This window comes from Dipodomys spectabilis, unplaced genomic scaffold (genome assembly GCF_019054845.1).
Source record: "Dipodomys spectabilis isolate Male_0828 unplaced genomic scaffold, ASM1905484v1 ptg000021l, whole genome shotgun sequence".
Lineage (NCBI taxonomy): Eukaryota > Metazoa > Chordata > Mammalia > Rodentia > Heteromyidae > Dipodomys > Dipodomys spectabilis.
This window is the reverse complement of record NW_024870698.1, coordinates 9,289,703-9,433,881: the sequence shown is the minus strand read 5'-3', so window position 1 is coordinate 9,433,881 and position 144,179 is coordinate 9,289,703. Positions and strand designations below refer to the sequence as shown.

The following is a 144,179-nucleotide window of genomic DNA, read 5'->3' as shown; positions in this document are numbered from 1 at the left end:
TGTAATACACGTATGTATGTATATCTGTATATAGGTGTAGATTTGTGTATCATGCATATATATGTGCATAATTATAAAAATATTTATATGAAATATAAAATCTATGACTGTGTTTATGTGTATATGTGAATACCCATATATATATATATATATATATATATATATATATATATACAAATTCAGCTAAGGTATAATCTAGAAATTTAGAAAATTTATACTGAGTAGTGCAGAATTCATATCTCCAACTTAAATGAATGTTGCCAAGTTTTCCTACAAAGCAGTTTTACTGATTTTTGTTTCTCAGAGAGTAGGTAGATAAGAAATCTCATTAAGTCACATCCTAACCAAACTTAGTACTTTCAGACTTTCCCAGTTTGATGGTATAAAATGGCATTGAATTTTAGTTTTAGTTTGAAATTCCCTCTGCTGTTAGCGAGTTAGTTTCAGGCGTTTTTAGGAGCTGATGATTCTACTTCAGTAACTATCCCTTCACTAGTTTCCCCCTTCTGATCAATCATTTTCTTTGTAAATTAAAGAATAAATGTATTCTAGATTTCCATTCTTTAATTCTTCTTTACTGTGGGTTATCTTTTAAATTTCTTAGAGATATGTTTAGCAACGAGAATGTTTTAAACCTCCAAAACATTTTTGGTTGTTTTTTTTACTATGACTTGTAACTGGAATATGATGAAATTCCCTTCTTTATAAATTCCCTTCTCCACACAATTCACAAACGTGTTCTATGTTTCTGTGCTTTTAGACTATCCCAGTAAGTAAGTCCACGAGTAGGTCCTTTACCCGCCTAATTTTATTTTTGTCCATACTAATGACAAGTGCTAGGAAATGGAAGACATTCATACTGGAGAATGGCAACTCTCTCATTGGCCTGCAAAGGCTCTCTATCTGTGCACGGAGCAGTGTCTGAGCTCTGTCAGATCTGATGAATCTGCTTACCTGGGCCAACACCTCTGCTGTAGCTTCACCATCGGCCTCTCTAGCTGGTAGACGGCTTCTTCTCCCCTTCGAAGTTATCTTGTTCCATTTCCATCCTTGGAATGTCAAGAACTACAGAATGGTTCTTTTTTCCATCCTGATCTTCCAGCAAATCTACATGATGCTGGCTGCTTGCTTCACTGTGAACCTACTCAGAGTATTTGTCACCTTTTCATTTGCATAAGCAGCAAAGGGTAGGGGTTTTGTACTTCTCCAAGCTCAAAGACTCATTTCCCATTTGAAACTTCATCCAATATCTCATTAGTAGAATGGCATTTGCAGGTGCAATCCTAGCCTAGCGGTTAAACAGGGCCTGACCACATCAGGAACCGACAGGGAAGGCAAATGGAAGAAGAGCCACTTGCTGTATTGCTGCTGCCCCTCCACAGCAAAGGAAACGGGCATGGCCAGTGACCTTAGGAACTTTCAGGTGCAGGTGAATAAGTAGCAAGGAGGGGGTGGGGGTGGGAGTGGAGGAGTTAACTTGGTGCAAGATTTCCCCGGATACCCTAGGCCCCAGCTGCACCTCATCCACCCTCATTCCCTTCCTTCTTTCACCTGAAAGAATAAGAAAACTTTCAACTCTCCTCACCTGGCTGGCTGAGTTCTCAGGCTTTAGCTTACTATTCCAATTTTCTTATTCTGTATTCCCACCATCAATCTCTACTCAGTTTCTAACTCCTGTGTATGCATTTGTCACTTCTGTTTGGCATATAGTCCTATGATAAGCATCTTCAAAGCAATGTTTAGGGGAAGGTACTTAAATATATGTCCCATTTCACAGACAGGGAACTGAGCAACTCACTCAGCATTGTGTGCTCCACCTGGAGATCCGACAGCACACTCCACGGGCCCACGCCGGTGTTTGTCCTCCTCTTACATTTCCTGCCTCCCTTATGGCCTTCTGGTGCTGGAAACAAATACTCTAGTGGCCAATTTGCCTAACAGGGACTTCCTACATTCCTGGTTAAAATACCTTGGTGCACACAATTATCCTCTTTGGTAAGTGAGCGTGCATCTGAAAATCTGTAGGACCCATGGTCCTTCACACCAACTGCCACTTTGATTCCTAAGCTCTTCAGCACTCCACCCCAACAGAGGAAGGTTTTGTTTGTTCTTTTGTTTGGCTTTTTTAGTTTTGTTTTGTATTGTAAGGTTAATGTACAGAGGGTTACAGTTACATAATTAAGGTAGTAAGTATGTTTCTTTTTGAACATTTTACCCCCTCCCTCCTTTTCTCCACTTTCCCTCCCAACTCTCCCCGCCACAGTTGAACAGTCCGTTTCCAACATTGTGTCCCACGAGTATCGCTGTTGCCTTGGTTCACCCTTTGTCCTTTGCCTCACCATTCTGTGATTCCCCTTTCCTTGCCCAAACCAGATAAACATCTACACAAGACACAGGCTATGGGGCTGGGAAGGTGGCTCAGTGGTAGAGTGCTTGCCTTGCATGCATGAGGCCCTGGGTTCAATTCCTCAGCACCACATAAGCAAAAAGAAAAAACCCGGAAGTGGCGCTGTGGCTCAAGTGGTAGAGCGCTAGCCTTGAGCTGAAGAGCTGAGGGACAGCACCCAGGCCCAGAGTTCAGGCCCCATACTGGACCAAAAAAAAAGACACAGGCTACCAAGATCAAAAACAGTGACAACAGGGGGTAAACCAAAGGGGAAAGAAAAAAAGGAAAAAAGAAATAACTTCGCATAGTACATTTGGAAAAAACACCTGATACCCTACCTTGGAGTTCATTTCGCTTAGCATCATTTTATAGGGTCACATGTCCACAGCTATGGAGCTGTGGTGACCTCCAGCAGAGAGCTTGAAGGCATCTCAAGACCAGGAGGGAAATGTTGATACCAACTTCTGAGCATCCCATGCAGCCTTCAGAAGAAAGCATGGCAACGAACTGTGGGTAGGTTGGCCGAGAATGTCAGGGCAACCTGAAAAATCCTCTCCAAAAGCAGTTGAAGCATTGTCTACCTGCTGGGAGATACCGTAATCCTCTGGCTTCTCTTCCCCTAATGTTCAAAGTGATGTGTTTGTTGAGTTATTTTTTTAGTAGTAGTAAACAAGAAAACTTGGACTGTCAGTTGTCATTTACCTCATGGCCCTGAACTCTGCAGTGTCAGTGTCAACGGACAATAGCACACCAGCCACCATGTGCTTTAGTCTCCACTGAAGCAAGAAAAATAAGTCGTTCTATACACACACACTCGAGGGGGCGTCCTGTAATAGATAAGGGATGAATCCTGAAGAATTCCCTGTGCTGTGGGGCAGCCATACCAGGCTAATCCTTAGCAAATGGGGTAGCTGCCTAAGCAGGAAGTAGAGTGATGGAGGTCAGTAGGCAGTGGGCCAGGGATCTGGGATCGGGTAACCAGCTTTGTCTGCTCTCTGGAGCATCAAGGAAAGGCACTTTACCTCCCCAGACCTCTGATCTTCAATAATTAGATTTGATCAAGTTTCTAGGATCTGCTAGAATAGGGCGTGAAGATTGGATAAGAGATCTGGGCCACGCTGTAGACAGATGTAGCTTTATGGATGTGCGACTTCTGTCATTGTATACACAGGACCACAGGTCAGAAGGGCTCCAGGCTTAATTACCATCTTGAAATTCTTAATAATCTTGCCTTTGATCTTGGGTTTTTTAAATGATGCCTGAGGGGACATCTAGAACATGCACATGAGCAGAGGAGACACACGTAGCACACGTGTGCCTCTGCTCCTTTCCACCATATGCGCTTAGCTCCCAGCGGGCACAGAATCCCATAGACTTCAACGAACAGAACACTGACATCCTTAGAGGTCATACTTTCTGAGAAAACTAAGACTTGCTTCCAGTGCAAAACAGAAAGGGTGCTGTCTAAGAAACATGGGGAACTGTGAGCTGATTCTGAGTTGACTCGTGCCACTCCCTCCCCAAATTCTTACGTTGAAGTCTTGCCCCTTGAACCTGGAAATGTTACCTTAGTTGGAAATAGGGCCTTTGCAGATGTTAGTGAGAATAAGTGAAGTTTAGATGATATTGTACTGTATTCTTTTTGTTTGTTTTGTTTTGATCCTGGGGTTTGAACTCAGGTCCTGGGTGCTGCCTCTCTGAGCTTTTTTTCTGGTAATCAACTGGAAATAAGTGTCTCATGGACCTTTCTGCCAGGCTGGCTTGAAAACGCAGTCTTCAGTTCTCAGCCTCCTGAGCAGTTAGGATTACAGGCATGAGCCACCCGTGTCTGGCATTCTGCATCCTTTTTGACCCTCTTCCAATAGAACTAACTCCCTTGCAAAAAGAGGAAATTTGAGCAGAGTACAGGAACATGGAGAACACAAGGTAAAGCCCCAAGTGATGCTTCCACAAGGCAAAGTACTACCTGAAGCAAACCGAGTTCTGGGATCCTCTCCTAGCTTCTTCAGAGAGGGTGCCATCTTGCCATCACCTTCATCTTGGGGGTTCAGCCTCCACCATATTGAGTCAACAAATTTCTGTTAGGTAAACCTCCTAATCTGTGCTACTTTTTGGCAACCCAAGTACACAGATACAGAAGCCTAGCCTATCATTTCTGTATATGTCAAGAAGTGAGATTGCTAACAGCTGAGTTAGTCTCAGGTAGCACAATATCGACTGTTCTTTTTTTTTTTTTTCGGGGGGGGGGGTCCAGTCGTAGGGCCTGAACTCTGGGCCTGAGCGCTGTCCCTCAGCTCAGCTCTTCAGCTCAAGGCTAGCGCTCAACCACTTGAGCCACAGCGCCACTTCCGGGTTTTTTCTTTTTGCTTATGTGGTGCTGAGGAATCGAACCCAGGGCCTCAGGCATGCAAGGCAAGTGCTCTACCACTGAGCCACCTTCCCAGCCCCTGCTATTTTACTTTTAATAGCATTTACTTTCCCTTATTTGGAAAGGCACAGGGACGGGGGCTCTGCCTTTCCATAATTTGCACTGGGCCTGCAAATTATGCATCCGAAAAGTGCAGAAAATGCTGTTTCTATCCAGATGTTCTGAACTTTTTGCTTTCTCCCAGCTCTGGCTGATATGTAACTGTCCGTATGCAGATAAAAGACACAACTGTGACCTGATCACAGATCCCAGGGTCACCTTTTCACTTCCCCATCCTTCAGATTCCATTTAATGCTGACTATGAGGAAGATAGTCTGCCAGTTCAAGGAGACACAGTGGCGTTGGGATGTGAATGTGGTCTATCTCATACACTCTCCTTGCACCCATCAGGAACTGGTATCAATCTGAGGTGAGATTCCATGGACTTATCCTTGCTGACTCAAGTTGAGATATAAAACGACAGTTTCTGGTCGTCAGTCCTTTTCCTACTTCTGATGGAGCTGGAGAGTCTGAACGCCATCCTGTACTGCAATCCATGCAGCCCGCCTATGTCCCTTCTGTGCTCACTGAGAAGCCAATTCCAGGCCCAACAATGGCCTCAGCTTCTTCTCTTCTCTTCTCTTTCAAGTCTGGTGGCTACTCCAGGATTTGATTTTAAGTCTTTTATCCTGGCCCACTGCTCACTCTTAGCAATACAAATTTTGCAGAAACATGGTCAGGCCATTCATTTTCACGTCGCCCGTGACTACTTTACTCTACAATTGAACGTTTAGTAGTTTTAACGCAGACTACATGTCCCACAAGCCTAAAACACTTACTTGGTGGCTCTTCATAGAACATTGGCCAACTCCTGGCCTAGATACACCACTGGCTGTTGTTTCTGCCTACTATTACCTCAGTACAGTAGATATTTTTTATTCTTCTGGAATTATTTTGCCTCCATGGGAAGCAAAGCAAAGTTCTCTATACTTTGCAGAACCTTCTCAACTTGCCAGGGTTTCTATAAACCCCAGGAATATCTATCTATGTCTCAACATGCAGAGCATCATTGTTTTAGCCTCAGTAACCTCATCTCTGCTTCTCTTCTTCCACTAGCAAGCCATCAGGTGTCTACTGCACCTTGGTAAAAGAATTTAATCCCACATCATGGTGCCCTGATTACTCTATAAGATATCTAAAAAGTCCCCTAAATTTAGTCCCTCAAAAAAATATCCCAGTTTCTCTTGCAAGACTTAGCTCAGTGTCTCTGGCTCTTATTATGTTGTAGTCAATGCTTCTTGTGAGGCTGCAAGTCAATGCGTTGTCGTCTAGAGTCTCCAGTGGGGAAGGATTCAGGTCTAAACACACAGGAAGGGCAGGCTGCACGCATCTTCCATACTGCCCGCCGCAGGCTGCGTCCTAATGGGACAGCAAGCAATCCACAAAACAGAGAGGTGGCTTCCAAGAGGAAAGCCATAGCCTTTTAATGCCCAGTTATTTTGTTCATACATCTGAACTGTACAAGACAGTGGGCTGCCTGATGACAGTTTCATACGTGCCTAGAAGATAGTTTGGTTGTATTATCTGCCCCCCCATTACCCAACATTTAGCCCCCTTTTTTATGTTCTATCCTTAAAAAGACATCCTATTGCTTATATCATATTCCGTGTGAAGAAAATCCAGCTTATATTCAAGAGAAAGAAAATTAAACTCCACTCATTTAAAGGAGGTCTTAATAATTAGAGACCACCCTTGAAATATGAAAAAGAGGTCTCTCACTCAAGACTGTGAGGACACAGCCCTAAGAACCCCCACAACCCCATCACTCTAAGGTTTATGACAAAATCTATAGCCTCAAAATACATTTGGTATGACAAAAGCAAAAACAACAGCAACACCTTGCGGAAGGCTGTTGAGATTCCCGTATTCATCACAACATTCAAAAACCCATTCCCAAAGGTGTTTGATGCCATTTGCCAATGCCACGATCCTTCCTATCACTTCTGGCCTAAAGCAATGAGTACTTGGTTGGGGGGAGGGAAGCAACCAAGGAAAACATTGGCTATTCCCTCCTGATTTTATTCCACTGGATATTTACTTGACAAAGCATCCTGGGTGTCTAAGAATCTATATGTCCAGACAAGAAACCAAGCAGATAAGATGAAAACAAATGAATTCAGACAACCGGTGTAATTCAGCACCATCTTCTTCTACCGCCTAGGCCCGTGAGGAGTCAAGTAGACATTTGGAGCCATGTAAAAATATTAGTGAGTAAAGACTTTCAGGAGCAGATTTCTGGAAGGCAGAAGAAAAATCACAGCTGCTTGTGAACGAGAGTTTATTTGTTATAGACATGCACTGCTACCTCTCTGGCTATTACAAGGTCCTTGCTCAATTCCACAACCGCAAAACTTCACTGCGCCCAGCTTTACAATCTTGGCCTCAGGACACAGAAGTGAAAAGCAGTATTTCTCTTAGGACCAGACATGGTGGTACACACCTGTAATCCCAGCTACTTAGAAGGCAGAGACAAGAAGGCCAGCTCAGGCACTAGTTCAGGATCCGGTTGAAAAACAGACTTACTTATGAATTTAGCATACATGGTTTTGACCAAGTGCAGTCAAAAATGGTAGTGATTCTTTTAAATAGCAAAGGAAAGTTCAAAAGCAATTTTTTTCACATGCACATTTTACAGCACAGTTGCTACAGAGAATCTCCCAGCCAGTTCCACAAAATTGTGTCATTTAAAACATTGTGTGTGTGTGTGTGTGTGTGTGTGTGTGTGAGAGAGAGAGAGAGAGAGAGAGAGAGAGATTCCCTGTTTCCCTGCCCTTGATTTGTAAAAAATCTATCCCAAAAAGCAAATGGTGTCCCCCAAATAAGGTAAAAGTTACGGTAATCTTCCCATGGCAAAAACCAAAAGAAACCCACATAATGACCTTAATTTGAATGAGCAAGAGAAATCTGTAGGTTTGCTGAATGGCAGTCACACCCTCAGTTGCCATTGGGTGGATTATGCGTAAGACAAATCAAGCATTCTCAGTGCAGTACCAAAGTCTGTGTGTTCTGAACATTCACAGGTTTTCCTCCTGGCTTCTCTTGGAGCTGTTTACCCATGGATAGCATTTTGCTGTAAGCAAAACGGATGTGGGTATTGTTCAAGTGGCTGTGCGCTGGCTTGGCCAAGTGCCTAGCCAAATGGGAGGCCCTGACTTCAAAATCCACCCCTCAAAATAAAAAAGTATGTCCCCTCCTTTCTAAGAAGGAACAATAAAACTCACAGCCACTGTTTCCTGTGTACACATTAGCAGTTACTCTGCTGAGCACTTTACATAATTCTCTCATTCCATTCTCATCCTCGCAGCAGATAAACATTGTAATGGTACGGGGATTTTGTTTGTCTTGTTTTGAGATAGAAAGCACATAACTATAAAATAACTGAACCAAAATTCAAACTGACATCTTTCTGAGTTCTGCGACCATCACAATACTACCATACAAAGAATAAACCTGATTCCTGTATCTTCTCTCCATAAAGAGTTAGAGGACAATCTTGTTACCTTGTTAAAATAGACATGAACATATTATAATATATATAATATGAAAAAATGTTTTAATATTGAATAAATGTGATACTTCTAGCCTGTGGATTCAGACCATTCAGACAAGGTCTACCGAGCTACAGGGAGGAGGATTTTTCTCCATAAAACATTCAAGAAGTCATCTCTTTCCTCTTCATAGGCATGTGACCAAGAAATGGAGACTATCAAGTCACCAGAAATTCCTTGGGGTGTTTTTTTCTTTTTTTCATTTTTATTCCAGTCCTAATTCCTTGTGGATCTCTCCTAACACCGCAGCTTCAGCTTCTGTGCCAGGGAAGATGGATGGTTGTTTTTCCAGGCCTGTCTCACCCCGCCATGCCTCTGCGTTCTAATGCAATCCTATTGAGACTCTGGCAGAGGAAGGAGGCATTTTGATTTGTTTGTTGATTTCAAAGACAACTCCCTGGGAAATACCACAGTGATTGTGTTCAAATTCACCTGAGTAAAGTGGGGGTTTTTTTGTTTTGGTTTTTGTTTTTTGCTTATTAGAAAACAATCTTTGCCGCAGTAAGGAGCCATTCCTGAGACACAGAAATCAGAGATATCAGAGGAGCTAGGAGTGCTCAGTCCCAGGTGTTTTTTTATTGTCCAGAATTTTTTTGAGATCTACTAAGACGACATCTTTGAGAAGGAAGAGGAGGGTACAGAGTGAAAGACAGTAACTCCATGGTGGAGACCCTATCTTCCAAAAGAGCTAAGAGACAACTGTCACTGCATGACAACGTGCTACAGATTCTTAAGTCATGGTTCTTATCTGTTCCTACAACATCCACTCTGGGGTAGGAACCGTTGTCTCTGTTTGACACGCGAGGAGATCTTGTGTCAAATGGTACATGGGACTTAGGAACTTCTGTAACCACTGAGCTCCTAATTAGAGTGGGGTTCTGCAGGGACAGATAGATGTGTGCCAGACTCCAGAAGTTCCCTCATTAGGAAAGTCGTGACATTCTAATTTGTGATCTAATTAAAAGTCTTCCCTATCAGGAGCTCCAGAGCCCTTTGACAGACTGGGAAAGCAGAGGCCAGGGAAGTGGTTACTCGAATCTCTGACCTCACAAAGTGCCAGGGCCGGGGGGAAGCTGCATGTAACCCCAACAGGTGCTGTTTCCAGGAACATGCATGGAAGCATCTGCACAGCCCAGACCAGCTACTCCTCATGCTTTGGCTCACTCCTACCAATGATGACAGCTTCAACGTCCCTCCCACCTTCCACATCCTCACTGGAGTGCTTCTGATTGCTGCACAGAACCTGAAACCGTTCAGAAAAAAAATGAACTGTAGACTTCCAAGCTGGTACTTTGCCCCTGCCATGCAGAAGACAATGGGTAGAGGAGGCAGTCCAATAGTAGGCTGACCCAAGCCAGCCCAGCCAAGATGGTCAGGAATATGTGTATCCCTTTTGATCAAACTAAAATTTCTCATTAAAAGCCGGGCCCCTGTATCTCAAGACTAAAACCCTGGCTTCTCAGAAGGATGAAATCTGAGGATCACACTTCAAAGACACCTTGGGCAGCAAAGTCTGTGAGACTCATATCTCCAATTAACCACAACAAAAGCCACCAGCGGAGCTGTGGTTTAAGTGGTAGAATGTCAGCCCTAAACACAAAAGCTTAGGGATAGCACCCAGGCCCTGAGTTCAAGTCTCAGGACTATCACAGGAAAAAAAAAAAAAGAAAAGAAAAGCAGCAAACATGTGGAAAATTTATGATCCCAATTTTTAGATCAGAGACTACTAACTGGGATTATACTTTTGAAAATGACCCCCCTGTTATATCATGTTGTGTAACAAGACCCTCAACATTTACTGGCTTAAAATAAAAACCATCATCTGAGCCCTTTTATGCCTCAGTGGTCAGATTCCAATAAGGAAAGTGGTTGGGTGACTCTGTTCCTTAGGGTGACTAACTCTTGGCAGGGAAAGTGTGGAAGTGACATTTCTCTCATCTTCTAGAAGTTTGTTCAAGCTCTTTCTCATGGAAACTGGAAAGATTCCCAGGGCATACACTACAAACCTTCCCGAAACCCAGGTTCAAAACTGGTGTTCTGTAATATCCAGCATACCCTTCCAGCGAAAGCAACTCACAAGATCTTCCTTGTGAAGGATAGAGAAACAGGTCCCACCAACCAGTAAAAGGAGCCATACATCACATTCCAATTGGGTGCACGTCTTCCAGAGCGTAATGACTGCAACTTTCACAGACGTCTACAAATTAATCAAATAACTTCAGGAAAGAATAAGATAAATAAGGCTTGACATATTGTAAAGCTCTTGGATAGACTTTAATGCACTGAACTAGGCTGTTAATCTCCACAAGAAAGGCATTAATGTGTGCTGTTCCCCCCCAAACTTCAGCGGCCCTCAGGTCTTTTGCTTTTGTGCATCTGGTGCTGGGAGGATTATCTCTGGAGTACAAGTTGACCCTGTTGTGAATTTCCAGGCTGACTCAGGGTATAATTTTGGGGATGAAATACCATCAATGGAGCAGATTCTTATTGTAGGGGAGAATGCCTGCTTTTATAGCAGGGTTGAGAGGAGAACATTCGGTTTCCAGCCTGCAAAGATCCCAGCAAACATTCCAACTCTTTCCCTTAGGTCATTCATTACTGCTTCCGAGTTAGCCAAATTGCTCAATAATAACAACTCTTTGCTCTTACACGTGTCCTCCAAGGACTGTCAAGTCATTTACTATCACTTATTAATTAATCATCAGCCCCCACACGAGACAAGGATGGGTCGTGCTGCGTCGTTGACAGATGTGTGAAACGGGCAAAGGGAGATAAAGTGACATTAAGTTTCTGTCAAGGTCACTCACTGTCGCATTCACAGGGCACATTCCCCCCTCCATGAACCTCACCTGTCATTTTGGGTGCTTCTCCCCCACAGAGCGAGTGAAATTCCTCAGTGCCATGTCAAACAAGTCAGAATGTTTTGGATCACACATGATGAGAGCTCTGCTCTTCTACTTCATGGGAGTTTCCCCTTGTCTCTGTTCTGCTTTCTGGCTTGGTGTAGATGTGACGTTTTTAACCTACCTTCCAGATGTCTAAGAGGAAGGAGTGCTAATTGCGTTTACTTTGTGGTTTTATTTTCACTTAGGAAGATGTACATTCCCCAAACTAAAGCAGGACAGCATCCCCACCCCACCCCTTCCCCCAGCAGCTCCCAGGTACAAAAGAGGGATCCAGAAAAGCCAAGAACCATAAGTGCTACTTCTGAATTTGCACAGCGATACTCAAACAGGACATAAATACAGGTTTGCTTTCCTACACCGAAGCACTTAACACCAACATACCCAGTGACCCAAAGTCCACTCCCCTTAGCAGCTGCACAAATTCCTGGAGAAAGACACTGACTCCAGGGAAGTCTTTGAGATGCCTGCAGGCCTTGTTTCTCATTTATTTCTTGAAGGATCACTTCCCTAAGTATGTGCTTTTCCATATATACAATCCAAACCAAGCACGGCGTTCTGCTTTTGTAAAGAGAAGGGAGAAGTCATCAGATGAGAATGGCACAGTGCATTGAGAACCCAAGAGACTCTGAGGTAAAGACGCATCCCCAGCACAAGACAGAATAGCCAAGGCCCGTCTTCTGAGCGATGCAAACGCAGCTGCAGCCACACCTAGCAAGGCACACTTTGGATGACATAAAACTGATGTAAGGTAAGTCAGTCGCAAGAAACAGAGAAGCCACATTTTAAGAGGTCCAATCGGAGTCTTCATAGGGAAGCCGGTGACTGCAGGTGGACTCCCTTCACAAAGACCCACAGCCCCTTGACTACACTTAACATTGTCAGAAAACTGAGCCATGAGAGCAGGAGAGGAAAGAAAGAGCAGAAAAATAATGCCAACACACCAGAGGAGCTCCAGTGGAGAGCTGAAGTGGGACGCCATGTTAACTTGAGGAGAGCCAGGAGACAGGACACACAGGTACAAGGCATGGCGTGATGGTGCCTGAGCTGGTCTGGGCCTATATAGGATCAGGTCAGAGGGCAGGGTCACAGGAAACTCCATAGTCTCCCAAGTTCAACGCATAGGATTGACAGATCCAGTAACCTGTTGTACAAATCCTCACACTGCCTCTAGGAATTCAGGCACACCTATCACCTGGGAAGTGGGACTTCACCTTTTTCCACCATGAAGACAGGATGGCACCAGTTAATCCACCATGTGGCCAAGATGGTGCCAGCTAGACCCAGCCTCCCCATTTCAAAACTTGGGAGCTGGTAAGCAGGGCTTACCATGGTCAGCTTAATAGAGACAGCTTGGTAATGTTTAGAACTGTGGAAGCTACATTACCGGATGGATTTCCTTCCATCCCTCATCCATTTGCTCTGTCCTTACATGATTAATGTAGAGTGCTTACTTCCTGTTCCAGGACCCTGGAGGGATCTAGCCAAAGCCTACAATTGGCAGTGAAACATTCATAAATTTATTTTCTTGGACTCCTTCCTACTCCCACATTAGATCTGTGTGCCTTTTAGGCTCTGCCTGGGTAAGATATTAGTCATACTCTAGCAAATGAAGATGTAAATCAGAACTCGGTCCTCAGAAACAATTGAATAAGACACAAATACTCCAGGTCACACAGGAAGGCCAGGATGACAGAGTGGCAGACAGATAGCAAGCCTTTTACAAAGAAGCAGTCCTACCTATGGACCCCATGCCACGGCCATTGCAGGAACTCCTCAACAAAGAAGCGACTGTAAGCAGACTGCATTGGGAACTGCAGCAAGTGTGTCATTGTGCCTGGAGCTTGGCCTGTGGCTTTTAGCTGTGGGTTCACATGGAGAGGTTCCCCCAGAACCATGCCAACACACTTCCTATGATCTGCAACACTGCTTTTTTGTTCATGGGTCCTGAGACTAATCTTTCTTATCTGGGTATAACAGGTGAATGGATGTCCCAACATGTGTTTTAACTAATTGCTCATTACTGAGTGAAATTTATCATCTTCAGCCTGTCCTTGTCCCTCCCATCTGCCCACACCTGCTGGATCCTCTGGGTTATACTCCAAAAGCTGTATTTAACTGGCTCAAATGGTATCTCTGCCACTGAGTGGCTCTGAGTAAGAGACTTGAGTCTCATTACTTGCATCTGATATCTGTTTTACAGGGTCATTGGGAAAAGGAAATGAATAGGTATGCCAGCACTTGGCACAGAGTCAGCAGTCAGTAAATGTTAATTCTTTCTATCCCCTTTCCAACTTCTTCCTCTGTGTATCCATGGTAGGTTATTCATCCCATTACCTGTGACTTAGGTGAGAAGCAGCTTTGTATAAGTTAGTGACAATAAGCCCTCTCAATTGATGATGAATACTTTATAAAAAGAAATAGAACCTATATTGATTAGAAGAGAAAAATAAGGGCACCAGCTTGGGAAAAGGCAGACAGGAATAATTGATTTCTGTGGTCACTTTCCATGGGGAGAGGTAGGGGTAGTCATTTGTTTATAATCAACGCTTATACTTTCAAAGCATTTGTCAAATCAGTCGTATTTTACAAGATAATCTTTCAAAACTGTGCTGCATGAGAAATTCACTTTATATCTGAAGAGACAAAGGGGAAATGAAGGGTGATAATATTTATTTAAAGAAAAAGCAAGCTGTTATCAAAAGGAGATATAAACAGAATTCAAAGAACCTAGAGGAGAATAAGCATGTGAAGTAGGTAAAGGATTTACTCACATGGGTAGATCCTCAAGTTATTGCCCATGCTGATTCATATATGTTATTAAAATGTGTACCACATAGAAAGTAACGTTTGTCAGACACCTGATAGCAACTCGTAGCTAATGAGTTAGCACATACACTGTTTGTTAGCACACACACTTCCTATATTCATTTCTGACCTGTGTGGAAGTGAAGTAGAAGATCCGCTTTAAATTGTTCACTCCCAAGAACTCTTCCCAAATTCAATACATTAAAGCCTTATGGGAGGAAAAGCAATCAAGTGGCTCACTATATGGCTCCAGTGGGCTGCTGAGTCTAGTTTTTCCAGGCCCACATATTTTTCTGAAGTTGGCAAAAATCTTTCTTTTATAAGCTAATAAGACAAATGAGTACCAAAAATTAGTTGGAAAGCTAGGCACTGGTGGCTCATGCCTGTAATCTTAGCTACTCAGAGGCTGAGATCTGAGGATCATGGTTCAAAGCTAGTCCAAGCAAAAAAGTCCATGACACTCTAATCTCCAACTAACTGCCAGAAAACCAAATGTGGAACCGAAGGTCAAAGTGATAGAGCACAAGCCTTGCACGAAAGAGCTCAGCAATAGAGCCTGGGTCTGAGTTCAAATTCCATGACCAGAAAAAAAAAAAAAAAAAAAAAAACAACAACAATTAGCTAGAGACTTGATGAACTCTGCCTTTTGCACCTGCAGGAATGAATTTCTCACCTCCAGTCAGAGAACACGAGGTTGCAGGTCTACCTCCCCACCAAAAACTAAAGCCACAAAGCGGTCTGAGAACCTGAATTGTCTACCACCACGATCCCAGGACTGGCTGGAGAAAAGAACCAGAAGAACATCTTCAAACCAACCCCTGCTTTGGGCTCTGCTCCAAAGCAAAGTGTTTGCAGAATTCCATGCACTTCAGGAAAGAAATGCACCTTTTTCTTTTTCTTTTTTTCATTTTGAGCCAAATACACTGAGGGCAATCCAAAAAGAGATGGCTCCTGACTGTTCCCACCCCCAACAGCGTCTGAATGGCTTAATTCAGGACAATTATGGCAGACAATGTGTGAGCATTCTAAGCCAGTCCTGGTTTCACAAATTCCCTTAAGCAACTTTTTCCTACGAGCAATCAGGGCAAGCTAGAAGGTCACCACCAAACCAAAGGGAAGGTGACTACTCTTCAATTCTGAAGAGAGAGGCAGATAAATAACAACAAAAAAAAGCAGCAGCAGCAGCAGTTCAACCGTAGAGATGTACTTACTGATGATCAAGGAAAACTAGGACACAGATTACAGGTGCACTTGCACCAAGCACACATAACCAGCAGGATGAAATCACATCAGGATTCCCAAATGGGTAAGATGGTGGGGCTTCACACACACACACACACACACACACACACACAGAAGTATTTTCTTTAAAAAGATGTCCACACATAAAGCACTGTGACTTTTTTCCTTTTCTCAGCAGATCCACACTTCCCTGACTTGCACTGAAGGCACATCATGACTAATCGGAGCCAGCCCAGGCCTGTCACATCAAGGCACGTGCCAGCACAGCTGGGCAGGGCATCCTGGTTTCCCTCGTGATGGATGGCCCTGTGGTACAGCTCCACTTGGCATGCCAAGTGTCAAGATCCCCAGGGTCCTCAACATTCCCCTCGCCATCGATCACTGATTACAATGTAGTAAGGCAAACATAATAGATTTCATTCAAGTCAACTGCACAATGGGGAGATGGCTTTAAATTTTATTCTGTAATGAGGGTGGCTTTATTGTTGAAGAAACTGAAGGAATACAAATCAACAGATTTGGGGTCCATTTAAAGAAAAAAAAAAGGCCAGCATTAGAGTCTGGAGGAATGTGAAGTTAAGACAAGGGACTCTTGCCGAGATTTATGAGGAAATAAAACAAAAGCTTTATAAAGTGAGAGAACAGGACCCTTTAATGTGGCGCTCCTTCAGAAATATTTATACAAGCCTTTGAACCAAGCCCCACAATTGACACCGTGGCACAGTTCTCAAAAACGTATCAAATATTAAAAACCCCATTTTGCAGAAAAACAACAATTTTACATGCTGAAAAGGCACCGCAATATTTAAGCAAACTTCCCTTTTGTTTTCCATCCAGAGAGATTCAAGCATTGCTGCTTCTCACCCACACCCCCAATCTTTCCCATTCTAGGCAGGAACATCTTCTCCTGTACTACAGAATCAGGCAGAAGCTGCCAGCCTAGATACTGTTTCCTCCTCCTACAACATCTCAGTGCTGTGTGACACAGAGCAATTGCCTGGGCCCAACCAAGACATGGAAGCCAATGCAACTATCCCTAGAGACCTCCACATAGCCCTGTCAAAATGAGACAGCCAGGGCTGGGAAGGTGGCTCAGTGGTAGAGTGCTTGCCTTGCATGCATGAGGCCCTGGGTTCAACTCCTCAGCACTACCTAAGCAGAAAAAGCTGGAAATGGTGCTGTGGCTCAAGTGGTAGAGCACTATCCTTGAGCTGAAGAGCTGAGGGACAGCGCCCAGACCCAGAGTTCAGGCCCACAACTGACCCTCCCCCCCAAAATGAGACAGACAAAAGCTAGTGTGCTTGGTTGGTAGAGCCATTCATAGCATGTGGGCTCATGGGGGGGTGGGGGTGAGGGGCGGCTGACATTATGGGAAGCATTTCCTAAAAAAGGCAGGGGACACAGCTCAGCTTGACACAAAGGGAGCAAGTAGAGAGTTGGCTACTGCCTACCTCTCTCCACATCTCGGCATGTACCATTTCCTCTGCCGAGGAAACCTGCTCTCCCTTAAGAAGCCCTAAATCTACACTCAGGATCTCCTCCCACCGATCTCTCTCTCAGCCTGCTCTTCCTTCCTTAGCCCCTCTGGAGACTCAGCCCTCGCAAATGCTGCCAGTTACACTCTGCGCATTTTGACAGTGGAGATGAGTTTGAATCAGAACTTCCAGACCTGAAGGGAGAACAAGATAGTTCTGACATGGAAATACACACCTGCAGCTTCCATCACAAGATCCCAGAAGTGGTAGTACTAGCAATGCATGCCATGTATAGAAAGGGACTTGTCTTAACATTTTCTTGAAACTAGGAAGCTTGTCCCGATTTCAAAAGCTCCTGAGAAAATGGGTATTTGTTCGAATCTGAATTCAATTTACCCCATGGTTGAAGAGCTCTGAAAATGTAGATGCTTCCTTTCTGTTGGAGTAATCTCTGTAATTACCTTTAATGGGAGGCTAGGAGATACAGGCCTTTGGCTGGAGAGAAAATTCAGTAGAGACAGAGGTAGTCCAGGAATGCTGGCCGAACGATGCCCAGGCTTGGTGTAGGTCCTGAGGGGCACAAAAGGGAGAGAGGCAGTGGGAAGACAGAGGCAGGAAGGGTAGGTTGAGGGTTTGTGAAGCTCTCCTCTGAAAGTAGGAGCTCTTCGCTTAGGGTTCTTAACTTCAGTCACAGAATAAGCATTTCTGGCTAAGTCGTAACGGTCAGAAAACTTGGCAAAGCTTTATTGAGAACACAAACAAGCAGACAAACAGAAAGGCCCAGGCCAATCTAACAGAGTGTGGGTGCTCTCAAAGGGAAACGCACAGAGTTCTTGGGCATCAGGGGTGTTCATATGATAAGGGCAGGGATTGGAGGGGGGGTCTCCCCTCAACATCAAGGAAAGATCGGTGTTCATCTTTGCTCTTCATCTCTCTAGGTGCTGTTATATTCACTAAGTTCCTGGAGCTGGTTTACCACTCGCTCTTTAATTCTTGGGCATATATCCTAATGCCAAACCCCAGATGCTACTTTTTGAGGTAAGGAAGACTTCCTGTTGTCTCTCTTAGAAGCAAAGATGGTGCTTCTATGTTTCTAAATACCTTATTTCTAAGTTGCCTTCACCAGGCCTCATTTTCCCTAATCTATCCTGCCTCGTTTTCCCCTAAAATGACTTTGGTCCCTTCATCTTAAGGGAAGTTGATGGGTAACTACAGGTCTCCTATACTTGCTTTAAGCTGAGTTTTAGAATTCTGGGCCAGCATTCACCATGCCTCATTTCCCCTAATCTATCCTGCCTCAGGAGGACCCGTGAACATGTTAAGTCAAGAGCATCCTGGGTCAGAAGTGGGTGGAGCTGTACTCCTCCAGGAAGACGGGCTGCTTCTTTGCCTTTACCAGTCAGCCCAGCACTCTCTCTCTCTCTCTCTCTCTCTCACACACACACACACACACACACATGTGCACACACACACAGACAGATGCTTGAAAACAAAGAGAACAACATGGCCAACACCTGACTTGAATGAGAAGCCAGTCTCCTAGTAAAGTGTGGGAACAGAGAGCAGTTGTGCAGTAGCAGAAGTGTCCCTTATGTCGAGTCTAGTCAGGGCTGGGAAGGAGGCAGGACCCAGCACAAGCAAATTTGTCTTTCTCATACCCAAGTACCAAGTCTGTGGGGTGGGGGTGGGGCGTGGCGGCCTGTCACACTGGAGTTGTTTGGAGAAGCCCCACAGGCACACTTCCTCCCTAGTGTCATTTCTGGTGAAATCCAAGTACCTGCATGGAGGGTTGTGGAGGCCTGAGCACCGCACGGCAGCGCACAGACCTCTATCTGTGCATTCTGTCCACATGGCCCACAGCAACCCCACTGCAGCTTTGGCTCGCTGTGAGAGAAACCTCTCAGTTAGTTCCTGGTCTCTCACTGGGGACCTCTTTGTGTTGACACAAGCCACCCCTAGCCTCTCATCACTGAGCTCCTGTGGAACTGGAGAGCCAGCCAGCTGGGACACAGCAACGCTGGATGGGAGGGACCTTCCCAGGTTCCTCCAACCCTAACTTAAGGACAAAACCCTTAACCAATCAACCACACAGACAGAAAGCTTCCATCTCCCTTAGATTGGTCCACGACACAACCAGTCAGGCTTGATAAATGAGGACTCCAGGATGTCTGATATTAACCATGACTCCAAGAAGGCATTTTCAAAGCCCAGAGTGCCAAAACCAAAGGAATTAAAGCAGTGAAATATGATCAGGTTGTGCTTGAAGATAAAATTGAAGCATTTAATATTTGTCTGTTGCTTACCAAACCAAATTACACAAAATAACTCTAAATGAAATATTAAATAGTTGTTCTCAAGCTATTACTCTAACACATACAACTTCCCCTTAGCAACATTCGCCTTGTTTGTGCATGATACCAGTACCAGTACCAGCTCAAATTTGTCTGTTTATGTAGAGATATTTCTAAGACCACCCCTCCTCCCACCATGCAGATTGTTTTTTGCTTCCTTGCTTCCCATATTTGTGGGTACAATTCATTATGAACAAAACAAAATAAAGACATTGCTCCAAATGAGAAACATCTGACGTTTCCAACTGGACAGGGAAAGGGCTGTTTGTTCAATGCGCCCTGCAGATGTGGTTGCTGAATGCACGCGCACACACAAACTCTAAATGAACAGCCTGCATAATTGTGACAATTATACGTAGCAATATGCTCTATTTCTACTATCAATTCAGGAAGCTGGGGAGGAGGGAGCACCTCTGGATTTTGTTCTTTTAAAGATTGCGGTTTTATGGACTCTACCTGCATGCTGATAGACCCAGCATTGTTGAAAAATACTACAATAAATTTACAAACAAAAAATATTGCCATTGAAAAATTATAGAATTAACCATTCCAATGGGGGAAATAGCTGACAACACTGGTACAATACTGCCATCTAGAGGAGACAGTGAGGAAACACTTCCCTTTTGGTTCTGACTTCCTTCAGAGATGTAAAAATAACCCTAACAAGAGAGTATCTGGCATATGTGCTCTCAAATTCTTAAATAATGTGATTCATAGCTCGTAGACTTTCCAAGTTTTATTCTCTTATTTGGTCCCAGACTTGGAAAACTTGAGGATGTGGTGTTCTGACCAGGAAGAAAGAGGAATCAGAAACCCAACTTGTACGGATCAAGAATATGAATAAAGGAACTGCTTCAGTCTACATTGCCTAATCTTCTATTCTACATTTGATTGGTTGGCTTGTTAAAGCTGAAAATGTGTTACATGCATGTGAAATCTCCAGATAGTTTGACAACTTTAAAGAAATTTGACTGCACCATCTGAATAAAACTTGTGGAAGCTAGCTCTGGCCCCAACAGAGGCAGCTTGTGACCTTTGCAATAGAAGAAAAGGTTTGCTGAGGATACAGCCAAGGGAGAAAGGGAGAAAGAACAGGTTTGCGACCTGCTTAGAAATTTAGCAAGTAAAGTTTGGCGCCATGCATCAAAATGCCCATCTAGCCAAGTGAGAGAAGATTTTAACACCGCATTAGCTCTGGTGATCTTAGCCCCTGTAATTCACAACCTCTGTAGTGCAGGGCTTAATGAAAAAGTCTCCTACAGCAAATAAACGAAATAAGCTGTTTCTCTATCTAGCCATATATGTTCAATCTGCCTCTGAGGAATCTGCCCCAAGAACTATTATGGAAGACCTAACAAGAGAAAGGAAAAAGAAAACACCTAAAAATAAGTGAATAAAACTAAAGATAGAGAGAAACTGACATGGAGGAAAACAAAAGGCTTTGTTGGAATACTGATTTCAAAATAGTCATGTTTTCCCCCTTGTTCAAGGGGAAAAAATCATAACAAGCCAGGTGCTGATAGCTCATTTCTGTAATCCTACCCAGACAGAAGGCTGAGATCTGAGGACTACAGTTCAAAGCCCAGGCAGGAAAGTCCATGAGACACTTATCTGCAATGAACCACCAGAACACCAGAAGTGGAGTTGTGGCTGAAAGTGGTAGAATGCTAGCTTTGAGCAGAAGAGCTCAGGAACAGCTCCCAGGCCCTGAGTTCAAGCCCTATGACAAACAAAACAAATCATCAAAACAAACAATGGTTACATATCAAATAACCAAAGGGAACTAAGAGGAAAATCTGTGTCAAAGTGATGTTGAACTCTGAATGTCTCTATTAAGCAAATACAATACTGCAGGTAGCCAGCAAAGGATGAGACACATTCAGATGCTACAACTATTTTGCTCTTCAGTTGATTTGGACTGACATTTTATGTTGTTTTCCTCTGGAACAATTAGTTGCAGGTTTATACTATTGCAGAATGAAGGGAACTATGGCATGTGTATCAGTTTATTGAGCTGAGCTCACATGTTGTTGACAGACAAAAGGGTTAAAGAAGGGCATTTATATATGTGCATGGATGAGAGGAAGAGGAGGAAGGTTTGTAGAGGCCTTACTGCTCAGGATAGGTGAAAATGTTCAGCCTTCCAACTTCCCTTTTTTACTGATTATTTTCTTGTTCTGTCAACTTCTGAATGATATTAGAAACCTCAATTTTAATTGAGTTTTGACCAATTCTTATTCCTGGTTGGTTTATTAGCACGTATTTTTGCAGCCGTTATTTGTATACTTATAAGCTGTTTAGGGATTCTGTGTGTTCCTGGTGAATTAACCTTTCTTCACTGTCTTGTGTGAAAGCGAAATAAGCACATAAAGCTTTCTAGCACTTATAACTTTCATGGTATATTTTCCCCCTTCAAAAATTATTTATACTTAAATTGCACCAGTTATAGACACAGTCTTACAGTTTTATCAATTCAAGGAGTCTGCCTCTTAAATCAAGTAATTATTGATATGATATTATTATTATATAATGATCTTGCCATTTGCTATCTCTTTGCCCAATTTTCAGTTTCTTTTTGTGGTTCCTCCATTTCTCCTTATTTATGTTTTGGGAGTTAATCAAATTTTAAGCATTCTATGTCTTCCATTGAGGTTTCAGCCATCACTTGCTTTTTTAATGGACTTGTTCTAGGGATTTCAGTATTCACCCATACCTAACTTATCGTATACCACATAAAGCCGCATTATGTTGTGTAAAATGAAAAATGCTTTCAAGAATATAGTTTTATGTCTTCTGTGAGGTTACTGTAACATATTTTATTCTACATGCTATAAATTCTGAAATGCAGTTATCTCTGTTTTAAAGTTTTATATTCTTGTTTAAAACACTCTATAAAGTGCCAAGTGCTAGTGGCTCACTGCTATAATCCTAACAATGCAGGAGGCTGAGATCTGAGGATTGAGGTTTGAAAACAGCCTAGGGGGGAAAAGTTCCATGAGTCTCTTATCTCTAATTCACCAGTGGAATACTAGAACTGGAGGTATGGTTCAAGTGGTAGAGTATCAGCCATGAGGAAAAATGCCAAGTAAGAGCATAGGCCCTAAGTTCAAGCCCCAGTACCATCACACACACACACGCACGCGCACACGCACACACACACACTGAAAAGTGGCCAACAGGTCTAATTTTTTTACTAAAAATCTACTCTCCTTCTCTTTCTTATCAGTAGAACCCCAATTGTGTTTAAGGGCAGCAGCATTCAGTCAACCTGTCAATCAATTATCAACTCACTACCATTTCTAGCTTCTCTAATTAAGAGTAGCTATATGACATTAGTCTGGTCCATGTGCTAAAAGGAAGGTCCTAAAAATCTCTTTACAAAGAAGTAGCATCCATCAGAAGGTGCCATTTTCCCCCTGCATAAGAATGGATACCAGCTTGGTGCCAATGCTCATGCCTGTAATCCTAGCTACTCAGGAGGCTGAGATTTGAGAATCATTGTTCAAAGCCAGCCCAGGCAGGCTTTGACTCAAGTAGTAGAGCACTCCCCTTGAGCTGAAGAGTGCAGGGACAGTGCCCAAGCCCAGAGTTCAAGGTTCAAGTCTCACGACTGACACACACACACACACACACACACACACACACACACACACACACACATAGAATGTTATAGCAGCAATTGCCTTGGGCCATCAGGCAACTAAGGATGGATAAGTGGAAAGACTGGATGTTCCCATTTTAGGGTCACAGTAACTCCACCTCCTTATCCCCCACCCATTTTCCTATGGATATCCTGTTAAATGAAGGAGAGACCACTTTAATTATCTAAGGCACTGCTTAGTAAGTTTTCTGTGATTTGTAGCTGAACCAAAACTACCATAACCCTAAGGTCAGGGCTGCTTCTCCCTGTGCCCTCCTCCATGTTAGGCCTTGTGACTCCATTGTGGAAAGACAGGCATCCCTACTCATCCAAGCCGGCTGCAACCAGGCTTGTTTCATGAGCCAGTAAGGCAGACAGCACGAGTGACAGACCACAACGAAAGCGTGACCAGCTGCTGTGTCTGTGCTGCTCCAGGACAGGTTAGGTTGCCCTAAATTTCCCTCCCTAATTAGAAAAAAATTATATATATCATCCCAGAAAGCAATGCAAAACAAAGAGGGTGATATATTTCTTTTTTTTTTACCATATATATATATATTATTGTAAAGATACTGTACAGAGGGGTTATATTTCTTAAATGAGGAAGGGAGGGGACAGGAAGACAAAGAAGGGGTGATAGAAGAGGAAAGAGGAAATCCCTGGTTTCCATGCCAAAAACAAAAAGCAGACATCTGACAAATATTCCTTGGTATAATCAAAACCACCCCCAAGATTTAAGAAAAAATTGATTGGTTTTAAGAATGTTCTAATGAGCTTTTTTGTTGTTGTTGTTGGTTGTGGGGCTCGAACTCAGGGCTGAGTGCTGTCCCTAAGCTTTTCTGCTCTGCCACTTCGAGCCACAGGTCCACTTTCAGTATTCTGGTGGTTAACTGGAGGTAAGAGTCTCATAGACTTTCCTGCAGGGGCTGGCTTCAAATCACAATTCTCCCCAGTAGCCAGGATTACAACCACTAATCACCAGCACCTGGCTTCATGAGTAACTTTTTTATACCCTCACTGAGAACCCCTTCTCAAGGGCTTTACATTAGTTCCTGCTACAGGCTGAATTTTAAACTGTTCCATTCATAGTGAAACCTTAAACCCAATGTGCTTGTCCAGAGATGGGGCCTCTAAGGAGTTTAAATTAAATGAGCTCCTAAAGATGGTGATCTAATCCCACAGGACTGATAGCCTTCTAAGTTGGTACAGAAAGAAATCTCTTATGTCTGAGCCAACTCTCTCTGCCACATGAGCAACAGGGAGGCGGCCATCTTCAAGCCAAGAAGCACACAGCAAAACCTTGCCATGCTGGGATCTTCATCTCAGATTTGCAGTCTCCAGGACTGTGAGGACGTAACTTCCGGCTGTTTAACCACTGTGCTGTGGCTGCCCTGAGCTCATACAAAGCTCTCCTTTCCACCTCACCCCACGGTCTCCCCCCTTTCAGTGCAGCACTCATTCTCACTCTATTCTTGTCTCCCTCCATTTGGAAACCAGTTGCTATTTTCTGAGTATTTGAGAACCAGGTGAGGGCACTTTCAGAGATATATAACTGATGTATTACTCTCAATCTCTCTGGAAGTAATGGTGATACAAGACAGAATACTTTTTCATCTCCTTAACCTTGCTTGTAATTTTGAGTTCATTTCAGGGTCAAGCCCCAAATCTCCAACATGGCCTGATGAAGACTAATCTTGTCCCTTTCTTTTCCTCACTAAAATTCAGCCATCTATGCTTTCAGTTTCTTGAACCTGGTTTATTCCCTCATGCAACCCTTCTATACATGGTTTTGCTACCATTGTTTGGTTCAGAAACTCCTAATCAGCTTCCTCTTAATTCTCCAGGGTCACTTCAGCCAAGATGTTTTCCTTCAAGTTTAATTGGACCTCCTTTATATAGTTTCCGAGACCTGTGAACTTTTCTTCATAAGCATGCGTAGTAGCTGAGCACCAGTGGCTCATGCTTGCTATCCTAGAAATTCAGGAGGCTGAGATCTGAGGCTTGAGGTTCAAAGCCCACCTATGTAAAAAAAGGCCATGATTTCAAACCCCATTTTCAGCACCAACACTGAACCAAACCAAAACATACACACAAGTGTGGTAACTGAATTATGAATTTGTTCTTGAAGTAGGTAAGAACTATGCTTCTCTTTGTTATTTGTCCAGCACATTGTATTCTCACAAACATAATTACTGAAAGAATAGTTGGTTAATACAAAGGATCATACTAATTACTAGATATAAAATACTGACATTAAATGCTGAGTCTTGGAGGATAGAGCCCAGCCTGAATATGTTCAGGATCTTTACTGAGCAAAACTCTACACATAGCTTAAAAGAATCTTTCCCCTATAAGGCCTATGAGCCATCATTCATCACAGAGTCTGAGCTTAAAAATATTTCTTCAAGAAAACACACTAGTCACTCCATGCCATTTTGAGCTTTTCCTTTTCCAGAATCCTCTCAGAAGTCAATGAAACGTCAGTATACAATACTCACTGGTATTGGGAATTAGTCTTGAACTGTTTTCTACTCATTCAATTCATGAAGGGCCTTAATAGCCTCAAACCTGAAGACAGCAACGGTGTCTGTTGTTCATTTATTCACTCACCAGGCACACAAGGTATTGTGCCTATATTGCCAGTTCTTGGCAGTTCGCAGCTAACACAGGCAGGGTCCCCACACTTATGTAGTTTAGTCTATTGGGCAAATAAGTAGCCGAGTCACTATAAGGTAATATGACAAGTGATATGATCAAACACAGAAAATTCTGGACGCTCACAGAAGTGGTGTCTCTTTCAGCCAGGGGGCACTCATGGGAGGAGGCTTCCTAGAGAAGAAAGCAGCAGTAAAGCTTTAGACAGTTGGCCAAGATTGTAAAAGACACCTCAGTAAAAGGCAGTAGGAGTACAGAGAGGAGGAGGGAAAGCTTCATGGAGTCCCGCATGACTGGTTGGGTATCCAGAAGCAGCACACAAGAGGCAATTCGGGTAGAGCCAAGCAGTGTAAGGTTTCTTGTTCATCTGTTTGTATTTTATTCTATAAGCACTGAAAGGCCTAGAAATGTGCCAATTAGAAAGTTCACCAAGAAAAGATTCAATTGCTTCTTTAATTAATAAAAATAAAAAATGAGGAAGGGTCCAGAAGAGTAGAGATGTCTTGGGGGTCTGACAATACACGGGCCCTTCCTCCCCCCTTCTTCAATCCTCTCCCACAGCCCAAAGCCCAGTCCTATTTTCAGGCTAATTTTCTTACCTTTAAAAGTCAAAGGCAACTTCTGATATAGTAGTTCACTGCTGCACAAAAGCTTCATTTTATCCCCTTGCCCAACACCCCCTTTAATTTCTTGATACTGTACTTCTCTTTTGATACAGATGAACATCTTGAATGTCATAGGGAGGGGTTTCCTGAAAAATCTAACAACAACAAAGGCCACATTCTCACTTTGGAAAACTTTAGTGCCTCATTGTGGATGATCTTGATTCTCCTGGACCATGGTGCCATAACACAGAGCAGCAGAGGTGGGCCCGTTAGAGATCTTTATCCCGTCACATTCTCACAGATGGAATAATCAGCCTACCTGAGTATTTGGGAACTGAGCTACAATGCAAGTGATGTTTAGGTAATAAACACAGTATCCTCCGGGAAACTACAACACTAGACAGCTGGTATGAACAAAACTACTTGAAACTGAAGAGATTTAAAGCAAGACACAAAGAACCGTTTTGATCCAGGTAAGACTTCTTACAGTCCAAGTCTGAGAGGGAAGAACCTGCTAGGGGAAAGGGAAAGGCTGGGAAGCAAAAGGTTGGCTGTTAAGGACTGGAGCTTTGGAATGGCTGTGCCACTGGGTGTCCCTGGCATACACCTGCAGGTCTGCTTGAAGACAAACTGCCTGCCTTACCTTCTAGCTTCTGCTCTCTCTCCATTCTTGGAGGCTGATGATGAAGACATTGCCACAGATCCCGTAAAAACTGGCTCATCGGGATACTGGAGAATCTGGCAGTCAGAACTGTGCAATTTAGGAGGGGAGGCTGGACATTTAGTCTCAACCCAAAGAAGAAATTGAGATCCGAATCAAAGCCTCTGTAATGTCACAGATGGATCTGCAGTAATTACAGCCACACAGAGACTTACGGAGAATTCCAGAAAAAACTCAATTTTGATATGGAAGTGAAATCTGAAACGTGACTCCAATTCATTTACGATCAGTGTGGCTCCTACCTAGGTGTATCTGAACAACAGAGACTAGGCCATTTGGAGGCTGTTGAGAGGAACTGTTTAATCAGTACTATCTAGGATTATATGGGAGTGCTCAGATGTTATGCTTCTGAGCATTACCCACAAATAAACATCCTCACTGCTATTATCAAGTGTGGCTGGAACTCAGTAATTGCAGGCTCATTTGCTAAAACCAGACTACTAATTAGCAGAAGCCCTGTAACTTGGCCCTAGTCCTATGTTTCCACAATAGATCCCCATGCCTTCTGCAAAGGCGCACCATTAAATTACTCATCACAATATTTTTGAACTGTAAAATCCCTCCTTTACAAGCTCCCAGCTTCCCAATATTTTACACTTATATCCCTTACAAGAACTTCCATCTAATCTATTTTGCTAAAGTAAGCACATGTCATATTAGTCTACAGTCTATGCTTCTCACATCAGTGATACACAGTAGACTAGTAAACAGTTGTTTAATGGATTAAGAAGACTGTATTATCTTTTACCACCTAAATCATTTTAAACAAGACAACACTCTCATATAAGATCCAAAAATAGGGTCAATATGATTAAAATTTAAACCTAGATTTTCTTTCACTTACTTTTTAAATTAAGAATGAAAAAAACTGATATGATCAAACAAATTCTGATTAGTTGAAAAACAAAACACAACTCAAGTTTTATCCAAATAGTAACTCAGAAACAATGGCATGAAGTAAAGTTAGTCATACACTAAAGTATTGTGGGAACGCTATCAGTACAGCCATATGTACAAAATGTTTAAAATAAGATCTATCTCAAGTAGGTATGTGGGCTATATGTGTGTGCATACACACATACATAATGTACATATATAAAAACGTGAACTAAAAATGTCTACATTTTCAATACACTTCTTAAAAAATACACTAGATAGCTTAAAAGTTAAATACATGGTTCTCCCAATTACTAGCTATGTGACCTGCAGCAAATTATTAATTTTCTGGGCTAGTGGTTCATCAGCCAAATGGAAATTTTTAAATGATTTTTTAAGAAGCACCTACCTTACAGGGTTTGATATAAAATTGAGACTATATGAGTTTAAAACAGTGTCTGGCAATAAAGTGTTCAATAAATGTTCCATGCTATCACTCCACATTTCACGAATTTGGTTAACAACCTAATGTTTAATGATACATGAATGTTTAAGGAGATTATGGTAAATCCATACAATAGCATTATACAGCCATTAACATGTTGCTCATAAAGGATTTTAATGATTTGGAGAAATTCTTAAGTGAAAAAGCATGATATGAAAATGAATATATGATTTCAATTATGTAAAATATACATCCATGTGTAGAAAAATATCTGGCAGAAAACATACCAAAATACCCGAAGTAGTTCTTTTGGGTAGTAGAATTTGATTTGCTTCCTCTTGTTTTCTTTTACTCTTTTCCTATAACTAATGTTCTTTTTCCCCCTTTTAACAGTAAGTTATTACTTTTAAAAGCAAGAAGACACAATAACTTTTAAATGTTAACATAAAACAAGTGGGTAATTAAAAAATTATAAAAATGCTATAATTATATAAATGATATAAAACAGAAATCATTGTGACTTTCCAAAATTCATTTCTTTCCTGTTGAATGTACAGAGTACTGTATTCATGTGAAATTAAAATTGTAAACAACATAAAGCAGTAAATATTCCTTGGATAAATCTAGAAATGAACGTGGAAAATGCTGCACCCACAGGACACTTCCTGATGGAAACTGTTCTCTCCCCAGGCTCAGGAGCACCTGGCTGACCCACACGCCATGCTGATGAGACTAGCGGTTACCTTGCTAGAAGTACACGCACCCTCCCCTAGCCTCCATGCTTCAGCAGTGCTCATCTTTTCTATCAATCAATGAAGTTTTCTTCCCTTTGGAAATTTTCAGCGAGAAGAATCCCTCCTGCTGGTTATATGAAAATGAAATGTAAGGCATTCCCTTAACCTTTTCAGCTTTTTTATGCATGACTATTTCCCCTTTTTAGATAGCTTTAGAGCTTGATCCAAAATCTTACCTTTCAGATTATCTTTATTATGTATTTATTATCCAAAATGCTATCTTCATTTCAGTCAATGTTTGTCTTTACAATACAATACTTAGTCTGTTAAATATAAAAGTATCAGCCTATATAAACATCATTTAAAAATCTTAGTAGTTTTTGGCAACAGGAGCAAAGGAAAATAAACAATCATAATTTACAGGAGATTTTGTGAAACTCTCCATACTCTTAGTAATTAGTGGTTCCTTTGACAAAAATATCAAAGAAACTTCTCATTTATCAATCAGCATTTTCATCTAAAGACCACTGGGTGAGACATGATGCATTTTAGCCATTATTCAGAGAACACATTCTAGCTAAAGTGTATCTGCTGATTCTCCAAACATCCATCCACAGTGCATTTATCAGAGCATTCATGACTGAAGGTTTAAAGGCAGAACACACAGGAACTCCCCAGATGGTAATGCACTTTGGGCCTCTATGTGGCATTTGTCACAGGAAAGCTTTACAACAGCCTATTGATTTAATGAATACCAAACTTTACAAATTAATACAACACAATCTAAATGCACCATAAATTTATATTTGTTAATCTTGATATTAGAACATTTAAACATTTCAAACTACATAAAAATATGACAGACAATATAAAATAGAAAGAAAATTTGTTGACAACTTACTTCCAAAAACATCACTATTTCTCATATTGCAATTAAGCAACAAGACAGCTTACACAGCTCTCCAGAAAACATAGTGTTTTTAGTGGAGTGTTATCAACGAAAATCAGCAGTCCCACACAATATTGTCTCCAATTTATTATCTTTTCCACAGTACAAATTTTCCACACACTGTAAGTCCTTTGCAGTTATTCCAAGTCTGTAAACAAGGGTCTGAATCCCCACACTCCCCACCTCAGTTTCGCTTGTGAATGTTTTAAGTCCTCCAATCAAGCTTTAACTCTTCCATTCGCATAAAGAATCAAGAGGTTTCTTGCCTTAAATTATTTAAATTTTTCATACAGCCTGAAATGCAGTAAATCACAGTGAAAGCCCTGGGGAAAACAAAACATGATCTTTACAGCAGGACTTGAACCTTTATATTAAATGCATTTTGAAGAAGCGTCCCATAATAAAAGCATGGGTTTTCGTTTCCAGAAATCAAGTCAATTAGAAACCCTAGTTTCTACTTAAAAACCCATTTTGATCTAAAAGTGAAAACAGTCCCCTATCCATAGTCATTTTATAAACTCTATACAGTTTCACTTGCAGAGATTGTTTTTTCCAGTCTGGAAAACAGTAGTGCAATTAGTTTCACTTCTTTTAAGTTATTTAGTCCATAATAGCTCTGTGGAAAGATAAGAAGATGCTCTGGTAAACAAGAAATTTTTGCAAGCCCATGCTGGCTTACTAGTCCATTAAAGCTTATAAGTCCATAGTGGCTTTCAACAAAATATTGTATATACATCACCATCAAAAATGCAGAAATAAATAGGCAAAAATGACTGTAAACTGTCTCATCTGTTAATGATATTTCAGTAATAACTGACTTGATGAATTGGCTATCTAGTCATTTAAATAAGCAGACAGTAGACAGTTGCCTTGAAGGACATTCCACTATGGCATCCAGTTTCGAAAGCCCCAATGGAGTTACAGTCCTAAAATTAAAACAAAGACAGGAAGTAAAGGAGGGGAGAAAAAAAGTTTACAGGTGCCGCTGAAATGGAATCCCAACAAGTCAGCCAGGTCACTTAGACTTTTTCTTAAAAAGGCTTTTGATTTTTGATGGCTTTTTGCTTTTCTCTCCATTATGACAAAGGTCATGGGGGATGCTGCTTATCCTGGTAACACTTGGGGCTTCCTGAACTGGTTTGCTGTCGTTGCCAGCGGAGGAACATGATGTGTGGCGAGGTTTAGGCACCGGGATGCCACTAGAAAGCTGGTTCATACTACAGGATTTCTCCAAGATGCCATTGTACACTTTGCTTGCAGGACTGAAGATCATACTCTTCGTTTCTGTCAGACCCACACAATCAGGAGAGCCCCGGGAGAGATCTGCTGTTATGGGCGAATCTCCTCTGGAAGAATCCTCTAGGGAGAGCTCATCTCTGGATATCTTTCGAGGAGACACTGTTGGGTATATCTCGAGGCTCGGAGGAGGAGACTGTTTCCTTCCAATGGAAGAGTTTAAGGAGTCACATTCTGAAGCTGTGTCTGGCACTTCCCTGAGTGAGACAGTCAATGGTAAAACTTTTAAATCAGTGTATTCCTAAGGGTGCTGACAGACATTCAAACTAAAACTACTGTCATTAATTAATTGCTAAAACATAAAAAATGCTACAATTCTGTACATAATTCAACTAGAAAATTATGATTTTAGTAGAGCTTACTAAAATTGTTTAATTTTTATGTATACTATAATCTTACAAAAAGAATATAAGAAATAAACATCCTTTCTTCAATTGAGAGGGAAATAAAAATGTCTGAATATTATAGTTTTTTTAAACATTTCAAGTTTTGTTTTCTTTGACTAATTTTTTTCTGAATCTATATATTTGAAACAATGGAATTTTGGTCACTGCTTTTCCCTTCATTTAAGTGTCATTAACTTTATGAAATACAGTTCCCTAAGGAAATAAAGAACCTTCTACACTAAAACGTAAAGTCTACTATAGTTTTAAAAGGGGACAAACAGAACTGAAGTGTGACAGAGTAGACAGAAGGTGAGAGGTAACTCTACAATGCTAGTTTCAAGAAGTGAGTCATCAATAAATTCCCGCAGAAATATTCCTTTGTGACTATTTCTCCCACTTTCTCTACAGTAGAAAGAGAAAGAAGGACAGAAAACTAAAGTTCATAACCCAAACCCATCATATATAGTAAATGTTATACAGCCATTCCTTCAACACATAATTCAAGCGCATGTTCCTTACGACTCCTTGTGCGATTATTGCTCTTCCAGAACCTCTCTGACCTCACCTAAATGATCCCACTGCTCCTAACTGGTCTCTCTGCTTCCATCCTGTGCTTCTCTCAGTTGTTTCTCTACACAGCCAGTGGTGGGACTTCAAACAAGTTCAAGCACCACACCTCAGTCACTTCAAGACCTTCCAATCCAAAGTCCCTGCCTACAAGACCCTGGTATGGCTGGCTCTGTCCCCATGTCCTTCTTGTTCCTCACTGCCACAGCAGCTGTCTTGTTCCTCCATCACGCACAGACACTCCCACAGGGCTTGGCACCTGCTGTTTCCTCTGTCTGCTAAAACCTTCCATCTCAACTCTCTGTGGCTTACTGTGTATGTCCTTCAAGCTACTGCACTCTCCACGGAAAGGCCCCTCCTCATCACCTGTGAAAAGGAGTATTCATTTTCCTTTACCCATCTTCAACATCCCAGCATGTACAAACAGCAAAAATGGCATTTTATATTAACTTGTTTATGCTGTTGCCAGAAGAAAAAGAAACTTTAGAGGAAACATCTGTATTCTCTGCACTAGAACAACGTTAAAGCTCAGGGTGAGAAATTAATACGTAACAAATGAGAAAGAAAAAAATGGAATAGTGAGGAGTGGGACCATGCCTAGTTTACTTTTCATGTCCTGAGCCCAACATGAGTACTGTTTACTCTGTGAAAAAGAAAGACTAAAAAGTAGAAAGTACAGACAAGGTAAAAGTAATCTGGCAAAGAAATAAAGTGAAAGAATGGACAGAGAAGGCCTCTCACTTTGGTGGCCTTTAATTACTACTGCTTTTCATACTGTTTTTGCATTTACTTTTGACAAATACATCATGATAAAGCCATATTTTAGGCATTTGTTAAGATTGTTCTTAGACATTTCTATATACCTTATATACAGGTAAGTGAAGAGTATCTTTACTACAAGGTACAAACCCCCCTAGGCTAAGTATTTAAATAAGGTATTAGAGAATATATATATAGATATATTTATACGGTATATATAGATGTATATAGAACTATATAGAACTATAACTCCAGTTTGTGCCTTTGGTGGCTAGTTGAAGATGAGTCTAGTGAATCTGTATGGGCTAGTTTCCAACCTCTGATCTTAGCATCTTCAGTAGCTAGGATTTATAGGCATGAGCCATGGATACCAGCTAAAACATTTTCTTTAAGATTTAATTAATAATTTCACATAATATACCTGTATGTAATACAGAGCTTCCAAATGCTTTCAAAATGTGATAGTGCTACTAAAGGCAGGAGGCAGCTTAGATATGATAAAATGACCAAACTCGGAAATCAATCACAGTAGCCATGTTTCTGTGAAGTGGCTTTTTGCTGAGTGGATGATTGGTAACTGAATGGAATATATTGGTGTTCCTTGAAGTTCTTTAGCTTCTCAAATCAAAAGCTGATTTACCAGCTGTATGGGGTAGTGGCTTCTGCTTATAATCCTAGCTAACTGGGAGGTAGAAAAAGGGAAGATCACAGTTCAAGGCCAGCACAGGACATACCATTAGTGAGAAAACTTTTATTAGACAGTGCAAATATCTGTCTAGTCCTTGGCCTTTTTTTTTTTTTTTTTTTTGTCGGCTGTGGGACTTGAACTCTGGGCCTGGGCGCTGTACCTCAGCTCTTCAGCTCAAGGCAAGCGCTCTACCACTTGAGCTACAGCGCCACTTCCGGTTTCCTGGTGGTTTTATTGGAGATAGGAGTCTCACGGTCTCTCCTGCCCGGGCTGGCTTTGAACCGCGATCCTCAGATCTCAGCCTCCTGAGTAGCTAGGATTACAGGCGTGAGCCACCAGCGCCCGGCTGTCCTTGGCCTTTTTTAACCCACAGTTGGTTGGGTGCAATGACACTCACCTGTCATCTCAATCTATGTGGGATCTCTTCCAAAACCAAAAGCTGCTTTGCTAGCTGGGTTCCAGTGGCTCACTCCCATCATCTTTAGCTATTTGGAAGGCTAAGATTGGGAGGACCATGGTTCCAAACTAGATCAGACCAAAAAAATCACTAAGATTCCATCTCCACAGAGAGAAGCTGAATTCAGCTGCAAACACTTCCATCAATGATGAGAAGCCTAAAAACAGGTTTAGGCATGTGCCCAGACATGAAGGGAGTCCCTAATTCAGAAGTTACCAGTGAAAAACATGGATGGAGGCATAACTCAAGTGGTGCAGTGTCGGCCTGTCAAGTGTAATGACCTGAGTTCAAATACTAGTACAGCGGAAGGGAAGGAAGGAGGGAGGAAGGCAGACAGGAAGGCAAGGAGGCAGGCAGGGAGGGAAATAACACTGGGGTCTTAAGCTGGACTAGAATACATGCTGCTATATCCATTTTGTGAAACTAATCAGGTCACAAATTTAACACATTTTTTTGGGGGGGTGGGGGGGTGTCTAGTCATGGGCCTGAACTCTGAGCCTGGACGCTGTCCCTCAGCTCTTCACCTCAAGGCTAGCGTTCTACCAGTTGAGCCACAGTGCCACTTCCGGCTTTTTTTTTTTCTGCATATGTGGTGCTGAGGAATTGAACCCAGGGCCTCATGCATGCAAGGCAAGCATTCTACCACTGAGCCACCTTCCCAATCCACATTTATTTAATTTCATCATTTCTCCTTTAAGTTCTCCAGCATTTCTTAAGCTTTGGGATATATTATGTATGTGCTAGCAAATACCAGCATGCAACAGAATAAATCACTAAGTAGCAATAAATTAAATTCTCACTAATAATTGATGGAGGGTTTTTTGTTATTGTTTTGGGTTTGTTTGGCAACTTGATTTTGTTGTTTGTTCTGGTAGTACTACCTCTCACTAACTTTTTACCCAGGCTTGCCTCGAACCATAATACTTTTTATCACTGCCTCATGAGAAGCTGGGACAGGCATGATGACCATGACTGGCATATTTGATGCTTCTTTAGGTACAACTTATGCTCAAGCATTTATACTCTAATATAAAATTATTTAACAAGTTTACATTTGGAGCCTGAGCAAATGTGTCCAATGGCTTCTAGGCAAGCTCATACCTCAAGTATCTACCTACATCTTTGTAGAATGGCTTGCAAATTCCTAGCCTCTACAGTATATGTACCTTTACTAGATATTTAATCACAGTCAAATATAAGTGCTATTAGGAAAGGATGTCATAGAAAAAAATAAGTCTAAGTAACTAAATATGAGTCCAGAGATCTGAGACAGAGGAAGTTAAGAGATTCAGAGCAAAGGCTGGATTTATAGAAGGGAAATTCTGCTGCTGGCTCCATATGAAGACAGAGGTCAAACTGCAAGGAATGGCAGGCTGCCTTTAGGAACTGAATTCTGCTACTCAACACATGGGTGTTGAGAAGGACCCGATGAGAACACAGTCCAGCCAATACCTTCACTTTAGGAGGTTATAGACCCTGAGCAATGTAGTCACACTAAGCAAGGCACTGGTGGCTCATGCCTGTAATCCAAGCTACTCAGGAGGCTGAGATCTGAGGATCACGGTTCAAAGCCAGCTTGGGCAGGAAAGTCTATGAAACTCTTATCTCCAATTAACCATCAGAAAACTGGAAGTGGCGGCTGTGGCTCAAATGGTAGAGCACTAGTCTTGAGCTGAAGAGCTGAGGGACAGTGCCCAAGCCCAGAGTTCAAGCCCCACAATCAACAAAAATAAAAATAAAAAAGTAGTCCCCCTAGGCTTGGACTCTGATATAGACTTGAGTGTTCATATGAAGCCACTGAGTCTGTGGCACCTTGTTACACAGCCACAGAAAGCCAATACAATGCACCTTAGTTCCCACCTCCATGCTCATCCGCATATCCCTCATGTCAACGCAACCCGATATTATGCAGGTTATTCGCTGCCCATACCATTGCTTTTCAGCAGTGAAGTAAATGGCCTCCTCCTCCTCTTCATTCCGATAGAGTGCGGGACAACTTGACACTGAGAGGATGTCTGGATCAGGGGAAGGCAACGAATGCTGGGGATGCTGAGGCAGGTGAGGATGACGAGGGTGGGCTGGATGAGGAGCATGTGGAGGAAGCTGGGCTCGCTGGGACTGTGGCGAAGAGGGCACGATGCTACGACGAGAGCGACACAAACTGCTACTTCGGGCTAGAGATCCAGCAGGTTTAGCCACAGTCCCTGAAAGACACAAGCAATGCAAACGCTTGTAATGCCCAGTGTTCCCTTCATGGTCACTGCAAATATATGATCTGATCTTTTTCTATTCAAGTAGCTATATAATTACTATCATTCTCTTCCCCTAATGCTAGCAACAATGCTGGACAAGAAATGTACTCATGACCTTCCTCATGTAACTGTAACCCCTCTACAGCATCTTTGCAATAAAATAAAATTTTAAAAAAGAAATGAAGATGTAGCAGAAATAGCAACAAATCTAAAAATTAAACAGAAGAGAACTTAAACATATGGTCCTACAAAAAAAAAAACTAACATCACTAACCACAATACAATTTACCCACTATAACCAACCCTTAAATCTAAATATTAGTTGAGCGTATTTATTTTATACTTAACAGAAAACTTATTTTATAGATGTTAGTATTAAAGCAGAAAATTAGCAAAATAAAGTTATTTCCAAACCTATTTTCTTTTGCCGCAAACTTTTTGTGAAAACTGCTTCTACAGTGCTATTGCTCAGACTTAAATGTCAAAACAATAAATAATTATGCAACACTATTAAAATAAGGTTCTAAACATTTATCTCAAGTACAGAAATTTTAATAGAACTTAACAGATTTTACTTTGGCTAGACAAATGGGTTATAAAGGATTAGATTTATGAGCCAGGCTTCAGTGGCTCATACTTATAATCCTAGCTGCTCAGGAGGCTGAAATCTAGAGAACTGCAGTTTGAAGCCAGTCAGTCCACACAAAAAAGTTTGTGAGACTCCATTTCCCAAATAGCAGGCAAAAAGCAGGGCCAGAGGCATGTTCCAGTGGTAGAGTACCAGCTGAGCAAGCAAGCCAGGCAAGTGCAAAGTCCTGAGTTTATAGCTCAATACTAGGGGAAAAAAAAGGGGGGGGGGGAGATTGTAGGTGTTAATAGTACCTTTACCTTTAAATATAACAAAGATGTATAATATAATGTAAAATTTAAAAATGAGAAATGTACACAAATACTTAATGTTCTGTTTTTAAAGTGCTCAATACTATGAAGCTTTAGTGGTAGTTTGTATGTTTTAACTTTCAAATGCACAGAATAAATTGAAATGAAAATAATCAAAAATAAAGTTGTCTAGACATTGGCCAATCTCTTGAAATATCACAACATGTTTGAACATTTCTATTCCCCCCAAAATAAAGTTGTCCAGACACTGGCCAATCTCTTGATATCTATGAAATATCACAACATGTTTGAACATTTCTATTCCTTGAACATGGATTCTCAAGGGACTAGTATCAGGCTCAGTTCCTCCTGTGTGTGCTATGGGTCTTGTGTGCTTCGGGCTTGACCTGGGCTGTCATTCATCCTCAGTGTCATCACCACACATGCATTCCATTTCTTTCCCGTATTAAAGCATAGCTTGCCTAAGAACAGCCTTCTCAAGCTAGGACTGTTCATTTCATATACTATATAGGCTACAGCATCAAGAATAAGCTGGCTGCCTCCTCATTCTCCAATGCTGTCTGCATACCCTTACTCCACCCTTTTATAAAAACAGGTTCCTTCTGAAGCTGATGCTATTTATTAAGCAATAAAAACCTACTGCCTTTACTTCACTGGTCACTTCTCAGTCCCATTGCACCCCATCATCAACATGAGCAACTGCAATTCTAAGACTGACCTGACACAACCAATCAGGACTTTCATTTCTCTTCACCCAACCTTCAACAACTCCTATATCTTGTCTTGCCATCATTTAGAAATGTTCCATCTCTGAAATTTTACTATTTAAAACCCTTAAAGCCAAACTCCTCAAAATGGATTATCCTCCTCTATTTATTTATCAGGACATGAGACATTTAGATTCTGACTATATAGCTATCATCTGTCCCGCATCTATCCCAAAACTTGAGTCTTACTTAATTAATTAGGGCTTCTCTTACTTCTATTTTCATTATCTCAATTGCTACTAACCATCACTGTTTAAACACAAATGCCGAGAACACAAACCTAAAGGACAGGCCAACAAGTATAACAACAAGAAAACCTCCTCTACCTTAAGAATGCTTTTAAAAGTTGTACATAGTCAAAATTTCAGTGAAAATATTTTACACTGGTTCATGACCAGCCTTCAGTGAGTATTTTAATTCTACCTGACCTCTGACCAGAATCTAACACTACTTTGTTCTTTCCTTGACTTCTTTCAGCACATTTTTACCTCCATCTTTATCTGTTCCTGGGTGATCTTCAAGTTCTATTCTAAGTCTTATTCTATTGTTGTTTCACTTACTCATCCTGAACAAGTTCATCTACTCTTATGACTTCACAGATCATTTGTAGGCTACATTTGTAACTATATTCTATCTTTCCTTTTAACCTAAGTGCCTTATAACCAACTTCCTACTGGACACCTGGATGTTCCACAGGTATCTGACTGAATGTAACATTTTTCCCTTAAACTATACTTCCACTCCTGTGTCCCTTATCTCAATAAACACCAACACCACACCTCCAGTAGTAGCAATTACAGACATTCTTGACTCTCCTTCCTCCATCATAATCAACATAAAGTTGACCATAAAGTATTTCCAATTCTATGTCTATAGTATCTGTCAAATCTACATGCCAACTGCCAACAGATTCTGGTACACTCAGAATTTATCTTCCATTCTCATGTGTTATCCATTCTATACCTCTCATATTACCTCCAAAATACAAAAGGAAGATGAAATTTTACTACTTGAAACCCTGAAAGCCAGACTGCCCTGTTTATCTAGCTTCCACTCTGGATTGAGCGACCTTCTCTTCTGAGATGAGAATACTATATACCTTCTATGACAGGAACAGTATGCCTCTCTTGGCTCCTCAGAAGTATCACGTTCCCTCGTTCTCTCACCTCCATGCCTCTTCTTCCCATTTCTCTCTTGACCTCTCACTTCAGGTCTCTGTTTAAATGACACTTCTTCCAGCCCCTTCAAGTTTGAGATCAGTGTTTGTCCTGTGAGCTCACTTGGTAATACCACAGCATATTTCTAAGTTACCTAATTGATGTCAGTTCATGTGTTCACCTGGCTATGAAGGCAATCATCATGCACCAAATTCAATACTTTATCACAACACCTATCCTGGTACTGGAAAAAGCATAGATGCCAGAAGAATGCCTCAAACAGAAATAACCACAAACAATTTTTGATGGACTAAAAGAAAGTGAGATAAAATTAAGGAGAATATTTCTGAATAATAAATAAGGTATTTTCCAAACACAAGTAATATAGAATACTTTTAATATAGTAGATGAATATTAGAATTTACCTTATTTATGATTTATAGATTACAGAATGGGAAAACACCTTTGAAATCTGTACTACAGTGTACTTATTTTGCCAAAGAATAAACCATGCCCTGTGACTAATAAAAAAATGATGTCACATAGACAATTAAATTCTACAATTCTCAGCCGTAACTGCTATCATTCCCAGCAACCACTGGTTACATGGAAAATGCAGCGGAGTCATCAAGAGTGATGCAAAGATCTGAGAGCAATAGAGTCTCATTGCTTAGGAACATGAGTACTACCCACAGAAATTAAAATACCATTGCCAAAGGCTATCGTAAGAAGATTGCTTACATAAAGAAAATTCTAAGTAATTTAGTGAAGAATATAGCTGAGAATTACTGATTAGTTATATCAATAAATTACTTGTTACAATTTTGGTCTTTTCCAAACTTTTCTTTTTGTATTTTTATTTTAATTATTGTTGTCTTATAGGTGATATACAGCGGGGTTACCTTTACACATGTCAGGTAATAAGTACTTCCTTCTTTTTGCACAGTATCATCTGTTCCCTCCCTGCATGGTTCAGAGTCCAGTGCAGCCAGTGAGCTCCACTGCTGCACTTTTTTACCCATTTCCCACTGCTTCTGTGCCTTCCCCCACCCTCCCTCAGACGTGCATGTGAATACACTGTATATGAGGTAAAGAATACAGAGTCACCTGAGTTTCCTCATCTTTGGAATTTATTTCAGTATGTATGTTATTTTACATATACATGAAGAGACACTTGGTATTACAACTTGGTGATAGTTTTTCTCCTAAGACTATCCTCTTTTGGTCTCATTGTTTATAGATGTCTAGAATACTGTACAATTTGATATTTGTATACTCTTAAGACGAATGCTATTGCCATTCTGCTGAAAGTATAATTAGCCTCCTATGCTTTAAATAGATTAATTCTAAACAGTGAGACCCAACAAAGCAAAAGCAACTGTTCGTTATCACCATATAAATATCACTCACAAAAGAAAGTCTGTGGTAAGATTCCATTTCCTTCTCCAAGATTCATGGTTTGCTCAAAATCACACCACGTTTTAGATTGTTTTACGTTTGGGTCAATCAGTCTTGGTCCTGATATTCCTTCTACTATCAACATATTGTGTCCACTTTCCTACTCACTCTCATCTTCATTCTGCTTTTCTTTTTAAATACTTTTGAATACCTCTGAATAATTGGTGTGCTAAATATATAATAATTGTTTTAAACACACAGCTGAGCTAAGCAAATAAGGGTATCAAAATTTCAGATGCCAAACCAAAGAGACTAAGAGCAAATGCTAGGAGGTCTGTGCACACTGCTACAACTGCTATGTGAGGTGATCATCTCAGTTATCAAAGGAAATGACTTTACTTAAGGAATATAAAATGAGCCTTGGTTCCATGTGAAGCAAAGAATTAATAAGGAGTACGAAAGGGGGCTAAATCCTTGGTGGATAAATGAACTTTTTCCTGCTGCCAAAATCTTATACAGGAATTCCAAAGACTCTATGAAAAACATCAGACTCTGGGCCTAAATCTCCAAGGAACTTGGAGTTTAAGTTCATACCATCAAAAAGGATCTGTAAAACCTTATCCTAACATTTAAGTAAACCTAAATATTGGCCCTGAGGTAGTAATATCCTTTAAACTGCTGCCATAGCAAGAAAAGTTTTAGTGGCACTCTGATTCCCTCACAAAAGTGTTTGGTTGCTTTCCAGAATATTATAAATACACTCAAATACTTAAATATCAGAAGAACATATAATGCTCTCAATAAATGGGCAAATGAGCTAAACAAATACTTTTCAAATAAAGAACTAAAAATGGTAAATAAACAAATGAAGAAATTGTTCAACATCTTTAGTCATCAGAGAGAGACAAACCAAAACTAAACAGAGATGCTTTTTAGCCCGGTAAAAAAAATTTTTAAGTTAGACAGTGAAGAATGATGCAACGAGTGCTATCAATCAAGACATAAACTAATTTGTTAAGTTGTTGCCTCTTGGTACAGCTACTTAAAGATCTTTTTTTTTTTAATGATAACAATAAATGCTGGTGAGGATGCACAGAGAAAGGAATGTTTATTCATTCACTTCTGGTAGGAACGCAAATTAGTCCCACCACAACAGAAATCAATATAGAGGTTCCTCAAAAAATATGAAAATGTAACTCCCACATGACCGAGTCCTATCACATCTGAATTCACTCCCTAAGAATCAAATTAGCTAACTACAGAGAAAACTGTGTACTCGTGTTTGCTTCAGTACTGTTCATAAAAGCAGAATTATAGAATCAGACTAGATGCCCATTAGCAGAATGAAATAATTTTGGTGTGTGTGTGTGTGTGTGTGTGTGTGTGTGTGTGTGTGTGTGTGTGTGTGTGTGTGTGTGTGTGTGTGTGTGTGTGTGTGTGTGTGTGTGTGTGTGTGTGTGTGTGCGTGCGTGCGCGCGCGTGCGTGCATACACACACAATAAAAACATGAAGAAGGGTGAATCTACATCATTTATAGGAAAATAGATGTAACTGGAGATCATCATGCTAAATAAGCCAGTCTATAAAGAAAAGTATCATGTTCCTCTCTTTATTTGACCAAAGTTATGAAAATGAAATAAGGAATAATGGGAAGGTCGGAAGGAAAGGGAAAAGGAGGAGGTTTAATAAGAAATAATAGATGGGGCAAATATGATGAAAGTGTATTATATTTATGTGTAGAAGCATCATGGTAAAACCCTATGTATAATTTAACATAAAACAATAAAAAGTCACTAAAGAAAAAAACAAGACATACATAGATTTAGAAATAAAAACACATTTTTCCAAGTAATCCATATCTTAAGAAAGGGATATATTAGAAATTTCTGGTGACAATAAAGTTATACATATCAAACTTTGTCAGTGTGAGTAAAATAGTTAATGTGAATGTTACATCTTTACAATCATATATTGTAAGGGGAAAATAAGAACTGAAAAAGTCCTGAGTTAGGTGTCTAAATGCTTAAACAAACACTCCAACAAAAGATATAAAAGATGAGAGTAGAAATTGATAGAGAATATCAACAAAGTCAACAGTTTTTTCAGGAGCGAAAAAATGAAATCAAGCAGAAAAACTGTCAAATTAATCAACAATGTTTCTGGGCACCATAAATAATTAATTAGAAAGAACATAAAGATTTATTTTAAAGATAAAATCACCATTTTGAGACTTGTAAAATACTATGAGCATCTTTTGCCAAATTTTAAAACTGAGATAAAACAAGCAATACTTTAGAACCATATAACTTAACAAATTTATACTGTTAATAATTAAGGAAGTTGAATTCATAGTTTTTTATGCTATGTCTCCTCTCTACCCTATCAAAACATACTGACATTAAGTTCAACTTATAGGCAATTTCTTTTTTTTTTTGGGGGGGGGAAGGAAGGGGGGGTCCGGTCGTGGGGCCTGAACTCTAGGCCTGGGTGCTGTCCCTCAGCTCTTCAGCTCAAGGCTAGCGCTCTACCACTTGAGCCACAGCGCCACTTCTGGCTTTTTTCATTTTGCTTATGTGGTGCTGGGGAATTGAACCCAGGGCCTCATGCATGCAAAGCAAGCGCTCTACCACTGAGCCACCTTCACAGCCCCCGGCAATTTCTTTAAAGTAGCCAAAGGAAGCGGAAAAAGTCAGAGATTGTGATGTTAGGAAAACGAACCCTCAAATATGTATTTTAATGTTTTTGTTTCTTTCATGCATGTGTTTCTAACGCATTTATAAGATTATTTCTTTGTTGCTTTGTATGTCCCTCCCCCACATTGTAACCCCCGCTTTCACTATATTTGATGTCAGTATAACATGTGGAGGAGATGGGGACAAACAAGTCGTTTAAGGATTCAGGTGGACCTGTTGCAACAATGAGAAGTACAAAATGTCATGTCAAAACCAGCTTTACAATGTCGGTGGGGGGGTGAGGGGGGGTATGATTGGGTGGGGGGGAGGGGGGAGGCTGGGAAGGGAGGTGAAGGGTAAACAAAGGAGGAGGCTGCAATGCTTGGTAAGAAATATGTGCATTATCCTGCCCATGTAATTGTAACCCCTCTGTACAGTATGTTCTCAAATAAAATAAAATTAAATTAAAATATATATATATATAAAAATAAAAAAAAAAAAGTAGCCAAAGGACACATAACCCTAGTACCAGCTGGACATGGGTAATCCTAGCTTGTTCCCCCGAGTGCTGAGATGTGGAGGTTCACTTTTCAAGACCAACTCAAATAAAAAGGTCATGAGACTTCCCAACTCAACCATAGCTAGATGTAGTAAGCGCCACACGCATGAAACAGGAAGATCACAGACGAGGTGTACATCTGGGCAAAAAGTGAGACTCTATCTCAAAATAACCAGTGAAAGAAAGGGCTCCAGGTACTCAGCAGAGTACTAGGTACTAGAGTACCTAGTTAGTAAGCCCGATGCCCTGAGTCCAAACCATTACAGAAACAAAACCAAAAATCCTGCCAAAAACGTTAAAAATAAAGGACCCTGTATCTAAAATCAAACCAAAAGTGTTGGAAAGGAAAATTAATGGCTATTACAATATATGATTAAAGATACAAGAAATGTAAATAAAATCATATTGCAAATAAAGTCTTAGCTTATTCTAAAAATAGCAAACATGTCTATGGATAGAAGGTTCTACGATAAAGCATGTAAGCCTAACATGACCCTAAGTTTGACCCCCAGCACTGCAAACAAAACAAACAAAAAAAAATTTAAAAACTTACACTTTCACTGAGATTAAATGGAAATTACTTGAATGGATTAAGATTTGACAGAGAAAAGAAAACTTTAAAAAACAGCTATCACCTCAAAATATATAGAAATAGAATTTCATAAAATGTAATACATAGTGATCAAAAAGAAAAAAGACAAGAAATGAATTTCTTTATCTTGAATAATCTACCAAAACAGTAAAACCAATACTTGATGGTGAAATACTGTAAGCATTCTCTTTAAAGTCACAAAAAACCCTATTTCCAATGGAAATTTTTGTGAAATTTTATTAGTTGATTTTAAAATTCATAAGAATAACTGGTCAAGATTCTGAAATAATTCAGAATTTAGTCTTATTAAATATCAAACTTCTTGTAAAGTTATGATGACCAAAGGAGAGTAGGACAGAAACAAAAAAAAATAGCTGGATGTATTTATATATCCATTGAGAGAAGGGTTACTACAAGTCAGCAGGGATGAAGTGGGAAGGATGTTGAGACTGTTTACCCATACATCAAGAGATATATTTAGATTCCAACCTCACACTCTAAGCAAAAATAACTTCCAGGTGGATTAAAAGACTAAAGGATTAAATGAAAACCTTAAAAGCTTTAAGAGAATAAACAAAAATCTATCATGTTCTAAAAAAGCAAAACTCAGATTCTTCAACTTATTAAAATGCCAAAGCCTAGGAGAAAATACCCACAACCTCCAAATAACCAGAAAATACAAGGAGCACTTCCAAATCATGAGGAATCTTGGAAGGATTCCAACACAATCCATGTAACTCAAAAAGAAATCTAACAACAAATGTCAGGAGATGAAATAGTACTCAACCTTAACAGACATCAAGGAAATAATTTTAGGAATAATGAGGCATTCTTTCAGTCATTCAGTTGAAAAACAAATAAAACATTCCAAGTCTGAGTGCAGATACAGGCACATAAGCACTCTGTCAGAGTGCACATGTAAACTGACAGAACCATTTTGAGAGTAATTTGGCAATGGCAAAGAGAGCCTCCCAATGACCAGCAATTCATTCCTAAGAGTCTATGAAGAGAAACTTGAGAGTCATATGCAAAGAGATCCAAATAAAGACACTTCTTACTCTATGTGTACACGCAAAAAAGAAAGAATTTCTAAGTGGGAAACTGTGATCATTAGGTTTTTTAAATACAGTGCCTAAATTAACTACAATCAACTCATACTATACTGTTGAAATAACTAGTTCTATACAGAAACAAAATTTTGAAACAGTTCTGAGCAAAAAAGTTACAAATTGATACCTATAATTTGATAATATCTAAGTTCTTAAACATACTAAATTGCTATGGGTATACATGTATTTAATAAAAGGAAACCATGCTTTTGTGCAAAACTTTACTAATGGCAAGGGGGGATGATGTGGTTTCAATGTATCTGTAATGGCTCATTTCAGAGAAAAAGGAAGCTGAAAAGGAATATTAAAACCTGTTTATCTTTGTAGTGGACAGGCATATTTGTTTCAGTAGTTTAATTACATTTGCATGGTTTTATAAGAAATTTGAAGTAAACTTGTTATATTCCTACCCTAAAAGCCATTAGCAGATACTTAAAAAAGAGGAAACTATGATCCCTGTTCTACTTCCCACATTTAGCTAATGTTAATGTTTACTGATTTTCTTTAAATATAATGAAACATAGGTAATTTTTTTTCTGAGTATTGTGTTAGCATCTTTTACTTTGCTCTTCATATATTACTGGCATATTTCCTTGTCATTATTACAAACACCAAAGATACACATACAGGTGACTTTTTAAAAAATTAACCACTAAGGTTGTCATTTAAATGAAGCACCTTTATCCTACCTGTGAATGCACCTGTTACTAACAGCTTCCCATTAGGTCCAGAAAGTATTTTGTATTTAGCAGAATGGCGTACCACTGTGGTACCACCAGGTGGCATAGCTCTCCAACTGTAATCTGTAGCATGAGTTATGTGGTAGATAATAAATTTGATCGCAACATATAAAAAAATCATATTAAATTGCAAATCAACTCTTTTCACACTTAAAATACAGATTACTCAATATACTACAATCGTTAAAACTTAGACCAGGTATTCACATTAATTTTAATGAGCGCATGGATATTTATGCTTGCATAAAACATGGTGTGTTTTTTTTTTAATACAAATAAAGGCAAAGAGAAAAAAATAGTTAATTTATAGAATGGAACTTCAAGTATATTTCTGATTCTGAATAAATTAGGTACTTAAAAGAAAAATTAAAATCTTCCAAATCTATAGTTTACAAAGGAGTGCATGTATTATCTCTCAGGGTAGTACTTGAAAAGCTGAACAGCATGTATTTCAAATGAACAAACACAAATGACAGCACTCACACTGCAGAGCCAGCCAGGATCTACATGTAACTTAGCAACTATCACTACCTTGCAGCATGGGTAAGGGAGATGAGTGAGGACACACACTTCTAGTGATCACTGCACTTACAATCTGCCTACTCCGCTCACCTTCTTGGAGAGTTTACTGCCTCCTCTCTTTCCTGGTCCTGTAGGTGGGTCTTTAAGCCAGAGACTTAAAACCAGAAATGATACAGTGTAGTTACTGACTAATAATTAATTGGCAAATTGAGGGCTTTATTTCACAAAATGTTTTATAAAGTTAGAAATGTTTCTAAATCCTCACATCAGGAATTCCTTAACAGTTGGAAAGAAAATTTCAAAACAAAAACTATTCATGTATCACATTTTGATTGGTCTCAAAAACTAAAATTTCTGTGTACATTTTCAACCAACCAAATACTGGAGGACAGCATTTATTTTAGCTCCATTCTTTGGAACCTTGCTCTATCTACATTATAAAAAGTCACAAATATTGGGAAAACGGGCAAGTAGGCAATAACAAAGCCGAAGAATTTTTCAAATGATTTCTACTATACATTCACAACTGCAGTTAGGGGTAGCTCGGTGGAAGAGCACCTGGGTATGAAGTAGAAGACCCTGAGTTCAAATACTAGTACCACCAAAAAGTAAAATACTTAAAAAAAATTTTTTTGCATAAAGTCCAAGCTAATATCTTTACATTTCACCTCCCCACATATTTTCACAATATAAAAAATTTTCAAACCACAGTGCACAGTTAAGTAATACTGCACAGGAAAAAGAAGTATCTTTAAAAAGGAGTTCAGCCAGGCGCCGGTGGCTCACGCCTGTAAATCCTAACTACTAAGGAAGCTGAGATCTGAGGATCACGGTTCAAAGCCAGCCAGGGCAGGAAAGTCCGTGAGACTCTTATCTCCAATAAACAACTAGAAAACCGGAAGTGGCACTGTGGCTCAAGCAGTAGAGCGCTGGCCTTGAGCTGAAGAGCGCAGGGAAAGCACCCAAGGCCAGAATTCAAGCCCCACAACCAGAAAAAAAAAAAAAAAAAAAAAGAAAAAGAGTTCAATTTTCTACTAATAGAATTATAGCAAAGTGTACTAGTGCATGCCTACTAGTGAAAGCAGGAGCACCGAGTTCAAAGCCAGTCCAGGTTGCAGATGAAGACCTCCGCCACCCCTGAAATACATGTACGCATGTTTATTTACATATGTACATACAAACATTTATTTATGTGTGTATATATACATATGTATGCGTATGCCACAGTATACAGATATGTATACATGTATTTGTATTAAATATATACTGTTCATTTAAATACAAAATACAAATGTTACATATTTTAAGTACCTATAATAACAGAGCAGGGTAATACTCTTTCAATGAAAGAACAAAATTTTTAAAGCAAAACAAAATACAAAAAAAATGATTACAAGTAGTACAGTTTTTAAAATACATCACAAACTGACTCAAAATTAATAGCTGGTTAACAGAAGAGCTAGGATTCAAACTCAGGTTTCCAAGACCTTCCCTAATTTAATTATTTTTCTTCCAGTACCAAAGTTTGAACTCAGGGTTTCATGATTTCTCAGTTTGTTTTGCTCAGCTGGTACTCCACCACTTGAGCCACACCACATCTATACCTGGCTTCTTATGGGTTATTTTTGTAAATGGCGTTTTCACAGCCTTTTCTGCCCAGGCTGGCTTTGAAATGCAATGCATTGGCTCTAAGCCTCCTGAGTAGCAAGGATTACAGGGTGAGTCACAACCACAGGCACCTTCTCTTACCTTTTATTTTTACTGTAAATTGTTTTTAATATGACTCTTCATTTCAATTATAAAGAATTTTTTAAAAACTAAGCCCTATATTTTAAACTTGTTGAGTACAATGAGTTATATGTAACAGTTGCTCAAATAAATATTTGTGATCAAATAAGCAAGTGAAACAAGCACTCACTTCTGAATAATCTATAAAATATGTAAATACACAAATATAAAAATATTGTTAATATACTTGCATAAAAAATATACACACACCACATGCACAATTCTTAAACAGTAAACAATTAAATTATTAACAACAAATTGGAGAAAAAGAAGAATGAAAGTATCTGTGTCACACATTTCAAAGTACGTAATTCCTCAAAAGACATGATAGGGAGTTTCTTTAAAAACCATACTACTTTTTGCTGAAGTGATTACTTACCAGGAAATTGAGACACTATTGGGGGTGTGTCTTCATCTAAGTCATCTACCCCCCCAGCAATTGGGTAGGGTGGAATGGAGACTCTGGGCATCACTACCCAGCTGTGATCTGAATAAAGGGAAGACGTCAGGCTGGGGAGTCCCGAGTTATGGGCTATCTGAAAACCACAGATCTTCTCAATCTGTTGCCAGCGAAAAAGACGTTCTCGTAAACAAGTTGTCAACTCTGAGAGAGCTTTCCTAAAAAATCAGTGCAGGAATTACTTGTTGGATCAAAGAGGCTTTGAAAAACAGCAATCAATTGCATCAATAGCTAATGACCAAATTTTAAAATTAGCTTAAATTATGTAATTTTGTATGATTAATATGTGATTTAAATATACATTTTCTGAAAAGTATGTATTTTAAAACAATAGTAAATATCCAGAAGGATATAACATTCTTACTTTGCTTCCAGAATTTTATGGTCTACTTCATCTAGGGAGGAGCTATGTGCCACATGCAGAGTCCCAAAGACTGTGCTTCTCTTCTTTTTAATTTTTTCTGCCTAAAAAACCAAAGAAGCAAAAATAATAAAGCTATGTTTACCAAAACAAAACATATATTTGTTAATGAAGTTGATTTTGGTTCTGAGTATATTAATAATCATAAACCAAGATTATTAGCCAAGATATAGCCTTGTTTTCCAAAAAGAAAATATAAGAAAAAGCATGCTTTCCTAAGCTAACCAATGTAATCAAAACTTGGTTCTGCAGAAGTTTTTTCATTTCTATGGTTCAGAGAAGACCTGAATCTTCTATTAACACTAATAGAAAACTATTAACTACATCATACTACTTGAGATGTTAGTGAGTGAACTGAGCATTTTTTGTTGAGAATTCAGATTAAGACTTACTCTTATTTCACACAGTAAGTGCAAACATTAATTTCTAGTAACTACTAACCTGAATCAGATAGGAAGCAGCAACCTAGAGGAGAAAAGCTCTGTATAAAACATTTAAGAAATGATGATAATGATAACTTTGAAAGTACACCAAGGTTATCTTGAAAGCTATATATACACTTGTCTACATAGAGTGATTTTACTTTAATGCCTGTAATTCCAAGAATCAATTTACACAATAAACTCTAACTCAAGAAAACAATCAACTTTTATTCAGTTCTTTTTTTATCTAAGTTGATTAGTATCACTAGGATATAGCCTAAGAAACAAATTTAGTAAACTTTGAAACAAACAAACAAAAAAAGAGTACCTCATCCTTAGCAATAGCTAACTGCATTTCAGCATTCTGTCTTTTGATGTTGTAGTACTGAACTTCTACTTCATGTGTTAATTGAAGCCATTTTTGAAGAGCATCTGGGACAGACCAGCTGCTCCGCAGTTCAAATTCTTTTTCAGCCTTTTTTAGAGCCATTCGAACCTTGAAGAGAAAGCACGAAAGAGAACAGATTAAAGTATTTTATAGTAAACAGTACTAAAACAAAAACAATTTTATTTACATTCTTTACAAATAACTTTTTAAATCCTTGTCTAAATATACTCTATCTCTCACAAACTAAAGCTGAAGTCTTAAGTGCATCTTAAATTCACTAAACAAAACTGTGAAGCCAGAGAAGGCATATACATGTGTACATATATACACATATGTATATGTATGTATGTGTAAATGTATGTGCATGTATACACATGTGTATATGTATGTGTGTGTTATATGTGTGTATATATGTGTGTACATATATATCTTTAGCTACAACATTTAGTTTTTCTATTTCATAGTTTAAAGTTCACCTGAACAAAAATTCATGACATATATGCAAATTAAAACTGATCATATTTTCCCATAAGAAATATTTTTGTGTATAAACTAGGGTATGAAGATATATGCAAAATCAGATGGATACATGTTATATTATGTCTTCTAATGTTCCCAGAAAACTCTATTTAGTTACTTAACTATACACTCATTTTTAAAGTAATTATTATTTATACTTTTTTCTTTAGTTTTTCTAAAATATTTTATTTTTTGTATCAGTCTTGGCGCTTGAACTCAGAACCTAGGTGCTGTCCCTTAGCTTTTTCACTCAAGGCTAGTACTCTACCACTTGAGCCACAGCTTTATTTCCAGCTCTTTTGTTAGTTAACTGTACATAAGAGTCTTACAGACTTTCTTGCTCCAGCTGGTTTTGAACCACAATCCTCTGATCCCAGTCTCCTGTGTAGCTATGATTACAGGCATGAGCCATCAACACTCAACTGTAAAGGAGTTACTTCTCTTTAATACTTGCCTATTTTAGTCTACTTTATCTCTTCTACTTAATTTACTATTTCTAACATACTGGCAAGTAGAGAGCAAGCATCTGTAGATCACGTGCAAATTTCAAAGGAATGGATTCTGATTGAGAATCTTGCTTGGTTTTCTTCCTTGAGAAACTATACTATACATACCCTTCAGCATAAAGATGTATCTTGCCCTCCCAGCTTTTAGAGGAGGGAAGGAGGAAGGGAAGCAGGGAGGTTCCATTTTTGGAATAATTAAGTTAAAAACCATCAAGAGGGCTGGGAAGGTGGCTCAGTGGTAGAGCGCTTTCCTTGCATGCTCGAGGCCCTGGGTTCGATTCCTTAGCACCACATAAGCAAAAAGAAAAAAGCCGGAAGTGGCGCTGTGGCTCAAGTGGTAGAGCGCTAGCCTTGAGCTGAAGAGCCCAGGCCCAGAGTTCAGGCCCCACTACCGGACCCCAAAAAAAAAAAAACCATCAAGAATGCAATCTAAAGATGTATGATGACACATGGTAGAATTTGGACAATATAGAATTTTTATGCTTAATTCAAGAACTTCAAAGCTATGAGTGAACTACAGAGCTTCCTCTCACTAATGCACAGTAACTGCAGTTAACTGCTTTTTAAGCTAAGGCTAACTAAGGTAACACTATTCCTAAACTAAAGTGCAAAGGAATGTTTGACCTGAACAAACCCAGCTTATTTAAATAAACTGTATCATGTGCCAGAATAAACTAAGAAGAGGACTATACACAAACTTCTGATAAAGAAACAGAACAGCTGTCAGATACTGTGGAGAAAGAATTATGCAGAAAAACATTTCTTTTTTTAGATTTTCTTGTATACTATCTTTTTAAACTCCAAAGGTTTTTAAAATAATCACAATACTAAACCATTCAAAATGAGAAAATAGAAACAATCTCCTGTATATAAATATATATAATATATATAATAAATAATTTTTAAGAGAAACATTAAAATAAGACTTCCTTGAAAGAAGCAAATTCTAGGCAATGCCTGCCTGGCTTAAGTCATTGTGCATCTGCCTGGCACAAGTCCCTCTGCAATGTATGTGGGGGGCCGAACGGTTTAACAAGACAGTTGGGTAAGCTGTGTGGCCATCCTTACTAAACTCTCAGGAAGAGAGAATTTTGCCACCTTTATTCTGTGAAATGCAGTTCCCCATAACACTACAAAGTGTACACTGGCAAGTTCTTTTTCTCATAAAACTCTAAAACTAAACCTTTTACACAATTTTCATTTCTAAGGTAGTATACAGAGAATCTCTATAATATGATTATAAAGAATAACTTCAGTGAAAACCTTGTAGGAAAAATGAATTCAGTAAATAGTTTCTATGTTAAATGTGTTCTTAGTGACTTTAGATTGTTCTTAATAACATTTCCATAAATTTATTCCCCCTAAAAACTCAACACATGCACATTTAACATAAATCTATTATTTGACCCAAGTTCCAATCCTTACTTTGAAATTACATTGTTATTTGTGAGACTGGACAAAGTGAAATGGAGTAGTTAATAACTTTGTCAAATGATGATTTACTACTTAAAAATATAATTATAAGCCGGGCGCCAGTGGCTCACGCCTGCAATCCTAGCTACTCAGGACTGAGGATCACGGTTCAAAGCCAGCCCGAGCAGGAAAGTCCCTGAGACTCTTATCTCCAGTAAACTACTAGAAAACTGGAAGTGGCACTGTGGCTAAAGTGGTAGAGCACTCGCCTTGAGCTGAAGAGCTGAGGGATACTGCCCAAGTCTAGAGTTCAAGCCCCAGGACTGAGGGGGGGAAAAAAAAAAAAAAAATATATATATATATATATATATAATTATAATAATTTAGTATGTTAAAAATAAACAGCAATAAGTAACATTGTGTACCAGAAAGAAATATCTGAAAACCTGGCTTCTCCAACTTTATTATTTATTATCTCTGAAACCTTCAGTAAGTGTCTTTCCTCCTGAGCTTTATCATCTTATGTAGAATGTAGACTATCAGTTCTTGTCCTGACTAAAGTCTTTGAGAGTTTTTAAAGAACAAATTAAGTGGTATAAAAACTACTTAAATCAGCTGGGCACTGGTGGCTCACACCTGTAATCCTAGCTATTCAGGAGGCTGAGATCTGAGGATTGCAATTCAAAGCTAGCCCAGGCAGAAAAGTCCATGAGACTTTTATCTCCAATTAACCACTAGAAAACCAGAAGTGGCACTGTGGCTCAAGTGGTAGAGCCCTAGCCTTGTGCTCAAGAGCTGAAGGACAGCGCCCTGGCCCAGAGTTCAAGACCAATGACCAACAAAAACAAAACAAAACAAAACAAAAAACCTACTTAATTCACAAAAAATAAAAAGTGTCATTATTAGTCATCAATTATCTTGGTTTTAGGGAAAATAATGTTACACAAAAAATATATATGTACCAGATTATCCTCTAGAACTTCAAGAAAATCAGTCTATGTCTATTTACATCAAGATTATTATAATTTTTATAGCAGGAGTAGAAAATGAACATATATATATATATATATATATATATATATATATATATATATATATATATAATTAAACTCTCTCAGAACCTTACCTGTCTTAAAAGACTGTTGAACGCCTGAATTTTTACTATATTCTATTTCTAGTAACAGAAAACAGATCATAGATAGGACATTTTTCAGACAGCTTTGAAGCTTAGCAGATTATGCTCTAAAACCATTTAAAAGAATCAAATAAATGGCTACCTAAGAAGAGATCTTTCACCTTTAGAAAAGTTCAACATTAGATGTACTTTACTAGGTGACATAAATTCAACATGTTACAGATGTCAAGTAAACATTTCAAATATACCAAAGCAAATTAATAACATGAAATTGGATTTCTCAAAATAATGAACATGATGATTATCATCTAGTTGCCACTCTGTTATTTTAATATATGGACTTTGATCAATGTTAACAATATAAACTAATGATTCGGTTATTCAGTTATACTGAGGAACAGTATACAATGGAACTGTAGATTGTGACCTAGCTCCTCAGAGTAGCAATTAAAATCCTAACAATCGCTTTTTACAAAGTGTAAGTACCTGCTCCAATTCCTGCTCTGCATACTGCCGTCTGCTCAGTTCACACTCAGCTCCCTCCCTGAGCTCTCTCAGCCGACAAGCCTCTTCCTTGGCGTAATTGATTTCATCCATCATTTTGCGCTCTAGATTTTGCTTTTCTACAGCAACATTTCTGTTTTCTTCCTGTGCTTTTTCAAGCCTTAGGAAACAACAAAAATTTAAATTTCTTATAAAAATTTCCAGAACTCCACTTTTGATGAAGGAAAAAGTATTGTCATGCAATTTAATACAGATTTTAATTACATTTCACGGTATTTTCTATTCATCTTAAACTTGGATTAAAAAAAATCAGGCAACCTACTATACAGTTATTTGGTTACTTTGGGCTCCAGACAGGAACAAGAGGAAAATACTCTCTGCAAAGGGACTTTTTAGAAATTCATCATTATTTAAATCAAACTAAAAATATAATCCTACTTATATTTTGATTTACTTCTTATTTCTAATAATACAAAATGAGAATATTTTATTTGTATATTAACCTATATGTATTTATATACATGCTTACATTATGTTTTTTACAAACTGCTTTCCCTATATAAACAAGAGTTTATAATTTACCTCTCTTGTAAGTCCATAAGACTTTGTTCTGCAGTTTGTAGACTCTCTAAGTCTTTCATCATTTTTGCAACATGTTCTTTTGATGTTTTATTCTGTGTATAAGCAAACCAGCATCCTCCAACACCAATTAGAATAGAAACTGTAAGAATAAAATCCTTCATCCAGTTATGAGGTGGGCCTATAAAGAAAATTACATATAATTACTATATTAGTATAACATGGTTTAAATATATAGGCATTTAAAAAACTAGCAGATATCTAAAAGCATTTAAAAAAATCTTTCCCATATACAAATTCTACTCTTGTAAGATTTCTATTTGCAGATACTCCTATGCTTATTAGCTTACCTGTTATACTGAATCTTCAGAAGGGCAAAGATAATGTACAAAGACACACCATGGCTCTACTTCAACTATGAGCCCTATTCTCTGACTCTGGTTGAAATAACAACCACTTTGGAATAACAACAAATAGATGGACATGTCCCAAACTCCATAGTAAGTACCACAAAGTGGAAAAGATAGAAGAAAAGGCTCCTTTTAAATGTATCTCTGCTAGCTTGACAACATGTTTTTATGAATCTAGCATAGGTATCTGATCATGGTTCTCATTCATTCAAATATTCCTAAACACATAAAAAGTAGTGCCTCATTAACTTCTCAACTGGCTTATTAAAATATTTGTCTATAACATCCTTTGAGACCAGTTTGATTCTTTTCAAATGACTTAAAAACATCATATTCTTTGAGTTAGAAAGCTGCTTGTTCTCAGATTAATAAAGGGGATATAAATATTCATGACCAAAGTACATATCGATACAAATTCTATTTCACTAAGCATTCACTTGAAAAAAATGAGAATGTCATCAAAGACAATCCCTCGGTAGACTCAGTGAGGAACTCAGGACAAAGAAAAAGGAAGTAAAATGATCCTATCTGTGGACCACTTGGCATTTAGCAGTGTTTCATTTCCTAGAGTTTGTAATTTCTACCAATTATCACAAAGGAGAGTTCCAGATGTTTCACCAGCTGCTCTCAGCCCAAGGCAAAAAACAACCACTAGTAAAAAGTCGTGGAAGCTCATCCACCAAAAGTTTTCACAAAAACCCCAAAATCTCCTAACTCCAGAATTCAAGTAGAATAAATATTGTCTTCCTACTCTGTCAAATGTGAAAGTCACTTGTACTATTTTTTATTCCTTTTTAGCTTCTAAAACAAAAACTGTAATTCCTATAAAGTGTATATTCTTCAAACATTTTCCTCCAAAAATTTCTGAAATGTGAAATTAAACCTCCTTCTGGAGAAAAATATTCCTGCCAAAGTAAAGAAATACAAGATTTATTTTCTTTACAAATATGACATCACACTTTCTTAAATGTTCCTCTTCAAAGTAATCAAACAGCTATATTCACCTTGTGCTCCTACCAGAATACTCTTCATGACACTTCCTCTAGGTCTTTGTTTTTGATATCTAAAAAAAAAATCCCTTTCTTGATGACTTCCTGTCATCAGGACAGTTAAATTGCTACATTTCTTACCTTCTTCAGTAAAAATCCAAGCATAATAACAATAATAGTAAAAGTATTGCAAAGATCAAGGTTTTAAATTTAGAAATTCTAAATTATCATACCTTAACAACTTTTTAGATTAGCAACTAGTTTTAGAAACCACATTGAATGTTTCAGGGGAAGAAAATTTCATCTTATAAATCTGTATTTCGAGACAGTATCACCATTCAAAAAGAAGTAGTCATTACCTTAGATATGTAACTGTAACCCCTCTGTACAACACTTTTACAATATAATTTAAAATTTAAAAAGATAGTATTACATTTCTTCCACAGTTAACAGACGATTACTAACAGTCAACTATCTCTCTTACTTTCTCCTTACACAGAGACAGTTTCTGCATCATATTCTTAGTAAGAGATACTAACGTGTCAGAGGTCCAAACAAAACCACATCCAGAGCCTTGAGCTGAAGTTTCTGTCTATGACTCCGGTCGTTGATTTTCAACTGAGAAATCATAAATGAAAGCTCATGCACTGCTATCCTGTTCATTTAAAACACATATACATGTTAAGTTAAAGTATTTCTAGTACATAAATTTAAATATTTAAACACCACATTAAATACTTTACATATTAATGATCACTGTTAAAAACTTCCTATTCAAAGATTCCTATATATTAATATTTTAGTTGTTATATTGATGGGTTACTTGTTTTGTTTTTGTTTTTTTTTGATTGGTTGTGGACCTGAACTCTGAGCCTAGGCGCTGTCCCTCAGCTCTTCAGCTCAAGGGGAGTGCTCCACTTGAGCCACAGTGCCACTTCCAGGTTTTTCTGCTTATGTGGTGCTGAGGAATCGAACCCAGGGCTTCATGCATGCAAAGCAAGCACTCTACCACTGAGCCACCTTCCCGGCCCCTTGATGGGTTACTTTTAAAGGTTACTTTCTACTATAACTTACTATGATTTAGAAATTTATAAAGTTGTATTTTATAATCATTAATTGATATTTTACTGTCATTTCATTCAAAAAAAACAAAACCAGGTGTAACTTATATTAACTTTAAATTTTTCTCAATTTAGGTCATGCCACATTTGTTTAAAAGTATCTAAAACATATCATTACATTCTAATATTCAGCCTGTTTGAAAAAGGAAAAGATATAAGTGGAAAGTATAAACCCTTTTGGGGTTGGAGTGGGTAAGTAGAAAGATTTATGTAGTAAGTAATAAGAAACATTCTATTAGCAAAAAAACAAAGTGCATAGGGAAACAAAGGTGGCTAAGGTAGTAAGATCACTTTGGGACTACAAATCAAAGCAACCTACTGTTCAACTAAGAGTTCTTAACCAAGTATGATGCTAGTAACAAGTTTATAATAAAAACCTAATAATACTAACAGAATTAACAATGACAAGGGCTTAATTAATAATCAAGAAAACCTTATAATGTATGTAACATCTCTAGTTTATCAATGAAGATATTTATCTGAGGTCAAAGTAACTTGCATCCAGAACTTGTCAGAGATAAAAATTCAAGTCCACATACGCATTATCCCAAATACTACAGTGAACCATTATATTTTTTTAACAAGATATGGGGCCAAGGGCTGGTGGCTTAAGCATGTAATCCTACTCAGAAGGTTCAGATCTGAAGATTGTGGCTTGAAGCCAGCCCAGGCAGGAAAATCCATGAGACTCCAATTAACTACCAAAAATAAGCTGGAAACGGAACTATGGCTCAAGCAGTAGAGTGCTAGCCTTGAGCAAAACAGCTCAGGGACAATACCTAGGTCCTGAGTTTAAGCCCCAGACAGCACAAGAAAAGAAGAAAAGGAAAGAGAGAAAACGAAAAGAAAATGAAAGAAAAGAGAGTGAAAGAAAAAAGAAAAGGAAAAAGAAACAAAGAAAGAGGGAGGGAAGAAAGGAGGAAGAGGGGGAGGTAAAGATATGTGTACTTCTCAGTGTGAAAGATTACAGAAACTCTGATGGGTCTTCTAAAAAACTTGAGAATGCAATAACTCTACTTTCCATTTTTTAAAATGCCCTTTAGATCATCACTGCCATACAAAAGTACTTTTACTATTTTTCCTTCCATTCCATTCAAAAAAGCTCTAGTGGGATGACCTGAAAATGTCTACATTCATCACTTTTTTCCATAGATGCATTCATTATTTTAAAAATTTGATCTTGATAAGTATGTGATTATTGTCTCTATAATTTTAAAACAGAATTTCAGGTATCTCTAATAACCCTTACGTAGCCAAAAAAAAAGTAGTTATAACTTTAAACATGAATCCACCTAGTTTCCCAAAAGACAATATTAAAAACCATGAATTCTTCATATCCAGAGTAAAATATATATATATATATATACATATATATATATATATAAATTTAAAAAGCCTAATCTCATTTTAATGCTCTAACCTGACTTAACCTAGAAACTTGTTTCATTTAAAATAATAATCTGTTTTATTTAAATTGTTTCTAGCACTTATTTGCACCATCCACATAAAAGATACTTAGTATTTGATGAATTAACTTTAATCCTCATAATTTCACATCATTCTACTCATGTATAAACAAATTAAAAATACAGATTTTTTACTGAGAATATATCTTAACAAATATAACAACTTCCCACCTAATGTGAAAAATACAAATCTCAAAGTAATAAATGCTGTTTATTTCAACCAGACATGTAAGCAAAGTTACAAAGTATATAATGCAATTATTTCATCACATACAGTAAATATACTGAAATAAGAGATAAGAATCTCTTCTGATGAAGGAATCAATTTGGTAAAAAATGGAACATAGGTTCTGGTAGAGACATTAAAAATTTTCCATTTAAATCTTTGAAGATTATTATATTAATTAATTAAGTTTTTGAATATATAATTTAAGAAACTAGCAACTGGCTCCAAATACTTAAGGAATCATTAAACAACCTGGGCTTTGATTGTAGATCTGTTTGTGTTTAAATGCTACTTTAGGCAAAATAAATATTTAACTTGTATCTTACCTTTCTTTTTGGCCTATAATGGTTGATGACAATATATACCTCATTTTAATCATGTAGATTAGATGAAATAAGGTCCTTCTACGTAATATATATTTTAAAATAACTGTTAACTATTTTTTTAGAAAATTTAATTTTTAACTGAAATATAAATTTGTAGCCACTATCAGTAGTTATCATTAAAGGAACACCTATTATGAAAGATATGTATATTAATCCATTCAAATAAGAATCTTTATTAAAATGATCAATATCAAATAAATTTTCCTTATTCTAAGTAGTCAAAGGTTGACCCTTTGATGCTTATCTATAAATAATATACATAAATAATATATCTATAAATAATATACTTGACCCTCTCTAAAATTATTCTCCTTGAGAACAAGAGATTTTTTTCTGTTGTTTTATTTTGTTTGTTTGGGGGAGGGGGGGGCCTGAAGCTTAAACTCTAAGTCTGAGCACTATCCCTGAGCAAAGAGCTCAAATCTAGTGCTCTATCACTTTGAGCACAGAGCCACTTCTGGTTTTCTGGTGGATAACTGGAGATAAGAGGCTCATGGACTTTCATGCACAGCTGGCTTTTGAATTGTGATTCTTAGGTCAGAACCTTCAGAGTAGCCAGGATTAAAAGTGTGAGCCACCAGCTGCCAGTGAGAAGAAAGTTTTAAAGCAGTTGGTTACTTAGAAAAGAAAAACATGAGAGGCTTAGCATATAGTTCAGTGGTAGAGCACTTGACTAACATATGCAATGCCCTGGGTTAGATGCTCAGCACTACAAATAAAGTAAAATAAAATTTTATAAAACTTGGTCATACACATCTTAAAAATATTTAAGAATGGATATATTTATAATATTTTCTTTGTACCGTTAGCCACAGAAGTAACAAAGACTCACCTGGGAAGTGTTGTTCCTTTGACATTATTGTCTCTAAAATTCTTTTCATATTGTGGAAGTTCAACAAATTCTATCAACCACTGAAGGGTATCTTCAAGGGTCCAATTATGAACTACAAGATATTAAGAGAAATATGTATATTGTAAATACAATGCTTTCAAAATCTGTGCATTTGCTGTAAAGATGTTGAATTCAGTTTTTATTCAATTTAATCAACAGAAAGTATTAAAAAGAATATTTAGCACTCTATGCAGAGAAGCAAAAAAAAAAAAAAATTAAAGAAAAACCTTTTATCCGTAAAGGCTTACAAGCTAAAACAAATATATATATACATATATATAATATATGACAAATATTAGCATGACTAGTTCTAAAATAAGCACCTATATACAAAGTTTGTACAGAATAAAATAACCCATCACTTCCCTGGTTGTAGAAAATTTAACAGTTATAACTTGTGAATTCCTTCACCTAACCATCCACTCATATAATACTGTGATAAACCTTCTGAATGTCAGGTTGTAGTGTAACCACTGAGGCCACTGGCACCAAACAAGATGGATATTTGTCCAAGTAGAACTTAAGTTTCTCTGGCAAAGGTGCAGTTGGGACAACTTAGAAAAGAAGCAAGTAGATGGGGGAAAATTTTAGATAATGATTAGCTATAAAGAAGAAAGAAAAGATGTCAAGGTAAGCATCACTGAAGAGTTAACATCTGAACTGAGACCTAAAAATTGCTGGGCACCACAATCCAAAGGTCTAAGAAAAACATCCTAATTGGAGAAGAAAGCTAACATGAAAGACTTAAGATATGAATAGACTAAATGTGTTTAACAGGCAAGTTGGAAAATCAAAGAGGGGCTAAGTTATTAAAGTCTTTTTAATTTCAATAAAAAGGAAAATTGAATAGTCTGTAAAATACATCTCTTATATACAAAGAAGTGCTAATATGGAAACCATGACAAAATAAAGCCAATGAGACCAAGAGAGTAAGTAGTAGAACTCGATTAGAAGACAGGCAAACTGGCCACAAAACGAAACACTATACTTCTCTGAAAGCATTAATACTAAATAATAGTAACGAGATAAACAAGTAGTTAAAACACTGGGAGCAATTCAGATGCCTTTGCTTGCCTATAGAGTAGAAAGGACAATCATGAGTTAATCTAATGGGAATTCGCCAAGTGTGTTCAAAAAGTGAAGAGTTATATTTTTAACTCTCCATTTAATTTGAGGATTTGGGAAATCAAAATTGCCTACAGACCAAACAAGAAAATAAATGACAATAACATAATGAAGAAAATAAGTAAGAAAGAAAAGAAGAACTGGAAGTCTATCTGTATAAACTAATCTAAGAAAATAACTTGTTTTTTAACTACAGAGAATGAATTCACATTTGCAAACAAAGCTAGGTTTCCCCTCTGCCTTTTTCATTATGTGTTCTTTAGAAAGAAAAAGTAACAACAAATAGTTAATTTTAAAAACTCATTAAAACTGTATGATAATTTAAAATTAAGTGATATTATATTGGGCCAAAACTTTGATTATTTGTCTTACTGTTCCCTCCCTTCAGGTGTCCCTGTCATAGAGCTTGGATATGAGCCTAATGCTGCAGTATTTAACCAAATAAATGAGGCTAGCAGCCAAAAGCTCAGGCCTGGGTGCTTTCCACTGAATCTAATACATTCAAAGTAGCCTTTGTATGCTTACGTTTCTTCCTATCCAAGATGCACTGCTTTGAGAATTGCCTTATCTTGACTGCCAAGAAACCCATAGCACAGCTGCACCACACACACCCACACGAAATGCTCAGCCAAAAAAACAGGATATGGTTCTCTCCGTGTCTGATTGTTCAACAGTAACAGGCCATGATCTAAACACTACAGCACATCAAAATATTTTTCATTTGCAATGAGAGTATAGAAAGGAAGAAAAATCAAGTGTGAAGGAATGCATATTTAAAATGTACAAGTCCTAGTATTATTCTACCTAAAAAACAAAACATTGTGGTGTTCTAAAGATGTTTCATTTAAAATTAATACTTAAAGCAAGATTCTAACACAGAACTTGGAGGAAGCTTGAGTCTTCTTTTTCTATCTGATGTCTCTGGTGGGGTCTGTTGAACACCTTCTCTTCTGATGACCAGGACTTGCATATTGTATTAGCTTCATCTGGTCCACATATTCTAGTTGTCTTTCAACTCTTAGAACAGATTATACTCTCACTCCTTCCTTCCCTACATTGTAAAGAACATTTTTTTAAAAATACCATGTCCTGCCGGGCACTGGTGGCTCACGCCTGTAATCCTAGCTACTCAGAAGGCTGAGATCTGAGGATCATGGTTCAAAGCCAGCCCGGGCAGGAGAGACCGTGAGACTCCTATCTCCAATAGACCACCAGAAAACTGGAAGTGGCGCTGTAGCTCAAATGGTAGAGCACTCGCCTTGAGCTGAAGAGCTGAGGGACAGCGCCCAGGCCCAGAGTTCAGGCCCCACGACGGACCAAAAAAAAAAAAAAAATACCATGTCCTTCTGTGCCTGCTTTCTGGTGGGTATGCTGCAAACTAACAACACATTAAGACTCATACACAATGCTTCTTCAGAGGAAATCATTTTCTTCTATCCCTCCCTCATCTCTGCCTACTTTATGCTATTGAACTCCACACCTCAGCTAAAATTGCAATCAGAAGGAAGCTTTCTTTTTTTATTTTTTTTGGTCCGGTAGTGGGCCCTGAACTCTGGGCCTGGGCGCTGTCCCTCAGCTCTTCAGCTCAAGGCTAGCGCTCTACCACTTGAGCCACAGCGCCACTTCCGGCTTTTTTCTTTTTGCTTATGTGGTGCTGAGGAATCGAACCCAGGGCCTCAGGCATGCAAGGCAAGCGCTCTACCACTGAGCCACCTTCCCAGCACAGAAGGAAGCTTTCTTAACATAGTTAATATGACCATAAATCATTCTGTACTTTTACACAAAGAATTTAACTATAATTATTACTAGGATTATTCTTTCAATATCTATTTATTCCAGAAAAAGAAGTAGAAGTTTCTTGTTCACCATTCTAGCCATAGTAGACAGTACTCAGAAGATACATCAACAAATTGTTAGGTACTATTGCATAAAAGAGGCAGGACCTGTTTAACTGACAAGTACTATGAAAATCCATTTTTGCATTTTAGTGAAGAGATTAAAAGAAAACATAAGCAAGCATTATGTACATAAGAAATTCTTGATGGCAAAGGAGTTATTCATTTAGAAATTATCTGGTTTTCCACTGCCATATCTGATTAGTTTTTTACATGTGTTGACAATTTGTAGCATACCCAGCAGAGGGCAGGCACAGAGGGAAAAGCTTTTTTTAAACATGTACTTTACAATTTAAAGAGCTATTGTTTTTATTTGAAATTGTGGCCAGTGTTTGAAGTTCATGTCTCAGAATGATTTGGGCAATTTAGTCCAAAGCTAGAAGAAAAAAAAAAAAAAGTGGAAAGAGACCTGTTTCAGTCCCAGCTGAGCCACTTTCACCATAATAACATCAGAACCAGGTTATTTAATTCTGGCTCCTTTTCCTACCCAATAATAATAATAATAATAATAATGAAAATGAACTAGACCACCTTTAAAATTAATTCAAATTCTGTTTTTAATAATTCCACTATAATAAGAGAGTTGGTATTTGAAGCATGTAAATTAACTGGTTAACTTACACCAGTGGAATATACTTAGGGAAATACTTACAGGTACTCTAAGAACTCTTTGAGGATAGCAATAATAACTTCCCAATATTTACTAACTACAAGATTTCTTAATAGTCAATAGTCAGCTCAACAACTTTCAATATGGCACTTTTATTTTTATGTTGATCTAAAAGTTGATGAAGGTAAAATTCTTAACTAGGCAAACAGATCTGTCGATGGCCAAATCGGTTTCAGATCAAACCTGTTTCTTCGATCATTGACCACTACACAGTGACACTGCTTTAGGTCCTCACAAACAGACCAGGCAGTTTTAATAATTTTTGGTCCACTTGTACCCGCAGCCATAAAAATGACTGTATTTCTCTATGCCCCATGCCAGTTTCAAACCGAGAGTGGTTTTCCATTCTTCCTTCCTCGCCAGGCTCTTTTCCTCCTTACTCTTTACAACTTGCATAAGGAACTCCTTCCTGTAGGAAGTTTTCCACCAACACTTTTCCACATTAAAGTTTCCTGTATTCTTCTTGTGCCTTCTGATTGGCTTAACATATACCTGCCATAAGATCTACAACATATAATGTAATTGTCCTTAGCCAATTTACCTTCTGATTGATAAGTTCCTAGAGTTCTCACTCAGAAGTGAGAAGCAGTACTTTTTCACTTAACATTTACCATTTACACTAAAAAGCCACACACCTTTAGTACAGAGCTATAGTGGTTAATAACGATTATCAATTTAATTAAACTGAGAATTCTCCTTCTCATCCTCCCTAGCCCTTTCAATTTCTGTAAAAAGAAATGAAGTTCCTTATTCTGTACCAAACAATGGCACTTTCTTCCACAATTCTACTGTCAGCCCCTGCCACTTTGTTGGACTGAAGAAAACTGGCCTAAGAAGTAAAAGCTTTTTGACAACAAAGGGGTGTTACTAATGAAAATGAAGAGACAGAAATAGATAGATATAGCCATTAGTTGAGAGGCAAGGAAACTGGTGATCCTGTGACTACCCGGATAAAGCAGCCTTTTAAAAAAAGATATGAGTCATGTAGGGACACATCAGTTGTACAACTAGGTTATAACTAGATGAAATGCTCTGGAAGAAAGTGATCCCTTCCCAGAATTTCTATAGCACTGTTTCTACCAAATGACATGTCATAGGAGCTTCCTTATTTTCTATCTGCTTACATACATTCTTACTATAGTGAGCTTTCATAAGACAAGTATTACTTCACCCGGTATAGAGCTACCATTTAAGTATTAGCTGAACATATATTTTTTTCCTTCCTTAAAACAGAAACAGTTTTGTTTCTACTTGAGTGTCTATTAACTATCCCACAGTTGCATGAAAATACTATTTTCAGAGCTTCCTATTTTGAAGCAGCACTGATCAATCCTTGGATCCACAACAGCATCACAGAAACCTACACCACAATGAGGATGCCAATTTATAGTTGCATAATTGACAGGTATATTAAGAGGAGAATCGGTGTGTTCCTAGTCTATTCTCTCGCTTAGCAAACCTGATACACAAATCAGTGTAAAAAAATAAACTTTAAAAGAGTAAGTATATGTATTTACTTGCTTCTTTTATCTATAGAAGCAATTTTCAAAACCAATGCATTCAGTGCACTCAGGCTTAAAAATACAAAGCAGCTTAGAGAATGTTCTCCATACAAATTTTAATCTGTTATAGTTAGCAAATATTTGCTACCCTATAATCTTTAAACATATTTGTGAAATCTCCTAAATGGAAAAAACATATCCAATTATAATTCATGTCTATACATGTAGAAAAATATTTTATGAACATTTTATGAACACTTGACAATTCCAGTTAACTGTGATTTAAAACTTTCCAGAAATTGTTTCAGGAAATTCTCTCAAAAACACTAAAGGCAGGTATCAGAACTAATACTGTAATCCTTGGTTTATGGGTCAGGAAGCTGGGATTAGAGTTTAAGTAATGCCCAGTGCATACTTACAAGTAGAAATGGGATTTATAACTACTTTGGACTTCAAAGACCCAATTCTTCCCCAGGAAGAGGGGGAGGAATATGACAAAAATCTCTACATGCTGACAAAAATCTCAAACAAATTCACCATCAGTTGTGGCAGAGTTTGAGTATGAGACACAAATATCATATTATTCCACATTTAATTTTTAAATAGCTTTCCTGCCAATTAATTATAACCTAAATTTATTATATATAATACAAATACAATATTTGTATTTTCTTAATGTTAAGGATGCAATTAGCATGAGTTTTTTGTTAGTGAAATCAACCTCTAATGTCACAAGAGAGAATGTAGAGTCAATATAGTATAACTAAATTCACTATTTTCTATTAAAACATGAAAGCATCTTCATAAATACCACAAGACTGGATAAGACACTAGGAAGAAGAAATGAAGAATAAACATCACTATGTCTAAGGAAAGAAATTGTTTTGAAGCTTCAACAATATAATCTAAAAACTTAGCAGTTTGAGAAACATTAGAAATATTGGCATCTTTATATAAATTACTATACTTCAAAATTATACACACACACACACACACACACACACACACACACACACTAGCATGCACCACAGTTTCAGAGTTTCAAGTTACAAAAGCCTTTACAATAACAAACATAACTTCTTGGAGGAAAATTCAATTAATTTAGGGTACAATATTGGCAGGGCTTCAATAACAAAATTTTAATGAAACGTAATACAAACATGAAAGAAGACAGTAAGTTTTTCAGTGTAAAAGGTGAAGAAGCTTCGGGCCTTCTCCACTGGTTTCATAGTCTCTGTGGTGCCACCTCTAATGACCAGCTGCTCAGCATAGTCAAGAAAGGGTTATCTTTAGAACAGTGCCAGAATGTGAACTCCTCCTTTGCATATCGGTCAGCAGGGCATGTCTCTGCAACATGGACTACATTCCTGCAACAAGCTATATTTGGATACATAAAGCCACATCATGAACTTTGGAAGTTCAGATGCTAGGAATCTATATTAGCACTTCTGCTCATGAATTCTTTGTCTTGTGTCATTCAAGACAAATGTTGGCAAATCTCTGAATATTCTGAACTTAAAAATTACCAGGGTGCCTTGGTTACAACAGTAGTTCAAGGATTACTACTATAAACTGCAATTTTACTCTCATTTAAACTAAGTGTATTATCAGTACCTAGTCCCATGCAGAAAGAGAGGTAACAAAAACAGATCTTAAAAACAAAAACCAGAGAATTATGATTGTTCTGAGGATTAAATGATAAAATGTGAAAATGACTCTTTAGAATGTGCTCTACAAATATAAATTACTACCATAATAAAATAAGTATAGTAACAGAATCACTATATAATTACAAAAATTCAAGGAACTGGTTTTCTTCATGTTTCAAACCAAAACAGAAGACTTAGTAGTTTTAAGGGAACTAAATGTTTCCTAAACATCTCATTATGGGAGTCATGAAGAAAATTTTCACATTAGAAACAGAGTGGCTAAATCTCAAGTTATTCATTCTTCCAAGTACCTGTTATCACAGCTATAATGGAAATCCTAAAATAAATGGATTATAGGCCTGGTAGGAAACAAGAACCTATCTCAAAAATGGTGAGCAAAAAACAAAACTGGAGGCATGGCTCAGCAGTAAAGTGTCTGACTCCCAAGCAAGGGGCAGGTGAGTTGGGAAGGAGAGAGGGAGGAAGAGGAAGAGAACTATGAGAAAATCCATTCATCATCTAAAAGTCTGAACTCCAAACGTCAATTACCTTTCAGTTTATCCTGAAAGAATAGCTATATTTTATATAAAACCCATGCTGCTTGACCCTCACCCTCCCACCCATCCCTGGGTCAAAAATAACCTGTGCTCATACTCCAGATTCTCCTGCTCAGTCTGCAGTAGCTGACTGGCTATTACATAGCTCTTCTCTGACTTCAGATACAAACTTCCTAATCACCTGGAGGAAGGAGACAGGGAAGAAGGGACCACAGGGCCCATCCTGAGCTCACAGTGATAGGTCTAGCTTTGACCCCATGACCTAAGCCAGTTACTTCTTCACCATTTTCTAACTACAGCAGTCAAGTTAGATTTCTCATTCCTTTTTGGCCATGATCCCGGAAAAAGTAAGCATTCAATGGTCAACAACCACATAGAGAAAGATAGGCTCAGAGTAGAGTTGGTCTTTCAGTGTTTGTTTGCACTTTATAATAAAATAGGGGTAATTTTTAGTTTTTATTTTTACTGTAAAGATGATGTACAGAAGGCTACAATTACATGTCAGGTAATAGTACATTTTCTTTTGAATAGTGTCATCTTTTCCCTCATTTTCTCTAGGTTGTTTTTGCTTTCCTCGTTTTCTCAGTTTTTTCCCTCCCAATCCCACTCCCCTACAAGTTGTATAGTTCATTTTCAACACAGTGTCTAATAAGTATCACTGCTGCATTTGTTCATACTTTGTCCCATCACTTCTGGGTGGGGATAGCTTTTAAATTAAGATAGTATGGTCTCCTTTATAAATTATTTCTTAATTCACTTATTCCATTAATATATAAACACTATAAAATCTCCCATCTTTTAAAATATAAAATAACTTTCTTTACATCATTTTCACTTTGAGGCACCAAAGCCTCATTTCTTTTTCCTCCTTTTCGAAGTCCACAATATTTACTATCTACTCACTCCAATCAGAATTTCACTTCACTACTTCAATAAAAATGCTTTTATCAAGACCACCAACAGCTTCACTAAAATTCAGGGGCTCTCACCTATAATCCTAGCTACTTGGGAGGTAAGAGATTCAGTAGGTAACTAACTATTCAAGGCCAATGTGAACAAAGTCTACAAGGCCCCAATTTAATCAACAGCTATGCAGGGTAGTAGCCACATCTGTCATCCGATCTACTCAAGAGGCTAAAAACAAGATCATTGTTCCAGACCAGCCTGGGCAAACACACACACACACACACACACACACACACACACACACACGCACGCACGCGCGCACGCAGACACACACACACACACACACACACACACAAAAGATCCTAGCTCAAACCAGAATATAAAAAGGGCTCATACACTCACACATATATAGCAAACTGTAAGCCTGATTTCAAACCCTGGTAACGCATCTCACACACACATACACAAAAAACAAACACAGCAATAGAACGAGACCACCAACAGGCTTAGCTTCTACTTTGTTGACCCACTCATAAGATTTTGCTGTCATCTCACTTGATCTTCTTTCTACAACCTCTGACACTACTGTGCAGTTTTTCTTAAAACATTTTCTTCATGAAGCTTTGTCTTCAAGATTCTCCTAGTACTGCATTGGTCAGCTCCTCATAGTCCTCTTCCTGCATCCTTGTTTACTTCTTGGCCTGATACCCCTCACTCTCCAACTTAGTATCATCAAAATTCCAGTCAAAGCTAGGAGCCAGTGACTCACACCTGTGATCCCAGCTCCCCAGGAGACTGAGATCTGAGGATCCCGATTCAAAAACCACTCCAAGCAGGGAAGCCTAAGACTCTGATCTCCAATTAATCTCTAAAGAGCCAGAAATGGTACTGTGGCTCAAATGATAAAGAGATAGACTGACTAGAGAAAAAAGAATCTCAGGGACAGCGCCCAGGCCCTGAGTTTAAGTCCCAGCAAAATAAAATAAATATATAAATAAATAAATAATTTTTAAAATCCCTCAGGATTTTCATCTTTTTAAAAAATGTCATCATTAAAACCCTTCTGGATGCTGCTCATTTTTTGTCCTAATCAATTTGTATACCCTCCAATTCTAAATGTACAGATAACACAAAATGAAGGAATCAATCTTTAACCTCCTTCCCTAGCAATATTCTGATTCAGCACCACAGCAAATTCCGCCAGCCATTTCTTCAAAATGTAACACAAATCAGACCTTCTTGCTACTTCTTCCTATGGCATCACCATCACCTCTGCCCACTTTACTACAAGACCCTCAACAGGTCTACTTCTGTTCTTGGTGCCTAAACTATATCACCACAGAGTAACCACGGCAATCTTTTTAAAAGATGAATGATGGCAACTTGGTGCCAGTAGATAGTATTTGTAATTCTAGCTACTCAGGAGGCTGAGATTCAAAGGATCACAGTTGCCAGTGTGGGAAGAAAAGTTCCTCGTTGAAAACAAGGGGAAAAAAATGGCATAAAATAGGGCTGAAGACATGGCTCAAGTGGTAGACTATCAGACAAGCAACCAAGTTTCATGTATGAAGTCTTGAGTTCAAACCCTACTACCACACAGATGAATGGTGTCACTATTTTCCCTAAATTCCTAAATGGAGTTTTATCTACAATTTAAAATATAAGCAAAGAAAAACCTTTTTTGAACTGGCCATTTGAAATAATAGAATGTCATTATCAAAGAAAAAGGCAAGTAAATGCCTTATTCAAAGACAATGGGAATAAAACATTCATTCCATAGTTTATCCAGAGTCCATCCTACTACCCCCTTTTTCAAAGCAAAGTCCCAAGGACTCATAAAGCAAAACTTAGCATACATTCATATACCAAAAAGAAAAGAATAATGTTATGCTCAGAAAAGCCTACTGTATTCTACATAGTCCTTCACAAACAGTGAAATGTGGACAGTCCTCATTTTACCTTCTACAGAAGGTTCTGTTACTATACTCCAACGGAGGTATGTGTCCCTTGTCTGTGAACACAGCTGAGAAGAAATGTAGAATAATTCAGGTATACAGAAAACCTAGGGCAAATTCACAATCAATCTAAAGTAGTACTTCCTTAAGTAATAAGATACCTTCATATTATGAATTATATACTGAATAACTTGTCATATGAGAAAATGAGGTTGAAAGCATATTTGCTTTATATGTTCCTACAAAACAGAAATGGTCAACAGATAGTTGATCTCTGTATCTTCTTCTGAGAGATAGACTGTATTACAGAATAAAACCAACATGACTATTAAATACAGTTGTTTGAAAGTTAAGTATCTTCTACAAATTAATAGGCCTTCTGAAACTTGGCAAGTAAATATATCCAACAACCCAAGTCTACGAAACATAATTGTCCTAAAGTAAAAGAAAAAGAATATCAGGAGAAATAGAAAATAAGAAAACAGAATAGGCCTAGTAAGTAGATACCAAGTGAAAGGAACAAAGACATTAAAATGCTAACATAGGATCATAACTAAGAAACAGAGGCAGAGCTGGGTGTAGTGGTAATTCCAACACTCAGAAGGCTGGGACAGAAGTACTGTCAATTCAAGAATAGTCTGAGCTACATAACAAGATCCTGTCTCTTGCCTCAAAAAATAGAAAAGAACGAAAAAAAGAAAGAACAAAAGAACAAAAAAATGAAAGAAAGAAGGATCGGAAACTTATTCCAAGAGCTTTTACTCATTCTAATGTTATAGAGCTCTTTGATAATCAAGTAATAAGGATACACATCTTTGTATGAGTTACAAAGTCAATTCTAAGTGATACGTAACAGTATTGAACTAATTTGAAAACTTACCACAAAATAGTTTGCTATTTGTCTAGCAAAAACTCCCATTTGCCTTTGTTAAAAGTTAGTTGATAGAGTGAATGAGCAACATACTATGTGACCTGTTCTTTACACAGAAAGTCTGACTACAGAAGTCCTTTTGCTAGTAGTAAAAACACTGACATTTGTCATTCTGAAACTTGACTCTACCTCAAGGATAGGGCTTCCCTTGGTTTTTACTGCTTTCTGTGAAACCAATAAAATAACACTGCCAACAAGAAGATGAAAAGTGTTAAAATCTAATTTACTAAAAACAGCACACTTGTATTAAAGAGCTTGAGGGGTTTTTTAATGTGCAACTTTAATTTAAAAATACCTTCAGAACTATTAATCTAGCAGCATGTTCCCAGTGAAAGGGTGACAAGAGATGAAAGGTTAATTCCCACAATGCAATTCTACTCACCTTACTTAACCTCTATAGACAAATAGATGTGTTTCTCCTATTATCCCGTGATACCTTTTGTATAATCTCATTTACAGTTCCTAGCAGATCCCTTAATTACTTATGAATCACCCTTTCTCCACCAACAGGCTATATACAGGTGAAAGACAAAAGACAAATTCTTTATCTGTTTGTCTTCAGTACCTAGGACAATGCCTTGCTTATAATAAACACTTTATAATAAACAATATTTACTGTTTGAACCAGTTAAATAAATATCCTCAACTCTAATGGCTCTAAGATCAAATTGGGGAAAAAAAATTTAAATTTATTCTCTACAAAGAAACAAAACTAAGTTATCATCCTTTGAAATCTTTCTCCAAATGTATGATGTTTCATTCTTCCATGCATCATGGTAAGGTTAATGCTAATCTTCCTACTATACCATATAAATCTTCTATATTTAACAAGGTTTTCTGAAACAAAAACTTGTTCTAGCTCCTAACATTTGGTGCCATAATAATAAAAATGCTGAATATACTAAAATTTCCTACAAAAACAATAAGGATTGCTAATTTATACTTTCTACAATAATAACCTCCTTTTCTACCCAAACCAGACAGAAGCTAAGCTTCCTGAAAGTTTCTCTAAGAAACTACTACAGACTGATAAAGCCCTGACACACAAGTAGCATATTATGTGAGACTCCAATCTATGTCCAGTGATCCTGTCATCGTCACATTTGTCTTGCCAAAACAGTAATAACATAGTCACTGAGCATTTGCTGTGGGCAAAGCATTTTACATATGCTTTACATACACTTCATTCCTTTCATTTTCAATATTGTTAAGGAGTAAATAACTTCATCCCAACATACCAGATGACAGAATTAAAACTGAAAAGGTTAAATATTACATGGTAGTAGCAAAAGATAAATGTTCAAGATATGGAAACAACCCAGATGCTCCACTACAGAAGAATGGGTCAAAAAGTTGTGGTACCTATATACAATGGAATATTATGCAGCCATTAGAAAGGACAAAATAATGGCATTCACAGGGAAATGGATGGAACTAGAAAAAATCATTTTGAGAGATTTAAGCCAAGTGCAAAGAGACAAATAACACATGGTCTCCCTGATATGTGGATGTTAAATACAAAATGTAAGGAGTACAACAAAGCAAACAGGATTCGAGAAACAAAGGACCTCCACTCATCTTGTCGTATCATTACTAAATGGCCCCATGCGGTTGACCACATATATGGTATATATATATATATATATATATATATATATATATATATATATATATATATATATATACATGCACACATCTGAGAGAAACTAGGAGGACACAGAATCAGAAGGAAACAGGAAAACATACAACAGAGAGGTCCATCAGCTGCACTGGACATTGATGAAAATGAACTAAGCAACTCAAGAGACAGCTAACACTAAGCAAAAGGAAAGAAATGTACGTACCAACTGATGTGGAATAAATAGCTGTACTGTCAAAGCTCATAGAACTCACGAACTTTATAGACCACGATAATAACAATTTGCCTCATGAAGGTTAGAGTATGTTTGTGACTTTAACTAAGTTAAAAGATAAACGTTCAAACAGTAATTTATCTCATATTCCCTAAAAAGATATATTTCTTGTCTATAAATTGTATTTTCAAAGATTTAGCACTTAAGTATTCAATCTTATTCATTCATTGATATTAACATACTAACATATATACCCCTTTCTTGCTTCTAAGAAAATTCCCTATCTTTCATCATCTCACTGAGGCAGTAGTCTCCTAAATGAAGCCTTCTTATAACAAATCTATCCATTCTCTTAAACTCTTACAAGACTCCCACTTAGGTAAGTAGGTAATCAAACTTTCTTGAATTACTCTTTTACTTTTTAACTATGTACATGAAAAAACAAAAAGTCAATTTTATTTTTTAAGTTAATTTATTTGTTATTATTTATGTTAACTTATTTTCCTTCTTCTGGCCAGGCTTTATATATACTTGAAAGTGACTATTATTAAGTACCTACAAAGCTCCTCACTTAATTTCAGTTCCTTTAAATTTTTTATTCTTTAGAGGGAAAAAACAAAACTTTCATAAATTTTCAAGCATCTATTGAATCAATTGTAAGATCCAAAATTACATAGCAGCTTTTGAACAGGACAGAAACATTACTTCATGAACAGCACAGGTTCTGTAACTATCTCAGTGAGTTTTCATTTTAAAAACAGTACATTATTTAATTGGCTTTTTAATCTATTATAGTCATTACATCTTGTATATAACCGAGAATTTTCTATTAACATTCTTCTACATTACTGATCTTCCTATTCCACTAAATCCAGTAATTCTCAATTTATAGTTAATCTAAATCTATCCTAACCTAACACTAGTTTGTTAAATGGCTTTCATTTTCATTTGACTGCTACCATGTGCACATGACCAAATAGTCTCTACACACACACACACACACACACACACACACACACACACACACACACACACACACACACAATGCATTCAAATCATTATTGAAATTTTTCTATTTATGGTCAGAATCATTTTTTTTTTTTTGCCAGTCATGGGGCCTGATCTCGGCCTGGGCTCTGTCCCTCAGCTCTTAAGCTCAAGGCTAGCACACTACCACTTGAGCCACAGCGCCACTTCCAGCTTTTTCTGCTCATGTGGTGCTAGGAATCAAACCCAGGGCCTCATGCGTGCAAGGCAAACACACTACCACTGAGCCACCTTCCCAGCCCAGTCAAAATCAATTTCTATATAACTTGATTTTACTTGTTACTACTTGACAACATTCCAAAAAGATCTTGGTACACTATCACCATCTTTTGCATGGTATGCTAGCACATATATAACCTAATATATTCATTTCATAATCAAAACACAATAAGATGAGACACAATCACAAATAGTTCAAACATTTGACTTTAGTTTATGAAATATTATTACAAAGAGAAATTAACATTTACTAAATGCTATCAGATATCTCAGAAATTACACCAGATCTACTAGAAGATACATATTTCACACAGCTCATTTACATAATACAAGATACAAGAAGTACATTTTGAGTGAATGTCAGTATATAACATTTACAATGAGAAGAACAAGCATTTTAAATTACACAGTTACAAAGTTCATGTTTTTTACAGCATGTTACCTCCACTTCCACCGTCAGCAAACAGACAGGTGCTACAATTTAGGGTCCACCTCCATGCCTCCTTTGAGAACTCCTGATCAAGCTTCACAGACTACTTTCTGTGCAAAGTACTACCAAACATTTAATCACTCCCTCTAGTGAAGGACCTCAACCCCCTAAATTTACTTGTATTACTGTATATATCACCTGATATGGCAATTATTTACTTAATCTTTTCTACTCAGCAATTTGTTTAGTGCAGCCCAGATCCGTGTTTAACTCAGTTTAATTCCCAGAGTCCAGTGGAATGACACATCACTTAACATTCTGATGAATTTCTTCTACAACATAAATTATCTTAAGTGCAACTGGTAACTGTCATATCAATAATAAGTCACATTATTTCAAATGCAACTTTTCCAAACATGTTATTATTGCTATCTCCAATCAACAGCAAAAAGATGTGAAATATACTCTAACAATCAATACATTCTTCCTTTTAGCTCAATTTGGTCACACCCTCCTGTTTGGAATTACTTATTGACCAGTCCTCATCTTTATGCACTTCCTTCAGTTTTCAGCCCCTTCAACCCTACTTAATATAGTAACTTTTCCATTTCCATTAAGTCATCTTTACTTACTACTTCTAATGTAAAAACTACTATTTCCAATTAAATTTGTCTATCAACTATAGTATTTATTGATTAAAAGAATTTTACTTGTACTACTATTTTATTAATACTGTTAGCACTCTGTTTACAAAGCACTATAGATTTTGTGTCGTCTGTTTCACTGACATTTTCCCTATAAGTCCATATTTTCTTTTCAGAAAAACATGTATTACACTAAAACTAATACACTAAAACTATCTGTGAACCAAATTATGGACCAGTCAATGTTCAAAACTTCTATTCATTCAACAAATATTTACCAATATCAAGATGAATAAAGCACTGCTCTAGCCATAAGAGATATAGCAATGAGCAAAGAATGAGTATGTATCTATGTGTATGTGTGTGTACATGCGCATGTGTGCATGCATGCATGTATGTGGTATACACACAGACACTTTTAGGTCTACATAACTGAACAATATCTATTATATTATTGTTTGAGGTTCATTCTAATCCCTTCTTTTGCAGTTTTCAAAGTTTTTCAGAAGACTCACTTGTTTTCCAAGAGAAGCCATAAACAGAAAATAGAACAAAAAAGATAGTAGCATGCCCTGTCTTCCCACTGCTCCAGCAACAAACCCTGCCCCAGGGACTTTTATCATGGTTTGAGAAAATAAGTAGTCCTTACAAAGTTTCTGAGGGAGGCTTATATTGTTTGAACCTTCGTGCATTTCCCTTTCCTTTGGTGCAGCTGTGCTAGCCTTGACCCTTGAGTCAGTTCTGTGGGAGACTGGAGCTTGTAGAAAGAGAAGCCCGCAGTAGACAGCATGAGTCTACAGTGTGGACTTAAAAGGAAGACTCACTACCATGATGGTATAAGATCTTAGCAGGTAAAGATTAAAGTGAAAGTTTAAGGGAAAAGATTTTTAAGAAGCCATTGGTCTTGGAAAAGCCCTAAGTGATTAAAAACACCAACAAAAAATATTCATATAGATCACTAAAGATCTTAGGAAGGAGTCCCCTCATTTGGGGACAATGAGCTTCTGCTCTCTGAGAAGAGAACAGACACAAAAATGTTGAAGAAGTCAATTCGAAATATTCACAGGGTGAAAAATGATATGGGAAAAAACCAATGAGAGTGGCCACTCCAAGTGTAAAACAGGGTTTGGTCTAAAGCAGGCCGCACAGAAAAAGCAGCCCTTGTTAATTTTAATGTACTATGTGATTCTTTTGTTTCTTTTGTATGTTCTTCCCCCATGGTATGACCCTGTTTTTACTGTATTTGATTCCGTGTCCTGCATCTTACATGTACATTTTTTCTAATTTGGGGACGGGAAGCGAAATAACAAAACGCTGAAATAAAGATACAGGCTGACCCACTGTAACAATGAGATGTACAAGACACTATGTTGAAAATGAACTTTACAACTTGTGGTTGCGGAGGTGGAGAGGGAAGGAATGGTATGGGAAAAACAAACGGGGTAATAATGTTCGATAGGAAATGTACCCATTACCTTATTCATGTAACTGTAACCCCTCTGTACAGTATCTTTACAATAAAAAATATATCAAAAAGGAAAAAAGCAGCCCTTCATAAAGACTTTATAAAGGAGAGGAGAGAGCTAGCCGAAGGGACAGTTGCCTTGCTACATTTGTGGAACAGCAAGGGACCTAGCTTAAATGGAGCAGTGAGGGAGGGAGATGACAATTCAGGAGATGAGAGAAAATGATATAGATGAGAGAAGAGGGACAGACATGCAGAGACTTAAAGGCCTTTGTAAAGACCTTAGGTTTTTCTCTGAGCCATGTCAGTTATTTAGCAGGATGGATTTATACTTTAAACAGATTGCTTTTCTGGGTGAAGAATGGACTGAAACAGAAGTGTAATGTGGAAAAGTGAAATAGTCTGGGCTCAATTATATTTCTTCAGCATATTTCAAGAAACTACAGATTTCTGCAGACACAGCAATGGATGTGGAAGATTGTCCTTTTATGAAAATAAGTCTAAATCCATCTAGACTAGTAAATAGCCGGTACAGACAGAGCCATTTCTACATGACAATCTCCTTCCTGCTTTAGGATTTTTCTAAATGAAAGGATTTTTTCTTAGGAAAGAGGGGATTAAGGATCTGACCCTAGTCTGGACAGAGGATTAGTACCTGAGAGACTCCATTTGCCTAACAAGATAACCCTAGCTCTGACTACTTCCTCTACTGGACTTGCCATATCTAGGGCCACCTTTCTTTTCCCTAGAAGCCAAAGATCTGAGAATCAATTTGTTTAGCTCTTTACAACAAAATTCAAACTTCTTACCGCATTCTGTAAGTCTCATATTTTTGTGACATTTTTGCTTACAAATATGAATAAATCATTGTTTTCCCCCTCTTACTCTGTATACGATATTATCAGCTCCTTTAATAGAATAAAATGACTGAAACTTCAGAGGGAAAAGAATACACTTAAATTTTCCCTGCCATGGGGCTGGGAAGGTGGCTCAGTGGTAGAGCACTTGCCTTGCATGCATGAGGCCCTGGGTTCGATTCCTCAGCACCACATAAACAAAAAGAAAAAAAGCCAGAAGTGGCGCTGTGGCTCAAGTGGTAAAGCGCTAGCCTTGAGCTGAAGAACTGAGGGACTGCACCCAGGCCCAGAGTTCAGGCCCCACGACCGGAACCAAAAAAAAAATTCCCTGCCATATATAGGAAAAACCAATAAAGCAGATAGTCTAACTATCCAACCCAGAGATGATGCTGACTGAACCAGACAATAGCATGGGAGTTAAGCTGCCAAATTCTTATTCCCTCATTAAAACATAATTAAGTGGATTCCATTCACTATAAACATACTCAAATCAAAAGTAGTAGCAGTAATAGACTCTACAGTAAATGTTTAATTCTTTTAATAATGCCTATGAGTTGCTGAGGTATTTCACAGAACAAAAATCTATCACTGAGTTTGCCACTACCCTATCATGTTTCCCCCATGGGACTTATACCAATTTATTTCTATTCCTATTCATTTCCAAGTTTCCATTATTTTTAAATGACATGGGAAGGGGAAATAAAGGAACTTTTTTTAATGTTAGATTTTTGTTTTTAATGTTAGGTCAGTGATCTTTCTTGTCTTATTTTTCCTTTTCTCTTGTGTATTTCAATAGATTCCTTTTTTAGAAAAAGCAAACACAAACATGTAAGCAAATTACAAACTTCTACAGTAAGAAAAATAAGAATAGGATAGTTTTCTGTAGTTTTCCATGTCTAAAACATTACCATTGAGAGCAAACTTGTTATTTATTTACACTCATGGTATCTGCCCTGGCTCCCCTAATTTTATCAAAAAAAATTAAGAGAACTATGTAGCATAATTGCTTAACTTTCATAAGAAATTAGAAACACTAGAAAAACAATATTCTAGTTCACTGATATTCAAAATTATAAAATAAAAAACAAGCTTAATGAACATTTTTGCTTTATTTTTCAATTTTAGTAGCTTCTTAGCATAAGAGGCTGTTTTGAGGTTTCAGGTCAGAAGCTTTTCCTGCCCTGAAGAATTCTCATCCATAAAACAGCTTGAGAACTTAGAAAAAGAAAAGGAATGAAACACAAATTACTCAATTTTATCATGAAACTTCTGTGCCCCCTTCCACCCACATCTACAGCTTAACTTTTTGTGGTTTTTGTTACCAAAGGTTCAGCTACGATGAGAGAATATTAATGGAAATTTCCACAAATAATCAACTTATTACAAGTAGTGTGACAAAATCTTACATTGTCCTGCAGAAAACATACATTAACTTTTTGCCCAGTATTTTTACAATGTACATAGTACTTACTCTTTGACAGTTGAAGAAACTACATTTACATAACTTTTATTACAATGTACTGCTGTGAATGTTCCATTTCCTTACTAATTATTGTTGTACTCTCTTACTGGGACTGATTTACAAAGTAAGCATCATTGTAGGTAAATACCACATATAAAAAAAGATTTTAAAAATACAAAGTTCAGGATTATCTGTAGTTTTAGGTACCTACTGAGGGGTCTTAGAACATAGCCCAAGTAGCTAAGGGGTAACTACTATATTAGAAGATTTCATGAACAACTTTTTAAAGAAAAAGCCTCCAAGTTCTTGTTTCCTAAAGACTTTAGAAAACTGTTCACCACAAATAAAAAAAAGAAAACACTTTTGGTTCCCAATGTTTACTTGAAAAACCTCAATTTAGAGTGTAGTTGAAGAAGTGGGAGGGAAGGGATGGCAGGGGAAAAGCAAAGGAGGAGGCAACAATGCTTGATAAGAAATGTACTCATTACCTTGCTCATGTAACTGTAACCCCTCTTCACAGTATTTTCACAATAAAAAACTTATTTAAAAAACTCAATTTAATAATTGAGACAGTGCTTCAGAACTTTAAACTCTCAGATATGAACTATTTGTTCTAGGATAAAGTACCAAACTATCTGAAAACAGCATACTTTATGAATATAAAGAAGATAAAAATTACCACTCAAAATTTTAAATGGGGACTAAACATGCAGCTCAGAAGTAGAGTGCCTAGCAAATCCAAGTTCCTGACTTCAAACCCCAATACTGCCAAATCAAACAAAAAATAAAAACAGGAAAAAAATGGTAAAATAGAAATATTCATACAAAAATATAACCTCATATATTTTTGGCAAAAACCATTCACATTGAGCGGGCTGCCAATAGCTAAGTGGGCAGAAGCACAAATGAGGGATGTAGATCCCAAAGATGAGGGATGTAGATTACTACATGAGTCTTACCTTCTGATGTTTTCCATCGCTTCCACAAATCCTCTACAGTTATATGCTTATCTTCTCTGTGCAGATGGCTGTGCTTATTGGTAGCATCTTTATACTTCATGTCTTCTCTAATAAACTACAGAAGAAAAAAACACTAAGTTAAACATGCCTTAATTTTGTCTTAATAAACTGAAAATTAACGTCTGACATGAGGTAGGTGACTATTTTCATACGATAACCAGTAGGTTGCTGGTATTTTCAGTTGTATTATACACCTATGTTCATTAACTATATTTTATGAAGTAGATGTCTTATACTAGTCATCATAGCAATAGTAAAATACTTATCAAATGTTCATTGTTTAATGGGCACTAGTCTAGGTCACACAATAAATACGCCAACAGCAGTATATATACACACACAGAAACACGGATGCATTTCATTTAAGTTTATGTAAATCCTATAAAGTACTATTTCTATCTATTTTATGAATAACAAACTAAGACCTAAACAGCTTAATATGTCTGAGGTAAAATTCCAATTCAGGCAATGCTTATAGAGAAAAACTTAACATACTGTCTAAATATTATACATTTTTGCTAAGTACTTGGTGGCAGGGTGTTTCAAAACATAACTAACCCTAATTTCCTCGCTCACATCATCTTACTTTTAAAGCTCTGACAACAGAAGAGTATTTATTACTATATTCAGAAACAGAATATTTTATAAACCTGAAGTACAAAATATATTAATTTTATTTTCAATATGCAGAAAAAGCACTAAACTAATTTTAGTTAAAATCTAACCAGCTCTGTATCACTTCTTTGTGTCCCACTAACAAATAAAAGCAACCTTTTTATGGCTTACATACCATTTGTTAATCTTTTAGACTTTACCTCCTGATAGGTCATTAAAATAAACTCATTATTCCAATTAAACAAACAAGTAGGATTTTTATTCTTATGCTTCCTGTGCCAATATTTCTCTTTTTTTCTTGTTTTGCTCAGTATCTGTATTGATTTTTCACAACAATAAACTCACAGGGCACTGGTGGCTCATGTCTGTAATCCTAGCTACTCAAGGGCCTGAGATATGAGGATTATAGTTCAAAGCCAGCCAGAGCAGGAAAGTCTGTGAAACTCTATCTCTACTAAATTTGGAAAGAAAAGAAAGGAGAGGGAAAGAGAGAAGGAGAGGGAGAGGAAGAGGGAGAAGGAGAAGGGGAGGAGGAGGGGAAGGGGGAGGGAGAGGGAGAGGGAGAGGAGAGGGAGGAAGGAAGGAGAGGAAGGAAGGAAGGAGAGGAAGGGAGGGACTGAGGGAGGAAAGGGAAGGGAAGGAAGGAGGGATGAGGAGGGGAGAGGGAGTAGCTAGAAGTGAAGCTATAGCTCCAGTGGCACTAACCTTGAGCAAAAAGTTCAGGGACATAGCCTGAGTTCAAGCCCCCAAAATGGCACAAAACAAAACAAACAAAAAAACTCATATAAAAGATTATTTCATAAATCAGAATATAGAATGTATTTTTTTTTTGCTTTTGAACTATTCTATACTAAACTACTCAACAGCTATATAGTAATAAAAAGTAATTTCTCTTTTGAGCTTTAATGGCATTAGGTACAAAATGAAGATAACAAGTATGTAGGATCAACCAAACTATTCAACTTGCAGTCCATAAAGCAGTGTCAGTCAGCCCAGATACTGTTCCACAATGTGTGTAAAGATTGTGAATAGCCACTAAGGACCTTTTAAAGGAATTAGAAAATGCTTTCAGAGCATTTGTGCCAGCAATGTGATCAAGGTACTGGTTTTATGGCCTCTTTCTCTAATGGATGGGAAACTAAAAATCTGGTTCTGCGTTATCAATGTGTTTGAAAAGCTCTAATGTAAATGATTTACTTCCACATTTATGTATTTTGTTGCTCTAAATAATGCCTTCTTTTACTCTAACTTCTTTCTGAAGGTATACTGAAGGAGGCCCGCCTGAATGCTCCCAATCCCTCCTGCTCTTCCTGACTGACACCTTTAGAATCCAGTAGAGATACCTGGAAAGATCATTGCTACTGATGCTTAGAAACTGTCTCAATGTTGGAAGAGGTCCAAGAGCTGCAGAGAAAATCTAGACTGAAAACCATGATGACTGACAGAGCTGGCAGGAAGTCTGTCTTGGAAATTGTCCAGTCCAACTGGAACAAATGGCAACTGTTGCATTTATGTGATACATATTTAAAACAATGTCCTAGGAAATTCTTCACCATATGAACACCAAGAACAGGAAAAGTTCAATCCTGTGGTTTCAGAACCACAGTTCTGAAAGAAGGTAATTTCCTCAAGACAAAATGTAGTATTCTAGCTACCAAGATCGGGATGAATTTGTGGATGTTTACTAAAAATGTAATTAACAAAATAAAAATATCTAAGAAAGGCAATTTAAAACAATAAAAGCTTACAATATTTCATTTAGAACTAGCTAGTACTAAGAAAACTGAGTAAAAAGTGAATATACTAAATTATACTTTCCCTGGACTTATTGTCTAGAAATGCTTCAGATTTAAAACGACCCCAGTTTAACATAAATCAACCACAAAAAACAAAAGAAATCCCTATATCTAACAGCTCTTTATTATTCTGGCCCAATAATGAAACAGGAAAACACTATAATCACAATTACTTTTTGTTGAAACTAAGCTGGAAAATGTTTGAGCAAACTAAACACTATAAGCTATCAGTTTCCACCAAACTCTGTTCTCAATGTCCTACAAAAAAAGCTTTATAGAAAACCGCTGGATGGTAAGGGGAAACAAAGGAGGAGGCAACAATGTTCGGTAAGAAATGTACTCATTACCTTGCTCATGTAATTGTAACCCCTCTGTACAGTATTTTCACAATAAAAAAAAACTTTAAATAAACAAATAAATAAAAGAAGACTGCTAATTTTATAAAAGAGGCAAGATAACAATATACATTTAAAAATCAGTCAAGAATAATCAAAAAGGCAAATAAAAGACAAATTATTTTTATTTATTGAAATCTAAAAACAGAATCTGGAATTTTATTAAGAAAATCTTTAAATGATAGTACAGCAAATAATGTACACTTCACTGGTAAACATAATCCAGTTATATGCAAACCTACCACAGGAAATTCTCTGGTAACAATACAAATAGAGAAATGAACAAGAAATGTCTATTGAATATTCTTCTCAAAAATATTCATCTAGCTAACTTTTTTTTGGTCGGCCATGGGGCTTGAACTCTGGGCCTGGGCGCTGTCCCTTAGCTCTTCAGCTCAAGACTAGTGCTCCGCCACTTGAGCCAAAGCTCCACTTCTGGTTTTGTGAGCGGGTTTTTTGGAGATAAGAAGTTCAGGGACTTTCCTTCCCAGGCTGGCTTTCAACCGTGATCCTTAGATGTCAGCCTCCTGAATAGTTAGGATTACAGGCATGCGCCACCACCAGGCTAGATAATTCTTTTAAATCAACTATTCTAGTACCATCAAAAGAATTTACTTTATACTAAACTTAGGAATTTACTTTTAGCATAATAAACTGACTTGTTTCTTGTACTAATAGGACATGTATTTGTGCTAGGTTATTTTACCTACCACATTAACAAAATCTGATGCGTTACTGAATTTACTATTTAAAGACTTTAGTCCAATTGCTTTCTCCAGGAACTATCCACCACCATCAATACAGATGCCTGCGTATGTCCAGTTACCTCTCTGTCAACCTGTCACCCAATTCCACAGCTATTTAACCCAAAGATACCTCGCTAGAGAACAAGTCCAAGCCTATACCAGAGAAACAAATTTCTTTCTAAAAGTTCTAACCAAGAAAAAAAAAAAACCCTGCAATTAATATCATAAAGAGTTGCACTTCATACTCATGTAGATTTCTTAAAGTGGGATAAATGCAATGGTGTTCAAAGTACCATTTTATGGGCAATACAGATTGGCCAGGTAGTAAGAGAAACCGATAACACCAATAAATATGCACAGAAAAAAATAATGAAAGAAACAGAGGCAACCAGGCAGACAGAAGCGGGTAGCATTAGTAATTTGCCCCGGTGCTTAATTACTTAGTTTCAGCTTCTCAGAAAGCCTGAGCAGCACAGCTTTTATCACTGTTTTCACCAACACAAACCATGTTACTCCTTTTATTTTTAAACTCACAAACCTCAAAACCCAGGAGACATGACTTAATGCCATAGTTAAGCACTCAAGATCCCAGAGTCTGACAGACATATACTCGAAATCTGACTCCACTACACAGACTGTCAACATTTGCAAGCTTCTCTTGAGCCTCTTATTTCTTTTTTGTTCAAGGAGGCAGACAAAATGGCCCACCACATACAGTTATTAAAAAGATCAAACTTAAAATAGTGTGCACAGAAAAAATATTTGGCAAGCATAAATACAGTATGAATAAAGTGTTGTTAGATTTAACATGTTTCGGTGACTAACAAACACTTAAAATGTAATCTTGCCCAATACTGATAGAATTCCATTTCAGATATTCTGAAACAAAATACATAAAACAGAGATGGAGAGAAACACCACAGACTCCTCACTGACAATGTAAGCAGAGATTCTCCCAAAGGACACCTGTCATCAAAATAACACCATGTCCAAGGTCTGATATTTGAGTCAGTTAAAACAGATGGATTCCTAATAAACAATTACAGGGTCTTCCTGTCTTGAAATACAACTCAAATAGTTTAGTATAACGTTTCATAAGGAAAAAGACACAAAAACATTAAAAGAAGATTCAATTACCGGGAGCAATTTTTTTTTAATTTCTAATATTTATCACTATGCAAACACATTGATCCCCAAGCTCTTAGATAAAATACCATAGTGATAAAGTAGAAATTACCAATGTTTCTCTCTCCATCCTACAATTGTTAAATTGAACAATATGGTAGATCAGAGCACAAATTTGGTCAACAAACTACAGAGATAACCTAAATCTCTTACTAGTTATGACCTCAACCTCCAAGCCTCCATGTCATCTACAAAATGGTAACAACCTCCGAAAGGTTGGAAGGATTAACTTACACATTCTACATGAAGAATAAAAAAACACGTCTGATACATGTCAAAGGCATTCAATAATGGCAATTATTTAAATTTCATAAAACACAACTTATTTTAAATTTTTACCTGTATTTGCAAAATTTGTACCATTTCTTAAAAAGGTGAAGATAAGGCTGGGAATGTGGCTAAGTGGTAGAGTGCTTGCCTAGCATGCATGAAGACAGACCTGGGATCAATTCCTCCATACCACATAAGCAGAAAAAGCCAGAAGTGGCACTGCAGCTCAAGTGTTAAAGAGTACTAGCCTTGAGCAAAAGAAGCTCAGGGACAGTGACCAATCCCCAAGTTCAAGCAAAAAAAAAAAAAAAAACAGAAAAGTTATTCAGCTAATTTTACAGCTTTTATACTTTAACATGAGCCCTACCTCCTGCTACTGTTAACTCCCTCCTTACTGCTATCACCCCAACTCAGCCTTAATACCATGCCCTGGGCTACCAACATCCGAAACCAGCAGACAATCTCTAGTTTACTTATATTAAACCCCAAAAATGACTTCTTTAGGATCCTATTCTGAAAGCTCAGGGTTGAACAGATCCCAAAACTACTGTCAACACTAGTAAAGCTAGATCCTAACCCTTCCTCGAGCTAGCCCATTCCTTCCTGCCTGCATGTGAATCACCTTATTGTTTGGTGTCTACTAGTCACTGAGCAGCCATTTCAGGTTTTCAGATCAACTCTCCAGATATCAGTATCTCAGTGTTTGAGTTGAAAGTAACCCTAAAAAATGAAAAAAATGTAGCGCACTTGTTTCAAATAAAAAGATGAAAGCTTCCAACTGCAGACATCTACTAAGGACCTTGGAACATATCCCCTGCGGATAGGGGTGGAGTTAGACAACTAGAGATATACCAAAATCTAGCTTTGGCCTTAGGTCAAAATCTAGCAATAGGTTTTTGTCTCAGATTCCAGAACTCATAAGTGTCGAAATTTCTACTTTCTATCTCTCTGCCATCTAAGAACTTACGCAGAATAATGCTCCTACAATCATACAAGTTAATATTATATCCAATCAGTAAAATACCAGTAACATAAAAAGATAAGTCGCTTGAAATTAACATGTGACTATTTAAGTTTTTAACAAAAAAAGATCTCTGTGTTTTATTTGCTACAGTTTGTAAGAATCTGCATTTCCAGTAGAGATGAAGTAAGTAACAGAGACAGGATTTGCCATTCCCTCCAAATAATATTTAAAATATGAGACAAATTGTATAAACAATCTTTTTTTTTCTTTTTCTTTTTTTTTTTTTTTTTTTGGTCAGTTGTGGGGCCTGAACTCCAGGCCTGGGTGCTGTCCCTCAGCTCTTCTTCTCAAAGCTAGCGCGCTACCACTTGAGCCACACTGCCACTTCAGGGTTATTCCAGGGCCTCATGCATGCAAGGCAAGCACTCAACCACTCAGCCACCTTCCCAGCCCATAAACAATCATTTTTAAGACTGACCAACAAAGAACAGTGATCCCTGAAAGACAATAAACTGTATGCTTTAAGAATGTCCAAAATATGCTGGGTATTGGTGGCTCACACCTGCAATCCTAGCTACTCAGGAGGCTGAGATCTGAGGATCACCGTTAGAAGCCAGCCTGGGCAGGAAAGTCCATGAGACTCTTATCTCCAATAAATCACTCAGAAAACCAGAAGTGGTGCTGTGGCTCAAGTGGTAGAGCACTAGCCTTGAGCTGAAGAACTGAGGGACAGCACCCAGGCCCAGAGTTCAAGCCCCATAACCAACAACAACAAAAAAAAAAGTATGTCCAAATTAGTTCAAGGACAAATTTCCCTGACAGAGTCCTGGAAGAAAGAACCTGCAGTACCAGGCAGTTTTTCTGAGATGAAGACATAGTCTTGGGAGTATGACAGACCATGGATTCTAGAGGTAACAAGGCTAAGCTTCAGCAAAGAATAAGCTGCCAGATAAGAGTCTGCATGGCTAGAAAAGGTTGTCTTGAACTCACTGATCAACATGTGCATGCGAGGAAGCTATTACTAACCAAAGGGTTTTAAAAATCATGTGGGAAAAACTAGAGGAAACCATCCCTAATGAGCAAAAACAATACCAGTCCCTGTTTCAATCAGGAGTATAAATTCATTATTTGTGAATTACCAGGTATAATGTTGAGAAATATTTTGTCTCATTATTGGGAATTAAATGAACAAATACTGGTTAAAACACAGGTAAGTACAAACTCAAATAATTAAACTGTTTCCCTGTAATTTATCCAGTTCTAGAACCAGGCTTGAGAATACATTTTAAAAAGAACAAAAATATCCTGTACCCCAAAAAGAAAATTCCATGTCTGATAAATAGTGAAAGATTACTAGACATGCTAAGATATAAGAAAATACAACCCAAAACTTAAGAGAAGACTCAATTAATCAAACATAACCTAAAAATGGCAAACTTGGTTTTTTTTTCAAGTATTAAAAGATTCTTTCAACAAACTAAATTCTGAGCTTGTTAAGAAAAGATATACAGCTGGGCACTGGTAATTCACGTCCTGTAATCCTAGCTACTGGGGAGGCTGAGATCTGAGGATCATGGTTCAAAGTCAGTGTGCATTAAAGTCTATGAGATTCTTATCTCCAAGTAAATGCCAAAAAGCTAAAAATGGAGCTGTGGTAGAAAGCATCAGCCTTGAACTAAAAAAGCTCAGGGACAACACCAGGCCCTGAGTTCAAGCCCCAAGGCTAGAACCGAAAGAGAGAGAGGGGGTGATCATATCATATTAAAATTCTTTCTTTATTTAAAAAGATCTAAGTTGAAATTTTATGCCTAAAACTGCAAATTTTGAGGTGAAAAAATACAGAGATTAATGCCAGAGTATGACAGACCCAAATATCAGCAAATGTAAACAAACTAAGCATAAGAAACTATCCAAAATGTATTTGAACTGGCTAAAACTTTCCCAAATCTTATTATGAACACACATATTGTGACCATCAACACACACAAAAACACAAAAATGACAGATGAACTGCCCAGTAAGTATGAGTCAAAGTTCATTACCTAGTATAAAAGACAGAAATAGAGTCAGTAATACAGAAGGAGAAGATGACAGGAAAGACAAAAACATAAAGCTACACTGAAATGTCTTACTCAAACAGCTTAAAAACAGACAGACAAACAGAATATTTTAAAACAACCAGAGTGAGGAAAGAAGTATCATCCAAAGAAACAAAACTAGAGCTGATAGCAGATTTGATATCATGTACGAGACAACACAGAAAACACATAAGCAGCATATATTAAAAATAAAAACATCAATCTAGAATTCTTACACAACAAACACATTTGTCAAAAGGAATAGTGAAAGCTAGGTGCTGGTGGTTCATGCCTGTAGTCCTAGCTAATCCTAATCCTAATCTCAGGAGACTGAGATCTGAGGATCATAGTTCAAAGCCAGCCTAGGCAGGAAAGTCCATGAGACTCTTATGTACAATTAACCACCAGAAAACCAGAAGAGGCATTGTGGCACAAGTTGTAGAGAGCTTGCCTTGAGTTGAAGAGCTCAGGTACAATGTCCAGGCCCAGAGTTCAAGCCTCATAACCGACAAAAAAAAAAAAAAGAAAAGAAACAGTGAATTACAAACTTCTTCAGATAGTTAAAGACTAAAAGTATTCTGTACCTATAAAGTTCTATAAGGAAAAGAGGGAGGGAGGGAGGGAGGGAGGGAGGGAGGGAGACTATAAGGAAGGAAGGGAGGGAGCCAGGGAGAGGAGGGGGAGGGGGAGGGGAGGAGTTAATCACTGCCCAATTCACAGATTATACTGCAACATGAAATTATTCTTCATGTCTTTTAAAAAGAAAATGCTAGTTTAAAAAACATGATTGCGGAGTGCTGGTGGCTCACATCTGTAATACTAACTTCTAAGCCTCTTAGGTCTTGAGTTTCAAGCTCCAATACTAGCTCAGAGGGGAAAAAAAAAAAAAAAAAAAAGTCAGGTGCTAGTGGCTCATGCCTGTAATCTTAGCCACTAGAAGGCTGAGTCTGAAGATTGTGGTTTGAAGCCAGCCTGGGCAGGAAAGTCCTTGAGACTCTTATCTCCAATAAAGCACCAGAAAAGCTCTAAGTACAGCTGTGGCTCAAGTGATAAAGTGCTACACTTGAGCAAAAAGTTCAGGGACAGCACCCAGGCCCTTTGTTCAAGCCCCAGGACCAGCACAAAAAAAGGAAGGAAGGGGCTGGGAAGGTGGCTCAGTGGTAGAGCGCTTGCCTTGCATGTCTGAGGCCCTGGGTTCGATTCCTCAGCACCACATAAGCAAAAAGAAAAAAAAAAAGCCGGAAGTGGCACTGTGGCTCAAGTGGTAGAACGCTAGCCTTGAGCTGAAGAGCTGAGGGACAGCGCCCAGGCCCAGAGTTCAGGCCCCACGACCGGACCCAAAAAACAAAAGGAAGGAAGGAAGGAAGGAAGGGAGGGAGGGAGGGAGGGAGGGGGAGGAGGGAGGGAGGGAGGGAGGGAGGGAGGGAGGGAGGGAGGAAGGAAGGAAGGAAGGAAGGAAGGAAGGAAGGAAGGAAGGAAGGAAGGAAGGAAGGAAGGAAGGAAGGAAGGAAGGAAGGAAGGAAGGGAGGGAAGGAAATGATCATTTTGAAATTTTCTTTAGGTCAATTAAACGGTAGACACATGTTCATGGTCTACATTCATTCAAAATTTATCAAACTCAGTCTCTGCTTTACATTGTATATAAATTATGTCTTAAAAAAACTAAGTGATCAAGAACTTGAAGAAATTCATCATTTCATACAGGCAGAAATTTACCCTTAAAAAAGATATCAACATCCAACTTTATTGCTCATCTCTCAGAATTTTAAGAAACCCAGTTACTATGAGATTTCACTTTTACCACCTAATGCAATTTTAAAATATTTTTATCATCTGTTTGGCAAGGAAGAAAATAAAAGGGGTTTTAATGCTTCCATTAGTGACGTTCATGATAGTAACTACAACCCACTTCTTCTTTGACTATGAAAACCCTCTTTTTTTAAATTAAGTTTTTGTTGCAAAAATACTGTACAAAGGGGTTACAGTTACATGAGCAAAGTAATGAGTACATTTCTTATCCAGCATTGTTGCCTCCTCCTTTCTTTTTCCCCTACCATCCCCTCCCTCCCACCTCCTCAGCTACACCCCCTTACCCCCACCACTCACCCACCCTCACCCCCACCTAAATTGTTAAGTTCATTTTCGACATAGCATCTTGTACATCCCATTGTTACAATGGGTCAATCTATATCCCTATTGAAACTATTTGTTTTTTCCCTTCCCCTCCCCAAACTATACCGATGTTTAGGGAATATGGGCTTCTAAGGTTTCTAGTTGTGGCCTACAGAAAGAATTGCCTGTAATCACCATCTATGTGCTATGTAATCAATAATAAATCCACTGGCTGGGCACCAGTGGCTCATACCTGTAATCCTAGCTACTCAGAAGAGGCTGAGATCTAAGGATCGCAGTTCAAAGCCAGCCTAGGCAGGAAAGTCTATGAAACTCTTATCACCAATAAACCACCAGAAAACTGAAGTGGTACTGTGACTCAAGTGGTAGAGTGCTTGTCTTGAACTGAAGAGCACAGGGACAGTGCCCAGGCCCAGAGTTCAAGCCCCAAAACCAACAGAAAAAAAAAAAAGAAAGAAAGAATTCCAATGAGTAAACTTAATGAAGAACATAAAAGTAGGAATATGATCAAGCTAAACTACAAACCAATAAACACCATTAGATAATACAGTACAAAACAAAGAATTACTTTGACTTGAAAGAACATTGGTGAGGGGCTGGGAAGGTGGCTCAGTGGTAGAGTGCTTGCCTTGCATGCATGAGGCCCTAGGTTCGATTCATCAGCACCACATAAGCAAAAAGAAAAAAGCCGGAAGTGGCACTGTGGCTCAAGTGGTAGAGCACTAGCCTTGAGCTGAGGGACAGCGCCCAGGCCCAGAGTTCAGACCCCACGACCGGACCCAAAAAAAACAAACATACAAAGAAAGAACATTGGTGAAAGGTAATACACTGAAAAATGGGGAAGGCTTTACATGGAGGTTCTATTCAATCTAAAATTAGCATTTTAAGACAGCTATAATTTGACAGGCAAGATTAAGAAAAAAAGACAAAAAGAATCATAAGTAAAACACTGTAAGAATATAGGAGCTATATATATAGCTTCAATTGTTCATCTTTGCTAAAGTAAAGAGAACATGAAGAAGCTGCCTAGTACGAGTGTTACTATAGTAAAAAAAAAGAAAGAAAGAAAGAAAGAAAGAAAATAAGATCATGAATGCCCAACTAATGAGTCTAGATTATAGTAACTATAGCAATGGTTCTCAAGGGTATGGCAGGACCAGTAGTATCAACATCTTCAGGGAACTTGTTAGAACTTCAAATTATTGGGTTTCTTCCCAGATCTACTGAATCAGACATTGTGAGGGTGGGCCAAGCCATCTGTGTTATAACAAGCACTCTAGCAATTCTGACACATACTAAAGTTTGAGACCACTGGACAATGGAGATCCAATATATACTTGTCTTTACAGAGCTGAGAATCAGGCTCAGGGCCTTGTACTTAATTAAGTGCTCTTCCCGTGTGCTAAATCCCAATCCCCCAATATATGCTTTTAAGTAGGAAACAGAATAACAAAATAATATTCTAAAATGTTTTTAATCAGATAATAATAGTAAAAATGGATTTAAAAAAAGGAAGTGAATAGCAATGGGAAGACTAGTTAGAAATCATGTAAGAAACAAAGGAGGAGGTAGCAATGCTCGATAGGAAATGTGCTCATTACCTTACTCATGTAAATGTAACCACTCTGTATAGTATCTTTACAAATAGATATATAATAAAAAATAATAATAAAGAAACCATGTAAGAATAAAACTCAACAACTTAGAGGCAGAAGGAGACAGACAAACTGAGACTGATGCACCGAGCCCAAGACTCGGTGATAGTGACAATAAGAACACAACGCACATAAAGAGAGATAGGAAAATGGTTTGATTTGTGTTGTTTTTAAATATTGTTTTACAGTGGTAACTAGTAACTAGTTTAGTAGAGACTTTTATAGAAAAGGGAAGCAATGTAATTTGTTGGCATTTAGAACAATGATTTCAAGACTCTAGCAGATCAAAAATGAGAATGGAATTCTGGAGAGAAGTCAGAACTGAACATATACAGAAATGATAATTAAATCCATGAGCCTGAGCAAAACTTCTAGAAAATGAAAGCTTTCAAACGACAAAAAAAATAGACTATGATGCAAAAAAAATCAAGAATTACTAAGAAATCAAAGCAGATAAAAACAAGAAGAAACAACACCAACCAAGCACTTTTCAATTCTATCTTCAACTACTAACACTCCAGACAGAAAAGATTTCACTCTGCATAAATTAGCACACTACATTCTTGTTCTACTTTACTTCTTTTCCTAATCTCACGTCATAGAATGTCCTACCTATCATCCAAACCTATGAAACTTTATCCATTTAATAAGGCCCAACTCATAATCCATGGTTGCTTGATCCAGTGGATTTGGGCTTGTGGTGGCACAGTTACACCATGGCACTAACATTCAAAATGCAAGTCAATATCCTGAGATTCAATGGGAACAAACAGGGTATGAACTGACAGCAATACTCAGAGGTCTTAACAGAGTGGAAGGTCCTAGAGAATGAGCTGACATCAGTACTTTGAGGTTGAAGAATGCATGCAGTTTCTAGCTTGTACAAACAAAAATAATAATTCAGAACTGTATGGGAACATGTCAGAGTATATGTAAGAGCTGAGAAAGCTCAGCTTAAATCCCAGTTCTCCTTACATACACCAGGTGATACAGGTAACTTAATCTCTGTTTTCTTATCTATGAAACAAGACTACTTCTCCTGTCCTTCTCAAAAAAGCACTGCCAAAATAATGTCAGATAACATGTGAGGATAAGAGCAACTTTCCTTATACCCCCTGGTATAGCACAGTACTTTCTGTCTGACCACTCAAATGGCTTTCTAGAACAAAACAATGTTCCAAACTCTAAACTCAGATGAATTCATGATGAACAATGCATAAATGCATAAATTCATATCTACACTAATCTATGAATTATTCTGATATGTAAATTTAGGATTTCTTTTGTCTTCCCTTTTTTTGCTGATGCTAGGTATTAAACTCAGTGTTTCAAGCACACTAGGAAAGCAATTTACAATTGAGCTAAACCCTCTGTCCCACCATTGTGTGTATGTGTGTTTATGTGGTAAGAATACAAATTATTACAATACAAATTACACTTGAAATAACAAATTTCAAGTGTATTATATACACATTACTAACTACTGTACAATAGATTCTCAAGACATATTATCTTATAACTGAAAGTTTGTACCCTATGATATATAAAGTAATGAATGTATTAATTAGTTTAACTGGTAATCATTTCACAATGTACACATACGTCAAGTTATCACGTTGTATACTTACCAGACAATTCTTATTTGCCAATTATCTCTTGATAAAGCTGAAGGGGAATTTTTTCAAAGAAAATTGGGGAAAGTTAGAAAAGTTGCTAAAAGGGGACTGGGAAGGTGGCTCAGTGGTAGAGTGCTTGCCTTGCATTCATGAGGCCCTGGGTTCGATTCCTCAGTACCACATAAGCAAAAAAGAAAAAAGCTGGAAGTGGCGCTGTGGCTCAAGTGGTAGAGCGCTAGCCTTGAGCTGAAGAGCTGAAGGACATTGCCCAGGCCCAGAGTTCAGGCCCCACGACAGGACCCCAAAAAAAAAAGTTGCTAAAAAAAATTCTAAACTCAAAGAAAATGAAAATCAATGAAAACATCAGTATATTTAAATATAGAAAATATTTTCCAGTTATATGATTTTTAGGGAAGAAAAATCACGTAACATTAAAGAAAGAAAAATAAATAAAACAGTTTGAGTGCATCTGACGTGTTACTAGGAAAAAAGCTATACAGTATGAGAAGACTCAGTGATGAATTATAATGAAATAGATATAAGCCTCACTAATAATACAGATCTTGGCATAATGCTTAGATCAATTTAACACAATACAAAGCAGACTAAGATATGCCACACAGTGAAGGTAATTCCATGGCCCCCTGGGCCTGTGACAGATAGGCATGTTGTCTTACTGTAATTATTAATAGCACCTTCACCAACTCTCCAAAGTAGGCCACTTTAGACAATGAATTAATTATGTTGCCTATTTATAATAGCACTTCTATAAGATTAACAGTATTAATGGTACAGTAAGACACAATTAATTTGTCTGTGAAATGGGGACAGGTTCTGTAGACACTCGATTTCAGACATCTTTTAGAAGATGAGACAAGATGTGAATGTGCTAAGCTCTCAAAAAATACATTACATAAATGCAATGCCATGCTGTGATCCTGAAAATGCTCAGGGAAGGAGGGGGAGAAGAGCAGGACTGGCAGTACAGTCAGGCTAGAAATGAAGAAGTCCAGATGCACCATCCTGATTCACACTCCTACTCTTCTGCCCCCTTCCAGTCTGTAACAATGTTGCATATAAAATGCCGTGAAAGCAAATTAGAAATTAATGGCACAAGAATGAGAAATTATTTTTAATGAAAATGTGTAATTTACATGCATTCTAAAGTAAACAGAATTTGTGAGAAGGGGTTTAAAAAAAGATTAACCAGTTGAAGCAGGCGTTTCAATAATATCCCCACCCCAAAACAGCCAAAGGCACTAAGTTAGACATCTTGCTCAGTGCCACTATTAAACAAAGTCACAAATGTTTAGTTCTTTCCAGACTCATCTTAGACTACATCAGCCACTCTTCCAGTTTTTTACTAGGTTGTATTTAAGAGTATATTTAGCATTTTAAGTACATCGTTCTATAAAATTTATACTGTGACGCTTAAATTCCTACTCCACTAGAAAAACATGAAACTGAACTATAATGTACTAATGGGGACTCTAATATGCTATGACTTAGACAGTCTAACAAAAGCAGAACCCATTATAATGAAACAGAATTGTGAAAGTAGAAGTAAAACAGACTGAATGATAAAAAATGGTAGGGTAAAAAGTTTTTAGGTACTATACTGTTTGCTTTGAGGAACAAGTGGATGCTAGCCTTGAGCTGAAGAGCTGAGAGACAGCGCCTAGGCCCAGAGTTCAGGCCCACAACCGGACCCAAAAAAAAAGAAAATAGGATGTTGGGGGGTAATAGACCACAATGGCCTTACCTTCATGAGTGGAAAGGATGTCATTATAAAAGGCCAAAGTTTATCCCTTTAGTCTCATCTGCCATGTAATCAAAGTGTCCCTCCTCTCCAAAAGACACAGCATTCAGGGAGCCATCGTGGGACCAGAATCATCAAACTTACTGGTACCTTGGTACTGAACATCCTAGCCTCCAAAACTGTAAGGTGTCCATTATAGATTACCCAGTCTGTAAAATTCTGTTATAAAGGCACAAATTAGACATGGCTACATTGCCAGCGTAGTTCTCTGAGCATTTCTCTAGCACAGGCATTAACCCTACTTCCAAGAGGCATATCTTATGGTACTGGGGATTATGTTTCCAAAACATATGTTTTTGAAAGACACATTTCAATCTGTTCACCCCTTTATAGAGAAAGTCTGTTCACTCCTAATTTAGAAGAATTGAGGAGACATAGGTGCAGAAGTGATATTGAACAGTAAGAAATCTAAAATGAAAGAGCTTTAACCATACTAAATTTATTTTTTTGCGGGGGGGGAGGGGGGTCCGGTCGTGGGGCCTGAACTCTGGGCCTGGGCGCTGTCCCTCAGCTCTTCAGCTCAAAGCTAACACTCTACCACTTGAGCCACAGTGCCACTTCCGGCTTTTTTCTTTTTTGCTTATGTGGTGCTGAGGAATCGAACCCAGGGCCTCATGCATGCAAGGCAAGCACTCTACCACTGAGCCACCTTCCCAGCCCCCCATACTAAATTTAAAGCAACAGAAAGAGTCTTCAAAAATATCAAGGGTGGGGCTGGGAAAGTGGCTCAGTGGTAGAGTGCTTGCCTTGCATGCTCGAGGCCCTGGGTTCGATTCCTCAGCACCACATAAGCAAAAAGAAAAAAAGCCGGAAGTGGCGCTGTGGCTCAAGTGGTAGAGCACTAGCCTTGAGCTGAAAGAGCTGAGGGACAGTGCCCAGGCCCAGAGTTCAGGCCCCATGACCGGACCCAAAAAAAAAAACAAGAATGTTGAAATTTGTCAGGTACCCACTGACAAAACTTTAAAAAAATATATATATATCAAGGGTGACACTGATCAAGATGCACTGTATACATAAACTGCTTTGTTAAATGGCCAACTCTTGGATAATTACTTAAACATAATAAAAAATAAGTATCAGGAAGAAAGTAATACATGTAGATCATACAAACTGGCTTAGAGATACAAGAATCAGGAGTAACCGGAAACCAGACAGGCATTCCCAAAACAAATACTTTGCACAGCAGATCAAGAATTTATCTTTAAGGAATATTATTGCTGCTGGGTGCTGGTGGTGCCCAGATTACACCTGTAATCCTAGCTACTCAGGAGGCTGAGATCTGAGGATTATGGTCAAAGCCAGCCTGGGCAGGAAAGTCCATGAGACTGAGACTCTTATCTCCAATTAACCACCAGAAAACCAGAAGTGGCATTGTGGTGCAAGTGACAGAGTGCTCGCCTTGAGCTGAAGAGCACAGGGACAGCCCCCAGGCTGAGAGATCACGCCACATGACCAACAAAAAAAAAAAAAAAAGAATATTATTGTTTAACAACAATTTATTATTTATTGTAATAACACTGTTAGAAAACAATGTTATTAGAGGGTATCACTGCCATATCACATTATATAATACAGGAGATAATGTAATTTACTATACATGAAGCATGTCAACTGACAAACACAACAAAGAAATTAAAAAGGAAGGCCTTAAAAGTTCTAATTGATTAAAATGAGACCACGAACAAATAAAGAAAACAACTTCTATGAAGAAACTAAGAACTTTGGAAATACCAGGAAAATGATAGGAATATTTAAGAACTAAAGACAGGCCGGGTGTTGGCTCACATCTGTAATCCTAGCTACTCAGGAGGCTGAGATCTGAGGATCACGGTTCAAAGCCAGCCCAGGTGGGAAAGTCCATGAGACTCTTATCTCCAATAAACCACTCACAAAACTGGAAGTGGCACTGTGGCTCAAGTGGTAGAACATTAGCCTTGAGCTGAAGAGCTTAGGAATAGCGCCCAGGCCCACAGTTCAAGCTCCATGACCGACAAAGAAAAAAGAACTAAAGACAGCAGGTATAGTAAATTAGTAAATCAGTAAAGTGTCTCTCCCAGTTGTCTCTGTCATGTACAATCCTCTCTCACAGATTCTGAGCTTAGCCAATTGCCTCGCTTTTCACCAATCTGATATTAGCAAGCATTGGCAAGCAGAAGTCTTGTAAGCACTAGTGCATAGGAACTCATCTTCTTGTAATACCAGTACTTGGAAGCCAGCTGTCAGGCTATAATAAAGCTCAAGCCAGGCTCCTGAATGATGAGAGGCACAGAAGGAGATATCATGCTGGTTAGAAGGATATCTTAGGTTATACAGTCCCAGCCCTCACAAATGAATGCTGATTGCCATTAATGACCTCAGCCCATTTCTACATGAACAGAAAAACTGTCCAGCTGAACACAGCCAATTCACAGAATTAAAGAAACAATAAACTGTTGTCATTATGTTATATTATGGGTTGTCTGTAAAGCAACAGTACATAACTGACACAGTCAGAACAGGATATGTGTTTAAGAAATCCCAGAGTATTGGGCACCAGGGGCTCACGCCTGTAATCCTAGCTACTCCGAAGGCTGTGATCCTCAGATCACAGCTCAGAGACAGACAGGGCAGGAAAGTCCATGAGACTTATCTCCAATAAACCACCAGAAAACTGGAAGTGGCACTGTAGAGCTCAAGTGGTAGAGTGCTTGCCTTGAGCGTAAGAGCTGACAGACAGTGCCAAGGCCCAGAGTTCAAGCCCCATGACCAACAAAAAGAGAAAATTAAAAAAAAAAAAGAAATCCGTATGACACCGATGGTATTTTTATACCTGGGAAGAACCAGACATGGTAGTATCCTACAAAGCTATTCAGCAGACTAAGGTAGGAAGATCTCTTGAACTCAAGAGTTTGAGAACAAACTAGATAATATATCAAGACACCAGTCTTAAAAAAGAAACAAGAAAAAAAACTGACAAGCCTTGTATATAAATAGACATTTTAAAAAAAGAAAGCTATTTAAATATTGAGGGTAAAATTAAAGCATAAAAAGAGAACAAAGGAAATAAAAAGGGCTGGGCATGGCAGTGTACATCTGTAATCCCAGTTCTGTAATCCCAGCTTCTCAGTAAGTAGACACTAAATCAGAGTTCTATGCCAGAAAATAAAAAAAGTTATCAAGACTTTCTCTCCACAAACAAGCAAGTATAGTGGATCATTTCTTTAACCCCAGAGACAAGGGAGGCATACACATTGAGGCCAGCCACAGGCAAAAACACAAAACCCTATCTAAGAAAAACTAATGCTAAAAATGGTTCAGAGTCCTAGTAGAAGTCGTGAGGCCCTAAGTTAAACCCCATAATCACCCAAAAATAAAAGGAAAAGGAAAGAAAAAAGCTTAAGATACTAAAGGCTTGTAAGCTGAGTCATGAGAAGCAAAAGGAAAACAAGACTAGCAACACAGTGAGTCTCTTGTAAGAAAACACAGGGAAAAGCTTTCCACCTACTTCATCACTCTCATCTACTTCAATTCCACCATCTTTGTCATCATCCATTTGTTTATGGATCGTCTGAAGAGCTTCCAGACTAAATCTATCTTCTTCTGTGAAGCATGGTGGATTCAGTGACATGCAGGGATCTAAAATAAAACAAACAACAATTACTAACTTGCCACACCAAAACGCAAGCTATAGTAAAATGAGGCATTTTAAAAGGAAGAAAAATGCAATAAAATTAAACTTCAGACTAAGAAGCTTGAAATATCAAAATGAAAAAAATATAATGTATGAACACAACTGACTAAAAATAAATAATCCTACTTGCAGTTTCCTCTGTTTGCAAAGCTCTTTTTTCTTAAATACATCCATGGTAAACAAACACCTTTCATTCTAACTCTGTTCCTCCTAAACTAACCTTCTCCTTTACTCTCTATTTGATTTTTCTTCATAGGACTCTATCAGAATACTACATTATCTATTTCTTTGTTTCCTTATTAATTTCCAAACTGTAAGTCAATCATGAGATCATAGGTTTTAATTTGATTGTTCCTCTTTCCAACATAGTTATATCACTATATATATGAACATTATTACAATGGGGTAACTAATAAATGATGTGCCTGACTCTTACATGTAAGCAATTGGCCTGATGAAAAAGAACTAGACTTTAGTAAGTGTATACAGAAAAAAAGAACAACGAAAACAAATTCAAGTGGAACCCACAAAAAACACAATTTGTCGAGCAAAGGCATTTTCAATTGGAAGAACTTAGGTCTGCTCTCTTCTTCCTCTTCTTTTCAAGCCCTCCCAACTACTACTGGTAGGTACTGGATGGGAGAGGGGCAGGAACATTAACTACAATGCACAGGCAAGAGGTACACAACCAAGAACTATTCTCCCACTAGCCCACAGTACCTCCTGAGGGACAGAAGAAAACACTAGAAGTGTTGGTGGAGTAGCAATAGGATATAAATCTGTAAAGACAGCCTGGGGCTGTCAGTGAAGCATGACAGACATCAGTGAAAAGATTCTAAAAGAAGCCACTGATGGTTTTTAAGTAAGACAATACCTCCAATTAAGACTGTAGATCACGGTAGAGTACCTGCCTAGCATGTACCTAACCCTCCATTCTATCCCCAGATGGAAACACAGCAAAAGAAAACAGAAGAGTGCCATGAGGAAAAATGTCACAGGAAAAAATATTAAGGAATTAGCTTATATTTTATACAGCACAAATTCTTTCTCATAATCACATTTTAGCGAGAAAAAACACATAATTGTATTTATCTGTACTACATAATATATAGACTATATCTCCTATTTGTGCTTTAACACAGTGACTCATCTTTGTAGGGTGATTAACTGGACCTCTGCATAGTAATAAGACTATAGCAATATAGTTATAAGGACTAAGAGTAGTAATCCATATTTTTGTTTTGTTTCAGTATGCATTTCAGCTTATGCAAATTATACTATACCAATATTTTTAAATAGAGATAATGCTTGTAATTCTGTTTTCTTAAACATCTTTTTCTAGAAAGAAATAAGCTCCTTATTCTTCTGTAGCCCAAATTTTACTTTTACTTTTTTGTTCTTTTGCTGGGGGCTTGAACTCAGGGCCTAGGCACTGTCCCTAAGTTTTCATGCTCAAGGCTAGAGCTCAATTTTACTTTTTAATGGACTTCATTATAAATGATGCTATTAATATCACATCATATTACACTGTCACATTGTTATAAGCCAAGTCAATAATTTACACTAAAGTTCATTTGTGGTATTGCATATTTTATGGGTTTGAGTAAATGTAACATGTAGCTATTATGATAGCATATCGAACAGCATCACTGTACCCCAAATCTCCTGTGCTTAACATGCTTGGTCCTCATTCCCCTCACCCTGGCAACTGCTCATCTTTTTACTATCTCAACTAGCCTTTTCCAGGATGTCATATAATTTGAATCATCTGTGTGTAGTTTTTTTCATTTTGGCTTCTTTCAATTAGTAAAATGCCCATTAAGATTCCACCACATGGCTATCATGGCTTGATAGCTCATTTTCTTTTTAGCACTAAGTAATAGTGCACAGTCTGGATATGCCTCGGTTTCTTTCTATCCACTCCGTGCTTCCAAATTCTGCACTTACAATAAAGTTGATACAAAATATCAATATCCAAGTATTTGCATGGATATGGTTTCCTGACTTTGGGATAAACACCCAGAAATGCAATTGCTAGACTGTATGGCAGACTGTAACTAATTCTCAAGAAACTACCAAGTTGACTTCCAAGGTGGCTGTACTAGTATGAGTTCCTACTGGCAATGAATGAGAATTCCTCTTGCTCCACAGCTCATGGGTATCTATTGTTGTTGCTCTGGAAGAACATACTAGCAGGTGTATATGTTTTATCATTTTAATGTTCTTTTCTCTGATAAATTATGTTGTGGAATGTTTTTTCATATAGTTACTTGACATCAGTATCTCTTCTGGAATAGGAGCTGTGTTTTGTTTTAATGAGGAGACAAGTTTGCTACCAAAAAATGTTTATCACATCAGTCCAAATAGAAAATTATAGAGTACAAATTACACAAGGGGGGGGGGGGGGGGGGAATAAAGGTCACACTGAAGAGACAACTGAATGACATATGGCTGACATGTTAGACCTAAAAGCTGTCTAGATAAAACAAAGCTACATTTCTCTTCAATTTAGCTGAGTTAGACCAAAAACAGTTACAAAATGCATCAAATGATTTTTATTATATCTGGAAGATAAATATGCCATATTTTCTATTTTGTCATCCCAGTCAACTGACAGATGTAAGGAATATAGTTTAGAAACCTAAGAAAATAAGAGCTCTAAAGGGAAAAAAATGAAACTATAGAAATGGAAATGCAGTGTTTAGAGCTAATTTTCCTTCTATGATACCATTTTAGTCAGTGAATTTAAATGCAGAAAAGAACTAAGAAGTGAGCCAGGTGACTTAATCATAAACCAATTAATGTAGCCCACTAACAATGAACAGCATCAGATGGTGCCAAGATCTTGGCTTACCATCTTGGCAACTATTTATGAATCTCATGATTAGGATATTCTTAATTACCACAACTGAAAAAAAAATTTAAGTGTTGTTTTTATTTGTATTTATTGCTTTTTCTAAGAGTTCAAGCATGAATCAAATGTTCCAACTTCAGTACTTTTAGGAAAAACTTTCTCTAATATCTTCAGGGATAATCTACTGGTATCATTTTTTTCAATATTCTAAAACTAGAAAGGAAAACAATGCCTTCTTTTTCTTCTAATGACCTCTCTACATAGTCTATCTTATATTCCCAATATTCTTTAATGCTGCTAGGATTTAGCATACGAAAACATCCTGTACATAGGATTATCAGTCATTCTCAAAAACACAAATATAATTAGTAATAATTAGTATGGCATATTTTTCTCAAGTACATAACAGGCCTTCAAAATATGCTAGAATTTGCTGAGAACATTTCACATGCCAGAACAACAAATGAGAAAGAGAAGTTGGCATTGGATTTGTACATATAATACTATACTAGACTGGCATATAAATGCAGGCAGAAGGTTCTAGAATGTCTAATACCTACTCAGACATTTGAAAAGTTCAACAGTTAAACAAGATACACTTTCTAATGGAGGGCTGAAAAACAAATGTAAATATATCTAACTATGACATAAGTATTATGACTCTTTCTGAAAACTTCTTGGTTGATGAATAACACTTGGAGATGCAAACCTCTATAATCACTAATTGTAGAAAATCCCTGTTAGTTTACCTGGAAAGAAGTTGCCCCTGACTGCTATTTAAAAATTCCACTGAAAAACTGCTCCTTTCACCTGTATATTCCAAGTGTTTGAACTAAAGTATCATATAACGTATCAATTTCTTAGGTTCAACCTTCTCATTTTCTAAAAATATTTTAAAATTTGCTACTTCTAAGCTACTTTACTCCCATTTATCCCCCAACCTACCACCATACTACAAAGCAGCTTAAGTTCCTGCTAATCTTTTCTGTAAGAGCCATAAGTAATTCCCATCCCAAAACTAAATTAATATGAAACTTCTCATTGCCTAGCAAATTCTTCTACCCAAAAAATATCCACACTTCAATTCATAATTAACCAATATGTTCCTTCACTGCACATAAATAAGAGTAGGAGTCTTTAAACAACTATATTTATTTCTATATGCACTGATACCTGTATTTTTTCTATTTTCTTTTATACCATAAGCTCCTAGAAAGCAAAAATATATTGTATCATCTATCATGTGGGAAAATATTTTTGACTAATGTGGAAAAAAAAAAGCATACAGGTTCATTCACACATTTATTTATTGACTCCTGGCTTCCTAGAATGCTATTAAAAAATGTTTTAGTTGTATGCCAAAGGCTCATGCCTAAAATCCTAGTTACTAGGTTCAATTCCTTGGTAGCACATAAGCAAAAAAATAAAATGAACTTTTTAAAAGATTGTTATTAATTCCAAACAATATGTTGTTAAGATCCAAGAACAATCCATTAGGCTGGGGATGTAATTCAGTGGCAGAACACATGTCTAGCAGGCACAAGGCCTACGGTTCAGTCCCCAGTACCACAAGAGCAATTTGTTGCTTTATTTTCAGCAGTTCAGAATTTATTATCATTAAAATAAAATCAGAATCACAGTATTATAGATGAATAATACAAGGGAACCAAAAGAGTATTCACTTCATTTCACACTGCCACATACTACATGTAACTTTAGAAAATTATTTAGCCTCCTTGCATTAAGTTCTTCATCTACAAAATGGAAATAACAGCAACCTTGCCAGATTGATGTCAGAATTAAGTGAGATAGATAGATAGATAGATAGATAGATAGATCACCAAGCAGTTTGTGTAATATATCTGGAACTCAAAGCTAACCCTTAAAAGATAACTGGGGTAACTGGGCACCAATGGTTCACACCCGTGATCCTAGTTACTCAGGAAGCTGAGATCTGAGGCTCACAGTTCAATGCCAGCCCAGTGAGGAAAGTCCTTGAGACTCTTATCTCCAACTAAGCACGAAGAAGAAGAAAGAAGAAAAAGGAGGAGGAGGAGGAAAGAAGAAAGAAGGAAGGAAGGAAGGAAGGAAGGAAGGAAGGAAGGAAGGAAGGAAGGAAGGAAGGAAGGAAGGAAGGAAGGAAGGAAGGAAGGAGGAGGAAGAGGAGGAGGAGGAAAGAAAGAAAGAAAGAAAGAAAGAGAGAAAGAAAGAGAGAAAGAAAGAGAGAAAGAAAGAGAGAAAGAAAGAGAGAAAGAAAGAGAGAAAGAAAGAGAGAAAGAAAGAGAGAAAGAAAGAGAGAGAAGAAAGAGAGAAAGAAAGAGAGAAAGAAAGAAAGAAAAAGAAAGAAGACCCAAGTGGAGCTGTGGCTCAAGAGGTAAAGCAATAGCCCTAAGAAAAAAAAAGCTCAGGTACAGCACCCAGGTCCTGAATTTAAACCCAAGGACAGGCACAAAATATAAAGGTAACTGTTGCTAGATTATCTAGAGAGGTGAAGTGCCTACAATAACTAGCTAATAAATGTCATAGTGGGAATTTCATAATATATTTCATAATGTAATCTGTCTAATATTTCTATTATATTACTATGTAATTATAAAAAATAACAGATTTAACTAAATACTTTCTGACAAAACTAAACATTCCCTAAAATACAAACAGCAAAGACAATGAATGAAAGCAGCACTTACTGAGTGACTGTTATAAAAAACATTGAGTACTTGACTTGATTATTTAATTCAAGTACTTCCACTAACTCTGTCATGTCAGTGTCGTATTTCTTCTCTTGATGAGTAAACCACAGTTCTCATAGGTAATTTACCCTAAGTCAAACAGCTGGTTAACTGTCCCAAACCAAAGAACCTCATCTTTTCCTTTCCTACATCCCACACACAGCCTGTCAAAAGAAAAAGATCTACTAGCTGTAAAAAATACTTAAAAAGAATATTTTGAATGCAAATTCCAAAACAAGAACCTAAGGACAGGGTCACTAAAATTATTACTAAACGGATAAATCCTCCTAAAAGTATTATTTTTAAAAAGAAAATTCTCATTTAGATGTTTTGCTATGTGTTTATTAATTGTGTAAGCAACTATTATATGAAATTTGCAGTTTTTTAAAGAAAACAAATCCACATTTCCAATCAGCAGAGTACATTTACCCCCAAAAACTTGATCACAGCAACAAAAACATGGAATTCCCTTTGTCCAACTGTTCCACATAAGAAAACCTATACTACCATCATAAAGGAAGAGGAGTTACTTATGTACAACAGCACGAATACAAGGCCACAACCAGAGAATAGATGTTTAGTGATATTTGTAAATCAAATATCTAAGTTGAGAACTGCTTACACAGTGTATATAAAACCAGCTAAGCATGTAAAGTTCATGGCTCACATCTGTAATCCTAGCTATTCAAGAGGCTGATCATTGGACATCAGCACTGTACAGAAAAGACCATAAGACTTCCACTCAAATTAACTTGCAAAATGCTGGACTGGAGGCATGGCTCAAGTGACAAAGCACCAGCTGTGATGAAGTATACCTCAAGTAATTACAAGCTCCTGAGCTCAAGAATGGGTATCAACAAACTGCCAGTCAACCCTTTTAGTCATTAAAACTCAAAAGCAGAAAAGATGTTTATTTGGTAAGAGAAAAAAATCTCACAAAACCCCTATTATATTACAAATAAAATTAAAATACTAGCTTGTAAATTCAGCTTTCAAAATACCAAGCTCTAAACCTATATGTAAAGTTTTTTAACTTACTGATAATTAAAAACACTAAAGCAGAAATATAATGATGTGTCTTAATTTTGAAGAAACTATCTTCCTTCAATTTTTTTTATAGCCTGTTTAAGATACCCAAAAGCAGCGGGGAAATTGGAGATGTCATGACTCTGAGCACTGCAAGAAGCCTTCATAAACAGCTGAATCAGGAAAGGTATCTGTTTAATAGTTTATAACACAACTGACACTGCTAGCATTTTCATGTTTTATATGTGCTATAAAACAGCTGTAATTTTCAGAAATGTTTTATAAATTATTTTATTATAATTATTTTATTAAACGTTTATATATTATTTATATTTTTCAAATATTCATAAGTATTAGAAATGATCTTTATTTGCTGTAAAATAGGTAGATGAAAAGAGTTTGGTACCAAGAATGCTTGAATATTCTTAATACACAGAAAACCTTGTTTATACCTAAAATGCCAATTAAAATCTCTCTTTCCTATGCAACTGTTTACTTCAACTCAATCTTTCCTAGTAATGATTTAGGAATGGGTTCTCTCTCTAAACATTAGGTTTTACAGAAGATAATACTGAATGCTATAAAATGATTCCATCCATATCAAAATACATGAATACAAATTAAATCTCCCCTTCCTAACTAAAGATTTCTCCTTAGGAAGAAACACACATTACTCCAAAAATTCAGCAACTGTCTAAAAAACTCATAATATAATTTTTTACCCAAAAGAATTACCCAAAGAAGAGTAACACTTTCTTCATATTCATAATAGCTTAATTTCTTCCATTTAGGGTAGAATTAAGCTTTGGAAACTGCTCGAGTAATAAATCTGCAGATTATCAAAATATCACCCCAAAAATCCATTTCTAGTACAGATTTTCATGTAGCCTATGAACTATAAAATACATCAGCTTTCAAACTTAAGATTTGTACTTTTTGGAATATACCATTTTTTATTGTCATCTAAAAAATAACTAACAATTTGTTTCAGAATAAAAAGTATTAAAGATATGAAATTGCCAAATGTGTATATGTGTGTGAGCACATTAGATTTAACTTAAGCAGTAACTTAAGTTGTTAAATATAAAGACAACATAACTTAAGGTAACAATATTCTTTTTTCAAACATTTTCCAAAATACTGTTTTTTAAGTAAAAACTAAAACCAATACAAATTGACTTGTATAGTTTGCTCAGTCCTATGTTTCAATTGTGTATACTATCATAAGAAACACACAGAGATAGTGTGTATTTACTGAATAAATGATGCAAGGTAAACATTTAATAGGTGGTCATGCAATGAGGTGATCTGTATTTATATTTGGCTGGCTTAATTGTACTAGAAAATTTCATTGGTTCCCCTCTATGGAACAATCAACAAAAATAACCAAACTACAGGATGTGACAACATACTAGGCATTTGAGTTGGCAACAAGCAACTCCATTCTTACAAATGTGCATGCCAAAACTCTGCAATCATTCCTCTTCTCATTCTGTCCAACATCAAGAAATCTGTAAGATCTACCTTCAATACATCCTCCAGACTACTCTTTTCAGAGCACCATGACTGGTGGCATCGATTACTGTTCTTGTCTTTGGATGTCTTCCCTCCTCTTCTCCACTCATAATCACTCCCCTACAAACACTCTCAATTTCCTTGCCTTTCTCTCATTTTATCACACATGGTTAGCAAAGCTGCAACCCTGGTTAAACTGAATTCTCCTTCCACTCTGCACTGACACCATGCATCTAAACCCAGCTGATCATGCTTTGAATTAATAACCACAGAACTCAATTAAAGCTGTCAAGCAAGCATATTCTTAAATTCCTGGTCTATTTACACTCCCACTCTATTTCACACCTTCTTGATCCTAAACCTTAACTTGCCTCCTCCTCAACCTTACTCAGACAAGGACTGCTAGCTATACTTCAATGGAAGAAAACAAAATTAATGAACCTATCCAAAGAGAACTTCATAAGGCCCTATTACAGGTGGATTACAGAACCACCTCTCCAGAGTCTGTATCTTCATATTGTGTCTCTTGCCTACATTTCATCCCATTTAACACCTCATTTTAGGAATTTATCCTTAAAATTATTCTACAAATGAATGACTGCCATTAGTCTGTAAGCATACTGGTGTTCCTCCATTTTTAGAAAAAAAATGTAATACTAACTGTTCTGAGTCTTTTTTCATCTTGCAGAAAATAGGCTTAAATGTTTTCAGGCTTGAAAACATTCCTAATGACCATCTTCAGTTTCTCTCCTCTTTTTCTCTTTTAAGGTGAGGAAAAAATCTATAACTTCTATCTTACTAAATCAAATAATCATCTATCTCACGCTTCAAGTTACTTTGCCCACAAGTAATCACTTGACAGAACTGATCATTTTCTTAGTTTCCAAGACAATGCAACAATTCTCTAGGCTGATTATCCCTTTCCTCCTCCTACAAAGGGCAGGAGGAAAACACCTGACGATCGCGATTGTATGCATTATTTGACTATAATATATAAATCTACTAAGACATCAAATATGTGCTTTAACCAAGAACCACTTACTGCATGTCAACTATACTTTAAAAATTATTTTTATTACAAACTGTCAGTATTCACATACCACTCCTATTCTACAAGAGTAAGATTGTTCACAAATAAGGATCACAGGGATATTAAACTTGATTTTAGACCACAGAATGAAAAAAATTCCTGGTCACTGAGAAGATTTAGCTCAATTCTTATATAATTATCTCTCAATGATAGTCTACCATTTTTCAGTTAAATATTTACTCTCCTAACAAAAGAGAAAATCAACTGGGTGGTGTAGTTTGACATTCTTTTTATCACGAACTATTACATCATCAGAAATAACCTGCTGACTTCCTTGTTTTTTCTCCAAATGCAACATTTGAAAATGCCTTTTATTATTCTTAGCACTCTCTGCAAACCTCAGCTGTTTGGTTTTTTTAATTAAAATGATAGCTGTAAAAGATTTGTCCCATATTCTTATTTAGTAACAGTTATGCATCATATTTTCTCTTTAATAACTTTGTACCCTCTCAATTAGCATCAATTTGAATCAGGTATTTCAACAAATACTAAGTATCACTTAAAACATGTAGGAAAGTTAATTCATTTAAATATTTGCCAAAATCGATCATATTTATCTGTGTCTATGTGTGTACAAACAATTGAGCTAGCATACTTCATTAAAATAAAATGCCTGCAGATCTTCTCTGGTTATTTAACAGCAGCAAGAGACTCATGGAGATTGGGTGGGATGGCGTCCCTGTGAGATTTGTGTTTTGTATTCAGGCAGTTGCAGAAAGTGGATTTAAGGATAACCGACTAAAAGCAAGGAAACAAGTTGTTTATTATCTCAAGCAATGGGAGAGAACATAAACTAAAGCTGTGCTAAAAGTGAGTCAGAAAGAAGTATTTAGAAGATTAAATTTCACTAACTCACACAACTCTCACTAGTATCACTGTGGTATACAGCCTCTATAACAGAGATGGCATCAAATAAGAAAAGACCTTATTCATTACCCAACATAAAGTTTACTACCACTTTCCTTTGAATTTCATAATTTTAGGAAAAGAGACATGAAGTAAATATTTAAGTAATCAGATACTAAACTCATACTATCATAAACCTTTATTTCTGTACCTGTTTAACAACAAGGATCCAAGAAAACTCCACCTTCCAAAATTCCGGATGGGAACAAATGCAACAGCTTCCTCTTAACTCATGACAAACAGATGAGAACGAGATTCAGGCGGCATCAAATAGGTAGAACTGGGCCTAGAAGGATGTGTGGTCAAAAAGACTAACAATCACTCATTCTTCCTGCCTGCAGAACTCATTCAGAAATTTCTAAGAAATGGTTTCAAATGATCTAGAATGAGATAAAAGAAGTCATTCATAAAACATTATTGAACATTTTAAGTAATACTAGCTGACTGCTGTGTAGGTCGTCTACTGAAAAGTCTTTCCTATTATCACCATAATCATGGCAAAAAAAATTAGCTCCTACTGAAAGAAACAGCTTTGTCACTAAAAGATGGGGTTTCTATCCTAAGGGGAGCCATACTCTTAGCAATTAAAGGTGAAGTTGTTTCAGCAATCTAAAAGTGATCAATATGCTAGGTCAGTCTCTTAAACATAGCTCTCACTACTTCGGACAGGAAGGAGAAACAACAACAAAAACAGGAAATCTAGATCCCTCTCTTCATTCTGCTGCCATTTCCCTAAGAGACAACCTCCACTGCTTATCCCAAAACAATGGTTTCTCTATCACCAGCGCCACCGTACTACAAATACAGTTTACTCTCTTTAGATATGAATCCAATCACATCATTTCTGCCTCTGAAATTCTTCTGAACCATCTAGTGGTCCAAAGTATAAAGCCCAATCCTCAGCTTAAAACACAAGTTATAGTCTGGTAACTAGGAATCTTCTGTCAGTAATTTACTCCCTCTATAAAGCCCTCCATATCTTCCTATAGATGTTTCCTATTCTCCATCTGTGCATGAAGACTATACTTGCAAATAACGTTTTACCTCCCAACCTATATCCTCACTAACTAATCTAAGGAATAAACAGGATTTCTCAAGAAATACCACCAACTCTGGAGTTAGACCTGATTTCAAATTTCAACTTCATTATTAACAATACAATCTTCATCACATCTCTCGACATCTGTAAATTTTAACTTATCCAATTACAAGATTAACACATAAAATATTCAACCAGATAGGTAAAGGACAAGAATGAAAATATTTAAGTAAATAAGTTGTTCTAGTAAAATGTGTTCAACTGTAAAGTACCTAAAAGTAAACTTAAAAACAAACATTGACAATATAAAAGATGAACTCCTCTCTATTAGGCACAAGTGCCTTGGCAATGTGAGTTTTGCATTTTTTTTTTTTTTAGGAAAATGTTATCTAAAATGAAAAAGACACAAGTCTACAATTAAATCTGTCCCTCAACTTTTGGTGAGTAGTATAATTTATGTAAATGCTTATTAAATTTCATAGAACTTAAACAGTACATAGCTTCATTCCATAGAAATATTTTTCCAAAATATTGACAACTCTAGCATGTGATGTTCACTTATTTAAATACATGTAAAATAAGTAAAACTAAAAATTTAAAACATGCCACTAATATTTTCCACAAAGCTACATAGACAAGAATGCCTGTGGTTTAAAATTAACCCAGAATCTTTTTGTGTGTGCCTGTCCTGAAGTTTGAACTGGGGCCTAAGCACCGGCCCTGGGCTTTTTTGCTCAAGGCTAACAGCCCACTACCACTTGAGCTGCAGCTCCACTTCCATCTTGTTTTGGGTAGTTAACTGGAGGCAAGAGACTCATGAGCTTTTATGTCATGTTTTAGGCTGGGTTTGAACCACAGTCCTCAGATCTCATCCTCCTGAGTAGCTAGGATAACAGGCATGAGCCAGTTGGTGCCTATATGACCTTAGACATCATTCTTTTTACATGCACCAAAATTCCTAGAAAGAAATGTACTCTTTACCTGACTTAGGTAACTATGACCTCTTGGTACATCACCTTTATAATAATAAAAACTAAAAATAAATTAAATCTAAAAAATGAATGCCTAGGAGGAGAACAGATTCAAAAGAAAGTAAACGAGAAATTCTTAATTGAAATCAAACAGCAGAAGCAAAATAAAATAAAATTTTAAAAAAAAAAAAAAACAGCAAAAGCAGGGGTAAAAAAAGAAAGATCTCTGGAAGGAAAAACTATACTGAATAACAAAACTTTTCTATAATACCATCAATGTTTCAGAATCTAAAGGGCATGTTAATTACCCAGAGTGTATTTAGAAAGCATAAAAAATAGAAAAATTGGATTTCAAAGAACTACCTTCAACAATTCATTTGAAAATTTCCATGCAAATAATAAACTGAAGTTTTACTAAAAATAACACTGAGTAGTTTTTGTAAATTTTCAACCGGATTTCCAGTTCAAAGTATGGAGCAACCACACAGGGCGTTGTTTCGTGCTGTATTATTTGAATTTTAATCCCTGAAAACTATAATAAGGCTCTCTTTGTGTAGGAAAAAATTCAATAACTACTTTGACAACAGTTTTAATTATTGGTAACTTAAGAAACCAAAGTCTTAAAATTCCTTTTTTTCACTATAGTCCAATGTCCTTCTCTACTAAACTCTTGGAGTAACAGAAAATCAAAGAAGTCAAAGTATTTCAATTACCTACTATTTCCCTTGAAGGCAAATAGAAGTCAATGATTTGGGAAAAATGGATTTCAGAGTCAGTGCTGAATACTCACTACTCATTCATAACCTCAAGAACTTCTCTAGCATTTTAATTTTCTATAAACTAGAGGTAATTAGACAGATCCCACTGGTTTCCTTTTCACCATGTTTAAATATTTTGCGTACATTTGTTAACTTTAAAATTTTCCATTTATGTAGTTTATAGTTTATATAGCACTTTTCAGCTTATCTTCATAAAAGCTACATGAAGTAGATATTTGTATTACACATGAAGAATGTTGAGGTCCAGAGATACATCAAAAATATGGTCAGATCCAGAAGTAGATTCTAACTTAATATCCATCAGTTTCCCAAAAGACTGATGACTCAGAAATCTTAACAAATTCTGAAAAGCCTAAAATACAAAGATATATCACTATATTAAAATTATATAGTATACATTTATTTTTAGAAATGTATCTGTATTCAATCATGTACAAAATAGCATGTTACTCAAAAAAAAAATGGAAGGCAAAACAAATCAACTCAAGCCACTCCAAAACACACACAGACACACACACACACACACACACACACACACACACACACATTAATCAGGGACAGGCACAGTAGTGCAAGTCTATAATCTCTGCTATCTGGGAGGTGGAAATGGTAAGATCAAAGCTAGAATCCAATTGGAGCAAAACAGTTAATGTGACCCTATCTCAATGGTCATTTTCAAATGGTTCCCATTATTTATTAAACTATACATACATTTTATATTCTTTTCTGTATTTTACACATTACTTCAAAATTCTTTTGTTTGAATACATAAGTATATATTTTATAAGAAAACTTATTGGGTGTTTAAAGAGTTACTATATAGGATCAAGTAAATTAAGCTAGTCAATCAAACACTCATTTAAGTGTTGCTGAGAAAGTTACTTTGTAGATATTATTAGCATCTAAAATCTGCTTACTATAAGCAAAGAAGATTATTTCTTAATAGTGTGGGTAAGTATCACCCAATCAGCTGAAAGACATTAAAAACACAATTAGAGGCTTTCCCAGGAAAACACAAATTCTGCCTAGAGAATAAAGCATCAAATCTAGCCCAAAAGTTTCTAAGATTTGTCACCTTCCCTACATATGCAGACTTGCTAACTTCTGCAATTGCATGAGCTGATTTCCTAAAATAAATTTCTTATTTTATGTTTACACTGGTTATTTTTCTCTGAAGAACCCTGGTTGATACTGATTCGGGTACTGAAAGTGGTCCTAGAGGAGATGGAGTTGGTTCTGGAGTTCCTGAAATTAGTTCTCTACTATAATTAGATTTAGGTATAAAGGCCTGGATTTCTAGTGGTAAAGGGGAACTTATAGTCCATGGCATGACACATGAATAAAGACACACTCATTGAAGATATAAAAACATGGTCCTGTGTGACCACATAGTTGATGCCCGAGAGCATTCATTAAACTAATAAGTATAATGAAATTAGCCAGTGGCTCCTAATTGCTAGATAAAGTAAATAGAAAAGCCCAAGGCTTCATGTGCCAAGCTTAAGCACTGCACAAATGACCTTCTATGTCTGGCCTGAAAGAAACCCACTGTAAGAGCAGAGCCAGATTTCTGAAGATCAAAATCAGGAAGTCATTCTGTGACTACTTAATTACAAGAAAAACTAAATCCCCCCCAAAAATCACAGAATTCTATGAAAGTGACCTCATTGATTAGGAAGAAATGGGATCCTGAAAACTGGAATGGGGACATATGGGCAGAGCCACATAACAACAGGAACAATAAACATCTAAATTCTGTCGGGTCTTTATTAGTAGAAGCAAGGAATTCCTAGACCCTCTACCATCTTGTTGTTATGACTGGATATGGTTTTACTGTGTCTCCCATTATGAAACACTAAAACCCTAGTTTAGTGTTCCTATGTTGGAAGTGAAGTCAGCAGGCTTCACCATATGAAGCATTTAAGGGATGAAGCCTTGAAAGCTGTTTGTACCACTGTTTAGGTAATTACAAAAGTGGTGGGAGAAAGACAAATGAAGACTTGTGGGAGGTCACTCAGAAGGGATGAACATTGTTCTGGTGGACTACAGTTCTCTACAGGTCTTAAAAGAACAGAACTGGGAGGGTGAATGAGGGTCAAATTTTGTATGTATGTATTATGTATTATGATATGCACACACATGTATGCATATATACATACATACATACACACAGATAGATATACACACATACCCTCCTCACTCTATGTCTACCTACTTCACCACATAATTCCTCTTATTAGAACAATGCCAATGCCAATGCCAGCATCATGCCCTTGAACTTCTAAAACTGAGAGTTAAGTTTCCTTTCTTTACACATAACCCAGTGTATATATTTTGTTGTAAAAACAAAATAAATTCAGTACACCTTATTTACATGAAGACTCTCTAATGGCTTCCTGAGGGTGCTGTGAGAGACAAGAAGGCTCAGTCCCTCATCTGCTTGTAGACTTACATACTACCAGAATCCGGTTCCAGCAGTCCCAAAACTCTGAGATGCAAAGTATCACCCAGGGGGAGGGCATGATACACTCCAAAAGAAATAAACCATTTTTTTCCAGTTTATATTGACAGAAAGCTGGAAACAGATAATATATGATATATATATAATACATATTATATATATATTATATATATGAATTACTATTAACAGGAACAAAACAAATTTTGGACAGGCAAAATTTACTATGGGTTCACTAAAAGATATTACTTTTAATGTTGTAGTTTAGCAGGTTAGAAAAGGTTCAAGTAGTTTAACTGGTTATCTAGCTATGCATAGACCAAATTAGGTCCTATATTAACTGGAGGTAAAATGAGAGAAATACTGTAGTATACTGTAGGGGAAGTTATCTGAAGTATTAAGAGTGGTTTTAGGTTTTATCATGTAAAATCTGCTCACCTAGCACAGGGAAGGACCACACTTCCTCAACTATGAAAAATAAATTTCTAAGAAGAGTTTCAACATTGTTGAAGAGTTCTGTGATTATTATGTTAGAAATTAAAGTGGTAACCATTAAAAATAAAAATTAAAAAAATAAAATAACTGGTAACACCACTAGTACTGATGGGGTCCTTAAATGCAATGAGAATAATTGGATACTGAGAAAATATAATCAAAACAGTATTATTTAATAGTCAAATACAAGAAAAGTATGTTTATGATAATGGACAGCACAATGAAAATAACCAGAGTAGTCTCACTCACAAAGACCTACAAAGTTAAGAGTTGACTGCAGCTCACCTAGAAAAAATTAATCCTTACTCCATCTATAAAGCAAGAAGAGCTCTAGGTTAAGTAAAAAAAAAAAAAAAATACTAGTAATAATAATAACTCAAATCACAAAAACTAAGAGTAAAAGCCCTGTCTGTGGATTCTTAGAGCTGAGCAAATTTATCAGCATCTCTCAAATAAGAAACATAGATTCTATCAAGCAAGGACCCTACACTTCACTACCAAAAACAAAGTGTCAATCTTCCCCAAATGAACAGCTTTTCCAAGATGAACACTGGACACTGGCTCTTAACAATTCCAAAAAATCAAACATCACCATGTCATCTGACAGAGTAAAAGCTTAAAAAAGCTTCTGCACAGTGAAGGACCTTGTTGAAAAAAAAAGTGAAAGGCAGGTCTTTACCAGCAATACATCTAATAAAAGGTCTAATAATTAGACTAGACAAAGAGCTTAAAAAGCTAAAACTCAAAGAATCAATAACCCAGCTAAAAAGATAAATTTCTCATAACATTTTTGAATGACCAATAAATATAAGAAGACATGCTCAATATTCATGTCATTAGAAAATGTATTACATATTGAAGGACATGGTTACTAAGCTAAAACCACATCCCTATAGAATGGGAGGTTTATGCCAGCTATACATCTGACAAGAGCTGATATCCAGAATATACAAGGAACTCAAAAAACTAAATCCCCAAAGAATCAATAACCCAGTTAATAAATGGGCAAAGGAACTAAATATAAACTTCTCAGAAGAAGAAAAATGGCCAATAACACATGAAGAAATGCTCAATATCTCTGACTGAAAGGGAAGCAGAAATCAGAACAACACTAACATTGCATCCCACCCATCAAGAATATGAACATATAATACTGGCAGGGATATGAGGAAAATCCATTTGAAACTAAGAAATCTTAGTTTCAAAGTACAGAATGTGTTCACTGAGAGATACGATTCAATCAAACTGAAGTTAAGACTGGCTCCTGGATCCTACAGACTTTTCATAGCTCTGAATCAACAAGCAAAGAAGAGAGCTTCCAAACTAGTTCAAGGCCAGCCTAGACTACTTACCAACACCTCAACCAACTCTCAGAAATGAATTTACTTCCATCTATATCTGTCTATATAGGTGAGAAATATAGATACATATATAAAATATATATAAAATTATAATAGCTAGAAATTAAATACTTAACATATCATTAATTTGGCTGATAACAATTATGTGTAAGATATAAAAATTGTACTTCCTTGTGCTAGAGTTAAATCCAGGATGAGTATGCTTTGACTACCTCTCTTAGCTACTCTTCTATTCCCCTCTCAATTGTTTACTCAATAACAGCAAAGTGGTCTTAAGTTACTCCCAAGTCCAATCATGTCATTTCCTCTATTTAAGAAGAAAGGGAAAGGAAAATCAGTCTGTGATATGATCGTTCCTTGCCTCTTCTTTCAAATGTCTCCTAAGAAGCTTACCCTGGCCACTATATATAAAATAGCAAATATAGAACACTTTTCACTGTCATTCTCTATATGCCCCTCCTTCTTCCTTAGCACACTAACCACCTTCTGAGGTATATCCATACTTCTCTATTTGTTAATACTCTTTACCTCTGTTTATATGTAAATTCAGTTCTTTACTTCAGTTTTCCAATGCCTAGAGTGTCTAGAACAATACCAACATGTGCTCTAGAAGCACAAATTGAATATTAGCCTGACGTTGAAACTTCAATCTTTCCATTTATGTGAGAATGGTATTTATAAAAACATCAAACAGGAAAATGTCATGTGCCAGGCTAGTTCTTTTTCTTCTTTATTATCGTTTATCTTTTAAAGTTTTTATTATCTTTACTTAAACAAAGAGATTCACATGTTAATTTATGAGTATACTACATCTTGTTATTCCTTCCATCGTTCTCCCCATCTGTCCCAACCAGTCCATGCTTTTCAGTTATTTGGTTTTACAGAGAATATGAAAGTAAATATTCCGCCTTTCACAGTTTTTTTCCCCACTTAACCATAAATTATGAGCTCTACAGTCCCAACTTCCCTATTTGCCAAAAAACAGGAACTGGTCCTTGGTGATCAGCTTCTTAAAAATCTAGTCTCTAAAAGTCAGATGTAAGAAAATTTATATAAAATTTTCATGCCACCTATACATAAACTTAGCTTTAAATTGCACTTCATTCTCATGCAAGCAGCACTGGATCCTATATGATAGGTTTTCACTTACTTCTCAACTACTTGCTCTAGTAAGTACAGTAAACAATTTATCTGGAAGTTACCTTCTGACTCTACTCAGGCACAATACAGATAACCTAAAAAATAAACCTTCACAAATGAAAACTATATTATTAATATAATACATTATTATACTTTACTCAATGGAAGACCTTCATACTACCAATATTTAGAACCATTCGAGTTATAATATTCTTCCAACCTTAGCAAATGCCAAAAAATAAAAGCTGCCAAAAAAAATATGATCTAATCAAGCATATGATCATGATTCCATTTAAATTACATTCAAAAACAAAGAAAAGAATCTATGGTATGCTAGGATAGTGGTTAACCTTTGGCAGCAGCATGCAGTGATTTCTGGGATGAAAATAATGTTATATGTAATTCTTGACCTAGGTGCTAAATGATAAGTAAAAAACTTACGAAAAAGTAAGCATTATAGCACTTCAAGAACATAACAGGCTGAAAAGCTCAACATGTTAACACATTTTGGAAATTATTTGCTTCCAAACTGTTTGAAACAAATTTTATAATTCAAATGAGTTAAAATTCAAATACTCAAGGGGCAAAACAGAGTAAAGTGAGTCCTGGTGGAGAATCCTGCTCTACCACTTGCCAACTCTGTGAACTTGAACTTACCCTCTCTCTGAGTCTGTTACTGCATCTACAAAATGGGAATCCACTTACTGTGAGCACTAAATGCTTGTGTTACAAGACAAAGCAAGCACTCAACAAATATTGGTCCTCACTCATGTGGGATACTTAATCCCCCAGTGGTGCTAAATATTGTTTCTGCTATAGCCAACTGACAGATGAGCACTGAAATGCAACAGAGCTTCTTCTTAAAATAACTTGCACCTTCCTCTATCTATAAAACAGTATCAGTAACAGTTTTCTTAGAATTTGAATTTACCAAATAATTGCTGTAATAAATTGTACTCCAGCTCCACTCTAGTTCTTAATTCTTCATTACAGCTAACAGCTAAACAGTTCTGAAATAACATTAAAGCTAAAATAACATGAAAGCATGATGCAGGATTTTAAAATGACAATAACTGCTAATACTTTATAGAAGTTACATGGTAAATGCAGAACACACTTTCTATATTGATCTTACTTGTTGTTTGTGACAATCTACTTAAGTAGATGTACTACTGTTCATCCTCACTAAAATTATATAAATCCCTTTTACTAAAGAGTACATTTATTTTCTTCATTTTCTTCTCTTCACTGAGGTTGCAGGGACTCAAACTATTTGGAGAAATGAGTTCATTTCAAAGGTTTGTAGTTCTTCAGCCAGACTTCCATTTAGCTGAATTCTAAAGCAAGTACCTTCTCTTATAGAGGACCTAAGGAACTCAGGTATTTAATCACATTTCATTCTCACTTGAGATAACTTTCTTGGTTTACTGAGAAGCTTATTCATTTGCCAGGTGTTAATCCACGTGTCAATTTGATAATCTTATTGTTAACAGTAGCTTTTCAGAGAATAAGTGCTGGGGATCAGTTTGATGGCTATCTAATGAAATTATCAGTGTCATAACAAAACATTTAACATTGGAGATTTGTAAGACTAGCTCAGCACAGCAGCTTACTTGCCACTTATTTCCACTAACTGATATAATATTAAACCTCCAAATAAATAAATAAATATCAGACAAAATGTTCATCTTAAATATCAAAAGTCATTTTCATACCATCTTTTAATTTTACAATTCTATGTCCACTGTAGCACTGTGGCAGAAATGAAACCTTAAAACTGCTCTTCCCAACATAACTTATGTATATTTTTTACCATATACTAATACACTTCATTTCTGTGGTTTTGTAACGCAGTTTTCTCCAATACAGGATTGGGACAATTCCTCTATTTCCCAAAAGAACAAAAGCATCTAATTTACTGAACAGCAAGTGATAATGCTGTACTTGGTACAGACATATATAGATATGTGCATGTGTTTGTGTATGATTTAATCATCAGTACGAACTTAAAGGAGAGGAATTGTTTCCTCTGTCCCTCACACCAAGGAAAAACTGAGGCACGAAGATTTGAGTTAGCTAACAACACATAATTTACTTGTAGGGTTATGTAACTCTAATGCCTTGCAAATTCTCTTATCCCATGGGATCCTTTCAATCACCCCTTGTTCCTAATTTACACAGAAGGTTTGTGTGATCATCAACCAAATGGATCGACCCAGGACTTATATTTCAAGCCATAAAAAGAGACTACTGACAAACTTCAGAGTAAGCAACTAGGTGTGATAGATGACAGCACATAGATCACATTTGAGAAGAACTAGGATTAGAAAGTAAAAGCAACCAATATTTTTAATATGTGTGGTAACTCACAATTACTCCACAGAATCTGATCTGTTGCATTAAGAAATTCAAGAGTTGGTGGTTCAGTATATGAAGCTCAGTAGTAAAGTGGCTATCTATCATATGCAAGGCCCTGGGTTTGATCCAGAGAAAGAAAAAGAAAGGAGAGCAGGAGCCAGGGAAGGAGGAATGAGGAAGGGGAGAGAGGGAGAGAGGAAGAGAGGAAGGAGAAAGAGAAAGGGAAAGATGGGGAGGAAGGAGAAGGAAAGGGAGGAAGAGAAGGAAGGAGGGAAGAAGGATAGACAAGGAGGGATTATTTTGGGTTAAAACTGGAATTATGGGGGAGATGTCCTGTCAACAACTCAAGAGTGGAAGTGGTGCTGTGGCTCAAGCAGTAGAGCATTCACCTGGAGCTGAAGAGCGCAGGTACAGTGCCCAAGCCCAGCAGAGTTCAAGCCCCACACCGACCAAAAAAAAAAAAAACTCAGAGTTAAACAAAACTTGGAAGAAAAAAAAAAAAAACAGAAACACCCTTAACCTATTGGAAAGCTAATGACTCATTTATACAGTAAGCATTAACACCCAAGAAAAATATCGGTCATCTGTTCATTAGTTTCTTAAGAGTACAATTATGTGCCAGGGCCTCAAACTTCTATCACAAAGGACAATGTGTTTAAGGAACACACATCAAAAAGAGGGCATTTGAAATCTTCAATAATTACAGACATAAAAATATATCCCACCAAAAATAGCAAAGATTCTTCTCTAACAAAACTATCAATGGGCACTCAAAAACACAAACCTTCCTAAAAGCAGTTTGGCAGTAAATGAAAATAAACAAATGTATGCTTTTTAAACCTTATTCATATTTTTGAGCTAATAGTATGCTTCTGCATGTGTACCCTTAAAAATCCAAAATGCAGAAGAGATTTAAGCACATAGATGTTTATGCAAATTTTAAAAGAAAAACTGGAAACTATCTGACAATGGGAATCTATCCAACCATAAGAATAAATAATTTATCTCTTCCATTCCATTTAATACTTTTTTAAAAAGCTCAGGATATGTTAGATTTGTTTAAAAAACATAAAACTGCAACCAAGAGGACAGCAACTTGTCTTAGTCTATTCAATCTGCTATAATAATATACCTTAGACTAGGTAATGAAAATGTACTGCTGAAAATTTTAAAGATGAGAGAAGAAGGGAGGGGAGGGAGAGAGGGGAAGAAAAGGAGAGGAGGGTAAGGAAAAGGAGAAAGGAGTAGATTTCAACTATGGAGGACTATTAATAGATTTTGGTACAAAATTTTGGTGCAAATTAGCCAAATCCAAGACCTTGAGGGTTTGGTATTATACTGTCAACTAGAATAATACATACATAGTTCTAAGCTATAAAAATAATTGGAAAAGCTTACTAGCCCCTACTTATAGACTGCTAAATCAATCTGAATGCAAAGAGAATGCCTAACACAGAATTCAACTAAACCAAGACTAGGCAGCAAGGAACAATAAGACATCAAAAACAAAGGGTCCAGGTAAGAAAACAGAATCTAAAACCTAGTAGCAATGAACAAGGAAACTAAAAACCAGGTTTAGTCAGTCTGCCAGAGAATCACAAACTAGAAGTAGGTATCTATCCCTGACATTAGTAGAGTTTAAACATAACCCAAAAGTCTAACCTCAAACTCCTTAATCCCAAATGTTGAAATTCCAAATCAAAAATCCTAAAGTCTACAGTAGTAAAATATCAAAATCCTGAAAATATAATTTTGGAAAAAAATAAGTTCTTAATTTTTTCAAGGCTTTATTATAGTTTTAAAGGAGATTTGAGAAACATATAAAACAACACAACAGTGCATTGTCCACTTTACACAATAAAATAGACAAACATACAACATACTTTTGTAAGCTCTCAGGGATACTAATGACAGTTGCAAAGCCTAACAGTATTCATTAAAACAAGTCAAAAAGCAAGATATATAAATAGATTGATATAGCTGACAATCATGTAGACAGCCTTGCTACATCTTGATGAATCACCTTAAGTCTCTTGACAAAACCAATCAAAAACTGAAAGATCACCACCAAACATGCAATCATCTGGAGCCAAGATCTCTCTGTCTTTCATAAATGCAGATGAAACGTTTTCATTGACTGTAGAAGTTTCAACAATTCTGCATACAAGCATAATTGTTACAAAGTCAATGTTGAAATAATGCACAAGAAGTCAAGTCTGCAAAAAATACACAAGACTAATTAGTATACTCCTAAAAGCCTTCACATAATTTACATCCCCAGGATTGGAAATGGTGCAAAAACAAGTATATAGCACAATAAACTGCATTTCTGAAAGTATGGTTACCATTTAAAGTAGTTGAAAGACTAGTTGTATAGACTCTGAATTCAATCCCTACTACCAAAACAATAACCAATACAAAAACAATAAAATAGTGAGGGTGGAGACTAAAAAAGGAAAATCAAAAAGAAAACAGGAATACAAAAAAAGTGAATTAGGAAAAATTGTAGGAATTTCACAGAGACACAGAAACCGTAAGAGTCAAATGATAGTACTAAAATTTAAGAGTCCAGGGCTGGGATGTAGCTCAGTGGCAAAGCGCTTGCCTAGCAAGTGCAACATCCTGGGTTCGATCCCCAGTACCAAAAAAGAAAAGACAAAAAAATACAGTTAAAATTTAAGAGTCCAAGATCAAAGATTATTTCTTTTAGATAATATAACTTTAGTCAACAGAAATCACCCAAACTGAAACAAGAAGAAACAAGAGGATAAACACTAGAGGGGCACCTCACATTTGTGGAACAGTATCAGCCAAGGATACTTAGGTATATTCCCAAAGGGAAAAGAGGAGAAGCACTGAATAAAAGAATTATCTGAAAAGACAACATCTAAGATTTTCAAAATTCAATGATATATAACAAACCACGTATTCAAGATTTAAAAACTGTCAAAATTGTCAATAATAGTTACCTAAAATTAAACAAATCAAAGCAAAAGAGTCACTGTCCTGCTACTCTAACAAAATAACTATCAACTTAAAAACAGAAAAGTCTCATAGGATTCAGTTATTGTTCTTTTGACCCTATTGCTTTGGGGCCTGAATGCAAGGCAGATTTTCATGGCAGAGAGTTTATGATGGAACAAAAGCTGCTACCTTCATGGCAGTCTGGAAGCAAAAAAGGAAGATACCAGCATCTCATCATTTATTCCTTTACTCATCCAGAAATAAAGAAAAACAGCAGTTTGATACGGATCTTTTGATGAATCTATAGCCTGACTGAAAGTAAGATACTAAACACTTAAAATGTGAAGGTAGAATTTTTTCAGAATACTACAATAACTACCAGATAATTCTATAAAGAGGTATAAATAGTATATCATAGATTGCTCATATGTAAATTTAAATTCAAAGGAGCAATATACTTACACATCTATGATTTTAAGATATACATTATAAAGTAAGATTGTAACCAGGTGTGGTGATACATGCCTATAATCTCAATACTCTAATAAAGTAACGCAGGAGTTTAAAAATTGGAGGCCAGCCTGGGCTATATAGCTGGCTCAAAAATAAATAAATATCAGTAGGCTGAGATCTGAGGATCACAGTTCAAAGCCAGCCCAGGCAGGAAAGTAACTCCATGAGACTCACCTCCAATTAACCACCAGAAAACCAGAAGTGGGGTTGTGGCTCAAAATGGTAGAACACTACTAGCCTTGGATGAAAAGGCTCAGAGACAGTGCTCAGGCCCTGAGTTCAAGTCCCATGACTGACAAAAATAAATAAATAAATAAATGTCAATATGCACACATGCACCTGTGCATGCAAACACACATATACACATTCTATGTAGGTGCACACCAAGTACTCAGTAGGCTGAGATAGTTATACCATGTAAGCCCAGAAATTTAAGACCAGTTTGGGCAAAACAGAGAGAGAGACTACCATCTAAAAAGTATTTACAGAGTACGGCAGCAATAACATAAGATTAGCAGCTAGGTTTGAGCTCTGATGTTTGTTATTAAATTTGTCCTCAGTGTAGAATATACGTGTATGTTTTGTATAAAGCTCAAAAAGTTATCATTGTGGCCTGTGAGCTGACATTACCAATCAGTAAAAAGGTCAAAAAACAGAAACAAGGGGCTGGAAGTACAACTTAAGTGATAGAGCATCTGCTTAGCAAGCTCCAGGCTCTGAGTTCAACTCCCAAGCACTGCTAAAAATAGAAACCAATATGGTGCTCCAATTAAAGGAGTCTGGAAACTAAAGACCATTAAGATCAATGGCAATCATAAATGAGGAAGTTACCAATTGGTTCTAAGATCACATCACTGGGCATAGTAAAAATACAGTTGCATGATAAATAACCAGAGTATTAATCACAAGAACAGTCATTTGTTCATTTTCTACTACTTTTCTAGCACTTAAAAAATGTCAGGCACATAGTATCATTCAAACATTTGTTAAATAAACATACCCTCAAGCAGCAAATGTATCTTAATACTTAGTGAATTTCTAACTCCTACTTTCACATTTTTTTAAGACTCTTAAAAAAAAGTCTGTGGGTGACTACAAGTTGAATGTAATGCCAGATTTTTAAATAATCAAAAAAAAAAAGAATAAGAAACCTCTTCAAAAAATGAAAAGTAGAACCACCATATCATGTAGCAACCCCACTTCTATACAGTTATAAAGCAGGATTTACATTTGTAAAGCAGGATTTCAAAAAAAGTATTTGCACACTCATATTCTCTACATTATTAAAAATACAAGAAAAGTGGAAGCAATCTCAGTGTCCAATGATGAATGAATGAATAAAGAAAATGTGGCAGGCAAACAAAATGGATTTTTCAATCTGAGTATGTGCTGGTACTGAGGCTTGAACTATGAGCCTAAGTCCTGTCCCTCATAGTTTTTTGCACAAGGCAGGTGCTCACTTGAACCACAGTTCCAACTTTATTCTTCAATGTTAAGAAATCCTGTCACATGTTAAAACACAGATGAACCTTGAGGATATTAAACTAAATGTAATAAACCAGTCACAGTAAGACAAACACTGTATGATTTCATTTACATGAAACATCTAAAGTAGTCAAATACAAAGAAACAAAAGGTAAAATGGTGGTTGCCAAAGATTGGAGAAATGAAGTTGTAATAAGTACAGTTTCAGTTTCATAGATAAAAAAATTTTAGGTATCTTTTCCAACAATTTGAGATATTTAACTGTACAATTAAACGTATTTCATTTCATATGTTCTACAACTTAAAAATAGCTACGCAGACCAAACAAAAAAAATTACAAATCATGATTTTACCAGGTGAGGGTCTCAGGGATAGATCTTGGTTCCAAATCCTTTGTGTCCCAAACAGAGAAGTGAGCAGTACACAGCCAAAGAGCAGCAAAACAAAAGTTTATTGAAACTGAAGTGAAATCATACTCTGAGAGTTTAAGGGCAGACTGGGCACGAGCACCACAGCAGCGAGGCTAACAGTCTCTATTGTCTTTATATTGTCTCCCCCAGATCAGCAAAGGTGGGTGGGTCATTGGGGAAAACTAGGGCATTCCTCTGGCACAACTCCGATGGATAGGTTGACAGGTAGGGCTTATGTAACAGATGGGTGTTTGCAAATGCTCAAATCTGTCAGGACCTGTCCAAAAGAATGTGTGCATGCCTCTCACAGAGATGGGCAGTCTTGAATCAAGACTATGGGCATCCTTGGAGTTGGGAGGTGAGAGTACCATCCTTGTCCTCCCCCTGGCCTCCTAGACACACCAGGTAAGGGCTCTGGTTTGCTCTGAAACATCCTGGTTATCAGGATGTGTTACCAGTCAGGATAGCTGGAAGAATTTTATGAGTACCTTTTATCAGCACCTTCTGGCATACTTGGGAAGCTCTTGGGGCATTCCTTAGGCAGGAAGATCTGTGGGTGGATTTATGGGCCAGCCTTCTGAGTGGGGCTGGCAACCATGGACTTTGTTTCTATCTGCCTGCTTCAGTATCACTTCATTACCCTCTTTAAAATGCTTCAGTTCCTTCCTTCCACACTCTTAGTAAGCCCAAACAATGTAACAAGGCCTAGAAGGCTCTGTACCATTTGGTCATTTTCAGTTCCCCAATCTTTCTTACAGCAAGGTCTTTATCAAGCTATTTCCTCTATGTGGGATGTTATGCTCCAGCTCTTCAGGGACTTGGCTCCTTATTGTCCCTCAGATACTACCTTAAATGTAGCCAGCCTACCTAATTAGGAGTTGCTCCCACATCATTTTCTACTTTTGTTTTCTCTTTCATTCTTTAATGGTATTTCTCACAGCTTTATTTGCCTAATTTCCCAACTGAAAGGCAAGCTCTATGGAAACAAAAACATCATCGATGATTTATCAGAGCCCCCAATAATTCTCATAAATCTCAAATATACTTAGTATTCACACTTAAAAATCACTGAGTACATGCTTAGTATTTTCCAGTTTTATATTTCCCTATTTTCTGTGACATAGAACAAATTTTCTATAATCTTTTACATTGAAGAAGTTTTGTTAAGTCTGACATTTCAATAGCAAAAAGCTTTAAACCTTTTGGTTGCATAAAGTAAAAATATACAAAACAGCTTAATGATACAACTGGCTTCCTTAAAATATCAGACTTTCCTATTTCACTGCCTTTATTTAGCTCCATCACAACAAAAATTTAATCTCAGGCCATTAATGATCTGGTTATATAGATCACAAAGTGTCTCAAATGATGACATACTACTTTAAATGCAAAGGGAGGGGGGCTGAAGGTGTAATTCAATGGTACAGCGCTTCAGTAGCAAGCATGAGGGTCTGGTTCAATCCCCAGTATTACAAAATTAACTAAATAAATGCAACAGAAAACACCTTAAAAATCCTCGAGGTCATAGAATATTTCTATAGTAATCCTACATCCAACATCTTTTTAGACAAAAAGAAATTGTTAACAATAACAGACCATTTATACCTGCCAGGCTCTTTTGCCTCATTTTATACAGGCAACTCATTTTTTTTTCTTCAAACCTTATTTACAGCTAAGAAAAATTAGGCACTGATAGACTACGTCATCTACCCACAATCACAAACCACTGTCAGACTGAACTTCCAACTCAGGAAATTCAGTTTTGGTGTAGAGGCTATGTTCTCCATCATTCTATACAAAAGTAGAAACAGACTTAGGGTCCAGATAAAAGTTCTGGATACGATATACTACTATTCATCTATATGACCACATTCTATCCTTAAAGAATACTGATGGGGAAAAAAGCTCAACTGGAAATAACTTACTGGAGACAGTGACTTTTTAAAAAACCATACTTAGAAAATAGTCTTAACCTTCAGTAATTACATATCTTATGGGAATAGATTTTATGATTTCATAATACTTAATAGCAAAACTTAGTTATTTGCCAAAGATAAATGAAGATGGAACTCAGAAGGTGCTTGGACAATAAAGATCTAGAATTTAATACAACTAAGAATATGTAATTTGATGGCTTCTTTGGACTTATTTCCTGATTTAACTTCAATCATATTTTATGTTTCAACATGAAAATCCTTGGCACTGGAGGACATTAAAGGACAATGTCCCTGAACAAGAATAATCCTAATTTCTATTATATGTAATCTATTATAATCTCTATTATATAAAATGGAACAATAGTCTTGTAAGGATTCTCCAAGGATTAAAAGAAACACAGCACATGCACAATTCTTTGACCCTCCCCCCCCATACAAATACACATGGTACCCTACAAGCAGACACATCACTGACTTTCCCTGGATACCAGCCATCTCATTCCTATCTAGCATTCTCAAGTATCCATATATCAATGTCCATGATCCATATGCTTCGCTAGCCTATTCAGCTTCCTATGCACTTCCCCTACATGACCACGTCACACCTCAGCAAACAACTCCTGTGAAAAAGAACTTCTTCACAGAACTACCTTTGTACTTCAGGAAAACATTGCATACCTTAATACCATATATCCTCATCATAATGGGTTATCAACCTCTAAGTGGATAGATCTTCTAGTAGACTTCAAGGCAAAGTAAATATCTTAACCTTGAAATGCTAAACATCTATCTGGAACCTAGCAGGTAGCCTCTGAAGTTTTTTTTGTTTTCTTGTTTAAAAAGAAAGGACTAAATAAATTTCTTTACATCACACCTTGTTCCAAAGAGGAGGTAAGGGGATGAAAATGTAGCTCAGTGGAAGAGACTTTGCTTAGCTTAGATTCAATCCCCAACATACCTCAAATAAATAAATAAATAAACAAACATAAGAAGGGAATTGATCATGCTTGGAATCCTAGATACTCAGGAGGCTGAGATCCAAGGATCACAGAAGCCAGCCAGGGCAGGAAAGTCTATGAGACTCCTCTCTCCAATTAACCACCAAAAATCTGGAAGTGGAGCCATGGTTCAAGTGGCAGAGTTCTAGCCTTGAGCAAAAAAGCTGGGGGACAGTGCCCAAATCCTAGGTTCAAGCCCTAGAACCAGCACAAAATGTAGGGAGGGAGAAATGAGCAGAAGACAATAAAACAATGAAGCCAGTATTAAACATCCTTCAGCCTTCCCCAAACTTAAAATGGTATAGCTGACAACTCCTGGCAGAAAGGAAATTATTCTCAGGACTGTAGCCACAATGGCTGTACAATAATCATTTCAAGGGCCAGATGAAATAAAGCCAAAAATCAAATCAATCATTGGCTTGGGGCTACCTATAATTTAGAACTTTTCCTAGTAATGAAGTTCTCTGAGGAGGAAATGTTCAACTAGAAGAACAGAAGACTAAGAACCCACAATTAGGCAGGACTCACCCTTAAAATCAGCAACAAAGAATCTAGTCAAGGAAAATGGTGACAGAAGGTAGGATTAGTAGTGTCAAGTCTGAATCAAATGCTTACTAATATCAAGACCTAAGCTGAATAAAGAACAAACTATTTACTTTTGATCCTAGAAATAAATTTCAGAAGTTAATTTTCGAACAAATTGATATACCTATACTTGAAAACATTGTTATTTATAAAGAAAGTAGAAGGAAGACTTCAGCTCCAACACAGCATTAGATCAGTCTGGTCTTTATTAAGGAACTATGTTTCAAATATGGAACACTAAAGGTTTATATAAGCATCTTAGGCAAATATATTTTCTATTTGGTTTTATCAAACAACTGTCAAATATACTTGCAACTAACTTTTTTTTTAACAAGTTTGCAGATCATCCTGCAGATCTTATCATATATAAAATAACTAATCTTATATTAAAACAACAAAAGAAATAAACCTGTTCTTAAGATTTTCAAGGCTTGCTTATATTAAATCATTCCTACAAATCAAGTGTTTAAAAAGTAACAATGCTTCTTACCTCAAACGTCAAATCCATTTCTAACTTAAGAAGAAAAGCAAGTTTATAAACATTTTCATAGCAACACTAAACTCAAGACCTACTTCTACATTGTTTCCTACCTAGTCTCCTGACTTCTATTATTTCCTCTCCTCCATCAGCAACCCAGAATTAACCTGCTCAGAGATCATATTCAAGTATCACCCCTTAATGAAAGAATAGACTTCCATGAATTTATGAACAAAATTCAAGACATTTGACGCATCTTTTTTCTCCTTAAAATTTAAATTTAAAAAAATCACTCTCTCTATAACATGTTCACTTATTAAATGTTCACAATTAAATATTTAATGTGCTTCCCAAATAACTTATATGGATAACCTAAAATGGATACGCCAAGAAATTCATCACATTTGTCCTAGGGCTTCCCATATTACCCAGAAGGTGGCTATTTATCCTTTTTTTTTTTTTTTGGTTGGTTGTGGGCCTTGAACTCTGGGCCTGAGCACTGTCCCTCAGCTCTTCAGCTCAAGGCAAGTGTTCTACCACTTGAGCTACAGCGCCACTTCCGGTTTTCTGGTGGTTTATTAGAGATAAGAGTTTCACGGACTTTCCTGCCCAGGCTGGCTTTGAACTGTGATCCTCAGATCTCAGCCTCCTGAGTAGCTGGGATTACAGGCGTGAGCCACCGGGGCCCGGCATGTTTATCCCAATTTTAAAGGTGATGACACTTCTATATATATGGAATGCACTATGGAACATAAAAATACTTGCTAAGTGAGACCCAACCTTCTTTCTCCTTCCATTCCCCACTACTTTACATACATCCTATACTAACTGGAAGACAATTAGCTTCTACCTTATAGTTATATATGCTTCCTCTTAGAAAGGCCTTCCATTCACCTCCATATGAAGTCTTATCCAGACATCAAGATCTACTTCAAATTCTACATTCCTACAAATCAGCCTCCTATTGTTCTCCAATGGTTTGCAACCCTTACTGAGATATTCAATCTATCTCATACTGTTTAGCTGTATGGATTAGGCTAAATACAACATACTGGTTAAGAGGTTTAAGCATGTTAATGCATATTTCTGCTACTTATTATGCATGATCTTGGTTGTTACTTGATTTCATGCTACATCAGTGTCCTCTTCGCTTGTTTGAAGATAAAAGCAATTATCTACCAGATGTAACCTCAGAACCAAAAACATGGATGCATATAAAGCAGTCAGTATAATAATGGCATTCATTAATTGTTTAATGAAGTACCTGACCCATACTAGTTTTAAACTTCTGGTGGGCTCCATTCCATGTCGTTGTCCTCTTCCATATTCATTCTCATTTCTACTGTTTTATTCTGCATGTACTTACACTTGCCTGATAAAACTTGGTCAGCTCAGAAATAATCTCCTAGTTATAAACTAACAAATGTCAAAAATGGCTTCTAATCATTGTTAGTTGTTCATTTTACAATTAGCTTGATCAGTTTATACTTTACCACATGTTTGTACAATTTTGGAAGTTCTTACCTCATATTATCAATGATTAGGCCAATAGCTAAAGAAAAACCTAAATTAATCTAATAACACTAGCATGCATCTGGCCACAAATCAAGTCCTTAGCAAATTCCAATGTGAGTATTCCTTTGGTATAAAATTAAACTAAATCTTAATTTTCTAATTGCCCCTTTCAAGTTATTCTTATGAGATCCTCATCAAAGACCAAGAGTTATTTTCAAGAAGACTTAAAAAAAGTATTCCATGTTTCCAAACCACTATTACTAATTCCTAAATGTTCAGAAAATCTAGATCAAATGGATACCAGCAGATTCATTAATCCTATGACTAACAATGCAAAACAACTACAATAATATTCAATGAGTGTAAAGGACTGTAGCCAGGTGTTAGTGGCTCATACCTGTAATCCTAGCTATTCAGGAGGCTAAGATCTGAGAATAACAGTTCAAAGCCAGCCCAGATAGGAAAGTCTTGTGAGACTCTTATCTCCTATTAACCACTAGAAAACCAGAAGTGGAGCTGTGGCTCAAAGTGGTAGAGCACTAGACTTAAGCAGAAAAGCTCAGGGACAGTGCCCAGACCTTGAGTTCAAGCCCATAACTGACAAAAATGAAAGGGTGGGGGGAGGAAAGGAGGGAGGAAAAGGACTGATAATGTTAACTATAGGGAAGTAAAAAAAAGAAAGTAGAAGAGCATCCAAAGGAGACCTTAGAAATTCATGCACTCAATTCAGAAAGAGCAACTTCTCAAAAGGAAGAATAAAAGCTTGTAGTATTATATGCGCTAGGTAGTGAGTTTATTTTAACAATGTAAATAGTACTATATGAATCTGTTGTAAATATATATATAGTCCACGTAAGTCAACTATTAATATAAAATAAGAAATAACAGAACATTTGCTGGGTATATGTTAGAAATGCAAAGAAAAAGTTTGGCTCAGGTTTTTTCATTGATACTTAAGCTAATTTGGGATATTTCTGTCCAAGTTAATAAAAGCCCCAGGACTGACATACATACGTACATACATACATATATCCCTTTCAATTCAAAACATGCTTTCAATTGTAAGCACTTTCCAAGAGCCCTCACAAAGTTACTATAGAGAAAAGGAGTGAACATTTTTTTTTTATTTAATTTAATTTTATTTGTGAACATACTGTACAGAGGAGTTACAGTTACATGGGCAGGATAATGCGTACATTTCTTACCAAGCATTGCAGCCTCCTCCTTTGTTTATCCTTCACATCCCTTCCCAGCCTCCCCCCTAGGAGTGAACATTTTAACAGAGTAACACTGTCCAAAAAGAAATGTTCTCAGCTGGGCGCTGGTGGCTCACGCCTGTAATCCTAGCTACTTAGGAGGCTGAGATCTGAGGATCGCGGTTCAAAGCCATCCCGGGCAGGAGAGACCGTGAGACTCCTATCTCCAATAAACCACCAGAAAACCGGAAGTGGCGCTGTAGCTAAAGTGGTAGAGCGCTCGCCTTGAGCTGAAGAGCTGAGGGACAGTGCCCAGGCCGAGTTCAAGCCCCACGACCAACAAAAAAAAAAAAAAGAAAGAAATGTTCTCATTAGCTGACTTATGTAACTGTAACCTCCTCTGAACATCACCTCTATTAACTTTTTTGGGTTGTTTTTTTTTTTTGGGGGGGGGGTGGTCTTGGGGCCTGATCTCTGGGCCTGGGCGCTGTCCCTCAGCTCTTCAGCTCAAGGCTAGCACTCTACCACTTGGGCCACAGTGCCACTTCCAGCTTTTTCTGTTTGTGTGGTGCTGAGGAATCAAACCCAGGGCCTCATGCATACAAGGCAAGCACTCTACCACTGAGCCACCTTCCCAGCCCCCGTAACTTTTTTAAAAAAGTAATGCACATAAAATTTAAAATTTTTACCTTATAACACTAAAGTATGGAAACAGAAATATAAAACTATACTCATTATGACACAGGATGTTTATTTTGATGATTTGTTGCTGCCTGTCTCTTATTCAACCACTTTGTGCAAAACTCAGGACAAGACAAATGACTTAAAGGCAATTTATTCTTAAGATGCACTAAAAGTTTGCCCTTTGGAGGCAAATTTCAGTGAAAATGGATGTTTTCTGGAATGTATTAGCAAGAGGCCATGTTTTAAGAAGTTTCCAAAAGCAAGTATTAAAATACCAAGTCAGAGAGGAAAATAGAAAGTGATTTGTGTTTATATTTTACACAGTTATTACAAAGACTAACAAGTGAGCCAAAGAGAACAATTCTCTCAAAATGCTTTCAGAAATTTTTAATTTTCAAAATTCACATGAATTTGGTTTTCTTATGACTGATGCTCTTCTCCACTGCTTAGAGTGTAACATGGAAGTATTTTATAACTCTGGTCTATGGTTCTACTTCCTGAACTGCACAATAGCATTAATATATTATGTTCTGGACTGAGGACAACATTTACAAATAAACCATACAAGAAAGAAGTATTAGTGCAGTCCTAAAAAAAAAAAAAAAAGGAAAGAGACTTGTAGAGGCCACATAGTTCAAAGAAATTTCAATGTTTAAATATCGTAAGTTTTTTAATTTACTTTTTCCAAAATAACACTGCTATGGATGTATTTACAAAAACGTATTAATATCATTGCAACTCAACTAGTACAGTGTGTAGTTTCATGATCTAAAACTTTATATGAGAATATCTAACTAGTTAAAATCAATATTCCAAGGAAAGGAAAATTAGGGACACCAATAATTCTAGGACTATTATTATTTTGATAAGCTTACTTTAATGTATTACAATTTAAATTCATTTTTGTGTGGAATATCAGATTTTTTTCCCCAAGAAGGAATTTCTTGTCTTTTTTACAATTCCCTAAGTGACCACCTAGAAATTTAAATCTTAAAAAGATTACAAACAGTTGTTAAAATAAAATTCCATCTGAAGTAGTTGTCTTGTATGATGTACCTAGTATAAAATATCTTTGTTAGTGGTCAATAAACACCAAAATTCTCAACTGCTTTTTTTTTTTCTTCCAATTGCATTTTGAGTGTACTGGCTGGCAATTATTGGTCAAGCTCTTTGGCTCAAGCAATCAAGAGCCACACTTCTACATCTTCTGAGAGTTGAAATAATTCTCCTTTCCCAAATGAGGCAATAAACCTTCAAAGCTATAAGAGTCACCATTCTTGATATTTGCCATAGTTTCAAGAAAAAAAAACCTATCATATTTCACCTCTACTCAAGGTACTATCCTGATCATTCTGAAATGTCTTACCAGTAGTAAGTTTACTGTAGCAAGTTCCATCAAAAGCTATTGGTAAGTTTCTGAGTAAATTCGATCCTGATCCTATGTTCAACACCCTACGACTTCCAAAATGTCTAACAACGTCTACCAACATCCTTCTTCTCCCTAGAAGAGTAAACATTGTTATAGAACCCAGAGAATAGCTGCTTGGCCCTAAAGAACATAGGTTCCCAGAGCAGCTGTCAGTAACTGCCAGATGCCTGTGGGACTATTACTTTGGTTAATGATAGGTCAGTTTGTTCTACTTTATTTCCCTCTTCTAATCCTGCAACTAGTGCAGAAAACTTACAGCTCTACTTTAAAAAGGCAATGAGGTACTTACCTTAGCTTTCCCTTTCCCAAAGAAATCGTCGCAGGGTCTCTATCCACATCCCGACTTTAACCCACAACCAATCAATCAGTCACGCATGACAACGGAAGCCTTTCAAAGGCTATCATTTTCTATTGAACATCCCCCCACCCCCGCCAGGAAAAAACCCCCGATGTGCAAGTTTTCAGTCATCGCTAGCACGTTCTCTGCGTTAAATGATGCCTGCCGGTTGCAATCTGCCCGTCCTAAATAACCCTGCGCTTGATAAGCGAGGTGGACTGGGGGTTAGCAGCTAACACGCTTCCTGCACCCTCGGTCACCCAAGTGATGCTCTTCGCAGCACACACTTCCACCCCCTCAGAAAATGCACAGCACGCTCAGACACTGCTTCCTACGGGATCGCCACCAGCCAGTGTCGCGGGCAGCTCTGGCTCTCCAGGAACCGCTCGGGTAGCTTCCCCTGGGACGCCCGGCTGGGGGGGCCGCGCCCCGAGACTCCGCCGCCAGCCGCACGCGAGGCCGACGGGTACCGCAGTGCTGCGGCCGCCGACCTCTGGGTTAAGCCGTTGATTGACACGAAAGAGAAAACCGGCCGGGTCTCCGGCAGACCCCGGTTTGCTCTGCCGCGGCACCAAAGAGAAGCCGCCGAATCGCACGGTTAGGAAAGACCGGGCGCGGAGCGCCGCCAGGGCGGGGGAGCGAACGCCGTCGAGCGGCCCCGCGGAGGGCGGGTGTCGGGGGCAAGCAGGAAGGCTCCCGAAGTGCCAAGGACCGGCCGAGCACCCGCCTCCGACCCGGCGCCGTCCAACACCGGCACCCGCCCGAAGGCGAGCCCGGCCCGGGGATGGGATGGGGGGGGTCCCCGCCGCAGCCCGCCCAGACTCCCCGGCCCTCACCTGTCAGGAGCGCCCGGCGGTCGCCCGCCGCCGCCGGCCCCGGCGAAGAGGCGGCGGCCCCGGCCGAGCCCGCCGCGCGTCGCCCGCGGAGGTGTCTCGGCACCAGGTCGCATCCGTCCGCGGCTCCGGCCACCAGCAGCCCGAACACCAGCAGCGCAGCCCAGCGCCGCCCAGGCAGCCAGCCCGAGGCCGGGGCGGGCGTCCCGGCGGGATGCGGGGCGAAGGGACCGCGAGGCGGCGGCGGCGGCGGCGCCCCGGCTGCCGGCCACTCGCTCGCCCCGCCAGGCGCCGCCGTGGCCGGCGACTCCCCGGGCCGCCCCCGCCACCCCAGACGCTGGCTCCCGCCGGGCGCCAGCCTGGACCTCGGGACCGCGGCGGCCTCCGGAGCTCGGTTCTCGGCGGCGTTCATTGGTTCCGGTTATTTGAAACAAAAAGCAAAAAAAAAAGTGGGTGGGAGACGGAAAGGCACCGCGTCTCCGGGCCGTGCGCGACCCCGCGCTGCTCCGCGGCGAGACCGGGATCCGCTGCTCCGGCGCGGCTCAACCCCAGCCCAGCGCCCGCGCCGCCGCCGCCGCGGCGCATCCCCCCCGCCCCCTCCGGCCCGCGCCTGTCGTAGTACCACGCTCGGCCGGGACGCCTCCGCCCCTCACACTCGCTGGCATACCGATCCCCCGCCTCCCTCCGCACCGCCACCGCGCAGGCGCGGGGCTGCCGCGGCGGTGGTACGCGTGCGCGGGGCGCAGGCCCCGCCCCTCCCCCAGGCGTTCCCAGACGGATGGGCGTGCCTTCCGACCCTTCCTAACTCCGCCGCCTGGAGAGGGGGCGGGAAGGAGGCGGCGCGGCCCCGCCCCCACGCACGCCCCGCCGCGGCTGGCGACTGGGGCCCCGCCCCGCACCGGGAGCCGACGCGGAAAGCCTGAGATCGTTTGCGTTGAGCTTGGACGGTGTCGACGGCCGCAAAGACTTAACTGCACGGGTGAGACCAGCCGTGGCCGAGACGGAAACAGCCGAGTCCCGGCGACTTCGGTGCAGGCGGGGCTGAGCTGCGCCGAGGGCAGCCGGCGCCCGCGCTGGACTGACCGTCACACACTCCAGACCCGCCGCCTGCCCAGTGCCAGGCTTCGCCGTCAGCTCCGGCGAACCCGCACCTGCTCACTCATCTGTATCATGGCCATTTGCTAAGGAAGAAACTGAGAAGTCTGGAACCGCTCAAAAGAGCTCGCCCTGAGGACCCGCAGCCAAGCCCCCCGCCAGACCCGCACGGCCACACTGGGTTGGCCCTGGCCGCCTACCCTTGACCCCCCACCCCACTGCTCCCCACTGAGGCGTTGCTGTCAGCTGAACAGGCAGCCAGGGAAAAAAAACAAAAACCAGAGGGACAGACTTGATCGCTGGGCCTACCTGGCCTGAAGCCAGGTTCTGGTATTGATCGGCCTCAGTTCAGAACAGGCTAACTGGTGTGAGAAATGGAGAAATTAGCAAGCAGCAGGGAAGAAGGGTAGCTTAAGTAAGTAGAATTTAGCAAGAAACAAACATTGAGCCATGAGTTCCAACTGAGATCCAGATTCTTTCTCATAGGAACAGCTGCCAACACCTTCTTTTGGTTGGGGGAGAAGGGGGTGAGTCTGCTTCAGATGCACCCCAGGACCTTGCATATTATTATAAACAGGAACTTAACCACAGAAATATACCGCCAGCCCCCAAAGTCATACTTTTGAGATCACCTCCTTTCACTTGTAAAAAGTGTTGACTACACACAGACACACGCAGGAGAGCCCGCCAGGGACAGTTATGTAAGATAGGGTCCTTAAGCACATGAGTCCAGCTGATTAGTTTATTGGTTTGTTTGGCTGCTGTTATTCCAGAAGATAACCAATTACACAATCTCAGTTTAGGCAACCTGGCCAAGATAACCCCAAATATCATTCATTGTGGAAGGAGAAATGCACACTGCAGGAAAGAATCTAAAATGTCTTTGAAGCTAGTCAATCTATCAACAATTTTTTTTAATTTTTATTGTAAAGGTAATATAGAGGGGTTACAGTTACATAACTCAGGTATTGAGTACATTTCTTTCTTAACCATGTCACCTCCTCCCTCATTTTCTTCATTTTTCCCTCCCGACACCACTCCCCAACACAAGGAACAGTTCATTTACAACCAATTGTCCAGTAAGTATTACTGCTGAATTGGTTCACCCTTGTCCCACCATTTCTGTGCTTCCCCTTTCCCTCCCCAAATCAGATAAACTTACATACAAGACAAAGGGTACAGAAATGAAAAAGTGACCAAAAAAGGAGTAATAGATTTTAAAACACCACAAAGGAAAATCAAAAACCTCTTGCTTCAGTTTCTTGGAGTTCATTTTGATAAGCCTCATTTTACATGATCATTTGCACATAGCTATTAAGCCCTTATGACCCTCTCCTAAGAACAATTATTTCTCCACAGACTTTTTGGTGGCAAGGTGTTCAGGTGGCAGGACTTCATAGGGCAAAGGGGAGATTATATTTCCAGTGCTGAAAGGCACAGCAACGAAGTCATACATCTACTGAGGACCCACAACAGGAAGGTGATTCTTCTGAGAACTAGGGGAAAAAGTAAATAACCGGCTTGTTTCCTGCTCTCCAGGAGGCATCATTTCATTCACCCAATATTGACTGAGTATCTAGTATGTGCCAGGAAAGGTACTGAGTGTTGGAGACTCAGCAGAATAAGAGATCCACTAGAGAGTCATTTAAGTCAGCACTCAGAGATGTGAGATGGGCAATACAGTCGTTGCCTGGAGAATCTTGCTTATGAGATAAATTTGCAACCATTAAATAATTGGAAGCTAATAGTCGTAGTTAGTTAATCCGCTGCTAAATTAGGTAGTGCAAACTGTATTACTGCAATAACAAATTTAAAACTATGAACAAATTAACAAATCGCTGAACCAAAGCTTTGTGGGGAAAAAATCTGACATTTTTTTTCCTGTTTTAAAGTAGGGTAGTGGCACTGAAAAGACACTGGACTTGGGAGTTATGTTTGTTCTTAACATGACTGGAAAAAAAATGACTGGAGGCACAGAAAGCAGGCTGGAAATGTGGCTTCGTGGTAGAGTGCTTGCTTAGCATGCATGAAGCCCTGGATTCCATTTCTCAGTATCACATAAACAGAAAAAGCCCGACGCTGTGCTGTGGTTCAAGTGGTAAAGTGCTAGCCTTAAGAAAAAGAAACGCAGGGACAAGTGCCCAGGTCCTGAGTTCAAGCCCCAAGACTGGCCAGATTTTAAATCGGTATGCACTTGAAACCTCTCTGTGCCAGGCATAGGCCAGGAATAAACGTCATCTTTGTCATAGCTACCAAAATTTGTCAACGAGAGGTACAGTGTCACCATGCATCGCAGCATAAATCGAGATGGGGCGAGAGCAAGTCTATTGCTTTGGAAGGGAGCACAGCTCTTTAGCCACACAGACGCAAGGCTCCATCTCAGGCAGCCGCCTCCGTGTCTCAAGTTCCCTCTTTTTCTTTTTCCCTCCCCCACTCAAAAGCTTTCTTCCACATTCCCCCTTGTCCAACCCGATCGGAAATCTACCCCAAGCACTTTACCTTGACAACTACCTTACTCTCACAAGCCTCTTAACTTCCAGACCGTACCATGTACTGACAGAATGTTGACCCAGGCATGATTTCAAGCGTGTGGTGGGCAGCCCTGAGCTTTGTTACCATACCAACCTGGTCGAAATGGCAACTTTACCTCTTCTCAGTTGTGACCTGTGGGCCAGCTGATCCGTTCTCCCTTCCCCCAAGCCGACACTGGGAATTTAGGAATGCAAAGCCGCTCCCCCCACCCCGCCCCCAGCCGGGGCTGCTGATGGAGACAGGAGCCCAGGAGAATAGGGAAAGCCTCTGCCTGGTGCCTGGCTCACGGGGATGTTGTCATCCCTGGTGGAGAATCGGCCCCAGTTATGCATTTGGCTTCACATCAACGCATCAGTTCATGAGGTTTGATTTCCACTTCCTGCAAATAACTGCAAACTCCTGGGGCGCACCCGGCACAGATGCACAGCACCTGGTTCCTCCCCATCCCACAGCAAACCCGCCCTTCTTCAGAGTCGGGGGGGGGGGGGCCTGCCCACAGTGGTCTTCCAGCTCCCCAGCACCCTGGACGACGTAACGACGCACCGCGCCAGCTCCAACTAGGAGAACCGGATCTCTGCCGCCGAGCCAGCAGTGCGCCTGCGCCAACCGGCAGCCTCGCGCATGCGCGGTGCTTCCCGCCGGCTTTTTTTTTTTTTATTCCCCCTTCCCCCTAGGTACAGGAGCTCAGACTCCAGCAGCTCCTCCGCGCGGCGCGCCTGCCAGGCTTCCGGCTCCCACTCCGTGGGCGGTGCGTCCGCGCGCCCGGACGCCGCGTGGTGACGTCACTGAGATGGAGTCTGGGGAGAAGCGTTCCCGCGCCGGGCTCCCGGCACCCGGGCTTTCTGCAAGCCAAGTCTCTCGGCTTGGGCTGAATGTGCCGGGAATATCCGGGGGCAGACGGAGCGCTGTGATGGTGCTTCCTGCTGAAGGCCCTTGGGGGAATGCAAGATCCTAGTAACTAATGTCACCTGCCACAGTGCCCGTCCTCAGGCTTGCCAGAGGACTGAGGTCTGGAGAGTTGACGTCTTCAGATGGGATAGCCCGAATTCGAGCCCTCCAACATTCGGAACAGGTCGATCAACAAGTAGGGGCCTCGAGTAAGTGAATAAATTAAAACACCAAGAAAAACAGAGAAGGAAGGAAGGAATTCATTAGCAAGAGCTAGCTGTCTACACACAGCTAAGCCGTGGGATGCTGAACTGGTCCAGAGAAGGAAGAACTTCTCCTTGCGTCCATCTCCGGGAAAGAGAAAGGCTTAAAAAGGTGTCCTACACTCAAGATAGGAAATCACTCAGCATGTTTTACTTACCCTGGTTTTCAAAAAGCCACTCCACCCAGTATAAGTGAACTTTTGTCCATCCCAGCCAATTAAGGACTTCGTGTGATTATTCTTGTTATTAAACAAGGCATGTTTGCTCTGTTACTCTTGAATTTGAACTGTTAGATGAATATAATTGATCGTGTGATATCAAGTAAGTGCTGAAGCAGTACCCCACTGACACCCCCCCCCCCAAAAAGACCAAAAATCGGCGCCTGTGGTCTGTAATCCTAGCTATTCATTAGACAGAAGTTAACTGTTGTCGTTCGAAGCTAGTCTGGGCAAGAAAGTCTGAGAGGCTCTTATCAGAAATTAACTGCCACAAAGAACCCGAAGTTGAGCTGTGGCACAACTGGTAGAGCACTGGCCTTGAGTGAAAAAGCTCAGGGACAGCTTCCAGACCGAGTTCAAGCCCCAGGACAGGCATGGAAAAAAAAAAAAAAACTGTGATGGAGATAAAAGTATAACTTTCACAATGGAACAAAGTAACAGAACTGTTTCATTTGCACATGGCTGAATCATTCGACAGTAATGACAATTTTCAAGATAAATGGCAACAAGCAAAACAAGGCATACCTCACACTTCATAGCAAATGACTCAAAGAGTAATTGGTGAACATGGAAAAACTATTGAGTGTGATGAAGACAACTCAAGCTTCTAAGTCAGATGCCCAGGGTTTGTTGAAGAACTGAAGATTGAGTGGTAAATTATGTTTTATGCCAAGTCCTGTGGGTCTAAATCACCAATCAAATGTTCTTAACAGGAAGGATGACGGTGTAGCTCAGTGATGGCATGCATGTTTTAGCATGTATAGGTTCTAGGGTCAATGCTCAGTACACACATTTGTTTTTCATAATCCACCAACAAATTGTTATAATAAATTCAGAGAACATGCAAGCTACAGCACATTAAATTACACTAACAATAAACTGAACTACGTTCAAAAGGAATATGAAAATTATCTATATGCCATCAAAACTTAAGCAAATTTAACCAAGGAAATGAAAGATTTGTACACTGAAAACTGCAGAACACTTATAAAAGAAACTGAAGACAACACAAATGAATTGGGAGATAGCCTATAATCATGAAGTGGAAGAGTATTAAAATGTCACAATTACTCAAACAGACTGACAGATTTAGTACACCCTATCAAAATCACAGTGTCATTTTCACGTATGAAAGTCTACCTGTCAGAGAATGAAATTAGACCTATATCTTACATCATGAACCAAAATCAACTCAAACTAGACAAAATACTTAAATTTAAGGCCTGAAATAATTTAACCTAGTAGAAGAAAACACAGAAAATTCCATGATATTGAACTTAGTATTAGATAATAATTTTTTAAGCTGTACAGCAGTAGAAAAAGAAGGACAAGACAGCTGGGTGCCATTGGCTCACCTATGTAATCTAGCTACTCAGAAAGCTGAGATTTGAGGAACACACAGTTCAAAGCCAGCTTGGGCAGCCTGTGAAATTAACCACCCGTATCCAGAAGTGGAGCTGTGGCTCATATGGTAGACCTGTAGCCTTGAGCAAAAAAGCTCAGTACAGTGCCCAACCCCTGAGTTCAAGCCCCAGGACCATCACATACACACACACACACACACACACACACACACAGCACAAGAAAACATAAATTTTGAGAAAATACATACAAGCCATATATCTGATGAGGGGCTAATATCCAAGACATTCAACTCACTATCAAGAAAGCAACCCTATTTAAAAATGGCAATGGAGTTTAACATTGGTTTCTTAAGAGATAATATTGGGGCTGGGAAGGTGACTCAGTGGTAGAGTGCTTGTCTCACCCTGGGTTCAATTCCTCAGCACCACATAAGCAGAAAAAGCCGGAAGTGCCACTATGGCTCAAGTTGTAGGGCACTAGCCTTGAGCTAAAGAGCTGAGGGACAGAGCCCAGGCACACCAAAAAAAGAGAGAGAGAGAGAGAGAAGAGATAATAGCTAACATGTAAAATGTTCAGTATCTCTAAAAATTAAGGAGATGCAAATCAAACTCACAATGAGATATTACCTCATACCTGCTAGAGTATGTTAACAGGATGTGTAGAAAAGGGAACCCTTCAGAGTGTTGGTGGGAATGTAAATTATTAATAGTCATTTTGGAAAATAATGCAAAGGCTCCTTAACAAATAAAAGTAGGAGGATTGAAGGTATGAATCAAGTGGTGAATCAAGGATAGGGCCTTGAACTCAACCCCCATCATTTCCAACAAAGGAAAAAATGTGAAATAATAAGATGGAGAGAGACTGCTCAAGCACACAGATTCCACTCCTTCCATTTGTGCTCCTCCTTTTTTCCATTTTATACCCCCAGGCAACTGGAGACTGCCAATAGGAATCTCACCACAGATGCATGACTCTCACCCCTACATCTTCGGAACCATAACCTAAATAAACCTCTTTAAATAAGATGATAAAATAAAATTACTAAATGATCCTGCAGTTTCTTCTGGCCTCTTCTCTACTACCAAAGGAATTGGTAGTAGCATGTGACAGAGATTATGGCATTCCTGTGCTCATTTTAGCATTATTCAGACTAGCTACAGTAAGGAAGTAACCTAAATGCACACTAACAGATGTGTGGATAAGTAAAATGTTTATGTATGCATGGTATAACACGATTCAGCTTTTTAAAAAAGAAGAAATTCTGTTATTCCCAACAGCATAGGTGGCACTAGAGGACATTATGCTAAGTGAAGTAAGCCAGGTATTTAAAAATATATTATATCTTACTAATGTATGTGGAATCTAAAAGACTAAATCTTACAGAGTCAGAGAATTTAAAGGTGGCTACTAGAGGCTAATTGGGAGAAAGAAGGATGTGATACAGAAGATGTTCATGATAGGATATGAAATTTCACTGACACTGAAGGAGTAAGTTTAAGCAATCTGCACTCTGTGAAGCTCACCATTAATATAACACACTGTGTGTCTATATATACATATATATATATGTACACACACACACACACACACACACACACACACACATAGTCAGTAGTGGGGCTGGAACTCTAGGGCTGGGCACTGTCCCTGTGACTCTTCAACTCAAGGTGAGCACTCTACCACTTGAGCCATAGTGCCACTTCCAGTTTTCTGATAGTTAATTGGAGATAAGAATCTCATGGACTTCCCTGCTCAGGCTGACTTGGAACCATGATCCTCAGATCTGAGCCTCCTGAGTAGCTAGGATTACAGTTGTGAGCCATTGGCAACCAGCTGCACTGTATATTTTTAAATGGCTAAAATTATAGATTTTACTTAAAATCTTGCCAAAAAGTAACACGTTGATGAGGTGATTGATATACTAATTAGTTCTTTTGAATTTTTCTACAATATTTACATAGATCCAAACAGTACATTGTGCCTCATAAGTATACATACTTATTATTTGCCAATTAAACTTGATTTTTTAAATGTTCATAGATCTATGATTGATAAGTTGTGAAGCCTCTAAAGGGGTTTCCTGTAACACTCACTGAAATTATCTAAAAGAGCAGCAGTAAGTTAAACCCAATCCAGTAGATGGAAAGAAATAATTAAAATTAAATCAGAATTAAATGAATTAGAATCCAAAAAAAACCATAGAAAGAATCAACAAAACAAAGAGTTGGTTCTTTGAAAAAATTAACAAAATTGACAGACTCTTAGCAAATCTTATCAGAAAAAGAAGAGAACACACCCAAATAAACTCAAAGATGACAATGGAAACATCACCACAGAAAAAAAAACAAGATTCA

The 144,179-nt window shown here is 37.9% G+C and overlaps 1 protein-coding gene across 2 annotated transcripts; it reads right to left on the bottom strand.

Annotated features, from left to right (window-relative positions):
- Positions 1–29,336: 29,336 nt before the first annotated feature.
- Positions 29,337–136,031, bottom strand: Stim2 (stromal interaction molecule 2). 2 transcript variants are annotated; one of them, XM_042674750.1, is made up of 13 exons: positions 135,468–136,031; positions 99,194–99,324; positions 80,378–80,492; positions 60,192–60,303; positions 56,700–56,815; positions 54,765–54,942; positions 54,165–54,342; positions 50,046–50,213; positions 49,737–49,760; positions 49,239–49,339; positions 48,794–49,032; positions 35,889–36,162; positions 29,337–31,298 (listed from the first exon to the last, which is right to left on the bottom strand). In XM_042674750.1, exons 1-13 carry the CDS (start codon positions 135,874–135,876, stop codon positions 30,821–30,823), a joined length of 2,523 nt encoding a protein of 840 aa, XP_042530684.1. In that variant the 5' UTR covers positions 135,877–136,031; the 3' UTR covers positions 29,337–30,820. The 2 variants fall into 2 exon arrangements, with proteins under 2 accessions (XP_042530684.1, XP_042530686.1); XM_042674752.1 differs by lacking the exon at positions 49,737–49,760 and having other exon boundaries at positions 135,468–135,679.
- Positions 136,032–144,179: the final 8,148 nt, after the last annotated feature.

Coding starts and splice junctions, on each gene's coding strand:
- Stim2 (XM_042674750.1), bottom strand. CDS start 135,876: ATGAACGCCGCCGAGAACCGAGCTCCGGAGGCCGCCGCGGTCCCGAGG. Junction 54,943..56,699: donor TTTGTTTGGACCTCTGACAC/GTTAGTATCTCT, acceptor TTTTCTTTATAG/GCCCACCTCATAACTGGATG. Junction 49,761..50,045: donor TAGCTATTGCTAAGGATGAG/GTACTCTTTTTT, acceptor TTTCTCCTCTAG/GTTGCTGCTTCCTATCTGAT.